Genomic DNA, 144179 nt, shown 5'->3' on the forward strand with positions numbered 1-144179 from the left:
AAGATACCATGGTTATAGATCTTACAATGCTAGTGGAGTGGAGCCTTGTGATACCCCTCGGATCCGAGATATGGGTTGATCAGGCCCAGGCCCAAACCCGAGGGAAATCAAACAATTAAAGTATTTTAAAACGAACACATATGAAAAAAAATGAAATAAGAATAACTACTAAAAGCTGAACATAATACTAATATAAAATCCTCAATAGCCTGATAAAACTTAATAAAATCCAACTTCCAAAACTTCCATGAACTATAACTCGGGAATCCATCTAGTGGACCCCTAAATAAAAATCTCAACTGAAACGTAAACAACTGACATAAAACCAAATACTAAAATATGGAAGGACATCCTACATCGTCGGTGGAATGAATGATAATCCCTGCACAGCACGATCAAGCCTAAGACTGGAACCATCCGATATCTGAAAAATAAGAGTGGGTCAGGCCCACGAACAAGTTCTAATCTAACTGCAATCCATACAGTGACCCGATACGCAGATACACCTAAATACCTCACAATATCTATCTAGTCCATACATAAATATATCCACACTAGAGGACCTTCACTGGACTATAATGGAGTCTCAACCTGAGTAGAAGACAACATGCAAAAACGCAAAATAATAAAAATGCACACAAATAATTAATTAAATCAAACAAAATAAGCAATTAAACAATTAGTTTAATAAAAATGCACACAAATAATTTAAATTAACAGCAATCAATCAATTAATCAAATAAAAACACAATTTAAACAATTAATTAAATTAAAATACTATTTGAACAATTAATTTAAATTCCGGGATTGTCCTTTTAAAAATTTGGGGTATTACTGGCCTTACATATGGAATGATGTTGTATATTGTGGTGGAGGATAAAACATGCATATTGGATGTTGTTAGTAGCATTATGTCAATTTCTATAGCCTATTATAGTCATGTTAAGGCTCCAAAACTGTCCACTATAGCTTTGATTAGGAAGGTAGCACGGAAAGCTCCGTGTATTTGTCTATATGTTTTAAATGCGGCTCATATACTTGTTGCTCTGATGTTATAAAATCATTTTGTTTGCCAAGGTAAAAAAAAAAAAAACACACAACACTCATTGCAGTGGATCAAATATAAATGTCATGTGAATCCAAGTATTGAATTTACATTAGTTCTCACGATCTCATCCAACCACCTCACTTACCCGTCTTTCCAAAAGTAAGAGGATATGATGAATGAGCAGAATCCATACCAAAGTGTTTTGGCTTAAAGCAAAGGCGAATCTAGGAATTGTTAATGGGGTAGGCTAAAAGTAATAATAATATATATATATATATATATTTTAGTGGACTTAAACCAACTCTTGGATTCGCCAGTGGCTCAAAGTGTATTTTAAGGAGTATGCTTATAATTTTATATCTACGTGTGTGCCAAGATTTTTAAGTCCAAATTTGCGGCTAAACTAGTTTCAGTCAATTTAAGGAGAGTCAAGCAATTATTCAAGATTGTTGCAACCCTAAGAGGCCTTCTAAACTTTGGCTTATCTACCTTATGTTGGTGTATGATCTTTGCTAATACATTAGTGAGTTATACTTAGGGCCCGTTTGGATCGCAATAAAGCTATATGTTATGGTTTGGTATGATATGAAAATAACCGTTTTGGTATTAGTATGTTTTTAGTAGAAATCGGAACCATATTTAGTAACGACTGTTTTGTTTTTGATAATTGTATATCAAAAACATGAAAACGCATTTGATAATATCATTCGTTTTAAGGAATCCGAAAACAAAACACGTTTGGGAAGTTAGTTTTGTTGTCAAAAATTCTGAATCAATAACAGGATACCTGTTTGGTAAAGACTGTTTTGTTTTTGTTTTGAATAATTATATATATGAATACAATTATAAGTTTATATGTAATAGTCCCTTTTTCTTTATGATTTGAGATAATTTGTTAATATATATATATATATATATATATATATATGTATGTATGTATGTATATATTCTGCATTAAATAGTTGAGGAAAAAAAGTTATGAATAAATTTACATGTATAAATAAGATCACGTGGAATGTTTATGAGGCATAAACATGATTAGTGGAAACTAAACTACAAATCTAACTTTGTAATAATCTTTCAATAAGAGAAAATCTTTGCACTCCATTTATCTTTTTCTTTTGCCTTGCACTCCATTTAACTTTGTTTTATTTCATATATATATATATATATATATATATAAATTCATTATGAATGAAAGAGAGATCTCCTTATAGTTGAAACTAACAAGAAGCAAAGCCAAAACGTTGATCTTTTTGAATTGGTCAGAGTTGAGGTTTGGTGGAGATTGAAGCTTGTGAATTGTTTTACTTCACTGAGATTAGTTTGAAATTTTCTGCTGGAGATATTTCAAAGTGCTAATATTTTTATTGTTAACTCATGAGACCATTTCCCTTTTTCTTGACTATTTATTTTGATAATCAACTTCTGAATATTTCATACAATCTCCAACCATAACCATAATTGATAAATAGGAAGAAAGATTAAAAGCAAGCAATCAAGGATGATCCTTTCTTACAAGACTAAACAATAAATCACCCCGACAAAAATAAAAATAAAATAAAAAGAGAGGCATGCCATCAAACAACCTGCTAAAAAAATTATTGCCATCCAAACAAGTACTTGAAAATTTTTTGTAGGATTTTAATCAATCATAAATAACACACCAAACCACAAGTTTTTTTTGCACATCACAACTTAATAAATTCTTGTTGCACCATTCACATATATACTTGTATATATAGGGAGCTAAACATTCCTTAAAAATAGTATGTGTGTACACGCACACTTTATTATACTTACATAAAATGTACACACAACTCGAGATCACTAAAATTCATTCCATAAACTGTATACACACTTCTTTATACTTGCATAGACCTCCATTTGATTAACTTAGAGATCACTAGCTTCCTGGAGTTGCAATAACTGGAGAATGCTTCCTATAAATCCCACTGGTGCCACTGCCCACAACTTACTGCCATGTCCTTCAATGTAGTGCCAGTTCTTCCCAGAGCATATATGGATTACATGGTACTGGGTTAACAATAGTTTATGATTCACCAAAAATGGATATAAGGAAGCATTAAGAAAAAAGAAAAAAATGAATTTGAATCTAAAACAAGACATTACCTATAGTAGCAAAATATAAAGCAGAGTTAGGTATTCCCATGAAACGGCTGCATTCTACTAAGCCTTGAAACAACAAAGAGAACTATATTCAACTCCACCACGAAAATCAATAAAAAATTGTGTAATACCCCTAATTTTAAAAAGAATATTCCTGGTATTTAATGGTATTTAATTTATTATTTAAGTGCATTTTATTTGATTATGTGTCATTATTTTTTATTAGGTGCTTAATTGTTTTCTTTTGTGGTGATTTAATTTATTTCTTTTGTGGTGATTTAATTTATTTCTTTTGTGGTGATTTAATTTATTTAAATGATATTTATTTTTAGTTATTTGATTGGAATTACTTGTTAGTATTTTAATTATTTAAGTGGCATTAATGGTTTAAGTGTAATTGGTTTAGTTATTTGATTGGAATTACTTGTTAGTGTTTTAATTATTTAATTGGCATTAATGGTTTAAGTGTAATTGGTTTAATTATTCTATGTGTGCCTTATTTTATATGTGTCTTATTTGGTTTAATTGGGTTTACTAATTATTATTTTGTTCAATTAGATTATTTGTTAAGTATTTAATGGTGAATAGGGTAATTAGGTAAATACATTTAACTAGGGTTTTTAATTACAGTATAAATTAGGGTTTTATATTATAGCCGTCGTAGGTTTCTACGTTAATTGGATGGACCGGTTAGGATTGTGAGTTGGACTTAAATGAACCTAGGGTTTAGGAAAACTCTATAAGTATAAGGTAGACGTCTGTGTAGGGTTTTTTTTTTAAACAAAGCACACGTTTTGTGGAAGTGGAGAAGGAAAAACGCAGTTTTTCACATTCTGTCAAGGTTTGGTCAAAGCTCCGATCCCACTTCGTCCGTGGTCCGATCGAGTTGAATTTTGGAGGAAAGGTTCACGACTTAGTGACACACAATCTAAACGGTGGAGATCAGAGTTTGACCTCAGGAACAGTGATTCGTACTCGTGAACAGTTACTGGGTCGCACAGGTTTTTTTTCCATTCTGCCTAGATTTCATCAAACATCCGATCCCGCTTCGTCCGTGGTCCGATCGAGCTGAAATTTGGAGGATAGGTTCATGACTCAGTGTTGCACAATCTGAACGGTGGAGATCAAATTTTGAGTTTGGGAATAGTGTTTTGTACCCATGAACAGTAACCGGGTTTTGGAACTCGCCGGGATTTTTTAAGAAGACGACGTTGAAACTTTGAACAAAAGTTTCTGAGGCAAGATTCTATCCTTACTCTTTCCCTTAGGCTTCATACTCTTTGCACTTTTAAATGATTTCAGGATTAATGAAGATTAAACCAAACTAAAATGATATCTGTTTTGCTATGAAACTGGTAGTTACGGTAGTGTTGTATGCTTGTTCAACCTAGACTAAGCGTGTTTGTGGATGCATTGTGGTTCTGTGGTTCACGTTTTTCCTTACCACTGCTAGTATAAATTATTGAAAGGATGGGTCTAGATGATAGCTATCTTAACTTCTGTAATAGCAACTGTTGGAACTTAAATACTAGGAGGATTTGAGTTTAACACTAGATCGGTTTTGTGAAACACTATAATTTGAGTATGTCTACATACATACTGTGAATATTGTTTTAATGCTTACATTATCACAATTAGTATCAACTGTGGAGGTTATGATTTTGTGATACATATCCTACATATCTGTATGTCATTTGTAAGGTGTTAAATGGAAGTTTTAATTAATTCTGTCTTTATATCAGACTAAAGGGAACAACTTAAATTGGGCATATATATGTTGTTGTTGTGACCCTGTTTACCAATGCTTATTTTATCACTGCTAACATTGAATGTTGGATGTTGGAATTTAGTTGATATATACTTGATTTATTGGTATTATTGACTACTGGAGGATTGGAAAGTAGGCATCGGTATGGGACGGTGGCATACTAAGGATGGGTTTGATTTTTAAAACAATACCATTACCCACCTACTTGGAATAAGGATGGGATTAACTAAAAGTTAAGTCCCGTGGATTTGTATTGTCATGGTAACTACTTGTTGAGCGGCAATACCAGGGATTTTGGATGGATTTTATATATGTACTGTTACGGTGCCTCAGTATGAGCTTGAGCTTCAGGTTCGATGGCTAGGGAGCGTATATGCATCGGGATGTGTAGCTGGCTACGATGGTTGGAGGTGTACCCTGTTTAGGTATAGGTACATATGCCCACTTCGTGTGCGTTTTAGCATGTTACCTCTATTCAGGTTGAGACCGGCCTGTAGTCCAGTGAGAGTCCTTTAGTGTGACTATATATATATATTTACGGACTATTAGCTATTGTTGAATTGTTTAGGATGTACATGCGTATCGGGCCTCTGTTTGGATTGTAGTAGTATAGAACTTGCGCGTGGGCCTGACCCACTTCTATTTTTCAGGTACACGACAGTTCCAGGCTTAGACGTGTTCGTGCTGAGCAGAGGTCTCTATTTACTCTTTCGACGATGTAGGGCTCTCTCTATAGTTTTATTTCTGGACGTTTATTACAGTTGTTCTATCTTCCGTTTGGATGTTTAATAGGGGTCCACTAGAGATGGATTCCCAAGTTGTAAACTGATGGAGTTTTGGAGTTTGGGTTTGATGGATTTTAATAATTATAATATTTTGCGGATTCTATTTTTAGTTCCTTCCTGCTTTAATTTCATTTCTTAATTTATTTTGTATTCCGTGTTCATTATAAAATATTAATTGTTTGATATTCCCTCGGGTTTGGGCCTGGGCCTGATCAACCCGTGTCTCGGATCCTAGGGGTATCTCAATTGATATCAGAGCACTCCAGGTTCAAGTGTCTCTAGGATGTTTTCGTATTAAGTCTTCCACGTAGTGTTTTCTCTTGAATAGAGCTTAAATTAGGATTCATTGTATTCCTTATGGTTCGTATAGAAAGGGTACTGACGTCTATCTTTTCGTGTTAACAGATGGTTAACGCTAGAAATGGACAGAACATGCAAGGAACTAGGAAGGAAAGGAGAACGGCACGTAGGCAACAATATCTCCTACGGCGTCAGCAAATGGAGGAAGAGCAGCAAAGGCTTGGGTTTCAAGATGACATGGATCAGTTTCAGGAGGAACAGGAGAATGTTCAACAGACTCTGGACCAGGTCAGAGATCCAGAGATTCCTCCTCACCTCAATGACCTCGTTGCTCAGGCTATAGAGGCTGGGGTAACAACTGCACTTCGGAATCAGCCTCAGGTACAGCCGGCACCTGTACCAGCACCAGTGGTTCAGACGGATTCTTGGGGAAAGGCTAGGAGCTCTTTCACAAAGGGGAGTCCACCTATGTTCTCAGGCTTAAAAAATTGTCAAATTGTCACTAATCACAGGTTCAAAAAATTGTTATATATTTCACAGTGTAGTAAATTGTTTATATAATTCTAATTTTTAAATCACAATTCAATGCTACTATATTATATACGAATCATGCTGCTATCAAGTACCAATTGAAGAATGAGATTGCAGCGAACCCAATAAAAGAAATGATTTCAAAAATCAAATAAATACACAGATCATCTACATTATATAAGAATTAAAAATAGAAATTAAAAATTTAAATCCACACAGCGCAAAGGAACAAATTCATAATCTATGTGGAGTCATTAGAATCTTAAATTGATTTATCAGGGCCGATACAAATGCCTGTAGTCTCCTTTCATAGGAATTGCCTAAAATTTTATTTATTGACTTTGGAAAAAAATTACAAAAAATCATCAGAAGTAAATTGAATTAACCAAATCAAATCATATAATTCAGTTCCTATCGATTTTGAATTTAAAAATTAAAATTATTGATAACAGTTCAATTTCAATTTAAAGGACTTAGACGAACCAATGGAACCTTTAGTATAAATTAAATATATATTTGCATATAAGTAGCAGTATCATTTGTAGATCAGTAGGGTTCTAAATCAGTAGCAGTTGCATATCATTTGCAGTTGGAATATTTCAAGGATAATTAGTTACACACACACACACACACACACACACACACATATATATATATATATATATATATATAGAGAGAAAGAAAGAGGGAAAGAGCACCTGAAAGATCCTGTTGACAAAATCAATAAACAGAATGAATCACCAACAGAAATTTGCAGGGAAAAAGCTTCGTTCCGTGGTTGCGAAGAACTCTGAGGTTTCAGATTCGAGTCACACAAATACATAAAAGGGAGAGGATTGAGATGAAAACCAAGTACAGGAGGATTGATCGATCTGTAGCCTAGCAACGAAGTTGTAAGGAAAAGGAAGAAGAATCGCCCATGAAATTGCCTCCAAAGACCTGCGCGAAGAGAGGGGAAATGAGGCTGAAAATGGCTAGGTTTTCTAATATATGTATAATTTAAAGAGAAAAGGTTGAGATTGAAACCAAATACGGGAGGATTGATGGATCTGTAGTCTAACAACGAAGGTGTAAGGAAAATGAAGAAGAATCGCCCACGAAATCGGTTCTCAGGACCTGCGCAAAGAGAGAGAAAATGAGGCTGGAAATGGTTAGGTTTTCTAATATATGTATAATTTAAAGAGAGAGGGTTGAGATTGAAACCAAATATGGGAGGATTGATGGATTTGTAGTCTAGCAACAAAGGTGTAACGAAAAGGAAGCAGAATCGCCTATGAAATCACCTCCAAGGAGCTGCGCGATGAGAAAGAAAATGAGGATGAAAAATGGCTAGGTTTCTGATATGCGAATTTTTATAGTTGATATCACCACTACAGTAAAAACGAAGGGTGATATGTTTTTGGTTTGGGTTGATATGGCCGCTACAGTATATCATATCACCCAATATCACCAATTATTTTATATGGGTTTTGGCCCAAATCTGATAATGTTTTTATACTATTTAATACCACATTAACCCACTCCAAACATGATATTGTCCCAAAAACCAAAACCAAAATATCAGAATAATAGTCCAAACAGGCCCTTATAGTGCAAACTAAGCAACGCCGATCGTTGGACATCTCCAATTGAAGCACTGAATGAAAATGGACATGCCATTACTGATGTGACTACTTGGGATCTCCTTTTGTTATCAAGTGCTTGAATATCTTGTTGTGTTACTTGTTTAATCTAACTCGGAGCATGTGTTGATCAGTACACAACTACAGTTCACGCAAGAAACTTCTGTAGTGGGCCTTGCGTGCTAACATGACACTTGTTTTGTCGTTTTTGATTTTGGTTTCACAAATATGGTGGTAAAACTATGGATCCCCATTCTATGCCTAAAGACTAAAATCCCAATTTGAGTGCAAACACTCGGGCCATGAAAATTTTAAATATAAATAATCAAATGGAAAATAAATTTCTGGTAATCACTCCCTTGTCCGCTTATTGCAATGGGTTAAATAAAATATCATACCATTTGCAATAGACCATTTGCAGTAAAAGAAAATTAAACTGTTGAGTGAGCTGTTTATACCATACTATGTCCATTCGTATCAAATATATCCTACAGTCGTTAACCCCACTCACTGCCTATGCCTTAGGCCATTTACACCAGCCTCTCCAGATTTTGACTCTCTAAAAACGTCACATCAACTATTCCAAGAGCCACATCAGCAATTCCAAGAGCCACGTCAGCAGTTTTCACTCTCCAGAAACATGCACTCCATCAGGCTCTCCGAATTTTCGCTCTAAAAAAAAATAATAATAAAAAATTAAAATTAATAATAATAATAATTATTATTATTATTATTATTATTTTTTTTTAACTTTTCCTAAATGGCTATATTTATAACGGCTATATTTTTAACGGTTATATTTTTCATCTTATATAATGAAACTCATTTGCTCATCTGAAAATCATCACTATATTCATCTCTCTCCATTGTAGCAAAATACCATCATCCATCTTTTTCAATTTCGAAATTCGAATGGCTTTGTCATCACAAGCTTTTCTTTTAGCAGATTATAATTCTTTATTTTACTCGTTATCCTCTTCAGAATATGATCCTTTTAGGGCGTTGATTCAATAGGATCAAGACGAATTCTATGAGATTATGAATTCAGTGAGGCCACAGATAGTTGAGCAAGTATTTTAAGTCTGTAAAAAGAAGCGGTACATTCATCATGACCGAGAAGGAAACCACTGTCAGCTAATGAAAGATTACTTCAACGAGTATTGCACATATCTACCGGAGTACTTTCACAGGCGATTCAGGATGCGACAATAACTTTTTCTTTATATCCTTAATGATGTCAAAGCTTATGACTATTTTGTCCAAAAAAAGGATGCGACTGATCATCTGGGGTTGTCTTCTATACAGAAGATGACAACTGCTGTTCGTATACTCACATATGGTTGTGCAGCCGATCACTATGATGAGTATATTAAAATCGGTAAAAACACTACCATTAATTGCTTGAAGGCATTTTGTAATGCTATTGTTGCTGTGTATGCAGAGGAGTATATGCGCCCACCTAACGAAACCGACATAGCACGGCTACTTGAAGAAGGGGAGCAGAGAGGATTTCTGGGTATGCTTGGTTCTATCAACTGTATGCACAGTGGAGTGGCAAGACACACATAGAAGACAATCTGGCAAGAATACTCTCATATTAGAAACATGTTGCCTCACAAGATTTGTGGATCTGGCATGCATTATTCGGAATGCTGGGTTCACACAATGATATAAATATGTTGAATTATTCCTCGGTATTCAACGGTATCGTCAATGGCCAATTACCTCTGGTTAATTGTGTAGTGAATTGACATCATTATAGAATGGGGCATTACCTGTCTGATGGTATATACCTTAAGTGGGCAACTTTGATGCAGACCATCCCGCACCCAACCACTACAAAAGAAAAATTATTTGTTCAGCGACAAGTGGCAGCAAGGAAAAATGTGGAACGGGCTTTTGGGGTATTGCAGATCAAGTGGGCAATAACGCAAGGACCAGTGCATTACTGGGAGAAAGATGACTTGCGCTTCATAATGAAAACGTGCATCATCCTTCACAATATGATCATTGAATATGAGCGTCACGCAAATGTTGGAAGATGGACTCCGTCACCGGAGGATGCAATCCCTATTCCCACTTTAAGTCGATGCCCATCGGTTTTAGCGGCATACATATCCTCTCGCCAACTTCAGATTCGTAACAGAGAGACAAATACGCGGTTGATGAATAATTTGATGAAAAATTTGTGGAACCGCTATGCTGATGAAGATGCTTAATTTATGTTACATTTTATTTTATATTAAGATGTTATGACATTTCGTGTACTAGTATTTTTATTATGTAATGGTTTTTTAAGATTGGAATAAGAAAATAAGTATTACAAAATAATATGGGAATAAGTAGATGAATTTGTAATTATAATTATTTTTTTTTCAAAAAGTTAAAAAAAAATTATAGCCGTTAAGGCACTGTTTGTGTAAGCCAAACAGTGCCTTAACACCTAAATGCACTATTTGGCCTACACATTTAAAATTTAAAGCAAAAAAATAAAAAACTTAGTTTTAAAGGAAAAAAACAAAAAAAAATGTTTTTTTAATATATTTTGGTCTAATTTTTTTTTTTTTGGACAAACAATGCCTAAACAATATATTTTTTATTTAATGAATTTTATTTTATTTTATTTCCAAAAAAAAAGAGCTATAAATAACCTATTTTTAGGTTTTTTTTTTTTTATAAAAAAAATCTGCGGCATTGTTTGGCGCACTGTTACAGCACCTGCACAAAAAGACAAAAGAGAGGCAGCCAAACAGCACCGTTTTGAAACCATAAAAAAAAAAAAAAAAAATTACTGCGATCGCGAGACGGCTCGCTGAATACCGCGAGCCTAAATGGGCCCTACTAGTTTGAAGAAGTCGCTGCAGGACCCAAAGCCTCTCTCTCTCGAAAATTGAGTTTCGTTGGTGGGCTGCGAATGCTCTAAGTCGTCAACAAATAACCCCACTTTTGGACGGCATCCACTGCACCACCACCAACTAGGACTTAGCTCATTATCCAAAAACCAAATTGTTGGCCACTTCAATAACACAAATTGCCCAGTCACTATTTCAATCAATTGTGCTGTGGTTTACTTAAAATTTTTAGTATGCATCAGTTTTAATTTGAAAATAAATAAAAAAGCTCAAGCTTCATTTGTTTTCAAATTCAATATCTCTTGAACTAGAGGTAAAAATTACAGAAATAATGTTTAATTGCTACATCTGTGCTAGGAATAAATTTGGTGCATCCGTTTATTTGAATCGTACGTGCATAACACGCACGTGTAGTCACCTGATACCGTCTCCTGTGCTGTGCATGGTGGAGGCTGTGACTAGTCAGTCGGCTACACCTCCCACTCGGTGAAATGAGAGCGTTGTTTTGGCCACGTCAAAAACGCTCACTTAAACGCGTGCACTTTTCCTTGCATAGCATAGCAACAAAAGGAATGAAAATGCACGTTGGTGGACTTTTCTCTTTACCCTTTCGTTTATAAATGATACACCACTACCACCAAGACGATAAGGTAGAGGGCATAAAAGTAACTTCACATGCACCCACGGCGGCCGCACTGCTCTTGTAAGCGCTCCAGACCCGCCCGATCCGGTCGGACCGGCCAATCCGTTTGATCATTTTCAACGTAGTCAATACGTCACCCCCTTTTAATTACTTTTTAGGACTCCTCCAAACCCACCCCTCTCCTCTTTCTCTCTCCTCTTTCTCTCTCTAACCATCTGGACTTCGATCAGTGATCCGTTCCTGATTTTCGATTCAAATCGATCAATTGGTGGCATAGAAGATTGTACCAGAGCTTTAATTCGTCATGTCGATGTCTGATTCCGATACGTCCTCGCAAGGCAGCGAGTACAAGAACTTCAGACAAGTTACTCGCGAACGTTAGTCTCAACTCTCTCTCTCTCTATATGTATTTGTTTGTATGTTTGTTTTTGTTTGTTTCAGTTCTGGTTGAATCAAATTAAGTGATACTTAATCACTCTGTTTACGATCTATCTTCCAACCAATGTTCTGAATCCAACAAGCTACTTATTCTATGCTTTATACATGTGTTTTGGATAATCATGATTATCTGCTAGTATGCGCTATACTGGTTCTGAGAAGCTCATACATAGAGAGAACACAGATGCATAAATGTATATTTATACATGTGTATCCTTTTTGTACGGAATTCTGTAGTCTGTTGAATAATGTATAGATGGAAATGAAGGTAACATATTTCGGAAGAGAGAGAGAGGAATAGAGAATTTCAATATTATTGTGTTTGTGTCTTGTATGCTACAAGCGAATGAAGGAAAGGAACCACAAATGTGAATTTGGATGCAAAGTAGCCATCAATTTCTTAATGCTTTTGATTTCAACTAGGGTTTATTTTTGTAAGGGATCACTGAACTGACAAATTAGATTACTATTTTAGACCTAAAGACATCCAAAGTCTCCCCAATAAAGATTATTGCATGTTCTCCTACTAGATGCTCTCAAAAGTTGCGAAGTGAATCATTTTAATTCTCAGTGAGCTTGCTTAAGAATTGTGGACATAATGTAGGAATGAGAATTCAGACATGACACAAACTCAACAATATGTGATAGATTAGGCCCCTATGAGATAAGTAATGAACGAAGAGGTGATTCTACAATTATTCCAGCTCAAGACAGAAAACACATGCAGCAAACATTCACTAAAGTCCACTGTTAAGATGACTGTTGTAGTAAGCTGTGTTAGTTACAGAAATTTGGTTGGGAAGGTATGACTTCCTTTTGGTCTAACTAGAGACTACAATCAAATGGGTAGTGTTTTCCACAGGTTTTTTTTTGGGTCCCTAAGAATATCATCAATCCTACTAAATAGCCTACTGGAGAGAGCCTCCAACCATGGTGCCAAAGAGGCAAGAATGAGTAATAAAGAAAGAAGATGCAATTAGGCTGAATAACTTGCTCTTTCAACAAGTAAATCCCTCCCTCATGTAGAATGAAATATGTCTTTTCAAGCATTGAAACGTTTCTCCATTTTTTCGCCTTCTCAACCACAAGATCCTAATTGCATGTATATATACAAGATCCTAATTGCATGTATATGTATCACACACAAAATCAGCCTTCTTGGGAGACCACTACTTAACAGGAAGATTATCCAACCGGAAGATTCTCCACCCTGAAACCCAGCTTGTAGCAAGAATGGAATCATCTGATGGCAACACTCTTTCTGAAGTGATTATTGGAGTTTAGATCCATTAATGCTTGCTTGCTTGCTTTGCACATCACAAAATTAGTGCACCATTAGTAAATTGGAGACAAGATGTATAATGGACTTAAGGAGCTATAGGGAACAGTAATGAACTATTTGGAACACTAAATTTTTTTCTCCTTTGCATGTAGCTGTATTTCACTTGAAAAAACATCTAGGAGAGCACCACAAAACTTGAATATCTATTCCCTCTGTGATTTCCATTAGAAATGATGCACATAAGAGAAGTGGTTTAAACCGTTTCTCTAATGGATGATAAATCATTTTCATGATGCTTCATTTTCATAAGTTTGAAAAACAATAAAGAATTATTTAATTGCAATATGAGAAACTGGAGCACTAAAATTCTCTATTATTAGTTCTCTTTTTTATTGGGGCGCTGAAATTCTCTATTATTAGGTCTCTTTTTTGTTGGGCCCTATGTGGCCTTTGTGGAGTTTTTGCGGGTTGCATTCCCTGTTTGAACGCCTTCTATTGATACTTTACTTATAAAAAAATAAAAATAAAATTTGAGAAGTTGGAAATATAAAAATTGTAACCGTGCGCGCACGCGAGAGAGGGAAGATTCTGGAGTTATTTTCCCAACTACTAATTTTTCCTTACGTTGATTTCAACATTATATTATAAAGTGATAGTCTGTCAGTGAAATTCCCACACTTGTTACCAACATGATTTCCAATAATCAGCTCTCTGTTGAAGAAGTCCGCTGGGATTTTGACCCCACCTTAGAAAAAAAGGTGATTGGAGTAGAGAGAAAAAGAAAGGAGAACAGAATTAGGGCAACTTAAATAAATAGATTTCATCCCCGAACCATATATTTTTCTTTAAAGATGCACAAGGAGCGAATATCACATTAGTACCTTTAACAACATGCTAATTTTAATAATGTCCAAGGTACATAATTTTGTGGCACATTTGGTTGATTCAAATTTCAGAGTCAGCGAACAGATATAGGTTGCGACACTGGGAAAGTTTGCTTTGTTATTTTATTTTTCTATGATTTAGTTGTTTTATTTTATTATCTATTGTTCATAATTTCAGATACCTTCTAAGGTGTTGCTAATTAATCTAGTTTCAGTTATTGTTTCAAGTTTCAACACAACTTTGAGTTCGAGCCATAATATTCACCTGGTTTGATTGAGCTGAATGGTGGTTATGGTTTCAACCAGTTTTTGTTGGGAATTAAAGCCCCATCATTCGGCACAGCGGGAGCAAGACACAAACTAACATACATAATAACACAATATTTAATGTGGTTCGGCCCCACCCGCCCCACTTCCACACAGGGATGAAATTTCAGTAGAATGAATCAAGAATAGAATATACAACTGTAGAGAATACCCACCCAATTATAATGAATTATTGCATCTCTCTACTTTCACCCACTCTCTTGTCTTCTCACTCACTCCTCCATTCTCTTTTCTTCTCTACCTTCTCCATTCAACTCCACATCTATTTATAGAGTTCCAAACCCAATTCCTTATTAGACAAGAATTGCAATTCCTTGGAGCCCAAGACTTGTCTAACAAGAAATTACCTAATAAAATACGACTCTAAAGTAGAAACCTAATTAGACTAGAATTTGTGACATAATACATAACAATCTCCACCTTAGCTCAAATTCTCCTCGATGACCAACTCAATCTTCCTTTTTTATTGCGTTTTCTGGATCTCCATCAACCAACTCTCGAACTCCCCTAGATGAACCATGCTCTGATACCACTTGTTGGGAATTAAACCCCCTTCATTCGGCACAGCTGAAGCAAGACACAAACAAGCACACATAATAACACAATAATTAACGTGGTTCAACCGAACTCGACCTACGTCCATTGTGAGAAGAAATTCCACTATAATGAATCAAGAAGAGTATATAAAAATTGTAGAGAATGCCGACCCATTTATTGCATCTCTCTACTCTCACTCACTCCCTTCTCTTCTCCCTCACTCATCCATTCTCTTTTATTCTCAACCTTCTCCATTCAACTCCACATCTATTTATAGAGTTCCAAACCTAATTCCTTGTTGGATAAGAATTACAATTTTGTGTTGTCCAAGACTTGTTTAACAAGAAATTACCTAGTGAAATACAATTCTAAACTAGAAACCTAATGAGACTAGAATTTGAGACATAATACATAATAGTACTGTATCTCTTGATTGGGCTGAATGGCGAGACATGATTCACGTAGCCAATCCTAGACTGTTGAGTTAAGGTTTTACTCAGTTGAATTGTTATTCGCTGTCGTCTAATTTTCCTTACTCTTTTTTGTCCCTCCAAAGGTGTGGTTGCTTGCATATCTGAAAATTTTATGACACCAAAAAATTTGTGTGCAGTGAGATTTATAAAATATAAGGGTCATGTTAATGAATATTTCTCTTTCGTTCGGAGCGGAAGCTATTAATTTGTAACTAATAATTGAAAAATTGAATCGCAATAGTGGCCTGATAATTTCCTATAGGTAGCATCAATGAAAAAGATACCCGACCAGATAGAGTTTGCTAAGCTTCTTTGAGATTAATGCCACTGCTCTTCTAAGCATCATTTATTGAAATAGAGACCTCAATATTTCCTATTCTAGCCAAACCACCCATCAGAGCCATTGTTTATTATTGGTTGTTAAGGTTTATTCTAAAATTATTATTTACTTAGTACTCCTATACTGATGAGAATTTTGTGGTCCATCAAATCTCATCATTATTATCATCAACCAGAGCTTGGAATTTTATTTTCACAAACTTATGGTTCATGTTATCTTTGTTTCATATATTTCATGTCACGAGAATTAGGCCTGTTTGTGTTGATTCTTTATTTTAATAATTTATTTTGCAATTGTATCTACAGGATTACTGTATGAAATGCTTCGATCAGCCAAAACAGGGGAGTCAAAATCAACTTGGAAGGTAGTACCAACTTGTACTGGTGATGTCATTTACAATTTGTTGAATACTGCTCTTGCTTTGCTAATCATCTTGGTCACTTTTGGTGATAACTGATACTGCCATGTTTACTATTCTTAAAAAGCTGAAATGTTCAAACTTATCAAAAAAAAAAAAAAATGTTCAATGTATTTGTAATATCTACAAATGAGATCCTTATCAATACTATTTAGTCTACTTTTATGTTTTTTCACTGTTGTTGTGCTCATACATGTGTAAGCACCTATTTCCACGATCCTTGTCATAAGCCAAGTTACTGAACACATCGCTTAGGCATTAAGGCATTCCATAAATTGGTAATGGATTTTATAGAGAATTCCATGTTAGCTCTTTGACTTTTGGGAAATTAGATATGAGAATATGTAGTGTTTCTTCCTCATCCTTTCTTAAAATGAAAAAAGGAAAAATCCCTACACCTATTTATTAAAAGATAGGTAGCAACTTGGCTACGGCAGATATAAGAAAACCCAATGAAAATGTGATGCCTATGAATGATAATTGATTTTTTTTTCCCCCCCTTTTTAGATCATACTAGAAATTATGTTGTCGCATAATTGGCTTCCTGTACACTTTTGCAGCTAGTGTTTAACATTTTCCCAGTGGGAAATCTGTGGAACTTTAGATTTAAAAAGCCACCTATTTTGAGTTTATTTTAGAAATTTAAAGATAATAGGGGCACCAGCCTTCTACAATGTAAGGGGTATCTTTCAACTTATACTTGAGAAAAGAGAATTTTTGTTTCTTTTTTTATTTTTTATTTTTCTTAAAATAGATTTTGTGATGGTTGTGCTTCCCTTGCCCAATAATTCCATTGTTTGGCTTTGTCTGTGGTAGCGAAGTTAGGTGGCCTTTGTCAGGCTCTGCACTGTTTCTGGCTGCAATTTTTTTTATCAATAAAGATTTTCTTAATAAATTGAAAAAGTGAAGATTGAAATCTATACTTATTAGTCTATTTTATTCGTTATTGTCTTGTTCACAGTGGCATGAAAGTATCTTCACTTTGCATGCACATGACAAATATAAGCAATAAATTATCAATAGAAATGGTCTTTGTCATATACCTGAGGTACTCAATCAAGATGGTCATGATCACGAGTTCTATTCTTTTTCATTTTGCATTTATTTTATTTCTCTTTCCTCCCTTTTACTGTATCCCTATATCTTGTTTAGCATCCTTCTCGTCCCTACTCTACATTTCAATGGAGACTATTTTCAATGGTGTGACTCAATTTTGGAGCTAATAAATAGGGTTTTGTAAATCAAATTCATTTATATTCAAACCTATTGTAAAGATAAATGGAAGCAAAATTATGTCGGGCATTTTTACAGACTGCTGGAAGCTTTTATGGGCAAGAATGATGAGTTAGGCATTTGGAAGTAGAGATCTTCTAAGATTAAATGAATGATTGATGTTGTTTATAGCTTGTCATATTTTATTCAGAGACGTTGTGAATAAAGAGCAATTTCATGAGAGTATCTGCAGGAGGAAGATATTAAACTTGAAGTTCTATCTAGAAAACTACAGTTGGTCATTCATTGCTCGGTGGCAAGGAATGTTGGTCTTTGTTTTTGGTTGCGTTTGGTCTTCTAGCCTCTTCCATGGGTCTACGGTTGACTTGCTAGAGACTTGGAGAGGGTGTACAGTGGAGAGCCGAGTCAGAGATGCTTGGAGGGCTACTCCCCTTTATATATGGTGTGGTTTGTGGCGTGAGAGAAATAGGAGATACTTTGAGGGAGATGAGTCTCCTATTTGGGTTCTTAAGTATGGTATACTTCTTTATTCTTTTGGGTAAATGGGCGGGATTGTAATTCAATGGATTTTCTTTTGGATTTTGTTGATAGTTTAAAGTTATAGTGTTGTCATGGACGGCGGTTGTCTTCTTTGGGAGCGCTCCCCTTTTGAGCGTTTTTATGAAATCTTTCTTATATATCAAAAAAAAAAAAAAAAAAAAAAAAAGGTTCTATCTAGAAAACGTGTTGCTGGGCAGAGCCAATTTTATCGAAGGCCAATTTTATTGAAGGGACATACAAAAGATGAAAGCTGCACCATTTAGTCAGATGAATTGTTGAAAAAATGTAGTTTTTGGCTCATCTTTTGCATCATAAAATTCCAGAAAATGATTCAAATCAGGAGTAGCTTCTGTAAGGAACTGCGTTTTTTCCTTCGCTAATTTGTTGCAAATATTTTCAGTTTATAACTTCTAGCACTTGTCAGAGTTTATGAGCTGTATGACAGATATGTAGAATCATAAACTCTTCGTCATGCTTTCCGTGAAGACATAGCCACTTGATGGAATTGACTCTATTTCACATTTAGTTTTCTTCACCATGCCTTTCAGGATGCACCTTGAGCTAGTCTTAGTTTTTTCCTGCCAAAATTATGAGGCTTTCTCTCCAATTAGCCGACTCTTGTAAAACTGCCGCTGTGGACTATCGTGCTTCTAGCCTTGTTTTGTTACTGCAGTTGGTCATGGTTTTATTTTCCTCCCCAAACTGAATTAGTGCCCTTCCTAGAATTGATAATATACTTTCTTCATCATCATATTCATGAGAAGTAAACCCAATGGCTGCAACAATTATTTGGGAAGTTTTGGTTTTGTCTCTAAGAATTAATTGTACGTTTATCATTTTCTCAGCAGGAAAAGTGGATGTGCCTAAGGGTGTATGCTGAGATTGTGAAAAAATTATGGTGGTGTATGATTTAAACGAGGATGTTGCCCTAAGTAGAGGAAAGGGGAATCTGAATTCATATTGCCTAGCCCAAGACCCAAATTGCTGGGACAAACTGTTGTTTTGTGTTGAGCATCATTTTATTTCTCCTTTATTTATTTATTATATATATGGAGATTGCTTCATGGAATCTTAGTTCTGTTACTCACATATGAACAGATCAAGTTTGATACTAACAGAGAATGAACTCAATCTTTTTGGGCACGGGTGGGGGTGGGGTAAATTAATTAAAAGCTTAGCTGTCAGCACTCTGAACAATATGTGGACTTGGTTCATATGTCTATATTGGTTTATTCAATTTCTGTTTGTTACTTTGTCTTGTCGTTCTGAAAATTTTGATATGTGGGCTGAAATTGTGATGAGCTTATTGGTTTTAACTTTTAATTCTTTGCTACAAGCCTACAATATGCTTTTGCACTTAAGGAAGTGCTCCAATTTGATCTTCTTTCATTTTTGCATTTGTGTGCATTTATGTACATGCATATGGAGTTTGAACTTTAAAGCTTTTAGAGTAGAGCAATGGAAAAGGAAATGGGAGAGACAAAATAAAGAACAGGGTTTTGCTATTTACACTGGTGCGTTTCACTTTAAATTCTTCATGATACACTTAAAAATGTACATTTATTGTTTTTCTTGTCCATACATGATCTATTTAATTGTGGTTTCCTATCTCTTGTTATGCAGACAATACCATATGACATGTGCTCCTTTGTAAGGATTGCAGAATAAAGCTTATTTTGTAGTTTTGTTTCCTTACCTTGGAGTCCAACTTCCTTTTATAGGCTTTCTTAACATACAAGCAGTTATCTGTTGGGTAGCTTGCTAAGTAGTGGTAGTAGTTACTATTATTTTATTATTTATTTATTCCCATGATATACTATATTCACTATAGAAATCAGCTACTTTTAGTTGATGCAGCGACCTTTTAACTTCTCCTTTTCATCTATTTGTTTCTCTTCTAATTAATTTTTGCTCATTATTTCTATTTAGTTTCTTTTAAATGATGATGTTCTTTATTTCTTGAAGTTTTCATTTTTCAAACCTTGTCAGTTTCTGGCACTTTTACTTGTAGGTACTTATCATGGACAAAGTTACTGTTAAAATAATGTCTTGCTCGTGCAAGATGGCAGATATCACAGAGGAAGGAGTTTCATGTAAGACCTAAAAGGCTAGTCTCAGAAAAATTGGATTTCTCATTTCTTTTCCATTGCATAGTGCCTTGGAGTTTGTGCTCAATTTATTCATGTTATCATTTAAAGACACAAATTTGCAATTTATTGTATCCATGCTATGTATCATTTCCAATATTTCTTAGCTTGTAGTAATTTTTTTAGTTAGTATTTTGATTGAAAAAAAGCTGTAGTAGATTAGTAGTTGCTTTCAATGTTTTAGGAGCAAGCAACTTTTGGTTTTCTGTACTTCAAATCTTGTAGATTTCAAAGTCCTCTTTGGGTCGATTTGAGAAGTGATTTTCTGAGACAGTTGAGTCTTAACTCCTCGAACATCTGGGTGTCTCCATTATGATGGGCCTTGGTTGGTCCTGAATCTCCTGACCAAAATAGACAGTCACAGATTTTATGCAGTGTCGAGGCATCTTGGTGGAGCCTTGGCCTTGGAGACGAAGGACCATCTTTATTGGCTTCATAAAACTTCAGATAATTGAATTGTTGATGAAAGTAAGGAAAAATTAAACAAAGATTTCACTCTAAGTTGGGTGAAAAGAATTCTGGTTATTCCCAGCCATTGTACCCAATTATAAAGAAAACATGAAATGCAATGTAGTGTAGAGGGAAGGAATTAGAAAAACAAAAATTGATCTGCAAATTAATATCTGATGCTCACATGAAATGGGATTGTCATTAATTGCAAGTTGATTAAAAATCCCATTTGAAATACCTTGATAAATAGAGTGATATATGTCAATCCGTTAAGATTTTGATTGTCAAACATCATATTACCACTTGGGTGCCTAGTGCCTGATGATTTTTTGCTTAGTATCACCCTGGCATTTTTATTGTGTTTGCATAGCTACGACTTCCCTTTACTGGCTGAAAGAAGGTAGGAGGTGGTAAGACAGGCAAGGTGATTGCTTAATTGCCTTCTAAGGGACTTTCAAGAAAGAGAGAGAAAAAAAAAATTAAAAATCACGGGGACTGGTATGTTTGAAATAATGAGTTAAATAATTGTCTCAGATGGTCTCAAATCATGGTATTGGGTCACATAATGATCACGGTATACAGCATTGGGAATAATGGGAATTAAATGTCGATGTTTTGAATTATTTGACAATGTTATATGTGTTAGATTCTGTATCTCCTTATTTTGCGGATCCTTGTTCTCATTATTTTTGAATCTTTTATTTTCTTTCTAATTTCTGAGTCTAATAGGTAGTGTATTTTTGTGTATGGCTTGGTAGCAGTATGATACACCATGGCGAAGTTATCTTAGGTGGTGTTTGATTAAACTGAAAATTAAGTACTGAAAAATTTAAAAGCTGAATTTTTAATCGCTGAAGTTTTAATTTAATTGTAAATTGAGAACTTCTTTAATATATATTTTTTGGATTTTAAGTGTTCAACGTTTAGTGATAAGTGATATTCAGTGATAAGTGAAGTCACTGTCACTTCAAATTTTACCTCATTTTAAGTGGTACTTAATTTTTTTAGTGACATTTATAATTTGTTACCAAAAGTACTTGATTGAATAAGCACTTAATCTATGCTGAATTAAGTGCTGAATTGGGTTATCAAGCAGCACCTTCGTTCCCCTTGAATCCAGTGTTGTTAAAGGCGTGCCCAGGCTCATGCCTAGGCTCGAGGCTCAGGTTTAGCGCCTGTTGTCATCCCAGGCTCATTGATGTATACTAGGCGCGCACCTCGGTTGCACCTTGTCCTGTTTGTGAGGCGCGCCTCACTCATATTTGTTTAAAAAAATACGTTGTTCTATTTCTTAAGCTAGAAAGTGTACTTTTGGCAACTTAATAAATAAAAAAGAAATCCTAAACATATGATAGAAGGAACTTTTGTACAAAAGAATAAAAAAATAAGAAAGCCCAAGAGTCAAAGTGTTAACCGAACAACAATAGAATGAGATTGTGAGACGAAGACGAAGCCCTAGTTGCAGAGATGAACGACGAAGCCATTTCAATTCTTTCTTCTTCTTCTTCTTCTTCTTCTTCTTCTTCTTTTTTTTTTCTCTCTAGATCTCCGCTCTCTTCTTATCTTTGTTTACATCTCTCTCTTCTTCTAGTTCTCTTCTCTTTGTGTCTTTTATTTATTTTTTTTGGCTCTGTTTTTTCTTTTCTTGTTAACAATTTTTTTTTCTTTTCTTGTTAACAATTTTTTTTTTTTTTTTTTTAACATATTTATTTCTTTTTGTGCTTTGTTTTGCCATTCAAAAAAACACATTTTGCTTTGCCTTTCAAGAAAACAAATGTATGCTCTGTTTTATGGTTGTTGGATGCTTGTATAGTTGATGGATTTACTTTTTTATATTTGATATTAATTTTTAGAATATTGATATGACTTATGAGATATGAATGTTATGGTTGTTTAAAATTTCAATTGTGCACCTCACTTCACTCAGGCGCGCGCCTCGCCGTGTGCCTCGCACCTAGGCTCCAAAGGACCTCTAGCTCCTTGGTTTTTTTAATAACACTGCTTGAATCAGTAATGGATGCTGCAGCTTCGAATTATTGTCTGAATGCATGTTGATCTGCATTAATTACTAAAAGCATGTAGTTTCATGACACAAACAACATAAACTATTTTAAGTTTACGTAGTTTTGTTCATTAGGGTTCATTAAGAGGGAACCCATGTCAATCATGCAACTTGAGACATTTTCATCTCAAGTTTGTGAATTTTGAGAATCATATAGTTTTGGGTAAAAGCTTCCTTCCCCTCCTAATGATGTCTTTATTCACAATGTAGCTCACGGGAAATGTTAGTTCCACAACTATTGACACATTGGCTTGTGATAGAACTGGTATATTTGCATTGCCTATTATTCAAATATTGGCATTGTTCTTAAGTTATCAATTTTTTTTTTTTTTGCAGTGGTGGAAGACATATACAGGCGAAGGCAGCCATTGCCCACCATGGATGCAATATACTTTATACAGCCAACAAAAGAAAAGTAATAAATTTCCTTTTGTAGCTTTTAGTATGTAATCAATATATTCTGTCCTGTTGGGTTTGGTTGGTTAACATTAATCTTATTAGTCTTGGTGTTGATTCTTGTAAGGTCACCAGTATATGGTTATTAGAAAGAAAAGTTCACTTGAGATGTATATCTGAAATTGCATGAATAAATATTGCTTACATTTAATCCCTTTGATTCTTGAGACTGAATTTTTATTGAAGTTATGAATCTGATTTTCATTTTTCCTTTTATGCACCATGTTAACAACTTACAAGATTCATTTGTTACTAAATTTGTTTTTCCATTCATAGATTCTATTATGTGCTTCTTGCATTTATTATCTTTGGCTGAATTCTAGTAGGATATTGAGTTTGTTAGTTGTATTGTTAGAGAAAATGTGTTTTGTTATCTTTTTAGTATAGGTGCATGGATCTCTTACTGTCTCACATGCTTCTTCTTTCTTTTTTATTTTTTTTTTATCCCCCCTGCAGTGTTACCATGTTCTTGTCTGATATGTCAGGAAGGACACCTCTGTACAAAAAGTAAGGACCTTTATTATTTTCCCTATTTGTTGTTGTTTGTGCAATATCATCTTTTAGATTTTAGATTTTAGTTTTCTTAATTTTTGGTTGTTCTGTTTTAGGGCATTTGTTTTTTTTAGTTCTCCCATTCCACGAGAATTGGTTAGTCATATCAAGAGGGATACAACTGTGATATCTCGCATACGTGCCTTGAGCGAGGTTATAATTCCTTTGTTATTTTTTAATTTGTTTTTTATTTGAGTAATCTTGTTGAAACAATTTGATGCGCTAGCTACTTGCTGTTTAATATAAGGGGATTTTGTTGTTATTCTCATTTTGGGTGGGAAACATGCAGATGAACTTGGAGTACTTTGCGATAGATAGCCAGGTATGTTACACCTTCATTCAAGATTTGTTTAAATTATTCATAAAATCATAATTTCTTTTCAGTTGAAATCTTCATAACTTATAGTTTTCTAAATATTTTACAAGTTGCTAATTCTATGAATAGAGAAATTATGTGATTATTAGTATGGCAAATATCTCCAGGCAGTAACTAATGGACTAAAAGTGCGTTGATGAACTCTTGAACACAGACTGAGAACTGGGACATTTTCAATAGATCAACGATATTTAGCAATTCCCATGTTCTAAATTTATTTCCATTATTCAAGCAGAATTCGTAGAATTATAATGCAGACTGTAGTCAAATTCATGTTCATATGTTGCAAATATTTGTGTGAAATTGGAAAGGGTTATTGCTCATAGAACTGAGGTAGGATAGGTGAAATAGACTAGTGCTTCTGGACTATGTCTCGACCTATATCCATAAAGCAAAAAGGAAAGTTATATAAAATTTGAGAGAAATTAGGATCCGACATTGGTATTCATTGGGTTATGCCTCGGACATCTCGGGAATTGCTGGATATTTGGAGGGGCCAATGGGTGGGGGCTCAGGTGAGAGTCTTCTGGAGGGTAACCCCCTTTTGTGTTTGGTGGAGCATTTGGAAAGAGCGGAATAGAAGATCGTTTGATGGGACGGAGTCCTCCATTGGGGTGTTGAAATTTTCTATTATTTGTACTCTTTTTTGTCGGGGTTGGGGGAGAGATTTTTCCTCCATTGAGGATATTGTGGACTTTTTGGGCTCCTTGAGATCATAGTTTCAGTTTTTTGTATAGCTTGGGACGCGTTCCCCTTTTGAACGCCTTCTAATACATTTTACTTATCAAAAAAAAAAAAAAAGAAAAAGAAATTAGGATCTGACATGTTTATAAAATGAGGGTCAAAATATGAAACATTAGATGGATGTATCGTAATACAAGATATGACAAAATCTAAAGACAACAAATTGATGAGTTGCAGAATTAGCCCCAATTGGAGATAGAATGAATAAAATTGACTATGATGGTTTACCCTTTTGCATAAAAAATTAATAGCTGCAGCAGTGACAAAGACTGATATAGTCCACATTAAAGGAAATGGTAGGGGAATGGTAAAACCATATTTAACATGGGCTGACATTGCAAAGAAAGACACTAGTGCGTTGTTCTGTAGAAGTTATGGCCTTAGACAAAGGCAGAATGGGGAAACAAGTTTCATGTAGACCACAAGTTGGAAAAACTTTGTTTGTTTGAGCTATTTCCTCGACTGGTGCTGCATTTTATTGTTTTGTTGTTTCCCTGCCCTTTTGTGTTTAAAAGCTTGCTTTTCAACAAAGAAAATCATTTTTTATATTTTTTTTACACTTTTTAACTATAATTTTGTTCAAATTAGGTTACAAATAACGCCAAATATGTGACTACAGCATACATCAACTTTGAAGCTCATGGAATCCACATCACTAGTGAAAATTCTGATAGTTGTTGGAGGATTTTGTTTTTGTTATAGACCTCCAAGTGAGTATCATATTGGGCCCTACCATCAACCCTGTATTATGTACTAGCCACCCTGCATCACATTTCATTAATTTCCACCGCTAAATGCAGAGGCATCTTCGCAGGAGTGTAGTATGTTGGAAAACGGGTCTATTCAGCTGAAGCAAATTTCAATCCCACTTGTTTTTGCGAATCATAAATTAGAGAAGAAGAAAATTGTACAACCTTTGGACAAACGGTAGATCGTCTAATGGTAGAAATCTCTTCCCTTCTAGGAATGGGCTGCACCTTAATGGCTTCTAATCACCCCCAAATCTTCACTCCTATGACCTTGAATGAAATCCACAAGCCTTGCAAGAGTGGGCTCCAAGTGAGTATAGAAACCCTAGAGAGAGAATACGTCTTGTGCATGTCTCAAGTAAAGACTATGGCAGTGCAATTAAAATATGAGAGACAACACACACATATATAGGGAGAGGGGTGGGCCGCCCCTCCTTGGGTTAGCAGCCCCTCTATCTCCTCTCCCGTTTCCTTCTAACTCCCATTGTTTGCCCTCCAAGTTAAGGTAGGAGTGGGTAGTGTTGTTAAAGGCACGCCTAGGTTCGAGGCACAGGTCTAGCGCCTGTTGTCATCCCATGCTCACTGATGTTTACTGGGTGCGCGCCTCGTGCGCCTCACTGTTTTTTTTTTTTTTTTTAAATGATTATTCTATTTCTTAAGCCAAAAAGGGATCTTTTGGCAACTTAATAAACTAATAAGAAAACCTAAGCTTATAAGAGAAGGAACTTTTGTTCAAAAGAATAAACAAATAAGAAATCCCAAGAGTCAAAGTGTCAACCGAACATAGAAAGAGTGAGTCTGTGAGACCAACGACAAAGCCCTAGTTGCAGTGACGAACGATGAAGCCAGATGAGTTCTTTCTTCTTCTTCTCTCTCATCATTGTTTACTTCTCTCTCTCTCTAGTTCTCTTCTCTCTCTTCCTTTTTCTTTTTTTTGGGCTCTGTTTTTTCTCCTTTTTTTTTTTTTTTTCACACTCTCTATTCTCAATTTCTCATCTACTCCTCTCTTCATCTACTTCTTTTTTCTCTGTGTCTTTTTTATTGGGCTCTGATCTTTTTTCCTTTTCTTGGTAACAGTTTTTTTTTGTTTCGTTAATAGATTTATTTCTTTTTGTGCTCTGTTTTCCATTGGAAAAAACAAATTCTGTTTTGCCTTTCAAGAAAACAAATTTGTGCTCTGTTTTATGGTTTCTTGAATGCTTATATAGTTGATGGATTTACTTTTTTATATTTGATATTAATTTTTAGAATATTGGTATGACTTATAAGATATGAATGCTTTTATGGTAGTTTAAAATTTCAATTGCGCGCACGCCTAGGCTCCAAAGGACCTCTAGCGCGTTGGTGCGCCTTGAGCTTTTAATAACACTGGGAGTGGGGTCTAGTTGGGCCTATCCAATACTTGGCTCCAATGGGCCTATTAAATTTCTAGTCAACTCTTGACCAAATAATTAGCTCATTAATTATTTTTAATTGCATTAAACAAAAATAATTGCACTCCAAGTGATGAATAAAAAAGCCACAATGTTAAATTACGAGATAACCCTTCCATGCATAATTAGTGATTGGATAAAACAACGCCATAAATCCAATAACTAATTTACCCCTTATTTTGACTTTTTGATTTATTCCGTTTCATCACATAAAAATTTATTTTTAGAAAATAATACATATATATATCTATATTTAATAAATAAATAGATGATAAAACAATTTCATCAAAACCACTGGATCCAGATTTTTGTGATGAAACTAATCAAGTCGAGATAAATTATCTAGCATAGACACCATCTTGCCAATGCCAATAGTTAATGATTACCCAAAATACCAGATTTTAGATCCTTGGGTCCACTAAAATAAATCAATCAACCACTAATAAAGACAAGAGTCCATTTCTCTATTAGGTTCAAGAGTTTCTCGCTATAACACTAATAAGTGAAAAATTATCACGACTATTATTGTACATTTTTCACTTATCCTCGATTCAGTTCAATGTGTCCTGGCACAGACCTGTTGTGGGGCAATTGCCCCCACTGAATTTTTTTATTTTTGGTATTTATATTTACTATATATATATATATTTGAATTATATACCTATAAAATTTTAAATTTGCCGCTGCAGAAATTACAACTTCTGCCCCCCTTCACAGACTTTTCTGGGTCCGTGCCGCAGAAACTACAACTTCTGCCCCCCTTCACATACTTTTCTGGGTCCGTCCCTAGATGTGTCCAACACATCAACATGTATGGTTTAAGTCATCTACTAATGATTGAGATAAGTCATCTTATCTCATAAAAACAAGGGCTAATTTCAAAAAAAACCCCACTACTATCAAAATTTGATCATAAATCCCCAACCTATTTCAGAGAACCCCCAACACTATAAAAAGTGATCAGGCTGTTAAATTACAAATTTGACCTTACTATTATTTATGTTAAATTAAAAACTGAAAATAATTTTTCTAAAATTACAAAAATACCCTCTTCTTCAACCCCCTTCTAAAACAGACCCATCAGCTAGTTATGGTAGATCATTCTCCCACATATGTAAATATAGGAATTACAGAGGGGTAGACTCGGTAGAGAGAGAAATCGAGGTGATCTTGATCTCGCCTTCTATGTCTCATTCTCTAATCAATTATAAGAAGAAGATGTTGACGATGGTCGACAGTTACATTCTGGGTACTTTCTTTGTGTATCTGATGGGCTTTGTTCTTCTCCATATTTTGCAAGACAGGACCAAAAGAAATTGCCGGCAGAAAGCTACTAGTGCGTGTGAGATGTGGGACGACAACGATTCGAGCTTCGCCGATGGGAATTTCAGGCCTGACAGACCTGAATCTGACATCATCATTGTCGGAGCTGGGGTTGCCCGTGCCACCCTTTCTCACACCCTCTGTTTTGGGTCGCTATTTGTTCAGTGCTTCACTGGAGTTGGGTCTCCGTTGTAGAGCTCGACATTGCTCGGATCTCGAGGTTCTATTCACCGTGGAAGTTTGGCTGTGATCACAGAGGAAGACGACGATACCACCGTCACCGGACTGGGTCTGTCTTCGTCGGACTTTGTGATTGGCAAGACGACGATACCACCACTGGGTATCTCTTCCTTCTCCCTCTTGCTCGTCGATGAACAAGAGGACCGACACGGAAATAGATAGCTGAATTCTGACCAAAATATGCTCACAGCTTCACAATCAAAACCCTTTCTTCAATTGAATCAAAGCCCTCTTTCTTCAATTGAATCAACATATATCAACATAATTTTTGTTACTGTGTTTATTTGATTCTACAATGAATGATGATTGAGAAAATCAGTCTATCAACCAAGAAAGAAAATCAAGGAGAGTGAATCCGTTGGCAAGCAAGAGATATATCACTATGAATGTTGATACTCCAAGTTTAGTTCTTGGAGAGAGATGATGGTGATCTAATAAAGCAGTGATGGTGAAATTCAGGGGGGGAGAAATTTTTAGTGGTGGTGGGTGGTTGCAGCTTGGTAATGACAGAGGATGGTTGTAGTGGTGTTTGGTAGAGATAGAGTGCCATGGTTTTAATCATGTGGCGGTCTGAAATTGGTCAGCCTTGCTTTGATCATTGGGTTGTAGATAGAGAGAGAGTGTACAGATAGAGTGAAAGTGTTAGGGATAGGTATTTTTGTAATTTTAAAAAATAATTTTCAGTTTTTAATTTAACATTAAATAATAGTAAGGTCAAATTTGTCATTTCATAGCCCGGTTAATGGGTCGTACATATATTGGGGCAATGTGATCACTTTTTATAATGCTGGAGGTTTTCTGAAACACAGGTTGGGGGTTTATGATCAAATTTTGGAAGTAGTGGTTTTTTATTTTTAATTAGCCCTAAAAACAAATTTATTACATTCTTTCAGATAGAATGCCCAAGCTCTATCACTGACTGCAAACACATTCATGATAGTGTAATCCGATGATTAATAACTCCTATGTATGAGACTCTCGCTATGCACAAACGATATTACATAGTCGAAGAATAACTTAATTCAGCTCATGAACCCATACAAGCATGCACCATGCATATGTAAATTATTAAATAAAAACATAATTCATTAATAATAAATGTCAAATACAATCAAATATTGGCTTTGAAGGGCATATAATCTCAACATAGTACTTATGGTTGATAAGGAACCTACGCCTCTTTCACAAGACACCTTCATCTTGTTTCTTTAAGTGATATTTTTTTCTCTAGATGATATGTACCTCTCTCAATGACAGTGCTCCCAAATTGTTTGCTTCATCGCAATCCCCTCCTTTCCCTCTCTCCCTCCCTCCCCCCCCCCCCCCCCCCTCTCTCTCGTGTGCGCACGCGAGAGAGAGAGAGAGAGAGAGCCATGAATCTTGGAAATTCAAGATTTTCCTTCCAGAAATCTATTTGTATGTCATTGTTAATTTCTAAATATTCAGCAATGTCCACATGCTCTTTTTTGCCCTCTTTATTGATATAATTTTTTCTACAATTTTCTTTGTTGGACGCCTGTTATTGTATATCTTATTTCTTTCTGAACCGTAGTTTTTACCACACAGGGTTTTATCACTGATAATGAGAGGGCTTTAGAGGAACTTTTTGGGGATGAAGAGAATTCACGCACTGGTGATGCGTGCTTGAATATGATGGCCACCCGCATTGCTACAGTTTTTGCTTCATTGAGGGTATGTATATTGAGGATTATTATTCTTAATACATATCTTTAATCATTTTTAAAGCTTGTATGAGTTATTTTTCCCCCCAGGAATTTCCTTTGGTACGATACCGCGCAGCCAGATCTCTCGATCCAACCACAATGACAACATTTCGTGATCTAATTCCTACAAAGCTTGCAGCTGGCATTTGGAACTGTCTTATGAAGTATAAAGCTGACGTCCCTAACTTTCCCCAGACGGAAACATGCGAATTGCTCATCCTGGATAGATCAATAGATCAGGTTTTGAGATGCATCTGTTTGTTACAATGTGTTTATGGCCTGCCTTATATGTTTGATTGTATCCAACATGCTTATTTTACATTCCTAGATTGCTCCTATCATACATGAATGGACATATGATGCCATGTGCCATGATTTACTAAATATGGAGGGAAATAAATATGTGCATGAGGTAAGTTGTATCATTCTTACTTCAAAAAAAAAAATATTTGTATCGTTCTAAGTTTCATTTCTTCTTTTGATATGCTGTTCGATCTCCTTTAACTACTTCATATCAAGGAATTCTGCTGTTTAGGTTCCAAGCAAAACAGGTGGTCTACCAGAGAAAAAAGAGGTCCTTCTGGAGGATCATGATCCTATCTGGGTAGAGCTTCGCCATGCACATATAGCTGATGTACGTCTTGTTGAATGATTTTTAGTTCTGAACAGAGATATAATGAATGTTTTATAAAAGTTGACTGCCTTGTCAGGCTAGTGAACGGTTACATGAAAAGATGACCAGTTTCGTATCAAGGAATAGAGCTGCACAAATGCATGGTTCAAGGTTAGTTTTTGTTTTTCTACTGTGAAAACCTTTCATTATTAATGTCATGAAATATTATAATGTTACAGAAATATGAGTGCTCTATTCCAGGTAGTGGTAGTCAATTATGATTTTATTGTATTTTTTTTCCCCCATCAGTGTTGAAAGTACTATGTTTTCCATAATCCAATATCGATGGGATCAAATGCAGCTTGGTGTTGCCTGATAGCTTGTGATACACAAAAGATGTGCAAAATATTTTAAATACAACATAAATAGCATATTTTTTTTCCTAGTTGATACTCACTCACCCCCCCTCAAGGAATTGATTGCACCCAAGAGGAGTCGAACCTTAGACCTACTGCTTCCCGAGGCACCAGGGCCAAGTTCTTACCCACTTGAGCCAACCCCTTGGGGTCATTAAATAGCAATTTGGAATGATAGAATGGCAAAGTGTATTTTATGCTACATTTTATATGATGGCAATACATTGCATGCATTACACCACCAGGTATTGACACTGTTCATTGAATTTTTTTATACTTTTATGCTAACTTCAAGGTATCTATGACTTTATAGAAAAGTAATTATTATCTTCTTGTCAATTTTATTTCATCAATTTCATATTTTAGATTTTTTTCATTAATTATTTTTTAACATGCTTAATGTTATATCAATGCATGGTATGGGGTTAACATGAAAAGTTTGACATGGGAACTCCAATGGCATGACTAAGTTTATGTTTCCTTCAGGTTAGTCATGGGTATTTTGGAAGTTTCATCTATTAGGATCTTGTTGTAGGTGGCTCATTGATTTATTGTATTTGCAGTTTGGCTTTAGTTGTGATATGGGGAATTTACTGTGATGACTCACGTGGTGCAGAAAGAACATGTTTTGTCACCGAAATTTGCCGTCACAAAACTAAGTTTCTCACATTTACGCCAAGTAGGTTTAGATTAGTTTTACTTATGTAATAGGAAAGAGTGGAGAGAAAGGATTCATGTGGCCGATCCCATTCATATGGGATTAAGGCAAGGACGACGAGGTTTAGATTAGTTTTTAGTAGTTCAAATGTTGAATTTTAGTTTTTGGAGTTCAAACTGTGCTAGATTTAGGGAGAATCAGCGTCCTACAAATATTTATGTATGCTTTCAGTGACATGGTCTACATTGAGGGTAATGCTAGGGGAAGAAGAAGAACAAAGTTAACGCGATTAGCAAGGAAGGATATGATAACATGTGGTTTAGCTAAAGCTAGGACCTTTGATAGAGTGGAATGGAAAAATAGGATTAATGTAGCCGGCCTCAAGTAGTGCACCTACAGTTTCTGTTTTCCTAAAGTTGGGAAAAAGGCTCTGTTTGTAATGGCCCTCACCCCACCAGACACAATATTGTCCGCTATTGGCTCCCCCAACCAGAGCCTTCCCAAGAGGTCACCCATCTTGGTACTACTCCAGCCTCCAGGTTAAGCACGCTTAACTCTAGAGTTCTGATAGGTTCACGGCCATCACAGCTTTAAAACGCGTTGTGTCATAGAAGGGTGATGAATATACATATAACACTTCACTCTTCCACACCAAGGCAATGTGGGAATTGTGAGCATGTGTAGCTCGCACCAGAGCCTTGCCTCTCACAGGCCTGCTCCTGCCCACCGAGCCTCGGAGTTGAGTTGCTTTCAGTTAATTAAATACTTACCAGACCTGCTTGTGGTACTATCGGAAGAAGATGCCCTGAACAACGAGGGATTGATTCCTTTTCCATGAAAAGATAACAATAGAAGCCTCCACCTTTCTCCAAAATTTTCAAACATCTATCTTTTTTCATTTAAAATGTATTTATTTATATATTTATTTGTGTGCTTCAATTGTTAATATCCTCCTTTGAGTTCTTTCAGTCTCATTCACCTATTTCTTGTTCCCATAGTTTAAACTTTAGTCTGGGCCTGTATAATTGATTTATGTTTGTGTCCTTATTAAAATTGTATGCACTTTAGTGTTCTTTTCATAATCTTAAAGGTGCAAATATAGACGTTTAATTTGGTAGCAAAAAATCTTATGCTTGCTTAATCTATTGTTGATTTAAGTGTGTCAAAATATCTCACTCTGTATAATTGTTTTGAATAGAAATGGCGCCGAATTGTCTACGCGGGACTTGCAAAAGATGGTTCAAGCTTTGCCGCAATATAGTGAACAGATGGAAAAGCTTTCACTCCATGTCGATGTGAGTTTCTTCTATGAAAAGACATTATAGTTTCTAGTAGAAGGGATGTTCTTATACCAAAGATGGAATGTTTTAAACAACATACTTTGTCTCAGTTGTCGTACTTGGTGAGGAAGAAGGCAGCAATGTTGTATTTTGTCATTTAGTTTATGAAAAAAACGACCTGCAGGGAATGTTCATTTTGCTTGTCATTTCCTTTTGGACTGAATTTTCACTCTGGTTTTCTAGTGCTCGCCTAAAACTTCCTAGATTCATAAAACAACTAAAAGAAATAGATAGGAAGCTCTTCAGGGTACATAGTTCTGTAAAAACTAAAAAGTGAGGTTCGTTATGCTCTCCAAGTATAGCTCATACAAGATATAACTAGCTAATGGCTTGGTCCAGTCCTGTTGCCTGGTCTACATTTGAAAATAAAGATGTTACTTTCGGAATTGTGGATCCAATGCTATTATATGCTTGCTGGTTTTGCTGCACGACATTTGCTTTTACCTATTGTAGTGTCGGTTATACCAAGTTATATGGCTTTAATGCACTTTACGAAGTCATGCCACAAAAAACTTATATCATAACCACTTGGATCCGATGAGCCCATCTTTTGTAACCATTCAGCCATTTTTTGCTGTATCTTTTGTCGATTCATAGCTAATAAGCCTAATATGCCCTCTTATAATTGCTTGAGACTACCTTTATTTTGGTTTCCAGTTGTCATTCTAGTCTTCAGTAATAAAAATTATTAAGTCACTAATCCTTTTGGTTTTCTTCTTGGTTTTTGCGTCACACGAGTAAACCAATTCTTTTGACTTCTTGTGATCTTGTCCTCAATTTGTGCTGCATCATAATTTTCAGTAATCAGTTGATCTGTTATTAGACTTGTTCTTTTATAGGCTCGTACATTTTTGGCAGCCTCATTCCAAGCATGGTCAGTCTGCAACTTGTTTTGTCTTGAATGCATCATTCTATATAGTCAATAACAGTTGCCTTGTCATAGCTATAATTTTTTTCTCCTCAATTTGTTTGGATGTTATCTAAAGTACCATGCATCATCATACTTTCTGGTTTTATGTCTTGTCTTGGTGCCATCGTCTTAATCTTTTTAGAAATTTGGCTTCATGCTAGACTTTTATTGACACAGATTGCAGGAAAAATCAACAATATTATTAAGCAGATGGGCCTTAAAGATCTTGGGCAACTAGAGCAGGACCTTGTCTTTGGAGATGCAGGAACTAAGGAAGTAATCAATTTTCTGAGAACAAAAGAGGTGAACACTTGTAGATATAAAAAATAGATATGCAGAGAGCATTGCCAGTGCATTCACAAATCTATATATATAAAGAAATCTTCCTCTGTTATGCAGGATGTAACACGTGAAAATAAGTTGCGGTTGTTGATGATTTATGCAGCCATTTATCCTGAGAAGTTTGGGGGTGACAAAATTACAAAATTGATGGAGGTGGGTCCCTTTGTTATTTTATATAATTTAATTATTTAACTTCCATCCCTTGTTCTTTTTTGGGATCAACAAATGAATTTATTGTAACTTTATTTTTCAAATTACCATCAAAATCATTGCCTTATTAAAACCCTTTGGGTTTCAACATGAATACCCTTCGGTAATTGCACTCAATCTGGAGAAGAAATTACAATATTGACCTAGAAGCCAATGGAGCACCTTTTTTGGCCCTATTTTCACTTGAGTTACGCGTAATTTAATGTGTGAGTTTAATGGGTCCATTGTGTATAGAAACCAGAGTTGTTGAATCTACATATTTAAACCTGAGGAACTCAACGTTTCAATTTAATTTTTAGGATTTGGTATGAATCCAATCTATGAAGTTTCGTGTACTATTGGACTCTGGTTATTCTTATTGGGCTGGATTGAGAAGGTTGCAGCAATACAATCAGGCTTATTAGGTAATTGGATTTGGAGGTGGGTGGTGGAGGGGAAATTTGACTGCGGATGGCTAAAGCTCGAGAAACGTCGGATGAGACTGATTTTGTTATGACGCCATGTTAACATGCTTCCTAGCAATTCGAGAAATTTATTTAGGACAAATTTATTTAGGACACCACTGTGACGCGCTTCATAGAAATTCATGAATATCAGTGCTCACTGAAATATTAATACTGGCTAGCAACGTCTCAAGTCTACGCACCAAACTCAGATTGTAGTTGTTGGTATAATTTTTCGTAAGGGCAGCTTATTGCAATAGATGGTGGGAATGTAGGAGAGCCCACTGCTCCCCTGCCCACTTTTGTATTCCTGTTTTGCTGAGCTGTTCACTGGGAAAGTGAAAATGTAAATGCAAAACGGGGGTCAATCAGGTGTATGATAAAACTCTGGAATTTTCAGCAAAGTACTTTGATATTTGTATTATTATCTCTTGGATATTTCCTTCGTATCTGTTGCTACTTCTTATATTAAAGCCAAAGCATCTTACACTTCATTTTTTAGTATCTTTAAGGAGTTGTTACTTCATCCTTCCATTTGAGAACAAATATCATCTTGACAATATATTTTTTAATTGTATGCTTTATCTTTATATCTTTCAGTTAGCAAGATTACCGCCTGAGGAAATGAATGCTGTTTATAATATGAGACTGCTCGAAGGATCATCAGATACTAAGAAAAGCTCTATCGGAGCTTTCTCTCTAAAATTTGATGTTCATAAGGTAAAATTTGATGTTTGAGGGCGAGGAGTCCCCTATTAGGTCTCTCAAGTTTAATATTCTGTCTTCTCTCTTTTTTTGGTTAATGGGCGGAATTGTATATCTATGAATATTCTTTTGGACTTTGTAGATAGCTTGAAATTGTAGCGTCGCCTTGGGCGCCTTTTGTTTCTTTGGGTTCGCTCCCCTTTGAGCGCCTTTTATGAAGTTTACTTATCAAAAAAAAAAGAAGAAGTGATTTGTTGAATTTCTTTTCATGGTTGATGATGAAGTCCACTGTCTAACCAATATTCCTGTTTTTCCTTTCCATTTTAACTTCAGAAGAAGCATGCTGCTAGAAAAGATCGTACTGGTGAAGAAGTGACATGGCAACTATCACGCTTTTACCCTTTGATAGAGGTACATTCCTGAATAGTTTTATTGCTGCCTAGGTAGTACATATACTTTTATGAAGGAGCCTTATCATCATCATCCTTGCCTTGATCTATATCATCATCATCGTTGCCTTGATCCAAATTATATTGGGTCACCCACATGAATTTTCTCTTCTTCTTCTATTTTCAGTTATCAGTAATGTTTCCTATTTTATTTAGTTTCACATTTTTTCTTATTACTTCATTTCATGTTAATTTTGATTTTGTCTCTGTCCCTTTCTATTTTTTTTAAATATCTCTTCCTTTTTGTTATTCATGGATCTATTGGCCTTAGTTCAAAATGTTAGTAGCATTTAAGCCTAAATTCTCTTATTTTATCACTAATATGTATCACTTTTTATTTCTATGACATGTTGAGTATTAATCCTGTTTTTTCTGCTTACTTCTATCATTTAAGCCTACATGAATGTCGTTCTTGTTTCATTATTAATGCCCAGTATTTTGCTCAATATAAGCTGGTTGGCCTAATGATTGTCCTACAGAATTTTCCTTACAACCTATTTGATATTCTCTTATAACTACTTGTTACATCATTGTTCATCTTCAGGTCTCCTTGTATTATTGATCCTAAATAAAGAAAATTGTTATTTCGAGTAATCCTTGACTTGAATTATTATTGTTACATTTTAATTTTTCTATTTTCTAAACCTCGACTCTAGTGTACTTCTCCATGTTCTCATTTTTATTGCTAAGTTCTGTAATACGTGTAACAGAACTATATCATCAGCAAATACATGAACCGTGAAATCCCTTGTATAACTTTCATTATGTCATCTAAGACTATTGTGAACAGATATGGGTTGGTATTATTGCTAATCGTTCGTTTGAACCTACTTTTATAGGAAAATACTCAGTTTCTCGACATATAGTGCAGATACTAGTCATCATATTTTTGGATAATTTTAATGAATAGGAATTCCTATTATTGGTATAGTCCACCAAGTAATATTTCTTTGTACTCTATTGTACACATTTTCTAGGTCTGAAAATCGTGTCTAATCTTTATTTTTTACTTTTGCAATCTTCCATTAATTGTCTTATTAATTAACAGATTTTTACAGTAGATCTTCCATTAATTTGGTTTTATATAGTGGACCACGTTTTTAAGGAGTAGCAGTGTGGCATATAACCAGCTATTAGCTTTAGTGGTATTAGGTTTCGCATCTCACTAGTCAGATATATTAATAGATTAAGATAGCCATAGCTCTGGAGTTCTGTATCCCCAGCTATGACACCAAGAAAATTCTCATTGCAGCCATGGTTTTTCTAGGCAAAATTGTTTCACAAGGTGTGACTTTTATTCAAAAGAAGTTTATTGTTTATTTTTTATTTATAGAAAAATAGAAATAGTTTAAAGAAAACAGAGAAAATCATGTGGAACAAAAATACATGTAACAGTTATTTTAAGACATTTTAAGAGGAAAAATAAATGAGAATAAAATGTGACCTTTTTGTTGTTTATTAATTTATATGAACATCGTTCATGTAATTGCAAAAAGGGGCATAATATGGTTCAACCAAGAAACTAGTCACATACCCCAAAAAGGAAAGAATTTTTTTTTGTTTGGCGCAACAAATATTAGGGAAAACATTGTTGGTCACCTAAGGAAAAAAACAAAAAGCCACTTGCATGAACCTAATGAGTCAAGGTGTTAAAAGCTGCAAAAAGTGCTCGCTTCTTATCTACTTTGGCTTTTGTGGTGTGTGCTGAACATTACGAACTTAATATTTAAACTGAGCCGTTCTAATACTGCCTTGCTCCGCGAATTTCTGTATTTTAGCCTCAAAGGGTTTACTGAAATCGTGATTCTAGCATTTGGACACTGACTGGATTGAAAATTTAACCGTCATTTTGAATTAAATTTTCGCTAAATGCCTAATTTAAATCCTTCCAATTGTCTGTATTGGCCAGATTTGGCACATATCAGTCTGCTTTATTTATTTATTTATTTATAAATAGCCTTTGGAAGCTTAGTTTCCCTAGTTTACATTTTCATTGTCCTTTTTCAAAATGCTATGCAGATTCTTGCAGATTTAATGTTTTATCATGCTCAGATTATCGCATATATAAATTATCCAGAATGTGTTTGTTATTCCCCTCAAATGATGACATGGAGATCCCTGGGGTTTAATATCCAGACCCTTATTGGGACTTGTTAATTCATCCAAAGGCATGATAAGATATGAAATCCTATTCACTTATTCAGGAAAACAAACAAGGCCCATACCCATGGTACTCTACACTTGCCTTCAATGTTAAAACACTATGTTGGAATCCAAACTGCCATCCAACCTGCCTCACAAAATGGGATTCCCTCTACAACTGACATTGAGATAGGGAAGGAATGTGGGTTAAACATCTGTCACTCTTTAGGTGGAACTATTTCATGGTAACATGATTTTAAAAATGTTCTTAAGTTTACAATTTTTGTGTGCTATAAAAAGTTAAAGAAGTCTTATGTTTTTTTTTTGAAAGCTAAAATGAAACCCAAAGATGAATTTGAAATATTATTTTCTGATGGTGCATTTGAATAAAAACTTACAAAATAAAAATTCTATAGTTGGTGGAATAATAGCTTGAATTTGATGTACTTGTTGAATTTTGGCTATATCTCCTGCGGACTCTAAATTTAAAAATTTTCTTTGATTATGTATCTTATATAATGCATTGTAAATCAATATATTTAGATCCATATATCTACATGCTTACATAATACATTTAATGTTTTGTTAGTTTATTCTGTATTGCGATACTTTTTTGGTGTTTGTGTTGTAATATATATATATATATATATGAATTAATAATTATTTATATTATTCCATATATTATAGGACGTATAGAACTTCCAAAAAGTTATCACTTTTTTTTTTTTATATATTTTATGTTGTATCTATTATTTTTAGGGCAAACTAAGAAAAATAAAACTCAAAACTTTCAAGGATTTGCAAATACCCCACCACAAACAACAACAAACTATCTAAATGTTGCAACTTACCCCCTAATCAGTTAAAGTGCCCATAAGGTGCATCTAATTTACCATTTTATCTCTAAAGAAAAAAAATTGGGTAAAATGAAAAAAAAAAACCTCAACTTTCAAAGAGTGATTTGCATCATTTCTTAATACTTTAAGGGGCTTATGTGTAAACACGAAAGTTAAGGGGGGTAATTTATGAATTCATGAAAGTTGAGGTTTTTTGTAGTTTACCCAAAGGGTATTATAGGAATGTTACTACCTAAAATCTTATGTTCTATGCAAGTGATAGTTTCCCGTCCATTCCATAACTGTCCGCAAATGGCAAGGGGGTGATTTGCAGCATTTCTTAATACTTTAAGGGGGGGTTATGTGCAAAAACAAAAGTTGAAGGGGTTAATCTACGAAATCGCGAAAGTTGAGGGGAGTTTTTTTTACAGTTTACCCTTATTTTTATGCATTTCCAATTTTTTATTCCCATAACATCTTTATCCCTGGCTTTTGCCAACCAAATTGATGTTGATACATTGCATGGAAGGTTAGCCAAGTTGATTAGGATATATATTCTATGAGTTAATAATTTGTTTACTCTGTCCCTCGGTGGATTCTTCAATGTTGTTTGGTGCATATACCTTTGAAGTATTCAGTTATTCATTTATTAGGTTTTTCCCTTGCACCCAAGAAGATATTTGAATCATGTTTTAACATCTTGTTTCCAAATTGTTGTTTCCATTATATTTCCAGTTTTCCTCTTCCTTTGCCAGCAGAAAGGGGATTTAATACCTTATGTGGGACCTTGTACAAGGCAATGACCATGGCCATGACGCTATGGCATCTTCACATAATATTAGAACCAAAAGAAATTGAGTGTAGGTTGTAGAGTGTCGCAGGTTCTGAAATTTTCATTTTTTGACCAACTTTTTGAACACTCTAGTTTTATAGTAAAATTACTTAGTAATATATGTAAATTCATTAAGAAAATAATGAGGCTAATCCCTTCTGTTTTACATGAGCAAAAGCATATTTCCTGTTGAAACCTTCTGCTGGTAGCTAGGTATCAAGTGCGTCTAATAATCTTAGACTCTTACAGTAGCCACTTAAATCTCATCCTGTTTCATGATTCTGCATCTTGCATTTGTTCTTCCGTGTGGTCCCAGCAAGGGAATGAAGCTTAAGCTGAAACTAGTTTTTGTTGATGATATCAAGACGGGAGAAACAAGATGGCGAGCTAAGTTTAAGTTTCACCATTTTTTTCACATATTTTGTTCATCTTTTAGAGGTGATTATGGTAACTGACTGTGCAAATGACGATATGATCCAAATAAAACATGCCAATGTAAAACTTGTTGGATGTTCAGGAACAGAATCAATTATCTTGTCGTATTGCCCATATTTACATTCTATAGAAGGGATGGATTACTCAACCCAAGGTTCATTTTGTCTTTCAGGAACTTGTTGAAAAACTTAGCAAACGTGAATTACCAAAGAATGATTACCCATGTATGAATGACCCGAGTCCAACTTTCCATGGGACCTCCCAGACCGTGCCAGTTCAGACAATTCCAGCTCCAGCTGCTCATTCAATGAGATCAAGACGAACAGCAACGTGGGCTAGGCCTCGAGGCTCTGATGATGGATATTCAAGGTATTTCTATGAATGTTCTCCTAATTGCTTTATTAGTTTCTGAATATAGGAGTTGCTTGAACTAGGGAGATGAACCACAGAATTCAGCAGCCTGCTGATGTCTGCTAAAATTGTTATCCATTCATCTCGTTTCTCATCTATTGTTTTCTCCTTTCTTTAATGTTTTTGAAAATGTGATGCCCCTCCATGGCTATTATCTCCTGATTTTAATTATACAGATGCATATAGGAGCTAACAAATAAACCTACTAAAAGAAGTTCCTCCCTCCTCCCAGCTGTTATAATTTTTTTTGCCACTTGCATCCATTATTTCTTTACTAACAGAATCTTATTCCTCTATTACTTTCCATCTTGTAGTGATTCAATTCTGAGGCATGCATCGAGTGATACCAGAAAGATGGGTCAGCGAATTTTTGTATTTATTGTCGGGGGAGCAACTCGATCTGAGGTATGAATGAACTCTCTCTTATCCATTTAGTTGAAATAAAGCAAAGAACCATTGCTGTTTTCTGGCATTTATTGGTGTTACAAAATTTTATTCATTCTCAGCTACGGGTTTGTCACAAGTTAACAACAAAGCTGAAAAGGGAGATTGTTTTAGGATCTTCAAGTCTTGATGATCCACCACAATTTATCACGGTACTTAATTTCTTTCTTTTCTCTGGATGTTCATTAATTGAAATTCAAACCATTGGGTACTTCAGTAAAATACATAAGGTCGGGACCTTAGATTTGGGTCCTTCTATATTGTATACCACAATTTATCATGGTCTTGTCTGTGATGTATATCTTTATTAGGACCTACATTAGCTCTTTTAACCTTTCGTTACATCAAATATCTTTCAAATATAATGTATTTTCTAACAGATGCAAATTATAGGGGACACTGCCCTTACTGTTGTGACTTGAGCCATTGTAGCGAATCCTGTATTTTTGTAGATATAGTATTAAATTTGGTGTAAAATTTTGAATATGCCAGAACTATTGTAATACCAAGTAAATCCGTAACAAAGCTTCAATACCTTTCTAACAATGTTTGATTTATTTGAGTTGCAGAAACTGAAGCTGCTTACGGCAAACGAACTCAACGAACTCTCACTGGATGATCTTCAAATTTGAAGACATGGGTGGATTTAAGAAGCTGGAAACATAATTTTTTCCCGGTCCTCTTGTCCAGTTTGTAACTATAGATCCATGTATAAAATCATTGAATCCATTTTTTAACATTGATGCAATGTCTGTCACGAGCTTGATCAGCTGAACGATAGGTTTGATAGTTTTCTGGTAGCATGCAGGATCGTGACCTTTGATTTGGCTCCATTGACATTCTCACGCCTTTGGGCTTTTGTATTGTAATTGATCTGTTCCGGACATGTAAGCGACCCTGTGTGTGTATAATACTATTCTTATCGATGCAATTGACCAATTTGAAATCTGTGACAAGTTATAGAATAATATTCCAAAGCCATTTTTATCTGTCTGTTACCTGATTTTTCGCTGATTAGTTGGTCAACATAGAGTGCTGGTTTCTTTTCATCAGCATCTGCAATCTGCCATTGTTGTATATATTCTCAATAATTTATGATACTCAGAAACTTGTAAAATCCAGAATTAATGTTATCGCGTGTGTATGACTGCAAGCAGAGACCTTCGGGGAGCACGAAAATGGCAAAACTATGATCTGAAAAATCAGTGTCTCAGGCTCACTGCCAGTTGGATTGGTCAAAATATAAGTTTTCTATGGTCTGCAGAATTGTTTCTAATGTCACAGAGGTTACTGGAGCAGAAAGAACAACATAGCCTTGCGATGTGTTCAAAAAGGTGAGCAAACTCGATGATGAAATATTGCAAGAATTCTTCCAAACATATATATATATATATATATATATATATATTTGGGGGGTAAATTACGCTTACCTTATCTCTAGTTTTGGTTTGTTACATTTACCTCCTTTTGTTTTGGCATATAACGGTTACCCTCTTCTTAGATAATGGTGTTGAAGTCTGAAATTATCCTTTTGCCAATATTGTTATATAAAAATAACTTTAAATGGAAAATATCGTAAGGTATTTTTGTCATATAAATCTTCAAATTTAACCACGTCAGCATCGACCATTGCTGGCAGTTACTGTCACTAACAATAGGGGTATTTGTTAAGAACGTGCAAATTAGAGGGGTAATGTAATATGCCAAAACACAAGGGAGACAAGTGAAACAAATTCAAAGTAGAGGGAAGACAAGTGTAATTTACCTTCTTTTTTTTTTTTTTTTTCATTTATTTATTTATTTTTATATATTTTTTCACGTACAAACTACCATTATGTATTCATGCACGCGTGTACACTCACACACATCAAAAAATATATATGGCTATAAAACTAAATTTTAGTATTAGTATCATTATTAGGCAAGGCTCACAGGTTAGGTTTCATGAACCTAGAATGTATATGATTTTATATACTTACACTGATACTTTTTTGGTTGTCATGTTCATCATATCTTGTCACATGGAAAACAATAGCAAACAAGCCTCCAAAAAGTGGACCAAAAATATACATATTCTACCCAATAAACTTGGAAGTTTAAAATTTATGCCTATAAATATTACGGGTACTAACATAATATATATATATATATATATATATATATATATATAGCGGCATCTTTTGAAGAAGCGAACGGGGCTACATGCACCGACCTCACAGACCCAATACACAAGTCTAAACTAGTGGATCCCACTTTTTTCGAATCAAGTGGGTTTTTGACTGTATTTTTTGGCAAGGAGTGTGAATTAGGTGCAAAGTAATTTTCTTTTGAAGAAATGCCCACTCTTGCTGATGATGCTGGAAGGACGATTATATCCTTGCCAAAAAGAAGCAAATCCATTTCAAATATAGGGTACTTTTGGATTTTCAATTCTGATGATGCTGGGAGGACGATTACATTCGTCCCTACTGTATACCTATTACAATGCATTACGCCGTGAACCGTATATCCTTCAATAAGGGAGAGTGTTCCGTATCAACACACGCTTACCCGTGAATAAATGTCTAATATTTTATATATAATTTTTAAATATATTTTTATTTTTAAATATCACTTTGATATTTTGGTTATATATCCAAATTTAATAATTGAAAAAAATACTTCAAGGCACATATTTAACAAGTTTTGAATATTAAAATATAAATCTTAAAGTGTAATATCATAATATAATTGTTTTAAAAAGTCCCTGATTCCTTAAAAAAATATAAGTGTTAGATATTTGATGGTTTTAATCCAAAATTTATCCATGTAATTTAATCCTCAACTCCCAACTTATTTGTCAAAATATTTTATTAAGAAATTTTAGTGACAATATATATAACATGACAAATAATTATTATTTAAATTTATCAATTTGAAATACTCACACATGACAATATATATTATTTAAATGTTGCTTTTTTTTCTGTATCCATGATCGTATTGTGTTTTTTTTTTTAATTTTTTTTTTTTTGGTTGCGTTGCTTTATTTTGTAATGTGTGTTTGTATTATCATTATTATGTAATCGATATTACGTTAAAAATTATGCACTACTAGTAATTAAAGTTAAAGCATGATGATACCCCGAAAAATGTGGACAAAGAAAAAGTTAACACATGCAATTCATTTAACAAATCATTAACTCAAAAATATAAATTAATGCAGTATTTTTGAATGATTAATCAAAGTTATAATTGCACTAAATCAGCTAAATCTGTCTGATTAATCATAATCACAATACAATACAATATATATATGGTGTGTTCATTGTTTAATTAATCTATGGTGCTGTATGCAATTATAAAAAAGAAGAAGATAAGATCAAGAAAGTTAACTACAGCAATAATAACAAACAACATATAATAATTAGTGCAAAGAATGATAGCTATGATTTGTTTTGTTGTATATGAAAGCTAAGTTCTAACTGAACTAAATTTAAAAGTCAAAAAATTATTAAAAAATTTTAAAAAATAAAAATAAAAAGTGAGAGAGATTACAACTACCCACATTGTGCCATGAGTATATTGTGCCACGAGATTCCAAACTACAATGGTACAATTTAATTTAGTTTATTATTTGTCAACTCTAAACCGCTAAACCTAATTAATTACATACCTTCGGTTGTTATAAAAATGAATTATTTCATGATTCAACCCAAACCAAAACGAAACAAAATTTAATTTCATTTTATTTGGATTTTTGTTTAATTTTTTGAATAATTTCTTTTGTTTATTATGGAGAGAGACCCAAATTATCATTATGTTAAAAATTATGAAAATTTAGATGAATACAACAAAATGTCGAGTTACTTTTATAATAAGAAAAACAAATTACAGACTACTAACCGCTAATTCGAATAATATAGAAAAATAATTCATTATTTTGATTATATTAATTACAAGATAGAAGAATTCATATATGTATTATATTTTGACGTGTGTGTCGGTGTGTGTAAAAGAAGACTTAAAACAAATTAAAGAAGAGAAGGATGAGGCCATGCCCATTTCAGAAAAGCAGCAAGAAGATAAACCATTTATAAAAAATAATTGAGGTTATATTTAGCTAAATTCATCTAATTTAATAAATACGACGTAATCTTAACCTAAGTCACACAAGATAAGTGTGAAAGCGAAAGAGAATGTGAGAATGGAAATTCAAAAGCTACGAAACATGTGTGGACTATAAAAACAACACCGGTCCACATTACTATCATTATTCAAATTTAATTTCATTATTATTGTTATAACTTCTCTAGTGGTTATATATATTATTTATAGCACAAACATTCCAAATCATGGGTGGTCCATCCAATTGGAGTTGCAGATGCATTGCGTTAACAATTAGGTGTCCCAACAACCGCATTTCAAACGTGGTATTCCAATATATATATATATATATATATATATATATATACAAGGAGGACATTTTATGTTAATAAAATCACGCACTCAACAAATAAGCACGTATATAAATTCACTTATCTTTCATGTATATAGTTTTTGGGTTGGAGTTTATTATGAGAAGTCATTTCATTTTTCAGATTGATCCGTATAGGCTTGTAACAAAAGTTTGTAGACCAGTGAATATGTGTTTATATTGATGGTTTTTTAGTCCCATAGCCATAGGGGACATGTAATGATGTAAATATGTGTTTTTCTTACCAACCTAATATTATTATATAGTATATATATAAAATATATGCTCTTGAATCAAAGACTATAAACTTTTAAACCCGACACTCCTGTAAAATAAAGACGTTAGTCACAATGTGTTTTTCAACATATGAGAATTGCCTCAATCGATGGCCAACACCAGCATATAAGCCATGTTTCATGCCTAAACGTGGTGCCACAACCGTTTCAAAATCTTTAATTATATTAATATTATGTTCGGGGACATTAAATAGATAATTTTGATTTAGGAATGAAGGAAGTTTACTTTAAATTTTGTACCAATTCGGCTAAACATAACATAATTTAATTTTCTAGATTTTAACTTTAATATATCTTTAATTACAACAATTTTTTTTTTAAAAGAAACAAAAAAAAAAAAAAAGATATTGAGATTAACACGTGGAGGGTATAAATAAAACTGAAAGAAATGAAGTTTAATAATGAGGAGGCATTGGGAAGGGAAAGATTCTTGTAGAAAGAGAAATAGGCATCCTACTACACTAATCATCATACCTTCTTTTTAACATCACCAAAAACCATTAATGAAGATATGTGTACAATACCATACATTCTAGTGAAAGAGCTCAACCCCTATAAAGATAAGTCCACACTGTCCCCTCTCAGTTGGTGAGAAGTCAGTTTTACTATTATTTTACTTCTTCTAAATTACACTATACTCCACTCATTCTAGTTTTATTTCTACCCACTTCACTCAATTAATCCATTAATTTCACGAGAGTTAGTGTCGGTAAAATAAAGAAAAGTGAGACTTTTTTTTGTTTGTAACTATAAAAATAGTTTTCTGTTCTTAGAATAGAAAACTGAAAATAGTATAAAAATCTCTACTTAATTTAGTTTTTAAAAAACTCTTATAAAAATACCTGTTTTCAGAGAATTATAAAAGATTTTATCTGAAAGCAGTTTCTGTTATCAGAATTTTTTAGAACTATTTTCAGAATTACAAACGAAGCAAGTCCGAAAGAAAAACGAGCAACTGACTAAACCCTTGCAAATGATTTTCTTATTCTTTCAAAGTTGAAGAATACGAGAAAACGATTAGAATTACATTATGTTTTCTAGAACAAGTCAATTTTAGTTTTCACCACTTGCGTCAAAATAAAACAATCGTTTAATTTCTTTTCTTCTGTCCCCATTCAGGACAGATTCAGAAAATTATGTAGGTTGGGGTAATAGTGAATTTTTTTAATAGTTTTGGTGGGGGCAATAATTACATATAAGTCCGTACTTGTCTTTGCTATCTTTTCCAAACATGATATAAATTAACAGTATACTTTTCTTCATTAATTAATCAAACAAGTCAGAAACTAACAACATTGTTTTCTTCGATATCATAACTAATAATGTTATCTTTACTAACTTTTATTTTTTCTTCTTGTTATACCAAACAAAGTCTTAAGGGATTTGTATGATGAGGGTAAATGATGGAGATAGTTTTTCATTAGAACTTACCTTAAGTAAATGATAATTATTATGCTTTGTCAATGACTTCTCATGATACATGTGTATAATTTGTGATTATGACTAACAATTACATATAGCTACAGTACAATGATTGAGTTGGTAAAGTGAAATTTGATTATAGTATTGCTTTTTATTCTCTCCGTGTGTCATGGACTCGTAGTGTAAATGCATATATATATCATGGAATGAGTAAAAAACATGATAAGGTATTTATCTCACGTTATAAAGGATTAATTTATGGTTATGATTAGCTTGCACATGTACAATTACAATGCTCATACAAAATTATGAATATTCGACTCTAATTAATTGATGATGTTTTTCGAGAAAAATTTATTAACATGTATCATTATTGAGAGATGTTCATATTGAAACAAAATTTTATATTGATTAGCAAGTTACATAATACTCTCTCAATTTTAAAAAGGATGTCTTGTTTGGGGAATATGATTAATTTATGGTTATGATTAGCTTGCACATGTACAATTACAATGCTCATGCAAAATTATGAATTTTCGACTCTAATTAATTGATGATGTTTTTCGAAAAAAATTTATTAACATGTATTATTATTGAGAGATGTTCATATTAAAACAAAATTTTATATTGATTAGCAAGTTATATAATACTCTCTCAATTTTAAAAATGATGTCCTGTTTGGAGAATCCCAAACAAGACATACTTTTTGGGGCGGAGATAGTACTATACTTCTTTATTTGAATTTGAAGACGAAGTTTGTCTTTGTAACATATAGCTGCATTGAGATATATTGTATGAAAAATAAAAAATGAAAAATAAAAAAATAAATTTGAGTGCTGTTGAACTATCCCACTGGTCAAATGACTCAAACTTGCCGGTTGAGCTACCGACATGAAGAAGTGAAGTGACTCGGATTTTGTTTAGTGTAAATGTCATTCATAGAGTACGTAATACTCCACTAGATTACTACTATAATTGTTGTGGTTATTACTAATTATTTCAACTTTTTGAATAGAATATAATTATTACATTTGGTAAATGAAACAAAGAACTCATTATTCTTTTTTACTGCTACTTCTTGATTAAGTAAGAGTGACCCGCATTAAACATGTCTTAATTTAACATCAAGAAACTACCAAGTGCTCGATCTCCAAAATCCCAAGAGCTATTATATTATATTATTTTATTTTATTTTCCCATATCCCTAAGAAGGATTACATTTCTGTAAGATAAGAATTCAAGATGCGAAATATGAATAAACTTGTTTTTCCTGCAAGATCATATACAAATTAAATGTAAGGAGATTTAATCAAAATTCGGAACTACATGTATTGGCTAACATATTTTCACAAAAATCGATAAGTGAACACAAACTATAAGCTTAACAGTTATGAACATATACTGGATGAAACCACAATCTTCACCACTGTATGAGAAATATATGCGTAGTGAACATTAACAGAAAAAGCGGATCAAGAACAAAAGAAATAGGCTACAACCAGAGTGTTGCAGGAATTTTAGTACGATGAGAAACCACACACAATTAGAGAGAGTTCAGAATGAATATGCATCACCGTCCCCACTATACTGTTATAGAATCACGACCACATAACAAGTGCAAAAAATACAATAACAATCCCCAAAAATTTCGGCTAGGCGTACAGTATTATTAGGCTACAAAACCAGTTTTAACTTATAGGTGAATGATGAATCGCTAGCAAGCATCTTCTGTGTTGCTTCATGCCGACAATCTCTCTAACTTTGGGTCCTCCCAACACCTTTTTCACAATCATGGGGGGCATAATCCCATGACTCTGCATGAAATCACAGGCTTTGGAATGTTTTAAAGAGAAGTTAGCCAAAGTTGATTTAACTTAAGGGCCCTTATCTCTCTCTTTGTAACAACCAAAACTTGGAAACAGACGTCCACTTCTTTGCTGGTGGGGCTCCATTCTCCTAAAGGCACACAAACCAGAAGATAGGAATGAGATAACAACAGAAGGGCAGTGCTACTCCAGCTCAGGTCCTTCCGAGGTTGTTGACACATGTCGGGAACTGTGGCTTGCAAGTCCGAGCAACCTCCGGCCTTTTTCAAAAAGAAACTTGACAGAGAATTCCATATCGAAGTCTTTTCTTGGATCCTCTCCGAAAAATCCACTTCAATCATGATCTAACCAATTTGTGTCACCAAGTAAGCATCTTATGGTGGCTTCTTCAATCCAACTATATCTTTGTTGACTGCCTCTGCCATACAAAAAAACACAAATATTGAACCAGCATGATATTCCAGCTCATTCTTCATTTGAAATAACAGTGATATTTATTCAACATTTTAGACAAATTTCATCCACAGATGGAAAAAAAATTATCTCTTTTAACAAGACCTGATGTGTCAAGCACACAGAGATAACATGATTGGTGTCGTAAACAAAATTGAGTCATAAGAAAAATGAAGTAACAAAAAAGAATAAATGAGGGGAAAGATTAGAATCTAATCATTGCAGGTGCAAAGAGTTTTAGTTTGTTGTGAATACTACTATTTCATATGTAATTTCAATAAATGAATTAGCCTGAAGGCTCAGTAGCTAAGTAAAAGCTAAGTAAAAAAATAAACTGAGGATGAGGCTAGATATCCTCACAAAGGGAAAGAACCTTGCATGGTTTTTGTAACAACACTAGGGGTGGAAATAGTAAGCTTCATATGAGCACTGCTGTGAATTGTGCAAACTGAACCTAGACTTGGGGTATATATATTCTAAGCAAAGCTTTGAAATCACAAGTTAGCTACAAATTAGGCCTCTGTATAGAAGCATATAATGGAGAACTATAAATCGACAAAATTGATAAATGTAATAACTTCATAGTTTGAACTTAAATGCAAAAGAGAGACAAACAAACAGACCAAAAAATAAATAAAAAACCTTCCCCTTCATTGATAATATATATCTCAAATTATTTGAGGAATTAAAAGACTACTACAATCTTCCAGTTCAACAACTCATGTTTATGTAACATTCTTTTATCTTTACAAGAATGGTTTCCTTTTTGCAAATCAAAAACATGAAAATTATGCTTCATGAGAGATGAGCAATCTCTCGAAACAAGAGGATCTACAGCAGTAACATAATTCAATTTCTTATCAATATGCTCTACCTCCCAAAACTTATAAAAAAGGAATAAATAATAAGAACAAAGTGATAGTGAAAAGAATAATAAGTCCTACAAATATAAAATTCTAAAGGAGAAAAAGATGTTACACTGAAGATGCAACAAGAAGAGCCTCATTAAGCACATCATCCTCACCATTTGCCAGGGCGAACAGCTCTGCATCCTTTTCTTCATCACTGGACAAATCCCGCTTCTCAAGCTTCGAATGAGCAGCAATAAATATCATTTTCTGAGCCCTCTCCAAACCTGCACTTGAGTGACCATTGGCACTGACCCCTCTCAAGGAAGACCAATTGCACTTGAACCTACATGAAGTTGCATGAAGGAAGATGAGCCTAACTGCAACTTTCCCTAGTGACTTAAACTGGGTGAGGTGAGATTCCCACACAAGCCTACTGCTTTGAGGATTGGCAATTTTCATCTTCCCAGTATTGGGGTCTCTCTGCTTCATCTGTACAGCCTGTGCATATACAGGATCAAGCCCTTCTGCTCTCCATTTCATAAGCTCCATTAGCACAATATGGGCCTCTTCCCTTGATACAAGCCGGGTTAAAAGCTTGTCGACATCCTTCTCTTGCTCAGGCGTCAAGCATTTAAAGGGAGGCAGATACTTCCCACTGGTGTCCCTAATCAAATAAAGTGGATCAAGTATAAATGCAGCAGCCCAAGCAGGGTGATAATTCTTTCTAAACCGCGTATCAATCACCTTTTCCACTGTCCCTTCGGAAATGTGGAATTTCAAACACCAGTCCTTCACTTTCGCTCTAAACTCATCCCAAAGGGGAAGACACTGCCCAATCAGTGGCTTCTCAGTCTCAATCTCTTGAGCCATTCCTTTGATTTGCTTTACTAGCAAATGCACCGCTTCGAGTTCATTCCAAAAATGAGGACTTCCCATCATCTCCTCTATCTCTCTTGCAAGTACTGGCTCCTCCATTGACACCATCTTATATGATTCGTCTAGCACCACTAGCTGAAGTGCACGTGCTGAGCTGAGTATGTCCTCAACCATAGTGCACGCAGGTCCGTAGTTTGATTTCTCACATTCACCCAAGGGAACCCTTAATAACCCAACATGCCCATACTCCTGCAACTGATACTTGTGAAAATTATTTCGAACTTGAGAGTTGTTATTGACGAAATTAGCCAGTTTCGAACAATTCTCAATCACATTATTGAACAATGGAAGCTCCCTATAGAAGTCCTTAATCAAACTAGTGAAGCCTTGAAACTGACAAGAAAGATTAACCATCCAATGATGTTGATCCTCTAAATTCCTCAATGACTTGGCCTTAAACTTGTCTGCAACTATACCAACACATTGTTGCACATTGTTCCCACAAATGTCTATGATTGTGTCCCATAAAACCTCTTCTGCATAGTTAGAAGGCACACACCCATCGGTGAACACTGCCCTCCGATACACACTAGTACCATTGGGAAGATTCACAGCCAAATTCACCAAATTTTCTCCCACCCCTTGTCCACCATTCTTTGATTTCCAACCATCGGAAGCAATTTGAAAGAACATGGCGTCTCGAATTCTGGCTTCTGATTCTGCTTTGGCTTCCTCAAATTTGGCGTCTAATCTAGCTCCGGTGAGCTCTCTTCGCGACATTGCCGGCAAACCAACCTGGTTAAGGAAAGCTTTGAACTTTGGGTGGTCGAGACTTGAAAGTGAGACTGACCCACATGACTCATAGACCCAATCAGCAAGATAATCAAGTGCAGAATCAATCTGGGTCTTGCTTAGAGTTGGACCAGGCGATGATTTTGGACTCTTTAGCTTCTTCACACTATCTTCCAACATTGCTAAAGCCCCCAAATCTTCTTTCCCGCCAGACAACATCAAATGCTGCTGCTGCTGACCATACAAAGAACCGCCGCCGCCACTGCCACGACCACCGGAAGAAGATGAACTACGCTTACGGTGGTGCTGCTGCTGCGAAGCAGAGGAAGGCGAAACCAGATGAGGCATAGAAATTGACGAAATTGGTGAAATTGATGAAATGGGTTTGGGAAAATGATGGTAATTTGGGCAAGTTCCTTTCTTGAGATGCTCTGAAGCAGTTCTCGATGGGTTCGAAGCAGAGAAGAGAGACTCACACAGAGAACACCTCAATTTCACAGCTTTGGCCAAGCCCGAATCGGGATTGTGAACCAGAATGGGCTCAAGGTGAGACCAGTACCAAGCCCCTTTGCCCTTAATCGCTTTGTTTCGAACCATCACCAACCCTTCATATCGTTTTTGCAGGGACTTCGCTGCGAGCTCGTCTGGTGAGAGTGACACTGACGAAGACTCAACGTGTTGAGTGGGTGCATTTGTTCCCGCCATTGTATCAGCAACACTGCAGAATGAATTTGCAATATATATCGCTGAGTATAATCAAATATATATGTGTGTGTATATCTATATATGGTTGTGGATGAAAAAGGAAAGTTGTGGTTTTTCTATTTAGTTTGGTTTTCTGAAGGGTTATTTTGGAACTTTAGATTATGGTTTTGCCATGGTTGGAGGGTATAAGGGTGGTGACCGTTTGACGGTCGTAGCCCTGCATTTAACCGGAAAACGCCTACGGCGGCGGACGGAATTTGATGTTCTCCAGAGGGCCATTCCGGAGTCCGGCGATCTGGTACTTTAGGGTTGTGATGATGGTCTCGGTGATGGGTTGTTTTCAGTTGTCTGCAAAGAAGTTTCGGGGGGAGAGAGTGAGAGAGCGTGTAGAGAGAGAAAAGAAGAGAGGAGTCAAGGGAGTAGAGAGAGTAGAGAAACAGGGTGGAGATATGTACCATGTTGTTCCAAACGTCAGTGTAATGATCACGCGCTGTACGTGCAAGTGGAAAAAGCTTCTGCTTGGTTAAAGAAAGAGAGAAATTTTTTTGTTTAATTGAATTCTTTCTAGCATTGCATGTAACCTTAAAAAAACATGAGATTATTTTCATACTTTTATTTTACTTCAATTTGCTTATTAGAGAGTGGAGAAGAATATCCCATCCACATGGTTACTAATTAGAATATCTCACCCAAAAAATAATTTTCCATTTTTAATTAAATGAAAACCATATAATGATACAAAAACTCAGCAACACTCAATTTTAAAAAGACCTGTGTTAAAATAATTTTGTGTTCTAAAAAACTTTTACAACAAAACTGCTTAAATATTTATTTATTGGAATAAAATATTACAATTGCGCACAAAATATACTATGTTACTAGGTCATTAGTAGAATTGTATAACTTCTCTGCCTTCCTTACACACACACACACATATATAATGCATTTGTGATGATCCATTTTCTCACTCTTCATAATGCATAGGACGTTGTAGTTACTAGTTAGTGGAGGTACGTTTTCATTCGTGATTCTCGTGCACATTCTCGGTCCAAAATCATTTAACAAACAAATTCTTTCATACGGTTTAAGTTTCCCGCTAGACTCAGTTTAAATTTTAACTCAAATTTTTTTCTTAATTTTTCACTCAAAATTTAAAAACTTATTCTATTTAGGAATATAAATCAAATAAACATTCTTTCTAAATTTACACAATTATACTAAATAAACTTTAATATTCTTCTAGCAACAATAGTTTTGTTTATAACATCAAGTGTAAGGAAAAAAAATAGTACTTTTGCATTATAAACCGGATGGAAGGATGCCGAGTAAAACCTTTATCGGTCCCCCTCACACTTGTTTGAGTTTTTACTATACAATTTAGGATAAATTATACTTAGTCCCCTTAAGACTTGTTAATATTTTACATAGACCCCTTCTTGATTTCGTAATCCCACTTATCTCTTCTATCAGTGAAATATTTATTTTTATTTCACATTTTCTGTTGCTGATACAAATTATTCATCTTCGGATGCACATGCACGATATGAAAAATCTGTTACATAAATAACAACATCTTCGGATGCACATGCACGATATGAAAAATCTGTTACATAAATAACAACTTTAAAGAAACTAAATAAAATTATAAATTCAAAAATAGATTTAGATAGGATATTGATAAACCAGAGGCCAGTGGAATTTACCTATAGTTAATTACAACTCCTAAAATCATCAAATGAAGAAATCCATTTTAAATGGGACAAGGGAGGGTGGGTGCTTGAGAAAATAGACTATTTTGCCATCCCTAGGAGTTGGGCTGGAGAAGGGAGCGACGATTCTTAAACCACACTTCCTTAATTAGAACGTGAAGTCCACGCTGTTTAAAGCAGTGGACCAGTGGTCTTCGATATTGAGTTTTATATTTGGGACTTTTGGACCTTGTAGTGGGGTCTTGTGAGACATTGGGCAGCCCCTTTTTTTTTTTTTTTTTTTTTTTTTTTCAACCCATTAGACATTAGTTTTCTTTCTTTAATTTCATTTATACTATATATATATATAAATTTAAGGATATTGAGGATTTTGTTTCTTTAATTTTCATTAATACCATATATATATATACATATATACATACATACATATACAAAGACATATATAGGATATTGAGGATTTTCTATTACAAGCTTATATGGCTCTCTTATTGTGCCTTGTTTTTCATGTGGTGTTAGTTAGAATAAGGGCATATAATAGGCAACCTAAGAACCACCAGTTTTTTGATGGGCCAGTGTTGTTGACCAAATCAAACATGGGAATGGGCTTGACAAAGTTTCAACCAATGTATTTGCAATTAAGAGACGTCAAGGGTAGGTGATATATTACATGGATTTAGTCATTCACGAGCTAATTTGGTCTTTCTTTTTGGCACAATTACATGGAAACATGTACCATAATCTTTTGAAGATTCTTCTTTTTCACTCAATTACATGGATACATGTACAGTAATATGGCGAAGAATGTCGATTTTTATTTTTTTATTAAATTTAAATTTGACATTATATACACGAGTTTTTAAATTTCTGAAGGTCTGTTACACATTTGTTTAGTCATATGGTCAAAAACCATGCATCCCAATTTCTTAGATCTCGGGGGAAGATCTCTTGATTTTAAACTCAAAATTGGAATTGAGTTTTTGTACTAACAATTTTGACTCATTTTAACCATTCAATTATTACTGCAGAATACAGTAAATATTAAGCAAAATTCTGAGTTAACCCGAAGGGATTCAAAATCTCAACTCCTTTAAATTAAATACAAGTTAATGAGATCCCTACACGCACAAAACTTGTAAAACTACCTATAAGGTATTTAAAAAAAAAAAAAAAAAACAAATTTATTGAATCTCCGTGATTTTTTGTGATGTCCATCAGTCCATGTCTTGTTTAGGGTCAGTTGGTGAAACTAGACTTAGGTCTCCTTGATACTTGGGTCCAAGACCCCAAATATTGTGCTAATTGATGAGCCATTTCTTAAAAAGTAACTATAGTTAACCCAACATGAGTTTCCTATGTCGCATCTGATCAGAGTTGTTGGAGAGGGAGCTTTTAAGTACAAAATATTGGTATCTAGTGTTTGGGTGTGGGTTTGATTCTTTTCCAACTCTGCAAATTTCTGATTTAAAATATTACCCTCAATATGAGACTTGGTAGATAGTCAAGAGTCAAGTCCAAAGACGAGTAATTGCGAGAGCTCTTAAAAAATAACAGATAATGAGGTTTCTACTTTCTAGACTTCTAAATGGGGAGTACCAAAAACGAATCCTTAATAAAAGAAATAAAAAATATGCAATGGTGAGACCAGGAAAGGAAAAATAAAAAAAGGTAACAAACTCGCCCACCGTGGGGCTCGAACCCACGACCACAAGGTTAAGAGCCTTGCGCTCTACCAACTGATCTAGACGGGCTTTCAATGTTTTGCAGGGTGTATCTTCTCCATATATATAAATTACATAACCACTGGAATATATATTTTAGAGTTAAGGTATTTATCGTCACCACTCTGCATTAATAAATTAGGGTTAAGTTGAACAATAAAACTACTGACAACCTTACAAGTTTTAAATACGGAGGTTCAGCTCTCTTACTGTTCTATTCATAAAGTGAACAACATAGGAAGTGCTTGGGTTTTTCATTTACCATATTAGAGCATTTTTTTGAGGCAAAAACCTCGATGTAATTATCCTCTAATCTCAATGCCATTTGTTTCCATCTCAATGCTGGTTGAAGAGTAATGTTGAGAACCCATATTAAAAGCAATTGGAATTTCATAAATCTAGGAAACATTCTATTGTGTAGCTCACATAATTTGTTTCTATTTGATTGTTGATATGATTAAGTAATTTGAAAACATGACTATTTTGCTAAAAGTTTATTACTTCCAAGTTTTCCACTGTCTGAGCTTCATCCGTACGAAGTATTCTAAGTACATGAGCATCTCAGAATTCATATTCACAAGAATCAGAAGCAATAAGCCCCCAATTTATAAGATAATGAACTGAACATACTGTTTAAAAACATCAGGTTATACACCTAAACCCGGAGTTTTCAAGATTCACCCATCATACTACAAAGGATCACAATACCGAAAGACCACAGTCATCTCCATCTAGACAGCCAAAAATCTCTAATATTCCAGACCATGGCATAGTGAGAAGTGAGAACAACAGATGATGTGAACTTGAACATCAGGTTCGAAGCGTTGTCACTATTGAGAAGCATGCTGGAAAAACCAATGGCTAGTCTTCGGTTCTGAAGCTCCATGTTTAGTCATATTTGAAATCTCCACCAGGGATGTTGTTTTGGCCTCCATTTTGTTGCCCACTGCTCTTCAATTCATCTTTCAACTGAAAAACGTAAACAAGTAATGATTTTAAAAAACTAACATTCAAGCAGTACAACATATCAAACTTGGTCACCGCTGCACAATGACACAAAGGGGCATCTATCACCTCCTGCCCAGCATATAATGTCACCAACATTGAGACCAAGCATATAAACCAAAGTTCTAACAAAAATAATGGAAATCAATTACAGGCTCTAAAAAATCAGTAAGCCTCCAGGACTTAGATAATGAATGAACCCCTTGCACATTCTACAAAAAGAGAGATGTGGAAGAAGAACTCAAATCAAGCCGCCAAACAACCAACACAAACAAAGAGACAAAGAACTGCAGCTTTTACCTGCCGGAGGAGCCTCTTTTGGTACCGGAAGCCCTAGTGAGATAAACCAAAGAAGCATTACAACATTATAGCATAAGCTGTTCTGAAATAAAAATCATGAAACTGATTATCTAATTACCTTATCAGTTCCATAGATGTAATCACAGTAGGTGAACACAGAAGCAAAGTTGCTCTGGCTCTGTCCACCAACATAATGATGGTAATCATGGTATTCTGCACCACCATAAAATGGAATATATTTTGTGGGAGTCCAAGGAATGTCGTACCTGTGTAGTAGTGGTATGACACGTTATAGATACTCTAAAAACATACTTAAAGTAGGAGAAGACCAGCAGAAATGTTAGAGAGCACCTGCTCACATTTCAAAACCTTTTACAATTTGAATGTGTGTAAGCCAAAAAGAAGGAATACAGCTTGCTATACAAGTGAAAAAGGCCAACTCTGCTTTTTCTGCTTTTTATCTTTTATCTTGCTAGAGGATTGACAAACAAGAAAAAGCATTACACATATTCAATTTCATGTCAAGTGAAAAAGGCCAACTCCGCCTTTTCTTTTCTTTTTATCTTTTATACCATCCCCTCTTCCTTAGTGCTCCTTGCTGGTGCTAGCATGTCTTTTATACGCATAACCAGACTATCTTCAATTGGCCTTTCCGTACATCCAGCTGTGTAATTCAGCAAAAGAGATTCTTTTCATCACTTTTGTATATGTTGAGAGAAATTTTCAATGCTTTTTATATGTTAAACTCGACTCTAGTCATATTGACAAGAGGCTGCAGGTCAGGTAAGAATTTATAAAGAAAATTTTATGATTTACTCAACTTCCATAAATGATAAAAAATAATAATAATAAATAAATAAATAAACAACAAATTTAGGAAGAAAAGGAATCCAGAAAACAATAATTTGATCTGGTTCTCCAACTAATCATCATTACATATATTTTTTATATTTAATAGCTAAGAAAGGCAAAAACGAAAGAAAACCAACATAATCAACGACTATCTACCAAATAACTAACCTATTATTAATTTTATAATCAATGGCTCTGTAATTATTAAAGGCTCAAGGTGTGTTAAGCACCAAGATCTCCTAAGCACGAGGGGCAGTGTAATGTGTCTAAAGGCCGCACGTGAGCTTGGAAAGGTCCAAGTCCATGACAGTAAGGCCAAAACCAATGAAGCAATGCATAATATACTTACAGTTGATATAATTCAATATATGCAACACCAACGAGTCAAAAATATTTTTAAAAGAAAAAAGAAAAAGGAATATTGATGTTATTATTATTATTTTATTTCTTTTGACATGTCAATTAGGAGGAATAGCTAAATGAATGTGCATGTGTCCTCTGAATTTGTATATATGTACAACTAAACCAAATACCAGGCAAATATGCAATAACAAAAGGCTACAACTATACAAACCTTAAGCATATATGATATTATCATAAGTATACTTTCTTGGTAAGTAAATTTTTATACATATGAAGAACCAGAGCACTAGAGGAATGTAATTCAAGTTGACATATAGAAGTGGTCCTGAATACCAAATATTTTATATAATTTAACTATAGGACATGGCATCCAATAGAAGTTAAGGGAGAAAAAGGACGAGGAAGATATGATTAAATGATTAATAATAAAAAAAACCTGCTTTTTATTGAGCATCAAATCTACTAAAAAGTGGGATCTTGAGGCCTTTATGCACATCTAATTGAAAGGGCTTGCCTGTCATAAAATGAGCCAACATGACAAACCTTAACAAGCTTAGTGCTCATTAATGTACAGGCATGCCTTCAACAACTATAAGCAGCTCGAATAGTACTAGCAAACTTAATCCTTCGGAAGAACTATGCAACCGTGAATTATTTTCATAGCAAAGTAAGAATTTTCCATTTTTCTTTTTCTTTATTGTTTGCACAACAATCATGTCTCAGAAACTTGATTTAAGAATTTATTCCAAGAAAAATAAATAAATCACTCACAGATTTGTTCATCGACTTTCCATGTTGAAATGAGAAAATATTAAAGATAGCAACAGGGGTACCTTTTAAAACAAAAGATTAACTTGTGTATAAAATAATAATAATAATAATAATAATATATATATATATATATATAATCTAGAGTTAAAATTTACAGCAATCAATCCACGAGGACCCATGCCCCAAATACAGGATCTAATGAATCTCTTTATATTTGAATTTTAAAATCATTTACAATTAGATTTTCAACTTTCAGTAGTCATTTTTAGAGTTTATTGGTTCTATCTCCATCATTCACATTTTCTTCATTGAATTATGCTCAACTTCTCAATCACTTTTATTATTCATTTCCCTTTTTTTGTTTGCTCAATTAATTAAGAATAAAACAGTATTTCTTTATACATTCAACAAATGGATTCTTCAATAGTAATATACTCATTTCGATCATACACTTGATCTTGAAAACTTTTAACACATTGGACCTAGAATCCAAAATTAATATTCCTAAATAATAACATTGCAAAACAATTGATGACAATGAAATGAAACAACCATCAAAGATAAGACCTCTATAACAATTCAAGAAATTCATATAAACTTCTTCCCAAGTTAGCACAGAGTAATATCTGGAAAGTGAAGAAGACCCAAGGCACTTTAAAGGCAATAATGAAGCAACCACACAAATAGAGGAAGAAACAATGATGCACAAGAATGACATTCCAGACATAAAATCCACATTTCTCTTGATCCAAGAGTAAAACATGTTCATTATTTAAATTTTCTTAATCAACATTATTAGATTACTTCCCCTTTAACCTTGAACCTTGCTATAAGGAGCTAACAGTTTCACCTCCCCTTTGAGGGAGGAGAGGTTTTACCATTGGGCTAATGGCCCATTGGTGTGTCAGTGTGAGTACTTAATACTTACCTAATCAAAAAAAAAAAAAAAAAAAGGAAAAAAAGAGCTAACAGTTTCAACTCCACCACTACTGATTCAAATCAACCAAATTCTAAACCCAAATTCACATATATAAAGCAGCAAAAGCAAAAGACGTTTTTGATGGCAAATAAGCCCTAAATCATCTATAAATTATAGCAAACACCTATGTTAGACAGAGCAGGAGCAAGAGCGAAAAAGTGGCAAAATCTAAAATTTGGGCAGAGCATTTCTACACTTGTATGCTATCATAAATAGATAGATAGCATGCGCATGTATAAAAAACTTTCGGTATTTGTACATATGCTAAAGGCAATTACTGGGTGAAACAATAAAAAATTAATCTCATAAATTATTTCTTCTACGTTAGGAGATACATAATGTTTTACCAAGTTAAAATACAAAAAAATTAATGCTATATATATATTTTTTTAAAGGGGTATAAGTCCAAAAATCTATACATTTATTTGTAATTCTTAAAGAGATAATGTTTAAATTTTTATAAGTTAAAGATTTAATTTAAGAAATTCTAAAAGCATCTTAACTAAATAAAATAAAACTAATAAGTTTATACGCAACCTTTTTGCAAATACACATGTTTGCACACATGCACAAACTTAATATTTTCAGATTATTATATTCTGTTAAGAACTAGTTTAGATATCTCTTATAATTAAGACATTTATTATTAAATAAATAACATAAACGAAAAATTATCAATATGAAATGGGCAACAACATGGTAAGAATTGTTGTCCTTTCTTAATATTATAGGTTCATTTTTAGTTCAGCGCGCTTCTGGCAGTTTTTATTCAATTTTAGGTATATTTTGTTTCGTTGTATATATAACTGTCACTTGTGGTTGTTCATCATTCAAGGAATGTAAAATCATTATGAATTCAAGAATTCGCAAACAGATTTGAGGGTTAACAAAATTGAATTCACGAATTAAGGAATGATTTCCTCTGAGAGTCCCAATTCACTCACGTTGCGTGAGGATGGCACCCCTTTAGGAGCATTGGGTGACTTTGGCAAACACCCTAATTGTGAATAAATGTAGTAATATATAACAATGTAACAAGCGCAATAACATATAATTATCTTCCAATTATCAAATACCAAAAATAATAATAATACTAAACAAAAATTAATAAATTTTTATTTAATTAAGAAAAGATTAAAAAAAAATGGGGCTCTAGAGAAAGAAGAAACTCCAAAGGAGGTCGCCCTTTGATCCTCCTTTCAAAGCCCAAAAAGTAAAGTATTATTCAAAATCCACAGTTTCAAATGAATTAAATACACAGTAAACAACAGAACAATGAATGATAAAAGCAACTTTACTGTTAACCATCATTAGCTCAACTTAGCTAAAGAAGAAAATGGCATTCATCAAACACATTAAAAAAAAGTGATTTAAGGCAGCGCATGCGTACCCACTGTGAGTCTCAATGGCCTCAATCTGCCTCAAAACAATCCATAGCCAAAATGTAATCATGTGCCCTGGAACAATGGCAGGCCCTAGGAATGAAGGAATCCCAAGAATCAAAACCTCCGCCCAGTGCGCGTATGGCGCTGCATACCCGATCGGTGCAGTATATTCATGGTGAACCCTATGAATTTTCTCGTACCCCCATTTGCAATGCAGAAACCTATGGATCCAATAGTTCGTATAGTCCTCAATTATGAAATAAACCCCCAATTGCGCAACAATTTCACTCAGTGATGGCAATGGTAAACTCGTCCGAATCCCAATAATCTTCAACAATAATCAAGTGATAAGCAATAAAATTTCAAACCCAAATCATTATAATAACATAAAATATGCATAACCAACATAATTATTTTCAATAAGAATTAAGTGAAAACCAATAAATAATCAATTCGAAATCGTTATACTAAAAGGATGTATTCATAATTGTCTCATATTATGCATTTCAGTGTGTGAAATAAGCAACATAATTTCGGCCAGTGATGGCTATGTCAAGCCCGTTATAGTCCCAATCATCTTCAACAATAGTCAATTAATAAGCAATAAATAATCAAACCCAATATCAGAATAATAAAATGCAATAACTATCATAGTTATCATATATATATATATATATATATATATATATATATAAAGAGAGAGAGAGAGAGAGAGAGAGGGGCATACTTTGATGGAAGGGTAGGAGATGAGTTGGAGAGGGCCAACGACGAAGAAGAACATGCGCATTACGTCTCTGTAACATTTGAAGGTTTCGGAATAGGAGAGTTTGATTTTGGGTTGGATTTTGTAGATGTGGATTTTCTTGTAAACGAATTCGATGAGGATGTAGAAGAGCGGGACGACGGAGAATACGAGGAAGAGGAAGAGAATGTTATGGCAGTAGAGGAAGTAGTCGGATTTGGTGGCGGAGTAGTTGAACCATACGGTTTCGACGGTGGTTAGGGCTCGGCCGAGGGCGGTCTCCGCCTCATGGATGGTTTTGTAGGGCAACATGGGCGGCGGAGGCGGAGAGGTGCGGAGATTGGCGGTGGGGAGTAGAGGACAAAGTGGGTCGCAGGCGCACAAACAGTGGGTTTGTGGGGGTGGTTTAGTTTGTTAAAAATATGCGGGAATATTTAAATAAGGAAAAATAATAATTCGCATTAGTACTCACTAGTCCACGTCACTTGTTGTAAATGAATGTGTGAATACATTTAATACTCTTCCCTCCCCCACCCAAAATCAAAGCCTTCCCTTGTCACACAAATCAATCATTATTATTAGTATTTTTGTAGGGGCCTATTTTGACTTTAACCCGAGCTCATAATAAAAATAAGTTTGGATTGGACTAATCAAATATGAAGTTGAATTGTGCTCAAGTTTGAATCAAATTTCGTAGTGTGCTTAATTGAGATTAAGTTGATTTTTTTATCTTTTCCATCCACTTGATTTGCACCCAATTTAAATTTAGTGGGACGGTACAAGTGGTGAAGTTTAAAAGGTAAGATTGCTTACTTGGTTTAATACATTTAGAAAATGTTATAATTGACAATTTTAAATGTAGTGGTTATTCTAACATTTAACTTAAATATGTATTTAAATTATGTTTTTTTTTATCTTTTTAATTTGAGTAACGTTGGAGGAACCGAATAGCTAATTTCGAAATTTCATCGACGTTACCTAGCCACGTCAGCTTCATTATCACTAACGCGTGAGAATTTAAACACTCTCTCTCACCTCGCGTGGGTTTGTCTTCAACCTCACATACTGTACCAGAATGGTTGGGTGAGTTTCGATCTTCAAACTCACAAATTGGATCAGATCCCAAGGTTCAATTGTAGTACTCAACGGCAACGATCCCTAACGAGGAGGCTGCTTGGTCTTCTGTTGCAAGAGATGCGTACCGGGCCACCGGACCAGCTTCCGACTGCCCTCTGTGTCGATGGTGGTGAACTTACAGGCGCCATATCGGAACTCATTTAGACGAAATTAATAGATCCAAACAAAAATAATGGGTCTCTCTGTGTGTGTGTATATATATATATACAAATTCATTCCCAAATAAATATTATACACTCATACCTATATCTATGTGTGTGTGTATATACCTTCTATTGTATATTCTCTTGCTGATTATGATATTTGTGTTTTCTGGTCAATTACAATGCTTGAGAAAACCATCTTAACACATTTCCAGAAGACAATGGTTCCGATTAGGATTTTTCTGAGTTTTCCTTTTATTTTATGCACTTATTTTTTTTTTTTCGTTTCAAAATCGGTGACTAAACAAAGTTCAGATTTAGTTTGTCCGGGAAAAATTCCAGACTTGTTCATTCTCTAAATAGAACCCATGTCTTCAGATTTAGTTTCTCTGGGTAAAAATTCAAGACTTCATTCTTTAAAGAGAACCCATTGTCTTGAGGTTGAAGATGAATTTTGAAGGGCCCACGCACGTGAGGTAAGAGAACATGTTGAATTATGTTGTTTGAAGAAGCTTACGTGGCCGAGACACGTCAAGTTCGGTGAAAATTCGAGAATTAGCTATTCGATTCTCCAATCGCTACTCTTTCAATTTTTACAGAGAGGCCTGACTGCAGTTTTTCCACCGTCCAAAAGGAGGAATGAATGTAGGTTGTGACGAAAATAGATGTCCTGAATGTGAACAATGCGACAAAGAAGGATTATTGTAAAAGATTATTGATACTTGGATTGATTGGTCGATAGCTCCTTTTAGGTGAGCGAGCGTTTCAACTAATGGATCGGGGACTACAAGGCAACGATTGGAGAGGGAAAGCCGGCACATGAGTTTATCGGTGCATCTTTTTTCAGCTTCTTTTTCGTTTTACAGTAAGTTTATAAGAATTTAATTTGTACGAAATCTAAACACAAAAACTGTATTTGGAATCTTGAACTTCAACAACAATCAACGACTTGAAGAACCTAGGATTGATAAGGGTTGATATTTCATTTATGTATATATTATATACTCATGTCTTGAGTAATTCTTGTTGGGGGAGGTAACAATAAACAAATATAGCGGAATAAATCTTTTTCCTATATGCAAGCAAATATAATATGTCTCTACTTTTATATGTGCTGAAAAAAAAATAAAAATAAAAAAATAAATAAATAAACAATCAAACCAAGCCACAAGAACACAAGCAATTTTTTACATGAAAAATTTTCCCAGTGTGAGAAACAAAAACCACGGGACCTAGTCCAGTTGAAACCTCCACTATCAACCAAATAATTGGTACACAAAGTCATCTCTAATCTTAATTAGAGGTTACAATACATCTCATCAAGATATCACCAATCTTGGCAAAAACAAAGAGAATTGGAGAGAAAAATACCAAAACTTAGTTACTATTCACGGGCACGAATCACTGTTCCCGAGCTCAAAATCCGATCTCCACCATTCATATTTTAATTCATTGAGTCGTGAACCTCTCCTCCAAATTTCAGCTCGATCGGACCACGAACAAAGCTGGATCGGACGTTTGATGAAATCTGGGCAGAATAGAAAAAACCTGCGTTTTTCTTCTTTCTCTTGTGAAAAAAACGGTTGACCTCTCTCCCTCTTTTATTCTGACTTCCTTAGGGCTATTTACCCTAAAGAGCTGGGTTTTGGGCTATAATAAAACCCACTTGGGCTTTCCTCCATATAGAAGAAAATAAACCCAACAAATCTCCCCCTTTCCACTATGTGGAAGCAATCGTCATCCCGGCGATCGAACAACAAACTTCAAGCTTTTCTCTTGGTAGGGTCTTTGTCAACATATCAGAACCATTATCATCAGTGTGAACCTTCTCAAGTTCAAGTAACTTATTGTTCAACGCATCTTTGATCCAATGGTATCATACATCAATGTGCTTAGATCTTGCATGAAAACTGGAATTCTTAGCAAGATGAATAGCACGCTGGCTATCACAAAACAACACATACCTTTGCTTCTTGAAACCAAGTTCTCTCAAGAACTTCTTTGCCCATAGCAACTCTTTAGTCGTTTCCGTTGTTGCAATAAACTTTGCCTCTGTCGTAGAAAGAACAATACACTTTTGAAGTCTCGATTGCCAACCTACAGCCCTACCTGCAAAAGTGATTAAATAACCCAAAGTAGACTTACGAGTATCCACATCCCCTGCCATATTTGCATCTGTGTAGCCAACTAACAATGGTTGTCCGTTTCCCAAACCAAGTCTCAAACGGGAAGTGCCTCGAAGATACCTCATGATCCACTTCACTGCATTCCAGTATTCTCTTCCCGGATTTGACAAGAATCGGCTAACTACACCAACTGCATGGGCTATATCTGGTCTTGTGCAAATCATTGCATACATCAAACTTCCTACTGTTGAGGCGTAAGGAACTCTTTCCATGTCTTCCTTTTCCTTATATGTAGAAGGACATTGTTTTGTACTCAGTCTGAAGTGGGTAGCAAGAGGAGAGCTAACCACTTTAGTGTTGTCCATATTGAACCTCTGAAGCACTTTTTCAATGTACTCCTCCTGTGACAAATATAACTTCTTGGTACTCCTATCACGACTGATTCTTATGCCAAGAATTTTCTTTGCTAGACCTAAATCCTTCATAGCAAATGACTTACTCAATTATTTCTTCAATTGGTCAATCCTTAAAGCATTCCTACCAATAATCAACATGTTATCCACATAAAGCAGTAGAATAATAAAATCATCATCAGAATTTTTTTTAACAAATACATAGTGATCAGAAGTTGTCTTCTTGTAGCCTTGCTCTCCAATAACAGGCTCAAACTTCTTATACCACTGTCTCGGTGCTTGTTTCAAACCATATAGGCTTTTCTTTAGCTTGCACACATAATCCTCTTTCCCTTTCACTTTGAAACCCTTTGGTTGCTTCATATAAATCTCTTCCTCCAAATCACCATGAAGGAAGGCAGTTTTCACATCCATTTGCTCAACTTCCAAGTAAGACTAGTTGCTAGGCCGAGTGCTATACGGATCGATGACATCTTTACAACTGGAGAGAAGATCTCATCAAAGTCAATACCTTTTCTCTGACCGAACCTTTTGACAACCAATCTAGCTTTATACCGTGGCTGTGAAGAGAAACCATTTGGTTTCTTCCTGTAAATCCACTTGTTTTCCAAAGCTCTTTTTCCTTTAGGTAGCTTCACTAACTCAAAAGTATGATTAACATGCAATGACTACATCTTATCTTGCATGGCCTCAACCCACTCTGTCTTGTGTTCATCTTCTATGGCTTCTGCAAAACACTAGGGCTCTCCCCCGTCAGTCAATAACACATACTGCTCTGTTGAATACCAAGTGGAAGGACGTCGGTTTCTGGGAGACTTCCTGGATGGAATCTCTGGCGCTGTCAACTGCTCATCAGTCTCAACATCTCCCTGAATCTGTAGGGGAACATCCATATCACCTGTACACTGGTGGTCATCTTGAACATCATTCTCAACCTGGGATGGCAGATTCTTCAGAGGAGCTGGATCTACATCAGTCAAGATATCACCTTGCTGAGACATAAATTTCCCTGCTTTCTCAACATTCTGAATCGTCTGATCTTCTACAAACACGACATCTCTGCTTCTCACAATTTTCTTCTCAACTGGATCATAAAGCTTGTACCCAAACTCATCTTGGCTATAGCCAAGGAATATACACTGTCGTGGTTTCACATCAAGTTTGGACCTTTCATCTTTTGGAATATGCACCAATGCTTTGCACCCAAAAACACGAAGATGATTATAGGAGACATCCTTACCTATCCAAACTCGGTTTGGCACATCAAACTGTAGAGGAACACAGGGTGTAAGATTCAACACATGAACAACTGTGCTCAATGCCTCCCCCCAAAAGGATTTTGGCAACTGGGCTTGTGAAAGCAAACATCTCACTCTCTCAACCAGTGTCCTGTTATTCTTTCTGCTACGCCATTCAACTGAGGAGTTTTAGGAGTTGTCTTTTGATACTGGATACCCTGCTGTCTACAATACTCATCAAAAGGACCAGAAAACTCTCCGCCGTTATCAGTACGAATGCATCTCAGCCTCTTTCCAGTCTGTCTCTCAACTAGTTGAAATTGCTTGAACACTGCTAACACTTGGTCTTTTGAATTCAAGGTATATACCTACAACTTCTTTGAATGATCATCTACGAAGGTCACAAAGTATCTGAAGCCACCAAGTGTTCTCGTCGTCATAGGGCCACACACATCTGAATGTACCAAATCCAGTATCTCTGACTTTCTCAAATGAGGGGAATTCTTGAAGGAGACTCTGCTTTGCTTCCCTGACAAACAATGAGTACACATTTTCAGAAGTATACTTTTCAATCCACATAGTAGACTTTTCTTCCCAAGTAGAGCTAATCATTTCTCACTCATGTGAGCCAGTCTCTTGTGCCACAACTCTGTTGTATCATTATCCTCCATCGCATTAACAATGTCGTTGGAGATCTTTGTTTGCAGAACGTTTAGTGCAAAGTGCTTCATGCCTCGAGCCACAACCATAGCACCCCTAGTGAGCTTCCACTGGCCATCACTGAAAGTGCTGCAATACCCTTCATCATCAAGTTTACCTACAGAAATCAAATTCAAACGAATGTCAGGAACATGCTTCACATCTCTGAGAACTAACTTCGTGCCATTATTCGTCTTCAGATACACATCCCTAATTCCAATGGCTTTAACCAAGCCATCTTTGCCCATCTTTACTGTTCCAAAATCATAAGATTTATAAGATGTAAAGAAATCCTTCCGAGATGTAGCATGAATGGAGGCACCACTGTCAATCACCCAACTAGTCTCATTGTATGTAACATTTATCGTCTCATCATTATAAACAATGAGGAAGTCTGCAGGAGTGGTGGTAGCAACTCTGTCATCACCATCTTTGTCATCTCCATTCTTTGTTCCCTTCCCTTTCTTATTCTTGTTTTCTTTCTTCAATTACTTGCAATATTTTTTTATGTGTCCCTTTTTTCGGCAATGATAACACTCAACATTTGCAAACTTGTTGGACTTGCTTCTGTTATTATCTCTGTTCTTCGGACCTCTGCTCTTACTTCTCCCATCTTTTCTGTAATCAAGATCTCTGACTGTGAAGAGGATCCCTGTGTTTTTCTTCCCATCTCTTTATTTAGCAAACAACTCTTGGCCATATCCATTGTGATTACACCTTTTGGAGCGGAATTAGACAATAAAGTTCTGAGCGTCTCCCACAAGTCCGGTAACGAACCAAGCAACCATAACCCTTGTATGTCATCATCAAGCTTAATACCCATTCCAGCCAGCTGATTAATAATTTCTTGGAATGTATTTAGGTGATCAGATAAATGAGTCCCCTCCTAGTATCTCAAAGCCATCATCTGGTTAATCAGAAACAATTTATTATTTACAGTCTTTCTAGCATATAGCTGTTCAAGCTTACTCCATAGAGAACGTGCATTTGTTTCTCCACTAATGTGGTTCAAAACATTATCATCTACCCACTGCCTGATATACCCACACACCTGTTGATGTAACAAAGTCCATTCCACATCAGACTTTTTTTCTGGTTTTTCAGCACTAAGCACCAGTAGGTAATAATCTTTCATATAAAGAAGATCCTTCATTTTTCCTTTCCATATGTGATAATTTGAACCATTGAAATTAATCATTCTACTCGTTTTTGCTTTCATAACTTAAACTGCCAACCTGTCAATCTGTTAACCTGGCGCTCTAATACCACTTTGTTGGGAGAGGTAACAATAAACAAATATAGCGGAATAACTCTTCTCCCTATATGCAAGCAAATATAGTACATCTCTATTTTTATATGTGCTGAAAATAATAGAAAAAAAAACAATCACACCAAGCCACAAGAACACAAGCAATTTTTTACGTGAAAAATGTCCCCAATGTGAGGAACAAAAACCACGGGACCTAGTCCAGTTGAAACCTCCACTATCAACCAAATAATGGGTACACAAAGTCTTCTCTAATCGTAATTAGAGACTATAATACATCTCATCAAGATATCATCAATCTTGGCAAAAATAAAGAGAATTGGAGAGAAAAATACCAAAACCAGATTACTGTTCACGAGCACGAATCACTGTTCCCGAGCTCAAAATCCGATCTCCACCGTTCAAATTTTAACTCATTGAGTCGTGAACCTCTCCTCCAAATTTCAGCTCGATCGGACCATAGACGAAGCGGGATTAGACGTTTGATGAAATCTGGACAAAATAGAAAAAACCTGCGTTTTTCTTCTCTCTCTTGTGAAAAAAATGGCTGATCTCTCTCCCTCTTTTATTCTGACTTTCTTAGGGTTATTTACTCTAAAGAGTTAGATTTTGGACTTTAATAAAACCCACTTGGACTTTCCTCCGTATAGAAGGAAATAAACCCAAAAATTCTTCCATTACAAAGGTTCAAATGCAAACCCATTAGGGTTTTGTTTATCGTTTATATCCCTTCTTCCATTCTTTCTTTTCTTTTTTCATAAGATTTCAAATTTCTACCAACCATCTAAATTTTTTTACTCAATTTTTAAAGAGTTATGATGTGGCAAAAGGCTATTGGCCACGTGTTGGGTCGATAATTTTTCGATTTTAAAAAGCAAGGACATGGCAAAGGGCTATCCGTAACTTTTCGATTTTTACCTATAAGTCAAGTATAACACTTCTCAAGAAAAAAAATATAAATGCTTAGCTTAAAACGTGACGAAGTCTAGTAATTTTTTAATTTTTACAAGTGTTTTAAGTATAGAAAAAAATATTCAGTGCGCTTCAGGCACCACCGTGCTAATCAGAATTGTGCATGGTATACACACTTGGGTGCGTGATGTGCAGGCACCAGTAGTTTACCTTCAAAAAAAACACAGCTCTTTCTAGTCGAGCACACCGAATTCGGGTTCTATCAGAACGGGTAATGGGCTTTATGACCCGACCCATTTGTATACTGCACCACAATACCTTTTATTCAGTTTTCATCGTTGTATTCATTAATACTCGAGGCTTCTCACAGCCGCAACACTCTTCACAAAGCTCTCCACTTCCGGCCATCCGACGGCGTCCACCATAATTTCCGACAGTAAGCTCTCTCTCTTCCTCTGTCTTTCTCTCTCATAGACGCGTATTTAAAATCTGATATGATATGCTTACCACATACCACTTGAAAATTTAAGGGCAGGGAAGGTGAAAAATGTAGCATTTTTAGAGGTTAGTTTGTTGGGTACAGATTGGATTTCATTTAAAATTTGGATGAAAAGTGTTGAAATTTTAAACAATTGATGAGTGTGACCTTTGTCCCTATAGATGATATTATGATTTTAATGACCCATTTGAAAAGCAATTTTGCCATAGCACTCAGTTGATGACCTTTTCCCGATGATAGTTCATAGCCTATGAATTTCTTGTTACAGAGGGGCTATAAATAACAGGAAGGTTAGTTTGATGAGATTGTGTGATTTAGATGATAACAACATTTTGACCTAGGATAAAATCTGTCTAATTAATTAGTAAATCATCAAAGACATTATATAGTGAAGATTATAATGGTCTGTTTTCAATTATTTGTTTTAGTTTTGCTTGTTATGTTTTTTTATTTCTGACCAACATTCATATTGTTCTTATAATGTTAGGTCTGAACAACTTACTTGAATATGATTCTAAGCCAATGCTCTATGATATCTGGGAGTGCTTTTATGAATTATAGGGCATGTTACTCAGCTTCTGTGGGTGTGCCTTGCTTGCCCGCCAAAGTTCCATTCTCTAGCATTAGGAGTTCATGGGGACCTCGTCAAGAACCAAAATCGTCGTCTTTTGGAGGTATGTATTTGTACTTGTCAAGTTAGGTTTTTAGGTATAAAATTCATTTAAATTGCATTTGGTATTTTAGGGAAAAGAAAATTATAGTCTAGAAAGGGTTTTGATTTGGCCTAGTAATTTTTTTTTTTGGCAAGTTTGTGGTCTTGTGGACCAATGAGTTAGTATATGATTCTAAGAAGTGAAGCAAAAAACATTTCCTTTTCTGGTCATGCTACAAAAAGGCTGGTTGTTCATGCCTCATTTATGCAATTATATTTTGTTATATTGAATTATTCTGAATGCCACACAAATATGTTCTTGACCCAACCGGTTCTGGATATGGCGTACAAGCTTCAACAGAATTTTGCAACTGAAGACTTTGGAACAATATCCAGGAGACTTGACTACTAGATGGCTTCTTCCATGTTTATGTCAAGCTTGAACTAGAACCAATAAGCCTTAATTCTAACTCTGCTTGGACAAGCTTTATGGACGGTTATGCATGCCTCATATTCAATCTTCTGTCAAGGAAACAGCATTGCAAAGAAACATTACATTGATATCTTTTTGCAATGGTAAACACATTGGATGTTTTGCTAGAAAAAGATGTCTTTCACTCTTCTTCTTCTGCTCTTCCTTTCCTTTTTTCTTTTGGCTGCTTCAAAAGAGAATAATAAAAGAATTTATTGTTTAGAGCCTCATCCCAAATGGATTAAATTCTTCATATACTCGATTCTTCTTTTTAACACAATGATGCATATTATAACTCATTTAGATAAAACTGAACTTTGATAGCACCTTGAAGATTGTATGTCCTGTTTGTATTCCTTATTCATTGTTCTATATACGTACATATATGTATGTGTATTCTTGTGGCAGGACCGCCACTTCTGCAGCTTTCGTCTGCATCAACGCCGCTTTTTAGTGGTGATCAAGGGAGCTTGTCAGATAGAATACCCATGCTACCAAGGCGAGGGAGATCTTTTATGTCCCCAAGAGCATCGAAGGATGTCCCTTACAGTTTTCGGTATCCTGCAATGACCAAGAAGCCAAAATGGTGGTGGAGGACATTAGCATGTCTGCCCTATTTAATGCCCCTCCATGAGACATGGATGTATGCTGAGACAGCATATCATCTCCACCCATTCTTGGAGGATTTGGAATTCTTGACATACCCTTTCTTGGAAGCAATTGGCAGATTGCCAAGCTGGTTCTTAATGGCATATTTCTTTGTTGCATATCTTGGAGTGGTGAGGAAAAAGGAATGGCCCCACTTCTTTAGGTTTCATGTGGTGATGGGCATGCTATTGGAGATTGCCTTACAGGTGATAGGGACTGTAAGCCGTTGGATGCCGCTGGCCGTATATTGGGGTAAGGTTGGTATGCATTTCTGGACTGCTATTGCATTTGCTTACCTTTTCACGGTTCTGGAGTGCATGAGGTGCGCCCTTGCTGGGATGTATGCAGACATTCCTTTTGTGTGTGATGCGGCATACATTCAAATTCCGTATGATTAAGGAGGGTACGCATAGGAGTGGCAGATGGTACTTGCGTCACGTCTTTTTGTAGGATATGTTGTCTACTTCTTTAGTGTTTTTTCCCCTTTTTTGTTGAGTAAATAACTAAATTAAGTTCTTGAATTTGGCATTGCCCAGACTTGAACTGGAAACCAATGATAGGCTCGGCTTTTGGATGAGTTCTTTTTAATTTATGTAGTTGTTTTTGTACCCAAGTGATGCTTATAAAAACTCTCATTTGAAATTTCCAAGACTTTAGAGGAGTAGTTTATGTATACCGGACTTGATATTCCTTGTACTTGTGTCTCTGAATTCCTTTTCTCTGATCATATTGCATGCGTGTATGGGTGTTGAATGGTTCACAAACTAGGTGATATTTTTGGGCCTGAGCGTCAATGACTGAAATAGGTAACATTTCCACTATGCAACTCTTTATTTATTTATTAGAGTTCCTACTTTTCTGAATTTTTAAAATTTCCATTCCGCATCTGTCAGATTGAATAATCATCCAGTTGGATGGTTGAAGTGTGGGGCATTGGTACCCAACCCTAGGCTTGATGCATCTTCATCGTCCTCTTCTCTCTCACGCTATGGTAAAGGACATCATGGATTCATTGGAGTGTTCTTGTGCGCATCTTTGAGGTATACACGAAGTTTGAAAAAATATAATATTTATGTGTCAGATATCTCCAAGGCTTTTAGTTAAAGTGGTGACTTCTTCTCACATGTGAGATAAGAGAGTTTGCCACTATTGGCACTCTAGTGAGTGTGTAAATGTTAGTTACAAAGTATTTCTGAAAATATCTGAATATTAGCTTAGATTTAACAGCAGCTGAAATTTCATCTATGCATTTTTCCACAACTCGATACAGTTCTAACTCGAGAGAATTCAGTTGTGTGTCAAGAGCATCTTGCGTGCCCTGCGAACTCATGGATGGGCTAAGGGTTGGGGAGCGCATTATGTCTCTGTAGCATCCGAAGGTGTCAGAATAGGAGAGTTCGATTTTGGGTTGGATTCGTAGTTGTGGATCTTCTTGTAAACAAATATAATGAGTGAGACAATGGAGAAGATGAGGAAGAGGGAAAAAAATGTTGTGGCAGTAGAGGAAGTAGTCAGACTTGGTCATGAATAATAGGGTTTTAGCAGTGGTTAGGGCTCACCGGAGGTCGGTCTCCGCCGGGCAACATTGGTGGTGGGGAGAAGAGGACGTTTGTGAATTGTGGTATTTGGAGTTTATTTATGCGGGGTATTCACTAGTGGTGACGACTAGCAGTAATATCAATGCATTGAGTTTGAAGGACAGTGATGGTTGATGAAAATGAAATTGTGGTGCGATGGATGGTAGTGGGAGGTGAAAAGTTGGAGCCCAACATTGTGTGAGCATCTTTGCTAAACTAAAAAGCAGTCCATTCATTACATAAATGGGCTTAACCCAGAATCAAGTCTCGTGTGCAAGTAATGCCATTAACCAATCAAATGAAAACATATATGGTTCAGATTCTTTTGGTTTTTTAGACTTTTTCATTTGAGAATGACAATCAATTCTTTTAATTAATTGACTCAAACAAATCCTTTTAAAGTTTGAAACAGACATGTGAGTTCAGCTCGGGTTAGATGTGTTGGACAAATAAAACCCAAGCCGACGTTTACATTATTATTATTATTAGTCGCAGCAACAGTAGTAAGAACTAAAAAATCAACCAACTTGGAGATTAATTAGACCTTGACGTGAGCTCATTAAAATAAGTTAGTATCGGAACAAAGTTGGGATTGGAACCAAGTTGGATTGTGCTCGAGTTTGGTTCAATATTTTATACTTAATTGAGATCTGAGTTTATTTTTCAATTTGTTCTACTAACTTAAGTTGCACTAAGTTTGAAAAATTCATGTCATGTTTAGGTGTATTTAATTTGGGATTGAAAAAAAATTTAGTTCAAAATTTGTACCGAATACTAAATTTTCTTCAATCTCAAATTCAAGGTACCGATTCCATGCTACCAAACCTGGCATCAGTGAAAAGATACATCAAGTCAAGAATTTGTCTTAAAAAAGCATGAGAATTGAAATTAAAAATAACGACGTCAACCAACTTAAATTAAACATATGTTTATGTTATTTTATTAGGATCTCGTTTAATTGATGACGAGATACGACATTGTTACAATATAAATTTTCTCACATGTTGATCGATGACATGATTTAGATTTAGATATAGATATCTAAAATATAGATCTATAATAAAATTAACATAAATCTACTCCATTTGATATCCTAATTGCTTTGTTTTGTCACCATCACTTATGGCCCGGACTAGTGCTATGCCAAGCTTGTGAGTCTCTGAGCTCGCTGTACGGGCCAGCCCGACTTGGTCACTCTGCCCCTAAAGCTTGGTGAGAGCACGGAGTCGGGACCAATCAAAGCCCGACAGGCCCAAATGTGGGCCTGTGAGCCCGACAACTTTCTTTTCATCTCTTTTTCTAACTTTATACAAAAACTTTTTGATAATAATGTTTCCAATAATGTTTGAATTGAAAGGTGGAGTACAAACACTGTTGAAAAAATTTGCATCTAATTTACTAATAGAATATATGTTATTTGAATAAAATATAATTATTTATACAAAATTAATAATTAGTGGTTTCTATTCGATGCCGAGCAAAAACAAAAAATAGTTTAAAACCACACTATTTTATATTTTATGAATAAATTTATATACAAAAAGAAAAAAAATATTTGTCAATTGATTTTTTTTACCGACTAATGTTATTAAAATAAATACTGTGATTCTATTTTTATTATATTGACAAATTTTTTTTTTAGCCTACGTACAAAATACTACCTCCATAACTCGGCCCAGCCCACCGGGGGAGCCAGGCATTCTGTTGACTAGTCAACGCCGACTGGACCGGGCAAATGGTGAAGAAACTTTGGTCGTGTTCATTTCTGCCGCGTATAAAGGTCCCACTCCGTAGTAAAATGGCATTTTGGGAATATAACCAACTGGGCAGAGCATTTAAATGGAGAGCAAAAAACATTGAAAAGGGTAAAGACAAAGACGTTAACTTGGAAAAAAGCAGCAGTTAAAACGATTCATAGAATACACACGCATACACAGTGCACACACTCTCTCTCGTCTGAAGGAACCAACCCATCACAACTACCTGTCCACGAAGCTTCCTTCACGCCTTCCTTCATCTTCCTCCCTCTTCCTCCATTGCTCAAAAAACTTTTATATATATATAGACACACACATATACACCAATATATATATATGCCAGAGACAAATCATCGTCGAAGAATTCCGGTGAGGCACCGGAGAAATAGACAGCCGCATCCCTCGCCGTCTCCTCAACGGCGAACGCCACCGCCGGCGCCTCGGCGCTCATCGAAACCTTCGAGGCCGGTTAAGATCCTAAAGAGATGCAAGTCAGAGCCTACTTTGTGGACCGTCGACGTCGGCGGCGACGATCATCGGAATCTAAAGGCGCCCGACGACGCTGTGCTTTTCCGACCGCTTACTTGTACGGACATCTTCTCGGCTCCTGAGTTGTTATCTCGAACTCCTCCAGAAATCGAGGTAGGACCGATTTCTCTGGTTTGATTGGCTGTAGGGACTGTTTGTTTACGTTTATAGTAAATTAATGCAGTTTGGTCGATTATATCTTGTTCTCTCACATGACCTTGAGCTCTCACCTGTTAGATGAAGAGCAATTGATGCAAAAAATTGTACTGCAACTTTGGATGAGATTGTACGATCTATTCTAATTTTTAAGCCAGAATTTTATTTTTCTTAGTAATTTAAAATTAAATGGTCATGTGTGCATCTTAGGACTGTTTGGTTACGTTTATAGTAAATTTAACTTTTTAATCAATTAATTTATTTTTATGCCAAATAAAGTTAATTGCCTGCACCATTAGGCGGGCATGTGTGTTGTTTCACTGAAAGAAAAGTTAAATGAATGCCATTTGGTGTAAAAGGTGACTAACCGTCACCAAAAAAAAAAAAAAAAAAAAAAAAAAAAAAAAAAAAAAAATCTTATATAATGCAATGATATTATCTAGGATTCACACCAAAGTTTCCATTAATCATTTTGTTTGTTTGTTTGTTTGTTGGTTTATGTTATCAGTTTTACTTAATACCGATACCCTTTTTTCGTGTTATTGGTCTGGGATTACATGTTAAAATGCTTGAACAATGGAATGTGGTGGTTGGCTTAGGAATGTACATCATCATATGGATGAGTCCATAACCGACCTCTTAAAGAATTTAATGTCTTACATTTGAATTGCAATACCAATAGAAGCATGGTCCGTCCTAATAAATTCAATGCATTAAAGTCAAGCATGGTGAAGCGATCAATAAATTTGCTACATGTGAACAATTATACCTCATTATATGTGACATTACATTTAATACTAAATAATAGAAAAGAAATGACTTTGATAATTGTAATTAAATTCTGAAGGAGGTATAATGCGAAATTGGTTTTGTATTTCAAAAGGCTAATTATTACAATTCTGTTAAAAACGATCCAACATATCATGCATGTTCTTGTTTCCAGAGGTTTTGATATATTTAGTGGTTGGTTGGTCCCAACCATATTGCAAGCAAGTGGACTCACTTGACAATTATATAGTACTAGTAAATTAACCACTGCCTAAATGTCTAAATTTGGTGAGAATTTTGGCGTGCAGAGTTATAACAAGGATGCCAAGGTCGTGCTTAATGTGACAGTTGAAGGAAGTGTTGGTCCGATCAGGACTATGGTCAAATTGGGATCAAGTGTGGACGAGACAATAAGGCTCGTTCTTAACAAGTATGGCGAAGAAGGGCGGAGTCCTCAGTTTGATAAAAAGGCTGCTTCGTCTTTCGAATTACACCACTCATACTTCAGTCTTCAAAGTAAGTTCAGGATTTAGAGTTTCTTTTCAGTCTATTCCTTTCATTCCCTAGAAAATGAGGATAAAGAAGGGGAGAAATATGAAAGATAATCGAACACGAAATAACTTTTCATTAGTAATTTTTTTTTTGGAAAATTTGTTGCTACAATTTGGTCTTGGAATGATAGTCATAAGAGCCCAAATATTTTTTTTCTTTGTTTTCTTAAAAATGTCCCAATTTGTTTATGCCTTTTATAAGCAATTGATTACTTTGGTAATGTGTTACTTAAAGAAACTCTATAGGAGGCAATTGACTAGATATCTTGTTTACATTGCTAAAAGAGATGGTTGAGCAATAAATAATATGAAATCTTGACTTTAAGTAATAGACAATTGTCATATTGACCTTTGAAATAGTGACTTTGATGTTTAGGTATTGAATTTAACCCGATTAATTGGTCATTTCGTCTTTTGTTTATAAGAAACCCTGAAATTAATTGTTCTGGGGTGTTTGAAGGATAGCCATTTCTGAGAAATTGAGTACGTGCTACTTTGAAGGACAGCCATTTTTTCATCTCACGCCACACCTATGTTACCTAGAAATAGAATGTGAAACCAAACACCTAAACATCAAGGTTACTATTGCAAATATCAACTAGACAGGTCTAAAACTTAAATCAAGGTAAAATGTCACGCATTGTTCAACCATCTTATGTGGGCCCCGATGTGGAACCCACATGATCCAAGGGCTGAGCTTCCACGGTCAAGACTGCATATTGCATTGAAGGGCTCACAGTGATTGACACCTCACCTCACCGTCCAAAACTTTTTATATTTATGCGCGTGAAATTATGTAATGGTCGGTTCCTAACTTCTACTACATTCCCACTGGTATATCGTAGGTTTTTATGGAGTTGCGTATCTTAAGACAGACTTTTAAATACTAGGTCCTAGATGTGCCAACAGGGCAACAAAAGATGGTTAATATAACTTTAAATTTGCATAGTCAATAAGTCCAGCAGGTAGCTTTCCTGTTAGGTCATAATCCTGTTTATGTCACCCTCAACTGAAAAAACTTCTCATATCCTCTCGGATCATGTTAAAAGTTGCTAAAATAACGTATCGAAGCAAAAAAGGGCTCACCAATTATTGACCTTTTCTGTGGTAGTGTGGCACGTCAACTATAGCGAAATTTTTGGATTACAACACATTAATTGACATTAAGTATAATGGTTTAAGATTTCATTTCTCTTTTTCTCCTAATTGACTTTTCCCTGAAAGTGAGGTAAAATTTAGAGAATGTCTAATGTAAATCCATCCCCCTTGTAATTTTAGTCCAAGAACTGATCAGATGCGAATACTTACCTCAGTGTCTTGTTTATATTATTTACTGAAAGGAATTTGTTTTGGTTTATAGGTTTGAATAAATCAGACGTGATCGGAGATGTTGGAAGTAGAAGTTTCTATCTTCGAAAGAACAATAGTGATTATAGCAGCAGCGGCGGAGAAATTGTACCTGCGGGAAGAGGAAGTGCTCCTCAACAAGCACAGCATTTTCTCTATTCCCTCCCAGGTTTAATTGCTAGGAAGATAGACAAAATTATTAGAAGAGCTCGTAAACTGTGGAATATGTTGGGTTGCTTGAATTGTGGTGGATGACCCGTGATGCCGCATCCATACTAGAGTAACATAAAAATATTATAATCTTGTTACTCTTCTCGACCACCTTGTTGTGTATTGGTGGCGGTCATTCCTTTTTATTTTTTCTATTATTTTTCTATCGACCATAAATATTCTCTCCTATACGTAACTTGTAAATACAACCTTGTATTATCCTCATTTGTTCTTGATCATCCACTTCATGAGAAAATTCTCCGTGGAAAGATCCTTGTTACAAAATTATAATGTCAAGTGTTCAAAAGTTTATTTGGGATATATGGTAAGAATGTTTCCAAGTTCGTTTGTATCTGTATGCCCGGTTCCCTCTGCCCCTTTCTGTGTATGTATGTGTGTGTCAGTGTGTGTAAGAGAGAAAGCTGAACCACAAGTTTTTCGCTAATTATGAACCACAAATTGAGTTCTTCTGTGGTGGTACTTTATGCTTGATAATTGGTTGAAGCACTTTTTTTTTTTTTTGGCCTGAACTTGAATTATTCCTACTAAAATCTCTCCAAACAGCATATATATATATATATATATATATATATATATATATATATATTTTCTTACTTGGTATTTATACATATTTGTCTTTTTTGAAATTTAAACTCCTGACTTTTTTTTTTTTTTCTTTTTTCCTTCTGACACTTAAATTTCTAACCTCTTTTTGAGAAGTAAGAAACTGATACGTTATGTCATTGACCCATTAATTATGTATATATATATATATATATATATATATATATATATGTTTCTCTCTATTTTCATAATTATACATCTGTAATCAATCATGTTTGCTGCCAAAATTGATGAGAAATCCTAGTTGGGCTAGCTAATGTTGGATGATCAAAGAATCCATCATCTTTAGTTGCGCTTGCTTTCTCATGGAAAGAGACGGCCAACTAACTGTCTTTTTCAACATGGTGCAGGCGCTTTAACGTGCGCAATGCAAGATCATTTTTTTCTAACATACTTTACCAATCCTAAAAAAAAATAAAAAAATAAAAATTATAATTAACGCAAATAAAATGGGATGTGATTGTGACCTATACAGGTCACAACTTCGAAGTCGAAAACAATCAATTTTGCCTTCTTCAAATTTTACAATAACAGAAGCCTAGTATACTAGGAAGTGATTATTTACTGGTCGCCATTGTTTTGTCCCTAAACATGTGGCATCCCTCTTCCTTAAAAATTTCCTGTGACCAAGTGCTAGCACTAAAGTCCTAAAAATAGTTGCCAATTCTGCAACATAAACGACAACCACACAAATAGACTTGACCATCGGCATAAACAACGGCCACTTCTTTCTCCAGTTGTATTTGCTTAGGTATTAGTGCCATCAACTCAAGGCTCGCTATTCACAATTTAAAAGAACTTTTTTAATTAGTATTCCTCCAATTTTAAGACACCTATGCGAATTCAAACAAATAGTAAGCACTAATTTGGTGTGTTTCAATAAAATAAAGTGGGGGCTAGTTTCGCGTAATTGAATGAAATAAAGTGGAAATGAAATGAATAAAAGAAGAGGGATACTAGTCACAGTCGCCTCCGCGACTGTAGAATCTCAGTTGCTAATTGAGGGATTGACGTGTGTGTTTTCTTTTCTAATAATTAATTACTATTTTTCTGCTAACTTCCTTTTAGATCTCTCATTCTTTTCTAATAATTAATTACTATTTTTCTGCTAACTTCCTTTTAGATCTCTCATTATATATAATTATTATACTAACCTTATAACTAAGAAACTTCGTAAACCTTCGCGATTTCATCTTTTTAAAATTTTATTTTTTAAAAAATTCCATATCTAAATGTTTGAAATTCCAACACTAAAAATTTTTTTTTATATAAAAGTACATATCTAAATATTTGAAGTTCAAATCTATATTTTTTTCAGATCCGTATTCTTTGTGATTTTTCAGATTAAAAAAAAAAATTATCATAAAATAAAAAGAAAAAAGTACTATAATTTTTTTTTCAGATTATACTTTTTTTTTTTATTTCATTTGATTTTTTATATTTGAAAAACAACCGAATACTTCGAAATAGAGAATAAGAATCTGATAGTACTTTTTTCACTGATATTTGAAACCTCCACGGTTCCATCTAATTTTAAAATTTTATTTTTTACAAAATTCCATATCTAAATGTTTGAAATTCCAACACTAAAATTTTCTTTATACAAAAGTCTATATCTTAATGTTTGAAGTTCAAATCTGAATTTTTTCAGATTCGTATTCTTTGTATTTTGAGTATTGCTCTGATTTTTCAGATTAAAAAACCAAAAAAAATTATCATAAATTAAAAAGAAAAAAATACTATAAATTTTTTTTAGATTATACATTTTTTTTTTCCATCTAATTTTATTTTTATTTTTTTATTTGAAAAACAACCAAATACTTAAAAACAGAGAATAGGGATCTGAAAAAATCAGATAATTTTAGAGAGGGAACCAAATTATAGTACTTTTTTCACTGGTTTCTGGAAGCTAGTATAGTAATTATATAGAATGAGAGATCCAAAAGGAAGTTAGTATAAAAATAGTACTTAATTATTGGAATTTTGTAAAAAATAAAATTTTAAAGTGAGATGGAACTATGGAGGTTTCTGAAATTTTTTAATTAGGATGCTAATACAGTAATTATATATAATGAGAGACCCAAAAGAAAGTTAGCAAAAAAATAGTAAATAATTATTGGGAAAGAAAACACATGCGTCAACCCCTCAACTAGCGACTGAAATTCCACAGTCGTGGGGCGATTGTGATTAGCATCCCTCATAAAAGAATGAAATAGGAATGGATTCCCATATTTAATTGCACAAAAAAAAATCCTATTTTTGTTTATATTTATATAAATATTTATATATGGCAGTTGGGAATGGAATGATCATTCCTTTAGTTAGAAATGGAATGAATTAGTGTGAATAACCATTCTTGAAGAATGGGTAAGAATCATAATTCTAACTTTAAAGTTAGTTACAAAACTAAAAATGAAAACAAAAGTATTCCATTACCATTTCATTTGATTTCATTTACTTACACTAAACATGGCATAAGATCATTTAAGTATGTGTTTAAAATCATTTGAGTATGTGTTTAAAAGTAATCTTATAATAAGATCAATTAAAATTTTAGATTTCTAATATGTTAAAAATCGATTACGGAAGAATTATAAGACACTAATATAATATATTTAAATTGAAAATGCAGTATATTATATCAAAATTATACGTATCCATTGTGAAATGCAAAACTTTTACATTAACTAGGAACCAAAAAAAACCCTAACATTATTACTGTGTTGATTGTATTATCCGTTTAATAGTAGTACGCAAGTGTTTCAACGTTTCTATTGTTAACTTGTTACCTTTAAAAATATATAATATATATATTTAAATGCTATCTTATTTTATTTTATTTTCTAATAACTATCTTGTTATTTAGCTGGTATTATCGTAATTACTCAAATTCCAGAGGTTGATACAGAAACTAGGCACTTTCTGCGAACTTTCGCGCGCCCCTCTCTTATGTACAAACCGACCTGATATAATATCTGAACCACAAGTCCACATCTATATTATGTGAATTTACATATACATATTATACATCTCTCTCCTCTCAATTCAATATTTTAAACTTTAAACATTTGTAATTTTCATTAAAATGACGTCTTCTCTGCAACCACGAACTCGCCGGCAAGACATCTTTGGCAAGAGTTTCACGGCTGCCGGAGGTGGAAATCCGCCGGCGAAATTCGACTCGCACTCGCATCCGGAACTCGTACGCCAACGAGGTGGTCTTATCACTGTTCCCCGTAATCTGCCTCCCCCGGTCACCGGTGCGCCAGGCAGACTAACCAAACTGTTGCTGAACGTCAACATCCAGACGAGTTTGGGGCCGGTTCAGGTGATGATGTCGCCGGAAAACACCGTGCGGGACTTGGTGCAGGCGGCCATAGAGATCTACGTGAAGGAGAAGCGGCGGCCGTTTTTATGTGAAACCGATCCTCGGCGTTTCGAGCTCCACTATTCGCCGTTTAGTTTGGAGAGTAAGTTCTCGCGCGATATTTGGGTTTATTTTGGTGTTATTGTTGATTTAGTATATAGGTCCTTGTATTTCTATTAATTTATATGTCAGCCTACACTTTTGCTTATATAAAGGAAAGAAGGGGTGGATGGAAAATAGGAGAGAGGAGATAAAAAAAATAAAAAATAAAAATTAGTTTTTTCTTTACAAATTTTCATTTAGAGATGTCTTGACTGTCCTCTCATTATTCAGTCAGTGCCCTGGAGTTTTTTTTCCCCACACACATTACTCACACACTCCACTTTCACATTACTCACACACTCCACTTTGTTTTTTGAAAGTTTAAATTTTCATCATTTACTTTGAGAAATAGATAAGAAGTTATGACTATTTGCACCGATTTGTTAATTACTGAACCGAATATTGATAATTGGTTTCTTTATACACAATACATGCAAATGGAGGGCTCACTTCCTTATTTATGCATAAATGAATCAATTAAAAAAAACAAGTCTGGCAATTCACTATAACAAATTACATACATAAATAATTAGGGCCCTCTACTTACACGACAAATATTCGGTTAGATAATTCAGTGCAATAAATCAGTGCAAGTATCATTACTCGAGCATAGGTATACCAAGGAGTTTAGTCTCTTAACTATTGCAACAATAGATGAATTAATGCTGATTTCCATAGGCTTTGAGCAGATCAGAGGAATTAAACAACATAAATCAGCTGATTAATTTTCTTGTGGATATATAGATCACATTAGTGTTTATGCAGGCTTGAAGCCAGAGGAAAAGTTGGCAAACTTGGGGTCTCGAAATTTCTTCTTGTGTACAAAGCCTAGCAATGCTGCGTGCTCAGACGAGGCGAAGAAGGCAGCATTATCTTCATTTCCATTCACAAGATTCATGGATTTCTTGCTGTAACTTATTGATTTCTCAGATGCTCCCCCAATTTTATTCTATGCCCAAACCACTTCCGTTTCCGTTTCCATTTCCATTTCCTTCTTATAAATATGTTGCTCACTCTGTCACAAAGTTAGTGTGTTATTGCTGATTTTGAAAATAATTTCAAAACTAAAAACAACAAATGAACAATTTAGCAAAGCTATTTTATTTTATTTTTACATTGATCATACAAAAAACCAACAATTATTTTTGGATATTTCAAAAAAGAATAGGGATATGTACCTATTTGACGTGCATATATATACAAACAAAAATACATTCATCGGCCTATGGCCTATGTAACTATGCAAGTATTGGAAGGAAAAGACCCACTTTATACATATATAATGTGGCCTGATGGAAAATAATATCTTATTGAATTAAAAAGAAAAAAGAAAAAAAAAAAAAAAAGTATGCAACATGATAAAATGATTTAATATGGGTCCTTTTGTTCATTCCAATTGCCTAATTAAATTCGAAAAAAGAAAAAGAAAAATGATATTTATACTCTTATCTTGGTTTCTTGCACAAAAAAATGTTGCAACAATTGGCCTTCTAAGAATACAAAACAGATGCAAATACATCATTTCTAAAATAGTTGAATATCATAATTCAAAGATCACCGAATTTTAAAAAAGCATTCTTCTAAAATTATTGTCATTATTCTTGAATAAATTTTTTAAAAATGGGATATGCATATGAATTTCTTTTTCCATATTAGAAGTCGTCTCTCCTTTAGTATTTAACTTTATAAAATCAATTCTAAAATTTTTATCCCATATTAATTTTGGGTGCCTGTGTCCATAGACTCCATTCCACCTAATTGGATCACACCATTTACAGGTATCACACATAATTTTTTCCTTCTATTTCGATCATGGTTTGCAATCGCATTATAACGAATTCGGGCAAATATTAGTATAAATCGGCCGAATTGACTAATTTATGAAAGTGTGTAACAGTATCGAACCTTTAAAAATTGTTTATGAACCGAACCGATATGACAAACCATAATTTTGATTTGGAACCGTATCTCCTATCATCCATCTTTAACATCTTTGCTTCCGCGAGGTGAATTCGTTTTCGTTACATTTTTTTATTTAAATTCATTTCTATCATCCATCCTAACATCTTTGTCTCGGCTAGCTGAATTGGTTTTCCTTACATCTTTTTTAAATCCACACTTTTTACCATATTATAGTTGGCCTAATAATTGACATGGTATGAATTGATTATTTTATAAATTAATAAAACCCAATATGATATATAATTTCTTTACCGAGAAAACTCGATATATAATACTCTTCGGTTCTTTAAAAAAAAAAATATTCTTTTTCTGAATCTAACTTTTTTAAGGTGATAGTTTTTTTTTTTTTTAAATTGGTAATGAATGAATTATTAATTTATTGGTCTACAATGATGTAATAATTTGTTTATTTTTTTTAAAATTTAATATAAAAAGATTAAATTAATACTATTAAAAGAAATTACATTTACTAGTACATTTATTTTGTGATAGTGGAAATGTGGACAATTTTTTTTGGAAACAGAGGAATAATATACTATATAGCAAAAGTGTGTGTATATATATAATCAGGGTGAAACCGTGAGAACTGAAAACTGAGAAGAGAAGAGGGTAGAGGAAGTTTTCGTATCACTCGTCTCTAATATTCAGGTATATTTACTTGATTTTACTATTGATTCGTTTCTTAATAATATTTTCTCGATTGCTTCATCTGTTTATCGGAAAATGAAACCAATTAAAGTTTTGAATCTCGAATTTTTCGTTACTTTGCGTTATTCTTCTCGTTTCCTCATTTTCCCAGCTGCCAAACGGAGGATATTTCATTTTTCTGTTGCTCTAATTTCCTGATACCCACTCAATTTATCTGCAGTATATTTCCAATTGACTGATATTTAGTTAGTGAGAAGAGATGGTTTGCTATGAGGTTTTTGAATACTATTATGTTACTTTATTGATTCCCTTCTAATGTTACTCGAAAGTTAGGATTGGTGAAATTGATCAAATTGCGGTGTTATGGATTTTAGGACGTAGGAAATTTCAATGCTTTTCTTACCTTTAAAATTGATTATGGAGGAGATTGAAATTTTAATAAATTCTTTCCAGCTTGAAGTCCTGGAGATTGAATACTGTTATGTTACTTTATTTATTCCATTGTAATGTGGAACTTGAAAGTTAGGATTGGTGAAATTGATAAAATTGAGTTATTGTGGATGTTGGCAAAGTAGGGAACTATACTTTGAAACATGAACCCTTGAAGCTTGTGGAATGCTACCCACCCTTTTCCCACTTAATTTTGGCTAATTTTGGCTTTCTTTTCATGTTAAATTGAATGTGAAGGATATTTAAATTTTGATAAATTCTTTTTAGCAGAATATAACATGATTATTCTCATTGATTTATGTTGCAGTTCAAACTTTCTAAAATTGCTGCTAGATCATGGTAAACGCTATCAAGGGACTGTTCATTTCATGGTAAATTTTGATTTTATGCATTACATTTATGTCTAGTGCTTATTGATTGGGTCTGTTTCTTCAATGTTAATGAATCACTTCTTGTGTTTTGGGGAAGTACTTCAAAGGCATAATTTGAGAAATTCCAGCAACTGCCATTGGTTCTTTTCCTTGACCTTTCTTTTTCTTTTTTTAACATGAAGTTGTGGAAGTTAAAATTAGTCAACAATCATAAGAAGGAATTTGACGAAGAGCAACTGATAATAGTAAAAATTTGACACTAATAAAAAAAATAAATGGCAAAATATTTTATAGCCTTGGGTTTTGGCTGTTGGAATTGACTCTATTTTTACTTCTGCATCTCTGTGTGTATTTGTTTGCATGAGCAAGCATACTTATGTCTTGGATGCCTGGTACAATCATCCATTAAAATGTTTCAAGTTAGAAACATGATCTTTCATTTGTTGGGCAATCAGAATAATGATCTACTATGTGCTCACACGCCTTGATCATCTTCATGAAGCATCTTTTGTGTGACTGACCTAACTGTCCTAATGAATGTAGGATAAATAAATTGAGTTGCCTCGCTGTGCATATATGTCTTAAGCTTTATCGCTTTTTATGTAATTATTAATGCATTGAATGACTGCCAATCCAATGACCCAATTTGTACCAACGGAGTTTCATGGGTTTCATTTCATGCCTGTGTTATAGTTTTCTCTATTCTGATGGCATCTTTGTTTTTTATTCTTTTTAACATTCCCCTCTTTGTTACTTTGACAATCTGCTCGCGCCTTCTTGCAGTGACGTACCCATGGCACAGTTCATCATCAACTTGAATGCTTCGCTGCCTACATCACAGAAGTTCATAATACATATCTTGGATGATACTCACCTTTTTGTGCAACCCCATGTGGCTGAAATGATAAGAAGTGCCATTTCAGAGTTGAGAGACCAGAATTCTTATGAGAAGCCCAGTTGATGTAGTTTTTTCAAGATATCCTCCTTCATATGCTAAAGATGCTATGAAGCATGTTGCTCTCATCAAGCTATATTTCATACCACTACTTTTTCCAGTTTGTTGTTTCTCTTTTTCATTGTACAAGTCACATATTACAATTTCTCTTGTTGAGCAAGTTGCTACTTGTTAAAAGTGACAGGAATTTCCCCAACAATTTTCAATCCAAATAACTTCTGATGAGGAAAATTTTTCATAGTCTGTAATTGAAGCATGATTTTGATGGAATTTTATGAAGTTTTCAATTATAAGAACTTGGTTGCATATTTTTGATAGTTTGGTTATCTTTACTGATCCTGTTGTTTCATCTCTGACTGTATATTTTACCATTGCTGCATCGAGCGAGTGTTTCTGGTTGGCAGCACATGGCGGGTATGAGATGCTATTAATTGTAATATGGGGGGTGGGGGTGATAAGCAAGCCAATGCGAAGTTGGATGTTGAATAGTGCATAGATTTTTCCTCCATTGTCTTGATCTCCAAACAATAGCATTCTCACCCATCAAAGACATATTAAAGTGGGTGGATTCTGGAAAAATCATTTCCAGAAGATCTGTGTTAGGTGTCATCGCATCATCCGATTTGGCTATATTATCTTTAGAAATGTCAAGGCCTTGTATAAAACTACTTAACCCTTTATGACTACGTTAAATGCTAATGAGTTACTGTATAACTTGGTTACTAAGTATTTGGGTAAGAGGTTTAGACCCATATAAGGGGCTTATTCTGTGTGTGCGCGCGCGCGCGAGACACTGTGAGCCAAGTTAAATGGTGGATTTTTTCCCTCATCCATGTCCCCTCAATGTTAGCGTGAAGTTTCCTCGTGTGTTGAGCAATTTCCCACCTGATCAATTTATTTCTCATTTTTTTAGTAAGAAATTCATTGAATTATTGGGTTGTAGTATCAGGTATGTGTTCACTGGGCAACATATAGACGAAGAGTTCACCAATCAAATACTGGCAACAATGCTCTATCTTGACTTTGTCGATTCTTGCAAAAGGATGTATACGTACATCAATGATCCCTGTGGAGATGTGAGTCATTCGAATATCAAGTCTATTACATACTACATAATTTGATTTTTTTTCTTTAGAATATTCTTTATGATCTTGTTATTTTCCAGCTAAAAAGATGCACCATTTTTGAAGCTCACTCCAAGCATGGCTGCATGGGTATCTATGACACAATGCAGAGCTTGAAAAGTCCTGTTGGCACCCGCCTTTTGGGCTATGCCTATAATTTGGCAGGCTTTCTGCTTGCAGCTGGGGAGAAGGTAAATAATCTTTTCTAGGGCTGATAAATACGTAGCAGGTAAAATTTTACTTTTGAGGATAATATACAAGACATAGTGTGGGAGTTGGACACACCATTTAAAGCATTTGGCTGCTTTAATAGATAACTAACGAATATAAAGGAAACTTAATCTATTATATTGATAACAACTACCTATCGACTTCTTTTAGGGACCTTTGTACTTTTTTGGTATAAATCTGATAGACTGGATGTTGTGATTACTGAATTACTCAGAGATTGTGGTCTCATCCTTCAGCATTATTATTTTATGCTGTAATTATTAGATTGATGAATTCTTACCGTGCTTAATTTTAATGTGCAACACTCCCTTACTGTGTACGTACTACAAAAAAATGAAATTTGAATTTCTGATCTATCATTTCTGTCTCTGAACCTTTTGTGCTATGAAGGGAAATCACTTTGCAATGCCCCTTTCAAAAATGTCCCTACAGTCTCCTCGTGGTATATATCATCATCATCATAGAAAATTTGTTGTAAATAAGCTTCCTACTGCACTTTTTTTCTTTACTTATAGTTTATATATGGATGTGTTTCTTTTTGCAGGCTAATGACATTTATCACAAACCAAATGAGTTTCTCAGAATCAGAGGTTACCTTTGGTTGTCATTGAACTTTGTGATATTTTTCTGATTGATTAGTCCACTATATCTTACCCTTAATATGAAGATTAACAAGGACTTAAGCTGGATGAAGCGCTTCAATGCCCAGGAGGCTCTGGAATATGGGCTCATTAATAGGAGCCTCCTGTATCAAGGCAGACGCACCGCGTAAAGATGCAGGCACAGGTCTTGGTTAAAAAATTTGTTATTTGTGCACCACGTTGGTTGCCAACTGTGATACATTGAGAATGATTTGTAGCATTATGCATTCACTTACATAATACGACTTCCATTCAGTAATTGATGCGTATCTTTTGTGATCAACTGATTAATCTGAAATCAATTAGTGTCATCGGGGCTTCCAAAAACCATTATTTTGTCTAAAGAATGATTTATTAATTTGCAGAACTGATTGCATTTGTTGTGGTGGTAACTAATGTTCCAGTTGTATTTAGATCTCCAAGGCCCATTACCGTATGAAATACTGTTATTGTAGTCACATGTTCTATTGTTTATATCCAAATCTTTTGTCATAAATCCATAGGCTGGTCAAATGGTGGAGAGTGTTTCTCTGGCTTAGAAATTGCATTCCTGATGTAGTAATATGGCGTAAAGTTAAACTGTTCCCCGATTCCTTTCATTTGGAAGAACCTATTACTGCACTAATATGCTAGATATTTATATTGCTATTGTGAGTTAATTAAGTGAGGGTGCAAAAACAGCACAAAGTGGAAAACAATAGCGGCCGAAGTATAATTCATCTTGCTTCTTGTGGCATTTGCAGGCCTGAACACCATTTAGAATGAAGTGATTTTAACAAAAGTAAGGGGAGAGTGATTGGTCTTTTGGTTTGAAGTTTCTGATTCTTTATGTTGCAATAGAGATATTTGAGTTCATTGTGGGATGTAGCATATGCAAATTTTATAGTAGTTTCCTGCGTACTCAAAATTTTCTAAATTTAGGATCGATTTGGCAACCACTTCACCAGTTAGGCACTTCTATATGCTCACTAATTTTTAGACTTCTGATAATACCCCTTCTACTGAAATATTATCTAAGAAATAATATGATTCACTAGTTTTCTTTGGTAGTATATCCTTCGGAGAATAGTTTATTTTTTTTCTCAAATCTAAAACAAGGTTGAGCATACCCATTTATACCCATGTCATTTCCCATCTGGATCCGATGTGGGACATGTCTCCCCTTGTAACATTCTTCCTCACCCGAACTCGCAACGCCCTCGTTGCGGTTGGGCCACCCTGCCTATCCAGGGTGGTTCACCCGGACGCCTTTCGGGCCGGGCGCTTGGCGTGGCACCGGATCAAAGATTGGGTCTGGCTCTGATACCAACTGTAACGGGTAGGCGCTTGCCCATTTACCTAAAAGCTTGAATTTTTGGGTAGTGTTGCATACTCACCTATTTATACCCATGTCACTTTCCATCTGGATCCGATGTGGGACAAGTCTCCCCTTGTAACAATAGTACAGTGGGAATAACAAAACATAGTGTTAACTCTCGAGGACAAAGATCTATTCTGAGAACAATTAAACAGAACTGGTATAGAATTTTAAGTATCCATAAGAGGTGATTTGGTTTCCCTTCAGCATGGAACTGAACTGCTGTGGTTACGAATTTTAGCATTCGGTTAAGGCTTTAAAACCTTCTTAAGGTTTCATTCTTTTCCCACATGAAAGCTACAACAGAAAACTTAGTTTTAATTCAATTGACATCAAATTTGCTTATGAAAATTACACAAATAACAAAACTGTATTATTTATTAATGAACTAGTGTTAACAGCAATTCCTTTGCTAAGTATTATTGTACACACATTTGATTGTCCCTGAAAATGGACGCATCTTAAGAAATAAAACAGAAGGCTAAAATTCCCTACTAAAAAACGGGAGCCTAAATTTGAAAAAACTAATAAACACAATTACAACATATAGAAGATTGAAACTTCGACATTATCATAGACAACTCCAGAGACTAGAAATGGATTATGGTTGTACTTTATAGTTGTTGTAAAGGTTGTCCCTTAACAATTCTTCTCTCCATCCTGTAATGACCTTTGTGATGAATTCATCAATCCTGCTCTCCAAATCATCATGTTCTTCATTGCTATCCCAGCCAATCTCATCATCACTGCCATCATCATCGTCGTCTTCATCATAACCATCATCTGAACCATAATAATATGCATTATCATCATCATCATAATCATCATAATCACAATTGCTTCTGTGATAGCTGCTGTCATCATCATTAGGTCTGTCTTTGCTTTGGGCTTCCTCTTCCTCATAATAACCAAAGTGGAGGAAAGGTTCTGCAAATTCATCCATAGATGGTTTAAAACTTTTGGCAAAGATGGCAAAAGTTATGGTGTTAAACATTGTAAACAAGAAAACACGATTAGATAAAAATCCAAGAAGGTCGAGATGTGGTGGCAAAGAGAAGTTCAAAAGTGCAAGAGAGGCAGCAGCAGTTAGAAAGACCACTATGGATACCCCGACTAGTTTCATGCCCTGTGTCATGTACAATATAGGTGATGTTGGTTTGATATTGTTTATTATAGGAGGAGTTATCCTTTTTATAGGGTTGATTGAGTAGATTTTCTAGACAAAAGGTGTTTTCTGAGAAAAGTTGTTTAAAGTACATGTAGTGTACAATGGACATTGTTTTGATTGGTTTATTTTGTAGAAGTTAAAGCTTACTTTCCAAGCATGGACTGGGAAATTGCCCAGAAACTTTTGGCCTCACTCTTTATTCTATTTCCCAATAGAAAAGTCTGAATAGGGCTGGAAATTTTGACCTGAATGTAAATTGTTCATACTTTAGACAGATCCCATTTGGATAATGGGTTCATTATTACATATTTGTATCCTGGTGATACTTGGATTACCAAAATCCAAGCTGATGCAATTGCAATCCGTTGATGGATTTGATTTAACTTGTTAATTTAATATGTTTTTGTGTGAATCTATTGGTTTTTTTGGGGGACTTTGGCAGCTCAGTGACTCAGTCTGGTTTGAAAAATCTGCTGCAGAAGCTGTCACTATGTAACTTCTTACCGTGAAAGCTGGAGTTGACAATGAAACCTCCCTGGATTTTGGTATGATTTGAGGTTAACAGTTAGAATATTGTTGTTGGCTTAACTAATAAAACGTGTTGTTGTCATTGACCAGGTCGTTGGCAATTGTATTAAGGAAACAATGAGCAATACTCAACTTAGTCTGTAAGACATTCTTGAAGGTCTGACCTCGAAAGCTTCTTTTTTGCAAACATTTCCAAACTACGAACATTTGGCAAAAGGCTTGGTCATTGATGTATGTATATACACTGTTTGGAGTTAAGCCCTGTGTTTCTAACTTTGTGTAATTTCTCAATTTGTGTGTGTTGGTGTTGAAGTATTGATATAGACTGGGGAGCTGACTTTAGTGGTGGTGACTGTTAATGATTGGGATAACCCTCTTGTCACTTTTAGCATTAAAGAATACCATATCAGAAAATGATAGTTTAGAACTTTTTCTAGTGCAATAGGAAGGTTCCTGTGACTAGTGGTTTTAAATATGAAGTTTTGAGTGTCTATTATCTACTATAAAATAACCACAGAATGTGTGTACCATGGTGGTGGTCCTGTGAAATCTGCAGTCGTACAAGTGGTGGTGTTGGCAGTATAATGGTGTCTTTCACCGATGTGACGGCATTGGCGGTAGGCATGGTAGTTTTTAAGGTGGTGGTGGTGGTGTAATTTTTGTCTTCGGTCTTTAGATAAAAGTATTTGCCGGAGGATTTGATATTGGAACTCTGTGTGAGTCTCTCATGGTTGGTCTTCCTCTCTCATTGGAAACGATTACTCGCCCTTGCTGGTTTACTAGTGAAGATGTTAGAGAGAATGGTGCATCCTAATAACTCACTTTGTTCAGTCAATTTCGAGCTCAAACTTAAACCTATAAAATCAGGATTTATAAGGAAAATAATAATTATTATAAATCTACACAAGTTCTATAAAACTGAGCATGCTTGCAAACCTTAACAATATTGTTCATTATCAAACGGCATATTCAAGCCATGAATTGTATAGACTAGGTGTAAACCGTGTAATAGACAGGATGTTTCGCGATCCGATTCAAAAACTTTGCTAGTTCAGATGGGAGAGAATGTAATAAGAAGAATTTGTCCCACAGTAAACCTAGATGAAAAAGTGAATAAGAATACTAAAGTTCTAGAACAAGAAAGTCGAATTATATACTTTATTCCATACAAACTCTTTGTTTTTTTTGTTTTTTTTGGTAGGATCCGCTACAATAATGAGATATGTTATATATTGATTATTATCGAATTTATTAACAACTAAGTTAATTTGTTTCGTGACATCTTCACGACTTGATTAATAGCCAATTGAGATGAAAATCCAGATGTCCTTTGACAGTGACACCCAGGGCGACTTTATTGAATTTAGCTTTCACAACCTGGATTTGCTTTAGAATACTCCAACCGGTACCTTTTTCAAGCTCATCTCTCTCTCTCTCTCTCTCTCTCTCTCTCTCTCTCTCTCACACACACACAATCAGAGCACCAATCTGATTTGAAGAGGGCGTGTCTACCGCCTTCCAATCAACAATTCCTCTCAGAAAAAGACATCAGTGCCACCCATATAATACGAGATTTGCTTTTTAAAAGACGACCCATAAATGGGGCTCACTATCTCTCTACACTGATTTTTTCCACCCTAATTTAGCAAAGATAGCAGTATTAGTATCTTTCGTCTCTAAAGACACAGCACACTCCTTTGTAAAGCAAATGTCATTATAATTCACTCGCTGAAATAATCACTTCACCATGTGCACATGTTGTCTGGGCATGGACACAAAAACACACACATTCACCAATATGTGTTGTAATGGATTGTACCATCATAAAAGAGAAGAAAGCAGTGTAGAAAAGGCATTAGAGAGAACTTGAAAATGTTACAATGACACCAATATTAAAAGCACAGTACATAACTCACCCGAAATGAAACTCCAGGGGTAAATAATACACCGAAATATTCTACAAGACAAAAGTAGCTGAAGAAGCCTTCCTAATGTGCTAGCTAGTTGAACTACAACATGGAAAGAACACAAACGCCCACCAGAAATCAATATGCTGGTACAAATAAACAGTAATAAGATTACAGACACAAACAAACAAGTGAGATTCATCAATTGGAGTTTTAACTGCCAATGTGGTCAGTTACAAACCTCGTATTGCTAAATCTGTTGAGGCCCTCAAAATGTTAACCAGGCAGAGTGACATTGATATCAGTTGGTTTACTCCTCAAGTCTGGAGGCAGTTGACCAGTTATGAAGAGAGATTCCGTTTTGGGGTAGCTCAAGTGCGCTGCCCCTGTACACCGTATGGCTCTTCCATCTCCGCACTAGAAATAGGAATGGCAGCAGTTGGTGTGGCAGCTATTATGGAGTCAGTTTTCTGTTTCTTGGGCTTTTGCTCATGTTGGTTGCCCGCTAGAAAACTCCCTACAACAATCTGATCCAAAGAAGAGAATTATTACAATTCTTATCATCTTATAATTTTAAAGGAATAAATCCCCAGTTAGCATTACCAATTGTGCATGCACTTTACCAAGAAGATTTCCTAGAAGACCATAAAGATTAACCTTGGGACCAAAAGATAAAGAATCCATACCTGCACAGGGCCGGCAGCTACTAATAAGCCAGCAACTCCACCCCCTACAACACGTCCATCTGGGCTAGCTAAAGAAACACTCATGCCACCAGATCTGTTTCTTATTCCACCACTCTCGGCTGGCATAAACGATCCAGTCAAGGAGAGTATCTCGAAACGACCCTGAATAACAGCGGGAAGATAGGGTATTTAAGTAAATGATTACCAACAGAAAAGTTGACGGAATTATAAGCAACACCTTAATGCCATAATGAAGGTTTATCTTTTAAAATGTTTCAACTCCCTATGGAATTCAAATGATAAACGGTAGAACCTTCTGAACAATCCAATTTCTAAGTAAATTCTACCCACGTAACAAGGATTAGAATAAAAATTTGAAGTTACATGAGCACTTAAAAGGTAACACCAATTGTGAAAAGATGTGAGACACATTCTGTACTAGTTTAGAAATAGCACCATGGTTAAAGTGAAAGAACCGAGAAGCCAAAGGCCCAAAGGATTAGGTGAGGTAGCAAGATACCTACAAGCTTATGATAGGAAATATAGATTTAGAGATAACAGATCTTTGAAACAAGACCGATCTAGCCAATTTCACAAAAATGTAACGAGGCGAAGATGAGATACACCTCCATAACTACCCCAACAACCATTTGGTTGATCACACAATTAACACCCCACTTTAAGTCATTTGTCATGCAATTCATACCCTCCTGATTATTCAGGTCTTAATTGAATGCCACCAATCACATCCTTATGCAAACAAAAACAAAAAAAATCACATCCTTACAGATTGCCCAAGTTACCACCTTTATTAAAGATACTTTTAAAAGGATTTTGTACATGACAACCATCTAAGTCAATTCAAATATTTTTTCTATGCATTGGACTAGATTTCATCTTTGGTACATCTTCTGATTTGAAAAAACTCCATATTTGGCAAAAAAAGTAGGTAGTAGGTACATTCAAAGATGATAAAGATGCTTGTAAATGCAAAAATAAATAAAAAATAAAAAATCGCATAAATCCAACTTCGGAAGGGATTGAACCTACAAATCAAATCGCTACAATTTTATAGTCAATGTTTTTATGTGAACATAACAATTTCATTGGAAAAGACCATGCCTTAGTATAATATACACTATAAATTTTTTACTCTGCTTTTCTAAACAAGTAGAAGAATTATGCTACTGGGTTAAAGATTTCTATCTATAAATATTGGTGGACCAAGTTCTTTGGAGATGAAAAGAAATAACATATTGATGTTTGTCATCACATATTGATGGACCTTGGTCCTGCATATTGGAGAAAACAAGCATTTCCACTTTTAAATTGAACTGAACAGAAATTAGGTCAATCTGTTCTAATTTGATTTTTATATCTACATCTATAAAACATCGCATTTGAGAAAAATGCCAAGCACAAAAGATAGCATCAGGAACCATAAATGACATTTGTACAAGTCTTCCAATTGTACCAACATGAATGCATTTTTGCAACATATTTACCACCATTAAACAGTAAAGAAGTAAATAAAACATGTACTGAATGTGAGAGATGCTCCTACATGAGGGAAATTACGTATCTGGAATATTTTAACAAAAGTCTACTTTTTGGCTCATAATATATATTGAATATTTTGACAAAACTCAAAAGTTATCATTAAAAAGGTCTAAATTATTCCCTTCACTGATATACAATGGTAATAGTATTACCACATTTTTATTGGGTTATTCATTTTTCAATCAAAAAAAAAAAAAAAATTCAGATATGTAACATCATCATCTATACAGTTATGCAAAGAAACATCCAAAACTCCTCATAAATGAGATCAAACACAACTATCAAGAAGATTGTTCTTTTCAAAAAGGATAAATATTAAATGCAGCACCTCATATGTCAAAGTACCCCCAGAAGAATCAGGCTGACGAAGCGTAACACTTGAAATTACACCATTTGCAGAGAGAATGCATATGGCCCGAGGCCCTTGTTGAGAAAATGATATAACCTTCATGGTAACATCCTAAAACAAGCAAACGGATTATTTTCAGTGCAGGAAATTTCAACTTAAATGTCTTTAAAAATAAGACACATGGTGATAGAGGGTATTCAGAAGAGGTTAGTACAATCCTTATTTGGAATCTTCTTTATATGTGCCCCTTTTTGGTCACATTTACTTTTCTTAGGATATGATCAAACTATAAAAACAATAAGATGGAAAGCAAAGCAACATATGGTTCAATTTTACTTTGAGTAAACCTTTGATTTGCAATGTATAGAGTCAAAGATGACAAGTTTTATGCATGAAAATAAAGTATTAAAATTTAGCCAGGGGAATTCAAGCAAGATGGTGGTCATATACCTTCTTGGCATTTATTTTCTTCGCCTCCAATCAACAAAAAAATAAAAAGAAAGAGAACCAAAAATTATATTTGTTTACACTTCATAGTAAATTAGTAATAGTTGGTAAATCATATATTGATAAGAAATTAAAATATCCATAAAAAGGGAAAGGAACTTGATGGAAGCACAAAGAAAGATTTGAAAATTGCTTTGTGTGTGCATGTTATCTAATACCACGGGATGAAAAGCCCAACGAAATTTCAGAACCTCAATGCAGGATATATTTGTGTGTGCATGTTATTTCACTAAAAGCCACAAGTTACAATAACATTTACCTCTCCAGAATTAACAGTTATAATATGGGGGGTGAAATTGGCACCAACAGAACATGAAACCCAATCACCTACAAAGAAAAATTGAAGATTAGTATATTCCCATTCTGCAATAAATTATTTATTGCCTAGTTAACAAACAATAGATAAATGCCACAAAATTAAGCAGTGAGATAATTTTAAGGAATCCTAGAATCTATGTTTCCTCGTGAAGTTTGCATCTTCTATATTTTATGACCAATGGGTAAATCTGGACTACAGATCATCATTTATTATCATAAAACAACCACCACATCATCACTATAACCATCTAATCCTTTAAAAATTACTTCTGTCATTTTATCTAGGAGAATTTTCCATTAATCCCCAAAAACAGCCCTATTGGTTAATAGAAAGCCCAAGGATTATCACATACTAAATTTCCATAAATTGTTGTAACTTTTATTCTGTTCCTCCTTGGTTAAAATAATTTAATTAAACTGATTATATTAATATATTTTGTTATATTATGTTGATGCAAATTGGTTTATTTTTTATGCATGTAAAGCAAAGATGAAAAAGTGGATATTTAAATGTTAAACTGATAGGAAATCAGTATGAACTTCCAGAAAGAAAGGTAAAAGAATGTTCACTCACTCACACGCAACAGATTCAATTTGCTGTAACATATTGACAGTGTATCATGCGTCCATCCCAAGTTTACATCAACACTTACACACAGTAATATGTTGGCCAACTTATATAACCATATTTATATTTTGGCCCAACTTATATATATAACCATATTCCGTCATCTTAAATGGTAAATAATTTACCGTTTATAGATAGTTCAATCTCTTAATTTTATGCAGGACTTGTGAAACCGCCAGGATAGAAAACTAGGAATTTTCAAACAAAGAACAGTGTGCTTCTTGATATCCCCTACTTCAACTATGGAAGTATTCAGAATAATGGCTATGAACAAAAAAGAGAGGAAAGGGTAGATGGCAAAACCACAAATTTCGATGCTCCTCCATGACGCATTCCGAGTATAATGCATAACATATGTACCATACAAGTTTCCTCCTTTTGACACACTTGGTAGTTGGTAGAAAAAATCAAGATAATTAACGAAACACAAAATGTAATTATGAAGACCTTTTGATCGATATAGTTGCTCCTGATAGACCAATAAATACTACTTAATATCAAGAATAATATCCAACAATACATGTAAAAAACAAGTTCATGCATTTTTTGCTACCCAGCAAGCCTTCAACATTTTTCATTATTTACCGAGATCTGATTACAGGTTTCTTATTTATTTTTAATTTTTTTTCCGGAAGGGATTACAGGTTTCTTTACCATTACCTAAAAGGACTTTACCAGGTAAGTGAAGATACCACCTTTGGTTCTTACTCTTCCCTGTTACCATCTTCCCCAAAAGGTGAGAAGTGTCAAAAGACAGTAAGAGTGAGTGCGAGAGCGAGAAGACGAAGATTCCCCAGTACCACACCAACCCAAAAATTCCACCTTACTTTCAGAACTACCCATTTATATCAAGATCTGGGTTGGGTCATGTAATCACAGGTCCCACATCTAAAACCAACATTGTATGCTAATAATGCCATAAATCCCAAAAGTATATCACACACAAAGTTAAACACTAAACAGCAATTCCACTACCAGATCAGATCAGTTAAACTATCAACTTGCATACCAAAAAAAAAAAAAAAACTGAACTTTAACTTTAGCACAACAACACAACAATAAAATTTTGTAAAGGGGTATAAAATATCTTTTCATTACCTAAATTCTCCAAATCCATCTTGGATTGTTGATGCTTGCTAGCTGACCCAGCCGGCCGGACCTTTCCCCGCTTATCGGCCGAGAAGTCGATCACGGCCGGTGGCGCTGAAGATGATATCGGCTTCGGCGAAAGCGCCATAGTCACTGACCCGTCAGGTCCATACTTCCTCGGCCTACCTCTCTTCTTCTTCACCGTTGTGACACCCGCCACCGCCGCAGTCGCAGTCGCAGTCGCAGTCGCAGTCGCAGCCGCAGCGGGCGGCGGAACAACCACTTGGGGGGTCACAGCCGGCGTTGATCCACTGGTCTGACTAGGGTTTTCCGTCCTAGGTGCGACATGGTAGTCCGAAGGAGCATCAGATGCCACCACTGTAACCCCACTACTACTGATACCTTCTCTTGCTTCCATACCCAAAACCCAAAAATAAATTCTATCAATTTCTCACCAAAAACCCATTATTTTCCTGAAACCCAAACACCCAAAACCTCCAATTATTCCTTGAAAAATTCGAGGAAAAAAAAAAGAAAGTAAAAAACAACACACCAAAAACCACAAAACCTCAAACCCCGAAAAATGTTAGAAAGAGAAAAGGGATTTAATTCAAAAGCTTGAAAATAACCAGATTACAGAGCAGAGTAAGATTCAAACTACAGCAAAACTGAGACTGTTAATTTAATATTTGTAGCTATTAGAAAGCAGAGTAAAACAAAAACAGAACTTTAATGGTGATGATCTAATTTTTTAAAAAAAAAAAATTAATTTTTGGTACATAAAGAGTGAGATTGAAGACAAAGATTGATTTTTCTTTGCTCTCTATTAAAGAGAAAATGGAAAATTGGGGGGTTCTGATGTTAAGCTAATTTTGGGTTGCTAACTTTACTCAATGTCCGAAATGGTGATTAAAAAATTAATACAGTGGGGGAAAAGAAAAAGAAATTAAATATTTGGTCATTAAATTATTGATTGTTAAAGCAGAGAAATTATAAATTTTAGTTAAGAAAATGGGTGGAGTCCGGTGGAAAAGAAATATATAAAAAAAATATTATGGTTGGGAAAAGTGATTTAGGCTGTCAAGGCATGGAGACAACCGCCCTTTAAAAGGATAGAAAAAGAAAAAGAAAATTATATATATATATATATATGTATATGTATATTGGTATATCTGTATACTCCTATATATAGATGGGTATGAAAAGCTACCATTTATTCAATACAGACATACTGTAAAGTCTGTGATATACCACAGCAAGTGAAATGTAGAATAGGAACCCTTGGGAAATATCATTGATACTTCCCAATTTGTTCTTCATTACTTGTGGGTATCACCAGACTCACAATTGCAAACAATCCTTTTTTTACTCAATGAGTGAGTGTCATGTACTTGACTTCAGTTCAATTCTACATCCCTTCAAGAATGGTTTGAAATTTGAAATTCAGAGAATGTTTTGTTCAATGAAAATAGTAATATTAAAAATTTGATAAACAAAAAATTATTAAGAAATTTAATTCCTGTTTAGTTTGTGATTTGAAAAACTGTTTTAGATAATTATAAAAGATAATTATTTAAAAATAAATTTTTAATAAACTGCACTATAGAGTTTTTGAATAATTTGTTGATTTATAATTATCTGAAAACATAAAATTGTGTTCTGGGTGATAATAATAAATCAAATAGATATTGCCATATTTCGTATTCAAAACTAATACACCAAGTTATAGTTTTGCTCTCTGAAAATATATATATATATATATAATTATGCTCAAAGTTTTTTTTTTTTTTTTGGTTAAAAATTATGCTCAAAGTTATTGAGGTGAAAGTTTCAAATGCAAGTGTGAATTGAGGTTGAAAGATGTGATGACTGTAAAAGCATCTATATGAGCAGTCATTAGGTCATGTTTATTGAACTCCTAAAAGTACTGAAGTTAGTTGAAGTAAAATTAAAAAATTGTCAGTGTGAGGTTGTATTCATTTAAGATTTTGTTGTACATGTTGCAGAGGATACATTTCTACCTGTTGTGATTTAATTGGTGGCATATCGGATTCTAAATCTAATTCAACTTGTCTCTACTCCATAGGTTATTGTACCGGTTGTATTTCTTGTTGCACAGGTGTAAGCTCTCCCACATAATCTAGGATTTTTTTTTTTTTTTTTTTGGACCTTTGTTTGCAACCAAAGACGTATTTCAGTGATTTCAGGAAATTTTAAATTACTACAAAGAGTTGTAATTTAGAAGTACTCTCTCACTTTTTAAAGTAAGAAAATTTTGAGTATTTGACAAAATGAGTGTGTTGGAGCTATGTTATCTCTCATTTTTTATAATAAAAAAATTTAAGTATTTAACAAAATGAGCTTGTTCGAACTATTTTATCATATGTGTTTAAAGCGATCAGAGGAATAGATTTAATTAGATTCGCAAGCACTTGTGATGAGAGAAGACAATTGATATTCTAATAAAAAGTTGATGTGATTATATTGACACAAATCACTTTTACAGGTGATTATGAAATTACTGAAACTTCAAATCACTGAGCGTTATATATAAACCAATGGTAATTGATTTCGAAGACACTCCAAATGAATACTCATAAAGTGCAATCTCGAAGGCATGAGAACTTGTTGTACCCTTTTGTTGGGTATGGATCGATTTGTTTGGGGGTAGCTAGCCTCTATGTTTTGTTGCACATAAAAATATCTTGATGTCACCTCTCTACTCTCCCTTTCTATTTTTTCTTGCTATTGTGTGTTGGCTTATTTTACTGTGGTTTATTTAATAAGAAAAATTAAGTTTAAAAACAAGTGAACAAATTAAACATATTCATCATCTCTTTTAGATTTTCACAAACACTTCCACATTTGTGCAATGCTCAAACATAATTTTCAAAGATTATAAATAAAATAATTTTAAAAACTTCTGTAAAATAAGTCATTTTTATTGAATTGTCATTAATCAGTTTTTTTATGAAGAAAAAAAAAAATTACATTTTTTTTTCTTTTTTGTATTTCAATCATCTGAAAAATTAAACAATGCCCTTACTGTATCATTCTATTTAACAAGAAAAGGTTTGACAGACCAATGTTAAACATAATTATTCATAAGTTATTTATTTAATATTCGAAATTGTGTGTTTAAACTTATGTGTAAAGTGATGACTCATATTCCAATTCCTATCTTTACATCTATTCATATGAGTTTATATGAAATAGTCAGATTTCTACTAATTAATAAAGTTCCTCTCCATTTACATGAATGGAAATATATTCATTTAGCCATGTCTCCTGGGACGAAGAGTGGTCTAACCCATGTCTCCTTAGTATGAGCAAAATGGAGTCCACATCCATGCTGATTTTAAAGTTGCACCTTTAGAAACAGAATTGCTTTTTATATCGATAAAAATGAAAATTTATAAATACATATTTTACAGAAGCAATCTAATATTTGATACATTTTCTTTTTCTTATAAGTCGTTATATATATATATATACACACGATTAGCAAGGACGGAGTCACCTACTTTGTCCTACAATAGATTTCAATTAGGGAGGGAGGAGGTTGATGCAATTGTTATGCTATGTAGAATAATGGATTATAGAAGCATAAGTGAGAAATTCTTACAATTATAACTCAACAAATGTCAAGAATAAAGAAGAAATTTGATAATTCCATAGCCAAAAATGGTCGCTTCACATTTCTATACATGAGTAGTCCCCATGGAGACAAAATGGAATCATTCCTTTGTCAGATGGTTTAAAATTTCTGCCCTTTTGTTGGCACCTAAATTAGTTATTTGGTCTACCTAGGCATGACATCATAGAATAATAGAGTTTTGATTGATAGAAAGGTGAAAGAGACATGATCAGATTCCATTTTAAGTTACGTTCGTAGTCTCTGTGACTATATTCAAACACCAAATATACAAGGCCGGACGAAGTAGATGACTAACAACGGACGAAGTCACCTACTTTGTCTTGCCAAGACATAACCAAGTTAGTCCAAGAATGATGCCTCACGGCAATAACCTTTATAAAGAATTCGTCTCGACCGTTCATGTGGCGCACATCCAACCAAGGATCTAAAGATATCAAACACAATAAATAGAACAGCCCTATGAAAATATCAGAATCCTACACAACCCATCTATACATTTCTTCGAATTTGTGCCATATAGACTTAGCTTTACATTTATGCATAACTTAGTTTTACTGTAATACATTTACATACTTTCTTAGTGTAACTCATAATCTTAGGTTTACAGGGTTTTAATTACATTTACTTGCTCTTATTATGTAGTTTATTCTTCACTTTACATTCCAAATTTGTAACAGGTTATCAATTAATAGTTCAACTTAAAATATAACTAGGTTCTTTTAACTTCCCAAGTTAATAAAGAAATGGTTACATTTTTTTTTAAAAAAAAGGAAAAAGAAAAATATATATTGTTCTTTACTCACGTGATTATAGTCATAACTCTCATCCAACACACTTCAAATTCAACAGTATCCTTTGGTTAAAACCGAAGTGATACGAATCTAAGAGAGAGTCATTATTGCTTCGCCAGTCATATTCAACACGAGAGCGCACATATACACTCACAATTATTGTAAATTAAAAGGAATATTTGTTTGGCTTTTCCTTTGACAAAAAATACAAATTTACGGATAACTGAGAAATTGCAAATGTACCGGAGAGAATATACTTATGCCAAACACCTTTGCTTTAGTTGCAAAACTTAGAAAATCGTAATAATGGCTCCACATCTATGAACAACTTTCCTATATGAGCAAATAAAAAATTAAATTCACATTCAAGTCATATGATTTTCTTATACGACTATATTGCTAGGTGATTACATTCAAAGATATGAAAACTTTTACATTGAGAGGAAAGATCTTATTGTTCTCGTCATATGGTTCTTTCTCTATTAAAACCCTGGATCCAGTTTATAGATCTAAGCTTTTATACTACTACTTTCAACAACTGGTAAAGGTACACCTTCTACATTCGTTTTATATACGACAAATATATATATATATTATCTTGCAACAAAGTTTTATATTAAACACAATATCAACATATAAATATTCATGGCACATCTATATTTGTGTGTGAAATTCAGAAAAGATAGTTCATATATACGTATCATTGAAAATGTATATATTTATTTTAAAAAAAAATTATCATATAGAAAATTAGAATGTGGATAGCTGCACTTGGTAAAGTAAAAAGCCTATCATAAATGTGATTTATTATTCATTCAAAAATGTTTATATAAAATAGGAAAATGTATATAAACGAATCAGTATATATTAATTCATTAAAAATGTATATAAAAAATAAAAACCTCATATAGTTACGTTTATATAGCAGTATAATCCAAATATTAATATTTTAATTGAGAAAACCGATAAAAAGGTATAAAAAATTCCTATAATATAATATCATATGTATACAACGCACGAGACTTGCACAAAGTCGCAATTGGAAGTTTGGAAATGTAATATATATTACATAAGCAAGTAGAGAGATTGTTTTCAATTTTAAACATACAATTGTATGTTGTAACGGAGCAAGAGAGATTATTTTCATGATGAATTTTAAACATACTGACTACAATGGAGCAATCTTATAGCCCCAAAGCCTTCCCTAATCATAGCTATATATTCACCACATTCCTAACCATTTTAAGTAGGAAATTAAATTGGAATTTTAAAAGTTTTTATTATTGTTGAAGCTAAAATTCTCCCGACCCATGAAGATAATGTTTTGGACAAAATAAAGAATTACGTTGCTCCGTAAGATACTGGTGTGGTGTCAGTCGACGATGCTCCGACAATTTAATACTTCATTAATATTTAATATTGTTTATAGTGTTTTCACATACCCCATTAATTGTCGGTCATATTTATTGTTGTTCTCGAGATTATTCACAAATTGATTGACATTGACATTGACAGAGTCTTCATCATATTTACCTCCTGTCTAAAAACGAATTATGCAGTTTTTTTGGTCTCATCACAAATATATACATGTATATATATTTGAGTCATCAAGTATGTTGACTACAACATAAAAAAACAAAATCACTTAAATGAGATGCAAATTCAAAATAAGAAAAAATTGACCTGTAATTAATCTTTAATGCAATTAATGAAAAAAATTGTTCTAAAAATTTTAGTATGACAACTTTACCCTTAAAAAATTTTCGGATTAAAAATTCAATTACTTGAAAAATTTTCAATTTTTCTTTCCTTCTTTTTGGTAGATAAGATAAGGATAGCATTAACTCAAAAACAATATGATACCATAGTGTAAACTCAACATGTATACCTTTGTGTTCTTTAAGAAATTTCTTGGCCACTAATAACACTACTCCTTGCCCCTTGTAAAGCTTTAAAGTAGAAGAATAAAAATAATTTGGAACATGCAGTTCACTAATTACGACATGTGGTAAAAAGTAAAAGTTATAGTTAAAGAACTATTAAAAAATACGATTCTAGATTGCTTAATTTTGTCACCAAAGGCTCTTAAAATTCCAACTAATTAAGGAACTCAATGATGCAATAATGTCTCTTCCACAGGAAAGAGAGATACTTACAAGGATAAATTTGGTAGAGAAACATTTCACCTTGGCTAAATTATAAGATATTAATGTCAATCGAATTTTTTTTAAATAGTGGTCCAATTCAATCAAAACTTTGGTAAAGAAAGAAAAAAAAAAATCAATTAAAACTTTCCAACTAAAAAATGAATCCATATTAATAATTTCCCGTATGAATAACCTTATACACAAAAAGTTTAAGCCATTACAAAATATGAAACATAAATATTTTATTTTCTCTAACAAGTCTTTTTCACTTGAGATCATACTTTAATTTATCGTGAGAGGGTCAAGTGGGGGTATCAATTATAATTATGAGGGTTGTGAATTTCAAACTTTGCTTAGATACCATGTACCGTTATTATTCTAAAAATTTAAGTTATTAAAAATTATGTAATTTAATTATTTTGTATCCTCTAAAGAGTGCCACTAATAGCCAGTCTAATCGCACTTATTTCATTAATCCAAACTTCATTTCATGCCCTAAAGGCCATATAAAAGATGCAATTCTTTTTCTTCTTCTGTTTTCATGAAAAACTGGAAAACTCTATATTAATGCTGCTAATTAAACTATATTAATGGCTTTTAAAAATTGGTTTTGCAAGTAGAATTGGACATTTGTATGTATATTTATTGAAAATAAATATTATTTAAACAATATGTTACATAAATGATGCTTGTCATGCTCAAGTTGGGACAAAAATTAAATTATTTTAGGCATTTAGAGGACCACAAGCATTGACCTAGAAAATGCAACCAAAACCAACTTATTATAATATTTATATGAGCAAATGCGCCACTTTAAATTTGGTTTAATAAGTTACCAAGAAAAACAAAAGAAAATGAATTAAATAAATCAAATAAAGCTTGGATAAGAACAAAACAATAGTTTATTTGTTAGACAGGTTGATAAGTTCGATGCAACAATTATATAGCTTCCACAATATTTATTTTTTTTTCTTTTTGGAGTATATTAAATCGCAGGTATGGCCTTTTATTATATTATATTTTAATTTTTTTGGTTAGTTGAACTTGGTTATATTTCTTGAAATGATGCCCATGCAAGTGGAATCACTAAAATAAACAATTGAAAGAACTCTAATTTTTTTATTTACAGATATAACCACCTAATCAAAGGGCAAGTGTCACTCACAATGTGTCTCTGTATATATATATAATACGAGTCTAGTGCAATCCTTAAAAGTATCACTTATATATTATATACATACATACATACATACTTATATATTATATACATACATACATACATATATATATATATATATATATATATATATATATGTATTCATCCGGCCTATATACAAATTTATATGCAATGTATGCATAGACATATTATTATATATATATGCATCTAAATATTTATGCATATATACCAGAGCAACACTTTGAGAGTTGATATATATATATCACTTCATTTCATGTTAATTTTGATCTATTTCTTTGTCACTTATCATGTACAAAAATTAACCTTCCTCTTCTATGATTGCATTTATTAGTTGGCGTTAAATTAACTCTCTTTTATTTTCTAGCTTGTTAATTGATCCATACATCTAATTTCTTTTAAATTCTTTGATTATTAATCATACCTTTTTTAATTATGCCAATTTTTTTTGGAATTCATCTGTAAATTCTTTTGCAAATAGAGGGAAAAGATTGCTCGGTGATTCTTCAGTGCGTCTCCAGAAGGACTGAGTACAGTTTAAAAAAGAGTGAAATGTAGAGATATATATATATAATGCTGACTTTGAACTTTACATTAGTCAAATTGAGGTGGTGAAATCAATGTTGGTAAAGAGTCAGAGACTGAATATATATGTGTCCAACACACAGTCAAGCTTCTACTATCTTTTACTGCTACGGTCAAAATCACTGGGAATTCCAATTAAAGGTTTATATTCTTTTAGAGTAGCTCACTAATAGAACCAGTGCCACATGTAGCTCTTTCATTTTTTCAAGTTTTTGCCGCCAAAAAGCCTATATAAAGTGCCTTGGAAAATAAAAAAAAATAGTTCTAAGGACAAAAATAATAACCGTACAATATTCAAGTCATATGATGCTATATGATATATTACATATTTTCCATTTTTTTTTCCTTCTTGGAAGTCGTATAGGGAATCCAGTTTCAATAAAATATTTTATGCACATGTGGTGGGAAAAAAAGGAGAATCACTTCAATAGTATTCCCGCCAAATATGATATAATGAAGTCCCACCCAATAAGTGTTTTATGACAAAGTAGAACTCACATGGGCCCAAAGGATTTTCATTAGGCTGAGCCCAAAATTTAGAATATTACAATGAATTGCTTAAGAACATATGAGATGGGCTGAGCCTCAAATCTGAACCATCATAAACCACACTTGTATCAGAATGGGCCAAGTTAAAGCTTGCCTTGTTTATTAAGTTACTTATTGTTTTGACTTTTGAACACTAGTTTCATCCTTAGTGAAACTAATAAAAAAATAATAATATTTAAGTTCTCACGGGTGAGGATGTACACTGTTTCTGCTGTTGATGTGGACCAAGAATAAATGGATATATTTCCGATTTGGTAATAAAAGAAGACATGTGAATTTGTTATTGGTCCTCATCAGCAATGAGGACGATGTACATCCTCACCAGCAAAAAATGGTGGTTTATCTTCTTGGCTCAAATGTGGTTCTTGAAACCTGCACAAGATAATTTTTGGCTTGGTCCATGCTGATACTAGTGGCCTGCATGTTTTACTTTACAATTCCTTCTTTTGATCCATCCAATTCAATTGAAATTTGCAAAGAAGGCACAAACAAAACACAATATAATGTTTGGATCAAAGTTTGGGCTCCAAAATCCGAAAGCTGAATGAGAGGGGAGAGTTTGGGCCCTAGCACTGATCACACAACTCATAACGTTTTTATGTTAGAAGGGTAAAAATTTGAAGGACCGTGACCAGTTCATCTACCAAATGGGCCCAACCTCAGCCCAAGATATCCAATTCTATCAAAATTTTATCAACTCGGACGGAGCTTGACTTAGGCCCAAATATGGCTGATTTGAGAGCCATAATGGCGTTGGGAAATTGCAATATAAGCCTTTAAGCGTTAGTACATTATATGGGCCTGGATATTTTAAACTTTATAATTTTTGTTTAAAGTGAAAATTTTGAGATCAAGCCACCCTGCTTATAAAGAGTGTTCACTTGGACGCCTTCAGATTGGTTGGGTGTTTGGCATAATACCGGATTAATAATATCAATTATAATGGGACAAATATTTTGAAGACCAACCCAAAAAATTTAATTATTAGATAGAGCTAATACTCAATTCATTTATACTCATTTTAATTTTAATCCAAGTACAATCTAAGACAAGACTCCCCCGGTTTATACTGCAATCCATACATTTGGATAGAGGAAATTTGAAATGCCGGCCGAGTCCCATCATTTTCAAAAAGAGTTTTAGGTGTACTGGATACATTCGAGACAAATTGACCACCCATAAAGAATAAAATGTGCTATGTATGGACAATAAAAAGGACACCAATTTTGATGCATCACATAGGTTAAGGTTCTAATTTCCAAAACATCATTTTGGACGTTTGGATTGAAAGATACCCTAACAATTGCAGTTTGCGTCAGCCCAAAAATTCAACCCTTCGTACTAGTGTCATGTGTGCAAACAAACAACTAGTAAATGCCAAACACACCCCATTCCAAAGATTCCAATTACAAGTGCAAAATCACTAATAGATAGTACCCAAATATTTGTTCCAAAACCACCTCTCTTTGTTCTATTCATTGGTCAAACTATCTCCACCAGCTTCATCATATATATATATAAGTCAATCAAGAAAATGGTGAATTAGCTACTTAGATATATGTGTGATTTGCAAAAAAAAAAGTGACATTAGGGTTTTAACAAGAAAAGTGAGACATTGTTTATGTAAACTGTAACATTGTTTTTCTCTCCTTGATCTGTTTCTCTACTCTTACTATCTTAGTTCCCCATTTTGTATGCAATTTGAACTCTTTGTTCTTGTATATATAGCCACAAGGCCAAGGCCACTAGTCAATTACTTTGTTGCCGGAGAGATTAACAACAGTTGATACATTAGAATTAACGAGAGAAGTAACATTAATTATCTAATATTTAACGAAACTTTTAACATTGTTTTTTTCTCCCATATGTCTTCTCTTTTGCTACTCTAATTTTTCCAATTTTTGTATGCCATAGTAGTAGCCACCGACCAAGGCCAGCAGTCAATCATCCATAATTAACAAGAAAAGCAACTCCCTTAGAATTAACACGTTTTGAGTCATGTCATCCGTTGCTCGTATTTAAATGATTCCGTCCTATTAAAAAATCATATCAAACTCTCTAATATGAAGTTGCAATAGCTAGTCAAAGGTAATTGTTCAATTTAGCTATATCAAAGTTTGATTAAAGAGTGTGATTTACTGTAAATAAATTTTGATACGAAATTTTAATTTTAATTTCTTTCTCGTGATTAAATAAAGCTACCCTGCTGGTGTGGCTATATAGGCCAATAATCATCAAAGTAATCCATGATTTAGCATTTTGCAAGATCGAAAATAAAACCACTAAATGGCATGTATTAGTTCTTTTCATCATGCCAATATTTTATAATGCAATTAAGCATTTGGTTTGTTAAGCCCCTTTAAATTAATTGGATATAAATACTACTCCGTACTACCAATAGTCGGTTAATGATAAAATAAATAAATGGTTTATCTTGTTAGACCACCACACTCTGGATTCAATGTTACGGAAGGAGATGAGATCAGAAAATTGGATATAAATAATACAAATAATCAGTTGACGATAAAAGAAATTAATATTTATTTTGTTAGAATACTCTGGATTCAATGGAATTGAAGGAGATGGGATCAAAAGTCGATCTCTAAGCATGCAACTATTTCATTTTTAAAATGTAAAATGATTTTCTTATTGGGTATTTAAGTCAACATTATTTTTTTATTAACAAGAAACATATTCACCCATTCATTTTTGTTTCTATGGAGATTTGTAATACCTCCGGATTTCCGAATGCGGGTTGGTCAGGCACACGCTCGAACGCCCGGGGATATCAAAAACAAATCGGCAATAAACGAACACAGATTACAAAAGAATAAAGAAGAATAAATAAAATGTTGAAAAAAAACTAAATGATAATTCAATAATAAAACTTCAGAATAAATTTCTATTAGTTAATAAACTCTTCTAATACAACTGATCTTCAAAAAATATACAACTCGGGAATCCATACCATGTGGACCCCTAGATAATCCCATCTAAACAAGTGACAGCAATAACTGTCTACATCAGAAAACTAAAATGTAAAAGAAACTCCTATGTAGAAAATCCAAAAGAGTGAAGTAAACTGATCCCTGCTCAGCACGAACAACCTCTACTCCTGATGAACACTTGAAAAATAATAGTGAGTCAGGCCCACAAACAAGTTCTACTCTACTACAGTCCAAGTAGAGATTCGATACACGTATACATCCTAGTCAATTCAACAATAACTAGTAGTCCGTATATATATTAATATACACTAAAGGAACCTCACTAGACTATAGGGTTGTCTCAACCTGAATAGTAAGCAACATGCAAAACGCACATATAGTGGGTATGAGTACCTAGATTTACCAGGGTACACAACTACACTATATCTAGCTACACATCCCTAGCGATATACGCGCCCTAACCACTGATCCTGAGACTCAAGCTCATATCATGGCACCATACTTATATATATATAATCTAGTAACCATCGTATCTAGTATAAATGAATCATCCATAAGTCATTTAACTTGTTCAGATGACCTGACTTAAATATTAGTAGGACTTAACATTTTAGTTAATTCATTCCCTTATATAATAAATTAATCATTCGTAAGTCATTCAACTTGTTCAGCTGACCTGACTTGAATATAAGTAGGATTTAACATTTTAATTAATCCATTCCCTTATATAAAAGAGGTAGGATTTAACTGATAAGTTAATCCGTCCCTAGAATGCCACCGTCCCATACCGGTGCATTAAATCACACAATCCAACAATTGATGTAACGATTAAGGAAATACATCAAACAATCCAGAAATAACTATAATAATATGATATCAAGTTATCACAAAATAGGAATGACTTATTATTTATTTAAACTTCCTATATCATATATCCTACATAAACTGAATCTTATACATGATGATATTTTATTATACTATCAAATAAGTATTCTCCATATCCAATTCATCATATACATTTAATCTCAATTGCTAAAACATTTAAAAAGATTAAATCCATTCGTTTGTTTAAAACATTCAAATAGCAAGCGTCATTATGATTGAGTCTATTTAAATTTATTTAAACCCAAACGTAGTTCCTATTTAATGTTTAAGAATCCTAGGCATGTTTCTACGTTCCATCATTCCACATATATGAAAAATACAAAATTTAAACATATAAAAATTCACACCGAAAATCAAATCAAAATCATGCATTTATCAATGTTGACCAAAATAATGGTCAAGTATACCATATACTATAGTATTATTTATTTAAATATTATCTGTAAATATAAAATAATATAATGCTTATATATATATATATATATTATAAAATAATAATCTATATATATAATTACTTATAATGTATAGTTTAAAAAAAATAAAAAAAAATTATAAATAAAGGAACCTGATTAAAAGTCGAGGCTAGAATTTGATTCTATGTTCTTAAGACAGATTCGTCCCGCTATGGTGCTTACGGATTCAGTGACGTCTATCTTCCAGGATACAACGACTTGTCTTCCTTCGGTAGTAGCACTGCAAACCAAAGGAATAGGCGAACCGGCTCAGTGTAGTACTCTCTGACTCGAACTCGAACTCAGACTCGGAGTGACTGATTAAGGCTCGAACCCAAATACTAAGGCTCGAACCCACAGACTAAAGAGAGAATGGAGAAGAAGAAAATTCAGAAGAAGAGAAGAATTCTCTGAATTTGGTGTGATTTGCAAATGATCCAAATGGGGGTATTTATAGGTAGCCAAGTGCCTTTTCGGGTGGGTGCAACCATGGGTTATGATGGTTCGGAAAAAGGTGTAACCCTTTGAAAAAACTAAAAAGTGGTTTTTTTAATTTAAAAGGTGTAACCCTTTAGAAAAACTAAAATATGATTTTTTTAATTTAAAAGGTGTAACCTTTTAGAAAAACTAAAAAGTAGTTTTTTAATTCAAAAAACCAACCACCCAAAAAACCCACCCATTTGTGAAACCCATTTAAATAAGCCCAGCCCAAAATTAGGCCCAATCCAAAATTCCATTTAATAAAAGGAATAATCCGGACTTTATAATTAAGCCCAAGCCCAAATCCAAGCCCAAGCTTGACTTATTTAAATTTCAATTGGTTTCATCATTTTTTCCATTTAGGCTTTTTAAACACCTCACTTTGGATCTAATTTCTCATTCACTCGGAGACAAATTTGAGAAAGTAAATAAATCACGTTTATCTCCTTGCAAAGAGGAACGCGCTGGTCTATAGATCTGCAAAAAATTCTTAGCGGAATCTATTCCAATTCTCATCCAAAGTTTATATTTTTAATGCCTCCATTTTCAACAATCCCCCACATGAATGGAAATTTGCGCAGATTACAAATGAAGAAGATACAGACACTAGAGAGAGTACTATTAGAAAGTAACTGCATCGGGATAGGTAGTTTTTGGCCTTGAACCTTCCCTAGTGTATTACTATCGGATTTACTGGCTAACTAGTGAACATGATGTCTTGAACTGTTCAGCCGTTGATGAAAACCAAGACAATAGCAAACACACAATTCCTTCCCGCACAAAGTCGGTTCTCACGGTTATGTTCATATGGCCCTGAACAACTCCTGGTATTTCATGAGCACTCTAGAAAACTTAGCCATAGAAGTTCTCATAGAAGCGGCCCCACTTCACACTCATATAGGTGACTTCTTATTAAGAGTATCCTACTATACCCCACTTGAATTTTCAAGGTATAAGAGTCATTAAAACCATAGCTTATCCTACTCATTGCTGTAGGTAGCACTGTCTTATCATAGAAATGGGTAGAAGATTAAATCTTCCTAGTGCTTCTGGTGAGCCATTCAGAATTTCTATTGTCCCTTTGAACCTAGACCTTGGGATCTCCAGTCAACTAGGTTGGGTTTCCATTAAGATGACTCGTTAGCTTTTGGCTTTAATCCCATTCCCCTCAATGAACTATACACTTGCTCTCTTGTCAAACCTTTTATAAACGGATCCGCTAAATTATCTTTTGACCTGATATAATCTATTGAGATTATCCCACTTGAGAGTAATTGTCTAACGGTATTATGTCGTCGACGTATATGTCGAGACTTACCGTTATACATATTACTTTGTGCCCTTCCAATTGCTGATTGACTATCGCAATGTATACATATAGCGGGCACAGGTTTAGGCCAATTTGGAATATCTTCTAAGAAATTACGAAGCCACTCAGCTTCTTTACCAGCTTTATCCAAAGCAATAAATTCAAATTCCATAGTGGATCTGGCAATACAAGTTTGTTTTGAAGATTTCCAAGATATGGCACTTCCTCCAATAGTAAAGACATAGCCACTTGTGGATTTAGAATCCTTTGCATCTGATATCCAATTAGCATCACTGTATCCTACAAGTACTGCTGGATATCTAGAATAATGTAATCCATAACTTATGGTATATCTTAAATACCTTAAAACCCTGATTATTGCAGTCCAATGGTTCTTTCCTGGATTATTGTATATCTGCTCAGTTTATTAACTGAGTATGCTATGTCTGGTCGTGTGCAATTCATCAAATACATTAAGCTTCCTATAATGCGAGAATACTCAAGTTATGGTATGCTAGGACTAGTATTTTTCGATAAATGAATATTTACATCAACAGGAGTCTTTACAAGACTACTATCTTCCTTATTAAAAATTTCTAATATTTTCTCAATATAGTGAGATTGAGATAATACTAGACCATCTGATGTTCTAGAAATCTTGATTCCTAGTATGACATCAGCTATGCCTAAATCTTTCATATCGAAATTTTTGGTCAACATCTTTTTAGTAGTTTTGATTATAATACCATTACTACCTATTATTAGTATATCATCCACATATAGGCACACAATGACATATCCATTTTGAGTGTTTTTCACATAAACACATTTATTACACTCATTAATTCTAAAACCATTTGACAACATCACTTTGTCAAATTTTTCATGCCATTGTTTATGTACTTGTTTCAATCCATATAAGGATTTTATAAGTTTGGACACCTTCTTTTCTTTTCCTAGAACTATAAAAACTTCAGGTTGTTCCATATAGATTTCCTCCTCTAATTCACCATTCAAGAAGGCAGTCTTAACATCCATTTGATGTATTTCTAAATTTTGCAATGCTGCAATAGCTAGTAATAATCTAATGGATGTTATTCTTGTGACTGGTGAATATGTATCAAAATAATCCAAGCCTTCCTTTTGCCTGTATCCCTTAGCAACAAGCCTAGCTTTATATTTATCTATTGAACCATCAGGCTTCATCTTCCTCTTGAAAATCCACTTATACCCTAAAGGTTTAGTATCAGGAGGAAGATCAACCAGCTCCCAAGTATGATTTTGCATAATGGATTCAATTTCACTATTTATGGCTTCTTTCCATAAAGGAGCTTCAGGAGAAGATATAGCTTCCTTATAACTTTGTGGCTCATTCTCCAATATATATGTCAGAAAATCATGACCAAATGACTTAGACGTTCTACCTCTTTTACTACGTCTAGGTTCTTCCTTATTTTCACTATCTATAGATTCTTGGTCTATATTCTCTTGTATATTGCTATTAATAATATCATAATTTCTTTTAAGAGGATTTTTACATGGAAATATATCCTCAAAGAAATAAGCATTCCTTGACTCAATAATTGTATTGACATGGATGTCAGGAATGTCTGATTTATACACAAGGAAACGATATGCACTACTATTCTGTATAGCCTATGAAAATACCATCAAAGGTTTTTGGTCCTATTTTAACTTTCTTAGGAGTAGGAACCGCAACCTTAGCTAAACACCCCCACACTTTTAAGAATTTATAGGAAGGTTTTTGACCTTTCCATAATTCATAAGGTGTCACATTTGTTTTCTTTTGAGGTATTTTGTTAAGAACATAATTAGCAGAGAGCAAAGCTTTCCCCCGCAAATTCTGGGTTAAACCAGAACTTATCAACATAGCATTCATCATTTCTTTTAAGGTACGGTTTTTGCGTTCAGCAACACCGTTCTGTTGTGGTGAATAAGGAGCGGTAGTTTGGTGAATAATACCATGTTCTAAGCAAATGTCAGCGAATGGTACTTCGTATTCACCACCTCTATCACTTCTAAACACCTTTATCTTTTTGCCAAGTTGATTCTCAACCTCATTTTTGTAATGTTTAAACATTTTCAAGGCTTCATCTTTACTTCTTAACAAGTATACATAGCAGTATCTTGTGCAATCATCAATAAAAGTAATGAAATACTTTTTCCCACCTCTAGTTGGCACAGATTTAAAGTCACAGATATCACTGTGAATTAATGCTAGAGGTTCAGTACTCCGCTCTATAGAGTGAAATGATGTTCTAGTCAATTTTGCTTTTACACATGTTTAACATTTTTGATTTAAATCAATACTAAATTTAGGTATAGACTCTATGTTAATTAATCTACGAATCATATCATAATTAACATGTCCTAACCTACCATGCCACACATCAGATGATTCAATCATATAAGCAGAAGAAGCATTAACTTTATTATTATTATTATTAGCTTTGGGTACAACAGTCATTACATTGAACTTAAATAGTCCATTACTTAGATACCCTTTGCTCACATACACCCCATTCTTAGTCAGCATAAACTTGTCAGATACAAAGACCAACTTGAACCCATTCTTGCTTAGAAGTGACCCAGAGACCAAGTTCTTCCTGATGTCTGGTACATGCAGCACATTATTAAGAGTGAGTTCTTTCCCTGAGGTCATTAGTAACTTGATCTTTCCTTATCCTTCAACCTTTGTAGTAGAAGAGTTCCCCATGTAGAGTTGTTCTTCATTATCTATAGCTTCATAGGTAGTGAACATCTTCTTTTCAGAGCAAACATGACGAGTAGCTCCTGTGTCCACCCACCATTCTCTATTGTTGTTCACCAGGTTGATTTCGGAAATCACAGCTGAAAGATTTAGCTCTGACACATTAGCTGTCAACTTATCTTCCTCAGTAATATGCACCTCAGTGGTCTTTTTCTTGGGGTTGTGTTGTGCTTTGCGGCTACGACAGTCTTTAGCTCGGTGTCCTAGCTTGCCGCATATGAAGCACTTCCCAGTGAACCTCTTATAGTTTCCTTGGCTGGGACCTTCGCCAGAGTACTTCCTCTTCTTATTCTTCTGTCCAACTTCCACTACATTTGCCTTTGACACCATTGAAGAATTCCCGGCTTTCTTTTCAGATGAGCGGTTATCTTCTTCAATTCTTAGCCTGATAATCAGGTCTTCGAGCCCCATTTCCTTGCGCTTATGCTTCAAGTAATTTTTGAAATCTATCCAAGTAGGTGCCAGCTTTTCAATGATTGAAGCTACTTGAAAGGATTCACTCAATGTCATCTTCTCAGCATGTATCTCATGTAGGATTAGCTGGAGCTCCTGCACTTGGTTCATGACTGTCTTGGAGTCTATCATTTTGAAGTCCAGAAATCGTCCGACCACGAACTTCTTCAAGCCAGCATCATCTGTTTTATACTTTTTGTCTAGTGACTCCCAGAGCTCTTTAGTAGTATTTATTAGACTGTACAAATTATATAAAGTGTTGTCCAATCCATTGAGGATGTAGTTCTTACATAAGAAGTCTCCATGCTTCCATGTATCAACAGCTCCTAGCTTGGTAATGACACTCTCACCCTCATCTAGCACTGGGACAGTCTCAGTTAGATACTTGCTTAGATTCAGAGTTGTAAGGTAGAACATCATTTATTGTTGCCACCTTTTAAACTCCGCCCCATTGAATTTTTCGGGCTTCTCCGCATGACTGACGGGAACATTAGGCATAGTAGTACTCATACTTGCCATTTCTCTGATTATATATTAAATATACAGACCACAGTCAAATTTACAGAAATAAAATACAACAATATTTAAATAATTAAACTATAGTATAATATGAATCTGTTTTAAGATTGTTGACCAAAATAATGGTCTAAGTATACCATATACTATAGTATTATTTATTTAAATATTATCTGTAAATATAAAATAATATAATACTTATATATAAAAATATAATAAAATAATAATCTATATATATAATTACTTATAATGTATAGTTTAAAAAAAAAAAAATTATAAATAAAGGAACCTGATTAAAAGTCGAGGTTAGAATTTGATTCTATGTCCTTAAGACAGATTCGCCCCGCTATGGTGCTTACGGACTCAGTGGCGTCTATCTCCCAAAATACAACGACTTGTCTTCCTTCGGTAGTAGCACTGCAAACCAAATGAATAGGCAAACCGGCTCGGTGTAGTACTCTCTGACTCGAACTTGAACTCGGACTTGGAGTGACTGACTAAGGCTCGAACCCAAATACTAAGGCTCGAACCCACAGACTAAAGAGAGAATGAAGAAGAAGAGAAGAATTCTCTGAATTTGGTGTGATTTGCAAATGATCCAAATGGGGGTATTTATAGGTAGCCAGGTGCCTTTTCGGGTGGGTGCAACCATGGGTTATGATGGTTCGGAAAAAGGTGTAACCCTTTGAAAAAACTAAAAAGTGGTTTTTTTAATTTAAAAGGTGTAACCCTTTAGAAAAACTAAAATATGATTTTTTTTTAATTTAAAAGGTGTAACCTTTTAGAAAAACTAAAAAGTAATTTTTTAATTCAAAAAATCAACCACCCAAAAAACCCGCCCATTTGTGAAACCCATTTAAATAAGCCCAGCCCAAAATTAGGCTCAATCCAAAATTTCATTTAATAAAAGGAATAATCCGGACTTTATAATTAAGCCCAAGCCCAAGCCCAAATCCAAGCCCAAGCTTGACTTATTTAAACTTTAATTGGTTTCATCATTTTTTCCATTTAAGCTTTTCAAACACCTCACTTTGGATCTATTTTTTCATTCATCCGGAAATGGATTTGAGAAAGTAAATATACCACGTTCATCTCCTTGCAAAGAGGAACGCGCTGGTCTATAGATCTGCAAAAAATTCTTAGCGGAATCTATTCCAATTCTCATCCAAAGTTTATATTTTTAATGCCTCCGTTTTTAACAATCAATTCATAACACAAGAACATATATGAACCAATTTCATAAAACATATGTTATAATCCAATTAAACATGCATAATTATTTAATTTTATGTGTTTAATAAATCCTGAAATTTTCTAGGCATGTATAGAAACACGAATCAAAGGGAAAGAAATATAAGAAGAATTTGCCTTAAACTTTCAGATCGAAAGTTAAACTTCTTCTTCCTTGATCTTCTCTCTACAGGGTTTTTTTTTTTCCTCCTTCCCTCTCTAACTCTCTCTCTCCCTCTAGAATATATCACGTGAATATTTCTAACCCCCTTTTACAACCTATAACTATATATTTATAGGTTAAATAAAATAACCTTAACCATTTTTCCAATCCAAATCAACTTAAAAAAAATAAATATCAAAATATTAAAAAGGTAAGTAAAATATGTTACGTATATAATTTATGTATATGTTTATTAAATAAATAAATTATACACATCCCGTTATTAATGGATTATCCAATAATACTTAAGTTACCATAATATTATAAAGTAACTTAAAACATAACACGTATCAAATCTACGTATATTTTTATTATTTAAATATAAAACATATACATCAGATTAAATATTACTACCCAAGTTACCATACAAGTAATTAATAAATTACTTTCCCTTTTATATATATTAAAAAGGTAAGTAAAATATGTTACGTATATAATTTATGTATATGTTTTTTAAATAAATAAATTATACACATTCCATTATTTATTAATGGATTATCCAATAATACTTAAGTTATCATAATATTATAAAGTAACTTAAAACATAACACGTATCAAATCTACGTATATTTTTATTATTTAAATATAAAACATATACATCAGATTAAATATTATTACCCAAGTTACCATAAAAGTAATTAATAAAATACTTTCCTTTTTATATATGTATATAATATATCTCTATATATATACATACACAACTATCCATGGGTAATAATCCATAGACATCCAACCTCCTATCCAAGTAGTCCATGGGACCCAATTGGTTGGCCCATTACTACTAACCATAACCATAAAAGAAAAATAAAAAAAAAATAATAAAAGAAAAGAAAACTTTTAATTTACAATTAATCAAAACACCATTTAAGCACATAATCTAATTAAACAATTAGCGCATAGACAAATACAAATAATACATAGACACATAATCAAATAATCAAGTAATACCTAATTCAATTAAACACATAAGCAATTAGCAAATAATCAATTAAATAATTAAAAATACAATTAAAACAAATAAATAAATACCGAGACTATCCTTTTAAAATTAGGGGTATTACATTCTTCCCCCCTAACAAAAGGAATTCCGTCCTCGGAATTCGCCCTTACTTTCTTCCATTATGCTTGGAAATTGTGAGCGAAAAGCATCCTCATATTCCCAAGTAGATGCAACCTCACTATAAGGGCTCCACTTAACTCCAATATACCAAGTGGTATACAGGGTTCCTATATTTTAAGAAACACAATAATCATACAATTCGTATGTTGTATCAACGTAATCCTCCCATGTCGACAAGGGAATGATCTACATACCTCCAAGCGCCATAGAATATAAGCACAAACTCCTATGCACCTAGCGCTAATAATTTGGTAACGCTAATTCAGAGGCGACTGCCTCAATTGCGAAACACAATCCTCTAAAAGTCAATGTAATAAGTAAAATTGACCTTTCTCCAAAAATTGTCGTTCTTCCTACATGGAAAACAGAACTAGCAAACTACTCCCTGATAGAAAAACTCTAGTATACGAATTCAACTATTTACAACATCCCATTGTCGCCTCCCAACAGCGCGCAGTTCAATACAAAGGGAAATATCTCTTTCCGGCATATTTTTAAATGAAGTTTAGGTCTGATTGTACAACCCTTACTTCCATTTCCAACCAACAAATAAGAGGTATGCATTGTGAAAGATACAAAACCTCCAAAGTTGTCACACTAACCTTTTTGTGCCAACAATATCACAGACAAAATTCCAACAAGTGAAGTAAACACTTCCAACTGTCCATGAAAATCTAGGATATACACCTCAAACATATCCTGTATGGTCTAATTTAATCTCTCAATTAATTCCTCCCTCTATAGATATAAAGTAGAGCTGCTGCTCCAAAATCTTCATAAAGCTCATTTGAAATAACACTTTGCATCCACTAATATGGACATCCACACGCTATAACACCACTATCACTGAACTATAGAACTACTATGAAGTTCTAAAATAAGCATTACTCAAATTTATGTCCTCAAGCGATCTTTTTCAATGCACCATTCGGATTCCATATGAAAAATTGAAATTCCAAATCAATGTCGATCATTCCCACTGACCGTTACTCCTGTTTAGTTCAACTTTCATATTTGTTATAGGAAGTGGCTAAAGATTCCTATGATATCCAATGATCAACTTTCCACCTTTGTAACAGGTTTTACACTTAATTATATACACGTCCCTATCCGTACCTGTTCACCAAAACTGACATTTAATGTCGTGATGTACCTTCTAACCATTTGGGTGTACCAAGAAAAATTATAAATTTCCATCTCAGTCACCCGACCGTCATATCACTATTTACAGAAACTACTAACTCTCTTCCAGTACCTTAAACTCCTTCTCTAGGGTCAGGTCCAATATTTAAAATTGACCTCCTGAACTACCTTGGTAATAACAAGTGTTATTATTACACCTGCTATACATTCAACTGATAACTCATCAACGAACCGAAAGATTTAAATATTTTATCGGTTGTTAAGAGCATCCACTTCCATAATTGCTTCCACTAGACAGAACTTGATATAAAGTGTGAATTACCACTTCTATCTATTTAAACCGTCTCGTGATCTATTCTATTTGTATGAAGTAAAGTCCTACCAGTTCGAATTAGACAAGGACTAAGCTGACCTAATTTATCAGTCAACCAATATCCTATCCAGAATCATGACCCTTGTGCGAAGTCAGCAATCCCTCAACTAAATCCGTGGAAAATGCTCTCTCATTTCCACTTCAATATAGGGAATAGCTGTAAATGATCTAGTGATCTCTGATGGTCCATCTCGACTATCTAATAAAAATTACAATAGGAGACAAAATCACTATGTCCCCCCTTCTGCCTGTCTTCCAAACGTCTGCTTCATACCGTAAAATATCATATTTCCACTAAGATAAATAAAGAACTAAGAGTTGTGAAACTCAATCCTTGCATCCTCCATCCAATTTGTCAGCAGAAAGTACCGTTAATCCGGTTCCACCAGCTTTCGTTTGTACCCATTGTTTAAATTGGAGCATCTTCAAAAGCAAATTCTGTAACTAAATCTATCTACCACTGATCTGTGATAAACTTACCGATATTGAAAGTCAATCGGTAATTCCACTTATCAATAGTCAACTATGACTTTAACTCAACAAACTACGACATTTCCATACATACCATGCACCTCATCTTTATATAAGTGTTTGGTCTCACCATCTTGTCTTTGACATACCCTACTTCTTTAAGACAAGTTAATGACAATCCAACTTCTTTGTCTAACTTCAAAAGAATATGAAATCTTTCCATCCTCTACATAAGTCATCAATTTCCTTGCAACAACTAATTGTTACAAATTGTGACTAAAAAAATAATTCTATATTATTTATGGAAATGAAGAGACTTAGTTTCCTCCTCCATGTGCAACACCGGCAAATTCCTCCTAATGATACACCCTCTTGAATAAATTCTTGATTAAGAATTTACTGATGAATATTTATTCAGTCTCCTATCCTCACTCGGTGTCATTCCAATAAGTACTTAATTCAGTACTAAATCCTCCTTCCAACTTGGTAACAACTTCTGAAATTTTCAAAAAGATGTTCAGCAAATCTAGCACCTCTGATATATCATTATGGCGTTACAGTGATCTTTATTTACCACTACCTCACGCATACCGAAACATTAACAACCACCAATATCATGGCGTTGTAATATGATACGAATCCATACCTAACGTAAAGTATATCAAACTAATCGTTCTAGATTGTTTGACTCGTAATGATGGTTTAATTATCCCATTCCAAAACACACCATAATGACACATGTCCAGGTCCAATAGATTGGCTAGATTTATGTGTATCTACCAAATCCTACGACCATATGCTCACAAATTTAGCGTAAATAGCACTATTAGTCCATGTTATTAAAACAATAGTTAGTTAATCACACACTTGTGTCCCCAACTAAACCACATACCAAATCCCGAGTAATTAACAAAAAAAAAAACTAAAACACGTATGATAAACACAATAAAACAAGATATACTCCTATTTAGGATATCATTTTTTCTAAAAAAGAAAGCCTCCTTTGAAATCAACCTTACTAAATTTTTTCAAAATTTCCTTTTATAGTTTCATAAATAATCATCTAATCTCGAAACATATCATTTAAAACATAGCTTAAAAACACAAATATTTGCCTAGGCAAATACCAAGGGCTTAACCCTCATCTTTCTTATATGCGGAATGTAAACTGTTTAACTTGGCTTTTTAAAGCGAATTAGAACGTCACAACATAATACCAATGCCCTATTGTATGTGATTTAAAAATTATGTATTTCATTCTGATAAGAACACATCCGATCCCTAAACTCCTGAACAATACTTTTTATATACCTCTTTTAGAGATGATAAGAAATCTTAATTATTTGTAAATTGATCAACCCCAATTCTACTAATAACATTCGCTATACTATTAGCAATTTAGATCACCTCGCGCGATCATCCATCTTTAAGATTTAGTACCCTCTCTACTGGATGCACATAAATCTCCTCCATTAGGATCCTCTTCGGCTCCTACTCCTCGCTTGTCTCCTTTTTGAGATCAACTGAAGTCGTGTTGGCCCCGATATGCGGTGACCTATCACGTACTCCTAAATCCTTCCTTGGCTTATACTTTTAAAGTAACGCCAAATGAACCTAAACCATCGATCCCTAACTCTGCCTTCTGACAATAAAATTGATAACATACTCCTTTGGGTCTTTATCACTTTCGCCTTGAACCCATCATTTTCCTAGTACCAACCATTCTATGACTACAGAATATAATTGATATCAACTTCTCCTAACAAACTGTAAATAGAGTACAACGAATCCTAATACAGGCTCTAAGTTTTAAGAGAAGTAACGCGGAAGTCACATAACGAAAGACACTCCTAAGGACACTTGAACCTGGAGTGCTCTGATACCAACTGTGATACCTTCGGATTTCCGAATGCGGGTTGGCCAAGCCCACGCCCGAACGCCCGGGGATATAAAAAACAAATCGGCAATAAACGAACACAGATTACAAAAGAATAAAGAAGAATAAATAAAATACTGAAAAGAAACTAAATGATAATTCAATAATAAAACTTCAAAATAAATTTTTATTAATTAATAAACTCCTCTGATACAACTGATCCTCCAAAAATATACAACTCGGGAATCCATACCATGTGGAGCCCTAGATAATCCCATCTGAACAAGTGACAGCAATAACTGTCTACATCAGAAAACTGAAACGTAAAAGAAACTCCTATGTAGAACATCCGGAAGAGTGAAGTAGACTGATCCCTACTCAGCACGAACAACCTCTACTCCTGATGAACACCTGAAAAATAATGGTGGGTCATACCCACAAACAAATTCTACTCTATTACAGTCCAAGCAAAGATTCAATACACGTATACATCCTAGTCAATCCAACAATAACTAGTAGTCCGTATATATATAAATACACACTAAAGGAACCTCACTAGACTATAGGGTTGTCTCAACCTGAATAGTAGGCAGCATGCAAAACGTACATATAGTGGGCATGAGTACCTAGATCTACCAGGGTACACAAATACACTATATCTAGCTACACATCCCTAGCGATATACGCGCCTTAACCACTGATCCTGAGACTAAAGCTCATATCATGGCACCATACTTATATATATATAATCTAGTAACCATCCTATCCAGTATAAATTAATCCTTCATAAGTCATTTAACTTGTTCAGATGACCTGATTTAAATATAAGTAGGACTTAACATTTTAGTTAATTCATTCCCTTATATAATAAATTAATCATTCGTAAGTCATTCAACTTGTTCAGTTGACCTGACTTGAATATAAGTAGGATTTAACTGTAATACCCCTAAAATTAAAAAGGATAAAATTGGAATTTAAATTTCATTCTATGTGCATTCTTGTCTATTGGTTTTGTAATTGTTGTATTTTGTTTGTTTTATTTTAAATTGTATTTTAAATGCCTTATTTGGTTAATTATTTAATTGTCTTATTTTCTTTATTTGAATTATGGTTTGTTTAGTTATCTGAGTTATTGTATTATTTGTTTTATTTTAAATTGTATTTTAAATGCCTTTTTTGGTTAATTATTTAATTGTCTTTAATAAGTGTTTAAGTAGAAGTGAATTAACAGTTTTTAGTTAGGGTTTCTTGGAGCCGTCATACAAGTATTTAATGTGTATGTGACTTAAGTTTATGGGCTGACTCTAGTTTAATTAGGGTTCTGCCTTAACTCTAGTTTAATTAGGGTTTTCTAAAGGCCTATATATATACGCGTATGTGTTTCATTAAGGGTTTTGGAAGAACCCTATTCACGGCACAGTAAAAATAGAACGTAACAGAGAGAGAGTTGAGAGAACAGAGGCAATTGTAAAAGCTACCAAGGACAACTTAGAAACGACGCCGGGATTTTATTACAGAAATCACAGGCAAGTTCTTCTCTTTCTCCTTCTCTTTGGCTCGTGTTCTGTGCACCTAGATAATCTCTAGGGTTTAATCAATCAATAACTGGAAGTTATATGTTTAATATATGTTATATGAATGATCTGTTTGTCATAAATTTAAATCTGTTTACAGTTCATGTATTAACCGCTTCCAGTTTTGTTCTTAAAAGCATATTAAGTTCTGTTGTAATGTTTGTTACTGTACTTGCTTCCATCTTCTATAAACAAACCATGGGGATATTAATGGGGTGATAGAAGACCTTAGGTTCAGTATTATTGAGGAACAAAGGGATGGAATGGAGCTGTGATTACAAAATAGTTTCAATGTTGTCCCTAAAGCATGTCTAGTTCGGTAGCAAATTTGATCTATGTAATTGATTTAAATGGTTAAAATCAAACCTTTGGGATGCTAGTGGATATTAATAAGACCCTTAGGATCAGTTTTTTGAAACCAACTGAAGGGTAGAAACATACCGGAGAAGAAGAAAGTCAGAACGGAGTAGAACGGGGACAGAGGCTCTCAAAGGAGGTGAGAGCCGGCTCCATGGATGTGGGAGCTGGCTCCCATACTCGTTGAGCTGGCTCTACATTCTTAGAGCCGGCTCCAGGCTCAAAAAAAGAGCCTGCTCTTGGAATTTAGAGCAGGCTCTTTCAAATAGTAGTTTTCTGAATTTTTTTTTCTACGAACTGTTTGGATACTGTTGGAGCATGGGAACGTTTCTGTTGACTCTGGGGTTTTACAGAGGGATTAAAGGGTTGGCTTTGAGAGTTATTAAGTCTTTAAATTGAGTAAGATTGACCTCTAAGTGAATGAAATTAACAGTGTGCTAATTTAACAATTGTGCGTACGGGTAACGGCTGGAAGGAAATTTATTGTCTAATTTTAATTTGACAATTTAAGGGGCTATAATATAGTTCTAAATTAAAGTTTAAATGTGTGATGGAGTCTTTTGAATAACAATTAGACTTGTAGCTTATTAGGGCTCTGTGCTAATAGATTAAACAGAATATCAGTATACAACTTAGCATGCGGTTACCTGATGGAGAAAATTAAGTTGCTCAAATTAATCTAGCAATTTATAGGACTATAATGTGATTTAAAAACTTATTTTTAATGCATGATAGAGTCATTGATATATTAGATGTGATCTACGCATGCTATGGATGCTAGTTGTTGAACCTGTAAACCATTTCCTGCAAATATATGGTTTAACTCTTGGATTTAAATTGCTGAAACTATAAATAGTCTTCTGTAATTATTTGGGATGGTTTTGGATTGTAAATTGCTATACTGTTATTTATAGGTTGTAATTTACATGGTTTGGATGTTAATTGTGGGATCTTAGATATTATCATACAAGTAATTGGATTATGGTTTTGAACTGTAATTGCTGTAGTGTTGTATAAACTATTCTGCAATTACCTGGCTTTTGGTTTTAGTTATGAAATTGCTATACTGTTATTGATAGTCTGTAATTTTTACATGGTTTTGGATTTAAATTACTGAATAAATATATTCTGTCAACTACATGGATATGGAGGATTGTATGCACCGGTATGGGACGGTGACATACTAGGGGACGGTTTAGCTCAAAACGCCTAAACCTAACCTAATGGATTAAAGGAATGGATTTAAAAATATTGAATTCTAATTGTGTTAAGTCAAATCAACTGCAACTAAGTTGAGTGGCTTCCTGGATTAATGGATGATAGTTAAGTCATATCAACTGAATAAGTTGATAGACTAACTAGCTTATTTATTGTATGTCAGTTCAATAAATATTTGAACTACATATCCTGGTTTTGGACGAACTTTATATATATGTTTATGGTACCACGAGATGAGCTTGAGTTTCAGACTCGTTGGTTAGGGTGCGTATATGCAGTGGATGCGCAGCTGGTTATAGTAGGTTGAGGTGTACCCTGTTAGGTCTAGGTACTCATGCCCACCATTGGATGCGTTTTCGCATGTTATCTTCTATTCAGGTTAAGACCCCTACTGTAGTCCAGTGAATGTCCCTTAGTGTGGATATATATATATGTATGGACTAGATAGCTATTGTTGAGATATCTAGGGTGTATCTGCGTATCGGGTCACCGTGTGGATTGTAATTAGAGAAGAATTTGCATGTGGGCCTGACCCACTCTTATTTTTACAGGTGTTCGTTAGTTCCAGTGGTAGAGCTAGATCGTGCTGAGCAGATACAGTCATTCACTCCACCGATGCTGTAGGACTTTGTTTCCTGTTTTAGGCTTTGGTTTTATTCCAGTCATCTGAGTTCAGTGGGGTATTTTAGGGGTCCACTAGATGGATTCCCGAGTTGTATAATTTGGAGAACGATTTGTATTCGTGGAGGATCAGTTGTAATATAATAGTTTATTTATCAATGGAATTAATTATTCTGAGGTTTCAATTATTAGATTATCATTTTAGTTTTCATTTCAGCAAATTCTATTTATCTCATTTGTTTTAATTGTATTCTGTGTTCGATTATTGCTAATTAATTTGATATCCCCGAGTTATCGGGCGTGGGTCTGGCCAACCCGCATCCGAAAATTCGGGGGTATCACAATTTTAGTTAATCCATTCCCTTATATAAAATAGGTAAGACTTAACTGATAAGTTAATCCGTCCCTAAAATGCCACTGTCCCATACCGGTGCATTAAATCACATAATCCAACAATTTATGTAACGATTAAGGAAATACATCAAACAATCCAGAAATAACTATGATAATATGATATCAAGTTATCACAAAATAGGAATGAGTTATTATTTATTTAAAGTTCCTATATTATATGTCCTACACAAACTGAATCTTATACATGATGATATTTTATTATACCTTCAAATAAGCATTCTCCGTATCCAATTCATCCTACACATTTAATCTCAATTGCTAAAACATTTTAAAAGATTAAATTCATTCGTTTGCTTAAAACATTCAAATAGCAAGCGTCATTATGATTGAGTTTATTTAAATTTATTTAAACTCAAACCTAGTTCCTATTGAATGTTCAGGAATCCTAGGCATGTTTCTACGTTCCATCATTCCACAGATATGAAAAATACATAATTTAAACATATAAAAATTCACACCGAAAATCAAATCAAAATTATGCATTTATCAATTCATAACACAAGAACAGATATGAACCAATTTCATAAAACTTATGTTCTAATCCAATTAAACATGCATAATTATTTAATTTTATGTGTTTAATAAATCTTGAAATTTCCTAGGCATGTATAGAAACACGAATCAAAGAGAAAGAGATAGAAGAAGAGCTTGTATAAACTTTCAGATCGAAAGTTAAACTTCTTCTTCCTTGATCTTCTCTCTCTACAGGGTTTTTTTTTTCCTCCTTCCCTTTCTAACTCTCTCTCTCTAGAATATATCACGTGAATATTTCTTATCCCCTTTTACAACCTATAGCTATATATTTATAGGCTAAATAAAATAACCTTAACCATTTTCCCAATCCAAGTCAACTTAAAAAAAATAAATATCAAAATATTAAAAAGGTAAGTAAAATATGTTAAGTATATAATTTATGTATATGTTTATTAAATAAATAAATTATATACTTCCCATTATTTATTAATGAATTATCCAATAATACTTAAGTTACCATAATATTATAGAGTAACTTAAAACATAACACGTATCAAATTTACGTATATTTTTATTATTTAAATATAAAACATATACATCAGATTAAATATTACTACCCAAGTTACCATAAAAGTAATTAATAAATTACTTTCCCTTTTATATATATTAAAAAGGTACGTAAAATATGTTAAGTATATAATTTATGTATATGTTTATTAAATAAATAAATTATACAAATTCCATTATTTATTAATGAATTATCCAATAATACTTAAGTTATCATAATATTATAAAATAACTTAAAACATAGCACGTATCCAATCTACGTATATTTTTATTATTTAAATATAAAACATATAGATCAGATTAAATATTATTACCCAAGTTACCATAAAAGTAATTGATAAATTACTTTCCTTTTTATATATGTATATAATATATGTCTATATATATACATACACAACTATCCATGGGTAATAATCCATACACATTCAACCTCCTATTCAAGTAGTCTATGGGACCCAATTGGTTGGCCCATTACTACTAACCATAACCATAAAAGAAAAATAAAATAAAATAATAAAAGAAAAGAAAACATTTAATTTACAATTAATCAAAACACCATTTAAGCACATAATCTAATTAAACAATTAACGCATAGACAAATACAAATAATATATAGACACATAATCAAATAATCAAGTAATACCTAATTCAATTAAACACATAAGCAATTAGTCAAATAATCAATTAAATAATTAAAAATATAATTAAAACAAATAAATAAATATCGAGACTATCCTTTTAAAATTAAAGGTATTACAAGATTCGAACCTTCAACCTTCTATTTTGAAAGATGAAAAAGTATCATCAAACTGCAAGGCTTTATAAAATTTAACTTTTGGTTTCAATGTTTAATTTCTTGAATTAAATTTTGTGGTCACAATTCAATTTTACTATTTATCGATCTTATATAAGCCAATGACACAACAAAGATCATCCTTAAAAAGCATTCTTTAACATGAAAGAAAGTCGACATGATGAAAATAATTGGGTTTTATATTCAAATAAGATAAACTACAAAAAGAGAATCAATATATATATATAGCCTCTTTTGCTACTTAGATGAGTTGTACACAGCTTAGGATCATATGTTGCATTAGGCTCTAATCTTTGAGATGTGAACTTAAGTGAATAAGGGCTTTAACACATGCCTAAAGTTTGATTGATTCTTCTAGCTAGTGGGAGAAGCTTCAAATTCAAGTCTATTGCCATATATATTTTAATGTATATACTATACAATTATTGGCAATAAAATTACTACTTTGTGCTAGAAATGCCTTGGGCATATTATTTAAAGTTAAAATATCTTGAGCACAAAATAAGCCAACTCTGATTCTACATTCCAGACAATATTTTTCCTAACTAGCTACTTTTGTTTTTGATTATTCCATTAAAGTTGAGTGGTGAATAGAAATAAATGTAGAAAGAGTACTAGAAGAATAATAAGGGTTTGGAATTTGGAAGGTTAATTCAACAGTTGACTTGTGAAATATCTAAATAATGCAAGGTTTTGGAACAGATGCTAGATATGATGGCGCATATCTGCAATATTCTGCTTATAATTCTACATTGAACCTAATAATTGCTCTCTCTATGCTGGAATAACAATAACTGTATTGTTGAAGTGTGTATGTGAACTTTTGTTATGTTCATTCAACAATATAAAGAAATAAATATCAGAACTACTTTATAAATTAGTAGTAAAACTAATACAACTCAAGTGGTATCTTTTCTTTTTATTTAGAAGGTTTCTACTACGAGTTTTTTATGAGATAAATGGGCGTGTGAGGTAAATTCATGGCTTCGTCCCAGTAGAGGATTCAAATGTGTAATATAAGGGTGCACACGGTTCAGAACCGAATTGATTCCGATGGTTCTTAAAAAATTGAAATCGAAATCATTGAAGGTTGGAACCAAACCAAACTGTAGTTTGGTTCGATTTCGAATCATGGTTTTATTTTATTTTTTACATATATATATATATATACCTTTCAAAAAATAAAACTCAATAACTTATTAGTTACTATAAATTCATATAAATCACATGATCGATTTGGTTTATCAAAACTAATTCAAGTTTATACAATAAATGAGTAATAATAAACGTCTTAAATCTCAACCAAGAAATAAAATATAATCATAATCTTAAAACAAATGAGTTATCATCATCTTTTTGTGAAACAAATATTAAAATATTTCTTCTTAATCTTTGTGCGTGGTATAAATAACATTGTGTCATGTACTTATGTGTAGTTTTATTTTTGTAGCACGCGTTATATTATTGTTTATTAATATTGTAATACTATATATATATATATATATATATATATATATAGTTTACTGTTCAGTTTGATTCTAATGGATCTGAAACTGAAATTAGTAAACTATGGTTCCTTATTTTAGAACCAGAATCAGTACTAAGGCGACGATTTGGCACGGTTCTTACTCGGTTCTATGATGTTTGTGTACCACTAGCGTAATGTACCTATTTTAAAGATAAATATTTAATTTGGTTTGAAGGTGGAATACAGAGAAGAGGTAGCTGAGAGTCTTCCTCGATCAAACGAATCAAGGAAAAAACAAGGTTGATATTTGTGTACTTAAAAAGGAGGAGGGTATGACCAAAGTGCTTTTGGAGCCTCAAAGCTATCAAAACCTCACTGGAGAAGAGAAGAAACAAGTCTGTGAAAAGCAGAGCCAAACACATACACACAAAATGCCATGTATTGCATTGCATATAATAATATTCTCTTTCTCTATATACACAAAAGGCCAGCTCGGCTCCACGCCGTGTCCGGCGCACTTTCCGGCATGTGACTCAGATTTCCACTCCCACACAGCTCATGCGTGTATGCATGCTCTCATCACTTTCTACTTTACTTTTTACTACTAGTTTACCACCAAACAAACTACAAAATTCCTTTTTTTAAAAAAACCGAATACTATTAGTTAAACCAAGAGGCAGAGCAGAACGTGACATTCAAGTTGTTTTTCTCATTTAAACAAAAGAGTATAGGTTAAAAATATACTTATGTTAGCATCGAATTGACATTTTGAATTTGGAACTGGAGTAAATCTAGTATAAAATTTGAACTAAACTTCTTCCAATCCCAAATCCAAAGCACCGCTACCAAACATAAACATCAGTAATATTTCATTTTGAATGAAAACTTTCCAAATCTTTTTATTGGATTGATGATAAATCTCTTCCATTGGTGGATTTATTGTAAAAGAGACGTGATTTTATTTTTGATTATTATTAGAAACCGAAGCCCGTGCTTGACGCCTAATAGTGGGAGAACCTAATAACGGATGATATAGTAATAAATGGAGTATTTGTCATTCAATTTTAAAAAACGTAAACAGTAGAACTCAAGAAATTTTTCATTGGAGTAGGTAAGAACCCTCTATTGTTTCTCTTAGGGTAGGACAATCCAATCTAGTCACATTTCATGCACTAACAAACAAAGCCTCCTAAAAAATGCAATATATATATAGAGAGAGAGAGAAATGGGGAGAGAGAATGAAAACGAGGGAGGAGAGTGATGAATCCAAAGCAGGAAGGGGGGAGTTAGGTATTTTCACATTTGGGATCTATTGATTTGTCGGGAGTGGTGGCATTTCCTTTGGAGTAGAGATAAAAAGAAACATAGGTAAGACAACTAGCCGTCTTTCCTCTGTCCCTTTGACCACTTTCTATTGCAATTTGTATACGACTATATAAACAATTCCACAACATAATAATACTATTATACTCCTAAGTATGTATTTCACTTACAGGGTTAAGCTTTTTCAAAAATATTTTATTATTTTGGATTTTACTATGAAGTTCCTCAGTGTTAGCCTAGTTGTAATTGTCTAAGCTTAAAACCAAGTACCCATATGGTTGAACAACTAGACAAACATTAGCACAAATCAGCATTCACAATCTGGACAACAATACAATAACATACCACCAAAAGGTACGGCTTCACTACCAGTACACATCAAATTCATACAATGAGTTCAACCCAAAACCAACAAATGCAATAACCTTTATTTGGGATTAAAAAATAATAATAATAATAATAATAATTGTAAGCACAAGCACCTTTTGATATGTAATGTTTACTTGTGAAGGCATCTTTTAACTCTTCTCTTCAAATATATCAAATTTGTTTTGGTCAAGAATTCTTGTAAAAGAACACAAGCTTATAACGAGTCTTTAATTCAATGGCAACGGTGTTAAGGAGTTTAACATCAACAATGTGTTCATCACCAAATGGACAATAGTGCACATAAACCCTACTTTCTAAAAGAGTGTTCAGGTGTTGAAACTTCCATAGAAAAATGATTGGAATACAATGATGGAAGGTAAAAACAATATAATGAATAGATTTAATAAATGTAGTTCATTAGACATTGGTCAGAACAAATAGATTTTTGACATTATAGATTTTCCAATTGTACATCCTGTGACTTGTGAGCGGGTGTTTCGTGGACTAACGGTACAAATTGCACATACTCTGTCAATCAAACTAATAAATGAGAGAGAGAGAGAGAGAGAGAGAGAGAGTGAGTGGGGCATAAACAGGAAAAATGAAGTCAACCATTGGTACTAATACTAAGAAAAATAGTTTATGTACAAATGTATGCTGTGTAAAACCAATTTAATTTTCTACCTAAACTTCATCTTCCTCTGTGTGCCAGCCAGCAAACAACCAATAATACATTAACCAACCACAACTAACTACTACCAAACACCTACTTTTTTTGTGTTTCCCTCACCTCTAATTCAAATTCCTTCTTAATACAAACCATTTAATAATTAATGGTGGGTAGTGGCCCCCCATATCTATATGTTGTGTCTACCTATTCAACCAAACAAGCCCCAACTATAACAACAACTAATCTCACCAAATCACACTCTTTAATCTCTCACTATTCTTATGTACACATGCCCAACTCTCAAGCAAAGTATATATGCCAACTGGGGTGGACAACACAACCCAACTCCCCCCAACAATTTTGCCTTTTCACTCCCCTCTTTTTAAGAATAAGATCTGATCAATCCCAAATTGTACAGATTCCTTCTCAACAGGCTCCCAAGTGATAGCAAAACGGCCCCACCAGCACCAACTGTGGGTTCATCCCTTTCTGCCTTTTGATGATGGATCAATGGCAATTCCTTCACTTTCAAGCTACTTAATCCGATTCTCTGTCGGACGCCCTCGATGATCTGAGGGTCCGCTGGGTTTCCAATTGTGTCCGTTACGTAGAAGACATTTAGAGCCGTATCACTTGTAGTGGATATCTCAGCCCTTGTCACATTCAGACCATTTTCCCGGAAGGTTCGTGTCACATCTGCCAAGAGCCCTTGCCTATCACCAGTGCATAGCTCTAATCGTACACCCTGTGATCATATAGTGCCAACATATGAGATTTGAATGTACATAAAAGGCCAAACACAATGAATAATTCAGAAGATTTTCTTCGTTTATATAGTAAAAAGGAAAAGAACCCAATACCTCGGATGCTCTTCTATTAATGGCGGCTTGTAGGCAGAGAATCACACGCTGCTTTTCGGCTTCTGAGCTTATTGGGGTTCCATCTGTGTGCCTAATGAAGAATTCCTGAGACAAAGCAAAAACGAAGAACTGTCAAATTACAGATCATACAAACAAACAACCCAGGAAGCAAATAGGCAAAAGGAAAACGAATATATACTTGATATGCTCGATCTCCAGCTGCGTTGATAGTGGCATGGAAGACTATATATTGCATGTCAGTCAATGTGCATATAACATCAAACAAAAGCTTGGTTCGATCCTTGCACTGAATGTTCACAACAGAGTAACCCCGCTCTAAGCAATTTTGAACGGTGACAACAGGGGAATCACCATTGGTCTTGATTATGGGCTTCCGTTCATAATCGCGATCCGCAAACATCATTTGGTGAAGTCTCCGCTCTGTATGAGTGACTGCCATGGAAATGGATGTCTTGGCACTTCGAATATCATTGTCCCCTTTAAGAACATTCCTCAGCCGGGATTCGATTCTATCAATCTTCTGAGAGTCCTCAATTGGGGACCCTGAACCACAATCCTTAACATATATAAGAGAAGCAATTCGGCCATTGTGAGTCCACACAGTGGAATCAACAACATTGCATTGCAAGTCAGCTAGCACCGCGAAAACTTCTGATAGAAGACCGAGTCTATCGGTTCCCGTTAATTCTAATGCTGTCAAGCCTTTGACACATTTCGATTCAGTGTATGGGATTGTGCCAAGTGACTGTGTCATACAAAAAAGTGACAAATTTAGTGCAACCCAATATAAATTTTAACGAACTTCAGTTGCAAAATACTAACATTTCACTTTCTTCAGTTTAACAAAAATTCTCTAAAATGTTGGGTCATGGGGAATTACCTTTTCAATGCAGTTTATGACGCTCTCATCCGTTAATTTGTTCCCATGTATATCAGTCACGTGAAAAACTGCACATAAAAAACAAATAAAAGTAATTAATTGAAATTGCAAGAAACACACCAAGAGTGCTAATGTGCGCCTGGGGAGGCGCAGGGTAGCAAGATTTCCATGAACAGACAAATTGAATGCTTCATTGTGCTTACCATCCATGAACCACCTTCCATCAGAGGAAACGTAAGCCTTCTTAATTGAAAGGTTCAGATCGGTGAGAACCTGAACGGCCTCTAGAAGAATCTCATGTTTTCTCGCACTGTCGATCTATTAAAAAATTAAAATTAAAATTTAAATTTAAAAGACTAGTCAAATTTGCATCGAACTTGGTCACATTTTGAAGTGCTTTTTAGGGTTTTTGCGAAGCTTACCATGACCCGGGTTGCGTTGGCACAACCAGCATTGTCGACCATGACCCTGCGAGACCAATGACAACGACGAGTCAGAGACGAACCTTTTGAAATATATGAAATTTGAATTGTAAACTGAGGCGGTCATTAGGAAAAGAGATCAGAGACTTTTGAAAAGTCTAAGTGTGATGTCAGAAAGCATGTAGATATTTCAAAAAGCTAATTAGATTTGGTATATGAGAAATCTACAGAAAATCTACTTTAAACAATAATGGCAGAAATTGAATTAATAGATTTTCTTTATATGTGAATGAAAATTATTGCGTATATCAGATCCGGAAATACACCGAATCAAAATATTTTTAAAAATAAATCTTTTGAATTATTATAAAACAAAAGTACATGGTTTGGGGAAAATTCACCCTAATTTTTCTTTTTGGAAAATTACAAGCAATATTGAGAGAAGTACCAAAACAGAGAATAGATTTGAACAGAAAACATACACTAAACACTGAATTAACAGTCAAAAAACGACGCAAACAAAATCAAAACCAAGGAATATACGGAACAGAAGGAAAATTTTCCCCAAAACTCGCAAAATATTACAAAACACAAAAAGCGAGAGAGAGAGATAGAACACTGATATGCATATGCAGAGACAGAAACATCGATAACATAAATATACATATAGAGAGAGAGAAATTGACCTTGGAGTTGTCATTCTTATGACGAGCTTTTCATATTCATCTAAATAGGAAGGCCACTCCATCTGAATTATTTCTTCTACTTCCTTAAAATTTCTTCAGCAACCAAAAAAACCAAACACAGCCTGAACAGAGATCGCCTTCAAAATAGCTCTATATATCTCTCGTTGAAATACGATTACCACAGAGAACCAAGAAAGAGAACAGCCCCAAAAATTAACTCACTCTTCGTTTCCAAAGACGCAAATGCCACTTATTCCTCAAAAGTTGCACTTCATCCACGCAATCGCCATTAACAACTCTCACCAAACGTCTGTCTACTCTTCACACCCCCTCTCTCTCTCTCACTCAAATTCCCCACAATTTTCTCTCTCTAGAAGTAGCGCAAACCACGCTTTGTTGTTGGTCTCGCTCTTCATGTCATATATATATATATATATATATATATATATATATTTTAAACCACGCCTATGCGCAAAGGGTGGGGCTCACATGGCATGTGTAACGCTGCCCTAATTCTTATACACTCGGTAATGTAATTTATACTAACCCAAGTCAACTAATCTTTTGACACGTGTCGTTTGATCCCTCTGCTTGGTGGTTCGGATGTCCACCTCGGATGCCACGTGGACTGATGAAATGTTCTTTGCTTGTTCTCGACTCAATTGAGTGTGGGACAGTGCAGAGTTAGAGTGTGATATATTCTTGATCGATGGTTAGTGTCAATCCACTTGGCGATAGGGCCCACTGTGGGACATGTTTTGATCTTGTAATTGTTTTTTTTTGTGTAATTAGATGGCTTGGACATTAAACCGTGGTTTTGCCGACCAAAATAATGACCTTCGCACGTGACAACACCGCTTAAATCGGCTTTTGTATTGTCCTCGTTTAAGCCGGTTTTCTTGTATTTTTTTATTTGTTAGTTACTCTATGATATATCTACGCGCGTGTGTGTGTATATATATATATATGTATATTATACATGATCATTGCATTTGCTTATAACTAATTTCACTCAATAGTTCTCTTATCCTCACGCCAATCAATCAACTTTTTCGGGTGTGCCAGTCATTACAGTTTTGAGAAGCTTTGATTACAAAAATTCGAACCAAACAGTTAGGTCAAATTGTATTAATGACCAGTGAACAATTCAACTTCAAATTAACCATTATTAAAGTCAATTTAGAGCTGTGTCAATTTATAGCTCGATGTTGAAAAAAAAAAAAAAAAAATTTATTGCTCGAAACTGGCTGTGTTTGGGAAGAAGTTATTTTTTTTGGGAAAAAGTTTGCCTTAGGCCGCAACAGTAGGCATCTCATTCTTATGTTGATGTGGACGACTCTTACCTTGACGCTTGTCAAAAAAAATTAAAAAAATGGATCAATCGGATCTTTCTATGGGTGGTCCAAAAGAAAAGAGGATCTAACCTTCTGGAGTCCATTGCTATTTGTCAAAACGTTGTGGCGAGAGCTGGCGACGGATGAGGGAGTTAAATCAGGTTATTTTGGAGCAGAGAAGAAGTTGGTCCGTTGTGTGAGATGGATTCAGAACTGAGTTGTGTGAGAAATTTGACAATGACTCAAGCTCCGGTACGATATAAGATGGAGTTTTCTGTTGCGAAAAAACAGTGGGTAAAATATGCTATCAAAAATCCAAAACCCATTTACAGAGCTTGGGTGAAGTTGGCGGCCAATCCCGCGCGCTAGAAATTGGATTGGTTTGCGACCATTCCTTTGAGAAGGTTTCCTAAATCTTTGTACCCTTATACACCACCGATTTGATGTCCGCCAAAAGATTGGTGATTGGGAGACTGATTCACGATTCAAAGGGATTGTGGTGTCTTTTCTGTTTATGCAGTGAAGCCTTCCCGGAGTTTACTAGTTTCTTTTCTATTTTTAATTTGGTTTTTATAAATCTCAGGAATTAGCAATATTGATCGTTGAATTGTAGAAAAATTTGGGAGAGTAAAAAGAACATATTTTGGCCCCCCTCTTCTTGCGGTTGAACTGGGTGGTGATGAGAAGGGAAAGAAGAAGTAGGAGAGTATGAAACTTGGTGGTGATGAGAAGGAAAAACGGAGGGATTGGAGATGGTAGTGGTTTGTCGGAATTTTCTTGACTTTGTGATAGAAAGAGAACGCATAGACCCTGATAAAATCTTGGACTTGAGAGAAAATTCGTAAAAAGATCCGATTGATCTATGTTTAATTTAAATTTTTTTTTTTTTCAAGTGCCAAGTTATGAGTGGTCAACATCAACATAAGCAAGAAATTTTTGCTTATATAATCTGAGATAAGCATTGTTCATTTTTTTGGACCATATTAATAAGAAATTATTACATTTTTATGATTTCACTTTTTTTTATGGAGAGTTTTGAGTGGACTTGATCACGTAGTGCTGGACAATGTGAGTAAAATTTTGTGAGTGGCATAAAATTGCTAAACGGAAGTTGTCAGAAACAAGGAAAAAAAATGTGGCAGTCATATTTTTGTTTTTTGTTTGGATAATACTATAAAGAAAGATTCATCATTTTAAAACTAGTAAGTTTTCCAAGTTTAACCATTGGATTAAAATTTTTTTTTAAAATATGTAAAAGTTAAATGAATTATTTAATACATCTTTCAACATGAACAAAAAGTATTTCTCATCAAGTATGACACATTTTTGTGAGAGTTTAGCGCGAAACAAACATTTTAGTGTGACGCTCGCTTACAGGTTCACATTTTAAAGCTTCACCACCAATCACAAATGACGAAGCAGGTAGCCAGGCAATGGGCAAGAATTCATTTAAGCACTAACACTTTTTCTTCCAAAAGGCTCTAATTGAAACCAATATTAAAACACTGTTCAATCATCTACAATTTAAGCACTTTTGAGACAATGATATCCCTTAGAGTAAAATAAACAAAGACACCTCAATCATGAATAAAGTACATACTTGTCATTTGACTTTTAAATTAATTCATGTGAATCATTAGATTACTTTTACAACTTCCTATTACCTAAAATTTAAAATTTACAAATTTGGAGTCAATTGAATTACATTCCTTAAATTGTATCTATCTATCTTAATTACAAATATGTGTGAATGTAAAATTGCAAATTACCTAAAATTTAAAATTTCATTTTATGTTGGAGGGAGACTGATGCCCACCAAACACTGTATACATACATGGCTACATGCACAAAATAAAAAGTTTGGCATGAGAGTTAGTCTTCCACTAACACAACAACGTGGGGACACTACTTTTATGCCGGACCAACACCATGCCGCCTAACTATAAATTCATCATCAATAAGGGAACGTTTAATGTACGTATGATTTACTATTCTTTTTCTCTCTTTTTTTCTACGTTACCATAATTATTTTTTACCTTACTCTCTTCTTATTTAAATTCTACTCCATTTTTATTACTGTACTTTTTTTTTTTTTTTGGTTAAAATTTTTATTACTGTACTTGTTACTACAAATAATTATTACTATGATATACACTTTTGATTTGAGCAACGTGGTCGAGAGTGCTGTCACAAACGCGGTCACGTGGGTCCCATTTGCTGGGCTGTCTGTCTGACCATCACGTGCCGCTCCTCAGAAATCACGTTCCGTTGTTGGCCGCTGTTTCTGCCACCGTGCTTACGTAGCACCACCTGCACCCTATATTTCTCTCCCTCTATCACTCACGATCATCACCCTCGTTATGATCTCGCCACGTGGCAATATCTCATCACGGCACTAAAAATCACCCGCCAATTTCTCCTTAACGGCCGTTATTGTCTGTTAGGAGACGGCAGTTCTGTCGGTTGACCCTCGAGCGTCTGGCGGGAAAGGAACTTCGGTGATCATGACGTTCCCGCCAAATCATCCGGTGGGGGCCACGTCGCCATCATCTGACGGTGGGGGCAAAAGAACCGCAGTGGGGCCCAGTTTGACGTGGAGAGAACGTCGGGGGCAAATAGTTTTTTCTCGAGACCACATGCAAATGGCCTTTTGCAGAACGAAAGGGTACTGTGACACGTGAGTGACACATCGGCCCGTCGGCCATTGGTCACTTTCTCATTTTTTTGAAATATATATTTTTGAAAAACCCGCCATTTTATGGGGTTTTGCTTTTTTGACCCGCTGAAACGTTGGCGCCAAAGTCGAAAAAGAAGAGAGTCGGTACCGTTTTCAAGCTAAGGTATAGTGGGCCAGTATTCTGTACAGCGGCGCCGCAGATCTCTCCGTGAGACACTCGAGGCATGTTTTCCTCTAACGTGAATTCAATAAACAGAGTTGATAAAATTAGTCAATAGGATTTTGCAAATCTTAGTTGATTTGAACATAATTGTGCTTCTTAATCCAAACATTATAATAATAGTGGTGTTTGCAATTTCCAAGTGGACCCTGGTGAAGATTTACCAATCACCGAGATCTTGGCCGTAGAAAAAGAAGATTCATTTTGGTCAAATATTGGCTTGTCAAGTCAAGGTCATTCCTTGAACTTTGTAGAGTACAAGACAAATAGCATACCTATTATACCTATACCAGGTAAGTTTATCTTGTGTTTTAGTAGTATTCCGATGATAATAATGCAATAACGGTATGTATGTTATTGGTTTCTAAAGAGATGAAGTTTATCATTAGCAGTTGATTATGCAAGCCCACGGCGACGATGATCTCTCGACAAACTTATATCGTTAGACTTTTGATATGGTTGCTTTGGTGATTTTGTGTGCAAGTATGTCATGCGGGGTATTAGAAGGATACGAGTGCACAATTCACATAGTTTGAGGTGAAAATTAAGTATTTTGTATGTGTTAATGTATTTTCAAATGATATGAAATCTTTTAAAGTAAAAATTTAAGAGTAAAATCGTGTAGAATAAGACCCAAAACGGATAATATCATGTAATTGAATGAATCGTTACAAATGATAAAAGAGCCTAACTAAGCTGAGAGTGTGCCGATGGGAACGTCGAACCTCATAGAGGGTGGATTATGACAACCTTGCATGCGATGCGATGCAATAACAGATTACGAGTGCACGATTTCATATTGTCTGGTTGTGAACAATGAGAAGTGCTTATATATCCTAGTGTTATCTCTAAATGATATGAAATTTTGTGAGTAAAATCTAAAAATAATATTGTGCGAGCTTGAACCTAAAGTGAACAATTGAATCGTTACAATTCCACACACAACTACAAAATGCCAACTCAACTATCTCTACGTGGTCTTCATATATCTTTTAGAACTTATTATAATAATTTATGTAACCTAAAATTGTACCTTAAAATGGTTTGCATATCTTTCTAATTTATTTCTAGTCTTTTGCTGATTTTTTTTGGGTAAATAAATGTTTTTTTTTTTTGTTTTTTTTTTTATTTTTTTTTTAGTGTTTTGCTGATTTTGTTGATCTGAATTTTCATTTTTTTTTTCTAATATATTTCTAGGGTATTGGATTGGAGAATATCGATAATAACCTTTTTAATGGGGTTAATTTGT

At 34.3% G+C, this 144179-nt stretch overlaps 12 protein-coding genes and 1 non-coding gene across 24 annotated transcripts; 7 read left to right on the forward strand and 6 right to left on the reverse strand.

Annotated features, from left to right (window-relative positions):
* Nucleotides 1-9492: 9492 nt before the first annotated feature.
* LOC132281529 (uncharacterized) lies at nucleotides 9493-10403 on the forward strand. The gene is made up of 3 exons (XM_059783229.1): nucleotides 9493-9721; nucleotides 9805-9914; nucleotides 10002-10403. Exons 1-3 carry the CDS (start codon nucleotides 9493-9495, stop codon nucleotides 10401-10403), a joined length of 741 nt encoding a protein of 246 aa, XP_059639212.1.
* A 1227-nt stretch (nucleotides 10404-11630) lies between these two features.
* Nucleotides 11631-42582, forward strand: LOC132283582 (SNARE-interacting protein KEULE-like). Of its 7 annotated transcripts, none has more exons than XM_059785559.1 (21): nucleotides 11631-12056; nucleotides 16266-16324; nucleotides 20163-20244; nucleotides 23147-23225; nucleotides 23723-23773; nucleotides 23875-23971; nucleotides 24108-24140; nucleotides 30250-30375; nucleotides 30456-30647; nucleotides 30736-30819; nucleotides 30943-31041; nucleotides 31118-31191; nucleotides 33293-33389; nucleotides 34522-34647; nucleotides 34744-34839; nucleotides 35940-36059; nucleotides 36381-36455; nucleotides 40911-41107; nucleotides 41464-41554; nucleotides 41656-41745; nucleotides 42163-42582. In XM_059785559.1, exons 1-21 carry the CDS (start codon nucleotides 11984-11986, stop codon nucleotides 42223-42225), a joined length of 2004 nt encoding a protein of 667 aa, XP_059641542.1. In that variant the 5' UTR covers nucleotides 11631-11983; the 3' UTR covers nucleotides 42226-42582. The 7 variants fall into 7 exon arrangements, with proteins under 7 accessions (XP_059641542.1, XP_059641541.1, XP_059641544.1 ...); XM_059785558.1 differs by having other exon boundaries at nucleotides 11633-12056; nucleotides 36378-36455; XM_059785561.1 differs by lacking the exon at nucleotides 11631-12056 and having other exon boundaries at nucleotides 20141-20244; nucleotides 36378-36455.
* A 6738-nt stretch (nucleotides 42583-49320) lies between these two features.
* Nucleotides 49321-53704, reverse strand: LOC132283779 (uncharacterized). Of its 3 annotated transcripts, none has more exons than XM_059785795.1 (2): nucleotides 51071-53704; nucleotides 49321-50011 (listed from the first exon to the last, which is right to left on the reverse strand). In XM_059785795.1, exons 1-2 carry the CDS (start codon nucleotides 53268-53270, stop codon nucleotides 49968-49970), a joined length of 2244 nt encoding a protein of 747 aa, XP_059641778.1. In that variant the 5' UTR covers nucleotides 53271-53704; the 3' UTR covers nucleotides 49321-49967. The 3 variants fall into 3 exon arrangements, with proteins under 3 accessions (XP_059641778.1, XP_059641776.1, XP_059641777.1); XM_059785793.1 differs by having other exon boundaries at nucleotides 51025-53704; XM_059785794.1 differs by lacking the exon at nucleotides 49321-50011 and having other exon boundaries at nucleotides 51021-53704.
* Nucleotides 53705-56654: 2950 nt separating this feature from the next.
* TRNAK-CUU (transfer RNA lysine (anticodon CUU)) lies at nucleotides 56655-56727 on the reverse strand. Its single transcript has one exon. It is a non-coding gene; the product is annotated as a tRNA-Lys (tRNA).
* Nucleotides 56728-57270: 543 nt separating this feature from the next.
* On the reverse strand, nucleotides 57271-63515 carry LOC132285448 (methylsterol monooxygenase 1-1-like). 2 transcript variants are annotated; one of them, XM_059787643.1, is made up of 5 exons: nucleotides 63080-63515; nucleotides 62358-62680; nucleotides 58121-58268; nucleotides 58003-58035; nucleotides 57271-57666 (listed from the first exon to the last, which is right to left on the reverse strand). In XM_059787643.1, exons 1-5 carry the CDS (start codon nucleotides 63404-63406, stop codon nucleotides 57586-57588), a joined length of 912 nt encoding a protein of 303 aa, XP_059643626.1. In that variant the 5' UTR covers nucleotides 63407-63515; the 3' UTR covers nucleotides 57271-57585. The 2 variants fall into 2 exon arrangements, with proteins under 2 accessions (XP_059643626.1, XP_059643627.1); XM_059787644.1 differs by lacking the exon at nucleotides 58003-58035.
* A 7853-nt stretch (nucleotides 63516-71368) lies between these two features.
* On the forward strand, nucleotides 71369-74020 carry LOC132285292 (protein TIC 20-I, chloroplastic-like). The gene is made up of 3 exons (XM_059787462.1): nucleotides 71369-71465; nucleotides 72016-72202; nucleotides 73061-74020. Exons 2-3 carry the CDS (start codon nucleotides 72037-72039, stop codon nucleotides 73696-73698), a joined length of 804 nt encoding a protein of 267 aa, XP_059643445.1. The 5' UTR covers nucleotides 71369-71465; nucleotides 72016-72036; the 3' UTR covers nucleotides 73699-74020.
* Nucleotides 74021-76765: 2745 nt separating this feature from the next.
* LOC132284209 (uncharacterized protein At4g22758-like) lies at nucleotides 76766-80546 on the forward strand. Its single transcript, XM_059786294.1, has 3 exons — nucleotides 76766-77276; nucleotides 78395-78602; nucleotides 79998-80546. Exons 1-3 carry the CDS (start codon nucleotides 76971-76973, stop codon nucleotides 80237-80239), a joined length of 756 nt encoding a protein of 251 aa, XP_059642277.1. The 5' UTR covers nucleotides 76766-76970; the 3' UTR covers nucleotides 80240-80546.
* Nucleotides 80547-83794: 3248 nt separating this feature from the next.
* Nucleotides 83795-85266, forward strand: LOC132283244 (uncharacterized). Its single transcript, XM_059785169.1, has 2 exons — nucleotides 83795-84288; nucleotides 85053-85266. Exons 1-2 carry the CDS (start codon nucleotides 83904-83906, stop codon nucleotides 85199-85201), a joined length of 534 nt encoding a protein of 177 aa, XP_059641152.1. The 5' UTR covers nucleotides 83795-83903; the 3' UTR covers nucleotides 85202-85266.
* A 1475-nt stretch (nucleotides 85267-86741) lies between these two features.
* Nucleotides 86742-88969, forward strand: LOC132283245 (general transcription and DNA repair factor IIH subunit TFB5). Its single transcript, XM_059785170.1, has 3 exons — nucleotides 86742-86897; nucleotides 87655-87718; nucleotides 88502-88969. The coding sequence occupies exons 2-3, from the start codon at nucleotides 87684-87686 to the stop codon at nucleotides 88677-88679; spliced, it is 213 nt and encodes a 70-aa protein (XP_059641153.1). The 5' UTR covers nucleotides 86742-86897; nucleotides 87655-87683; the 3' UTR covers nucleotides 88680-88969.
* Nucleotides 88970-89085: 116 nt separating this feature from the next.
* LOC132283242 (ATP-dependent Clp protease proteolytic subunit-related protein 2, chloroplastic-like) lies at nucleotides 89086-91028 on the forward strand. 3 transcript variants are annotated; one of them, XM_059785168.1, is made up of 4 exons: nucleotides 89086-89749; nucleotides 89839-89988; nucleotides 90419-90470; nucleotides 90573-91026. In XM_059785168.1, the coding sequence occupies exons 1-4, from the start codon at nucleotides 89483-89485 to the stop codon at nucleotides 90575-90577; spliced, it is 474 nt and encodes a 157-aa protein (XP_059641151.1). In that variant the 5' UTR covers nucleotides 89086-89482; the 3' UTR covers nucleotides 90578-91026. The 3 variants fall into 3 exon arrangements, with proteins under 3 accessions (XP_059641151.1, XP_059641149.1, XP_059641150.1); XM_059785166.1 differs by having other exon boundaries at nucleotides 90419-91028; XM_059785167.1 differs by lacking the exon at nucleotides 90419-90470 and having other exon boundaries at nucleotides 90573-91023.
* Nucleotides 91029-92627: 1599 nt separating this feature from the next.
* LOC132281531 (uncharacterized) lies at nucleotides 92628-93161 on the reverse strand. The gene has a single exon (XM_059783230.1). It carries the CDS (start codon nucleotides 93159-93161, stop codon nucleotides 92628-92630), a length of 534 nt encoding a protein of 177 aa, XP_059639213.1.
* A 2434-nt stretch (nucleotides 93162-95595) lies between these two features.
* LOC132285168 (AT-hook motif nuclear-localized protein 1-like) lies at nucleotides 95596-101831 on the reverse strand. Its single transcript, XM_059787333.1, has 5 exons — nucleotides 100776-101831; nucleotides 98991-99058; nucleotides 98204-98335; nucleotides 96316-96477; nucleotides 95596-96156 (listed from the first exon to the last, which is right to left on the reverse strand). Exons 1-5 carry the CDS (start codon nucleotides 101182-101184, stop codon nucleotides 96001-96003), a joined length of 927 nt encoding a protein of 308 aa, XP_059643316.1. The 5' UTR covers nucleotides 101185-101831; the 3' UTR covers nucleotides 95596-96000.
* A 33920-nt stretch (nucleotides 101832-135751) lies between these two features.
* On the reverse strand, nucleotides 135752-139133 carry LOC132284596 (ACT domain-containing protein ACR8-like). The gene is made up of 7 exons (XM_059786708.1): nucleotides 138700-139133; nucleotides 138014-138059; nucleotides 137795-137909; nucleotides 137592-137659; nucleotides 136890-137456; nucleotides 136691-136795; nucleotides 135752-136575 (listed from the first exon to the last, which is right to left on the reverse strand). Exons 1-7 carry the CDS (start codon nucleotides 138759-138761, stop codon nucleotides 136213-136215), a joined length of 1326 nt encoding a protein of 441 aa, XP_059642691.1. The 5' UTR covers nucleotides 138762-139133; the 3' UTR covers nucleotides 135752-136212.
* Between the last annotated feature and the right edge of the window lie 5046 nt (nucleotides 139134-144179).

This window comes from Cornus florida, unplaced genomic scaffold (assembly GCF_030987335.1).
Source record: "Cornus florida cultivar Cherokee Brave unplaced genomic scaffold, ASM3098733v1 CherokeeBrave_3.0.0_Hap2_Chr11, whole genome shotgun sequence".
Taxonomy (NCBI): Eukaryota; Viridiplantae; Streptophyta; class Magnoliopsida; order Cornales; family Cornaceae; genus Cornus; species Cornus florida.

What these genes read in the sequence shown, in the direction of transcription:
- LOC132281529 (XM_059783229.1), top strand. Translation starts at nt 9,493, where the DNA reads ATGACAACTGCTGTTCGTATACTCACATATGGTTGTGCAGCCGATCAC. An exon ending in TATGCTTGGTTCTATCAACT is followed by an intron (nt 9,722 to 9,804) that starts GTATGCACAGTG and finishes TTGCCTCACAAG; the next exon opens with ATTTGTGGATCTGGCATGCA. An exon ending in TCAATGGCCAATTACCTCTG is followed by an intron (nt 9,915 to 10,001) that starts GTTAATTGTGTA and finishes ACTTTGATGCAG; the next exon opens with ACCATCCCGCACCCAACCAC.
- LOC132283582 (XM_059785558.1), top strand. Translation starts at nt 11,984, where the DNA reads ATGTCGATGTCTGATTCCGATACGTCCTCGCAAGGCAGCGAGTACAAG. An exon ending in ACTTTGCGATAGATAGCCAG is followed by an intron (nt 24,141 to 30,249) that starts GTATGTTACACC and finishes TTTACCACACAG; the next exon opens with GGTTTTATCACTGATAATGA. An exon ending in AAATTACAAAATTGATGGAG is followed by an intron (nt 34,840 to 35,939) that starts GTGGGTCCCTTT and finishes TATATCTTTCAG; the next exon opens with TTAGCAAGATTACCGCCTGA.
- LOC132283779 (XM_059785793.1), bottom strand. Translation starts at nt 53,270, where the DNA reads ATGGCGGGAACAAATGCACCCACTCAACACGTTGAGTCTTCGTCAGTG. An exon ending in CTTCTTGTTGCATCTTCAGT is followed by an intron (nt 50,012 to 51,024) that starts GTAACATCTTTT and finishes TTTGTATGGCAG; the next exon opens with AGGCAGTCAACAAAGATATA.
- LOC132285448 (XM_059787643.1), bottom strand. Translation starts at nt 63,406, where the DNA reads ATGTTGCCCTACAAAACCATCCATGAGGCGGAGACCGCCCTCGGCCGA. An exon ending in TCTCCTACCCTTCCATCAAA is followed by an intron (nt 62,681 to 63,079) that starts GTATGCCCCTCT and finishes TTATTGTTGAAG; the next exon opens with ATTATTGGGATTCGGACGAG. An exon ending in AAAAGAGGCTCCTCCGGCAG is followed by an intron (nt 57,667 to 58,002) that starts GTAAAAGCTGCA and finishes TACGTTTTTCAG; the next exon opens with TTGAAAGATGAATTGAAGAG.
- LOC132285292 (XM_059787462.1), top strand. Translation starts at nt 72,037, where the DNA reads ATGATTCTAAGCCAATGCTCTATGATATCTGGGAGTGCTTTTATGAAT. An exon ending in AAAATCGTCGTCTTTTGGAG is followed by an intron (nt 72,203 to 73,060) that starts GTATGTATTTGT and finishes TTCTTGTGGCAG; the next exon opens with GACCGCCACTTCTGCAGCTT.
- LOC132284209 (XM_059786294.1), top strand. Translation starts at nt 76,971, where the DNA reads ATGCCAGAGACAAATCATCGTCGAAGAATTCCGGTGAGGCACCGGAGA. An exon ending in GAACTCCTCCAGAAATCGAG is followed by an intron (nt 77,277 to 78,394) that starts GTAGGACCGATT and finishes TTTGGCGTGCAG; the next exon opens with AGTTATAACAAGGATGCCAA. An exon ending in CTCATACTTCAGTCTTCAAA is followed by an intron (nt 78,603 to 79,997) that starts GTAAGTTCAGGA and finishes TTTGGTTTATAG; the next exon opens with GTTTGAATAAATCAGACGTG.
- LOC132283244 (XM_059785169.1), top strand. Translation starts at nt 83,904, where the DNA reads ATGACGTCTTCTCTGCAACCACGAACTCGCCGGCAAGACATCTTTGGC. An exon ending in TTCGCCGTTTAGTTTGGAGA is followed by an intron (nt 84,289 to 85,052) that starts GTAAGTTCTCGC and finishes GTGTTTATGCAG; the next exon opens with GCTTGAAGCCAGAGGAAAAG.
- LOC132283245 (XM_059785170.1), top strand. Translation starts at nt 87,684, where the DNA reads ATGGTAAACGCTATCAAGGGACTGTTCATTTCATG. An exon ending in AAGGGACTGTTCATTTCATG is followed by an intron (nt 87,719 to 88,501) that starts GTAAATTTTGAT and finishes GCCTTCTTGCAG; the next exon opens with TGACGTACCCATGGCACAGT.
- LOC132283242 (XM_059785166.1), top strand. Translation starts at nt 89,483, where the DNA reads ATGGTGGATTTTTTCCCTCATCCATGTCCCCTCAATGTTAGCGTGAAG. An exon ending in TCAATGATCCCTGTGGAGAT is followed by an intron (nt 89,750 to 89,838) that starts GTGAGTCATTCG and finishes GTTATTTTCCAG; the next exon opens with CTAAAAAGATGCACCATTTT. An exon ending in TGCTTGCAGCTGGGGAGAAG is followed by an intron (nt 89,989 to 90,418) that starts GTAAATAATCTT and finishes TGTGCTATGAAG; the next exon opens with GGAAATCACTTTGCAATGCC.
- LOC132281531 (XM_059783230.1), bottom strand. Translation starts at nt 93,161, where the DNA reads ATGACACAGGGCATGAAACTAGTCGGGGTATCCATAGTGGTCTTTCTA.
- LOC132285168 (XM_059787333.1), bottom strand. Translation starts at nt 101,184, where the DNA reads ATGGAAGCAAGAGAAGGTATCAGTAGTAGTGGGGTTACAGTGGTGGCA. An exon ending in TAACTGTTAATTCTGGAGAG is followed by an intron (nt 98,336 to 98,990) that starts GTAAATGTTATT and finishes TGCTTGTTTTAG; the next exon opens with GATGTTACCATGAAGGTTAT. An exon ending in TAGCTGCCGGCCCTGTGCAG is followed by an intron (nt 96,157 to 96,315) that starts GTATGGATTCTT and finishes TCTTTGGATCAG; the next exon opens with ATTGTTGTAGGGAGTTTTCT.
- LOC132284596 (XM_059786708.1), bottom strand. Translation starts at nt 138,761, where the DNA reads ATGGAGTGGCCTTCCTATTTAGATGAATATGAAAAGCTCGTCATAAGA. An exon ending in TCATAAACTGCATTGAAAAG is followed by an intron (nt 137,457 to 137,591) that starts GTAATTCCCCAT and finishes TGTATGACACAG; the next exon opens with TCACTTGGCACAATCCCATA. An exon ending in TTAATAGAAGAGCATCCGAG is followed by an intron (nt 136,576 to 136,690) that starts GTATTGGGTTCT and finishes ATATGATCACAG; the next exon opens with GGTGTACGATTAGAGCTATG.